The 137499-nt window shown below is 46.8% G+C and overlaps 1 protein-coding gene across 1 annotated transcript; it reads left to right on the top strand.

The window, feature by feature from the left end:
• The first annotated feature begins 19539 nt into the window (after positions 1-19539).
• On the top strand, positions 19540-72705 carry LOC119381631 (ubiquitin-like modifier-activating enzyme 1). Its single transcript, XM_049412847.1, has 26 exons — positions 19540-19671; positions 20843-20916; positions 26926-27094; positions 34175-34309; positions 34583-34689; positions 38903-38993; positions 40387-40519; positions 40781-40878; positions 41041-41187; positions 41847-42017; positions 42883-42987; positions 43132-43212; positions 44623-44775; positions 53717-53882; positions 54930-55126; positions 57112-57176; positions 59156-59207; positions 59380-59526; positions 60255-60329; positions 61489-61672; positions 62503-62771; positions 64017-64121; positions 64838-64921; positions 65716-65810; positions 68841-69006; positions 71557-72705. Exons 1-25 carry the CDS (start codon positions 19540-19542, stop codon positions 69001-69003), a joined length of 3198 nt encoding a protein of 1065 aa, XP_049268804.1. The 3' UTR covers positions 69004-69006; positions 71557-72705.
• The last annotated feature ends 64794 nt before the right edge of the window (positions 72706-137499 follow it).

Below are 137499 nucleotides of genomic sequence, written 5' to 3'. Positions count from 1 at the left end.
TCGAACACATCAACTTTATTCAAATTCATCTCTGCTAATGCCTGGCAGACCCGAGCACTAGGATAACCCCTCACGAAAAGCGGCCCTTTTGGCCCAGCTGGCAGGGGCTTGATGTATTGTATGATCTCGGCAGCAATTTACCACGTCTGTTGAGAGGGAGCTGGCTGGAGCGACCTTGGAGGGGGCAAATCCTCGCACCCCCCAAAACTGTGATTTTGGCTAGCCAATGTTTGGTTTGTGAACTTTTGAGGTATTGCCCGCTGAGGAAATTACGGCCAGTCTATGTGGGCAGGGGAACGGAATCAGCTTGGATTTTGACGCAGGACCGAGGCTTTGTGCCCTGCCCTCGTGATGCCTTCGGGAGGAGGCGGATCGCCTTTTAACGTGAAAGCTATAGATGTCTCATCAAACGCGAGAATTGACCGTCAACACAAGTAATACAAAAAGTTATCATCACGTGATGATGTCACATTTAGCAAAAATGTGTGACGCCATCGTGACATTGCATAACGTGACGTCACGTGATGACGTCATAGCACGACATCTCCGCTTGGTCAAAGGTGGGCCGATCGCAGAGACAGTGTAAAACCAGGTGAGGTGCTGAAAGCTTGCAGTGCCTCCGATCCTGAATACAGTGCGAAACCATGTTAAGTGCTGGAAAGGTTTATCAGGATGGCGGGGGAGTATCAATACGTCGCCTGAGAAGAGGCCGGCTTTCGAGTCGTCTTAGACCAATGCACGAGGGACCCTGTGAGTTTTTGTCCCTCTAGTATACTGCGTGGTATTGTGGTATGTTGTCGGTACTAGGGCACTGCACGGGCTCGGGCCTACCTGAAAACCCGGCCCGGCCCGGCCCGTCGGCCGTGCCAGGCCGGGTAAAGTAGTTCTCACGGCGGTCCCGGGCCGGGTTCGGGCCTGAGGCTCCGGGCTTAGGGCCGGGCCTGGGTTTGAGGTGGCGGGCTCGGGTCGGGCCGGGCTTGGACTTTGCTCCGTTCTTAAAGGGACCGACAACCGATTTTTCTCGACCTATTTTTTTATGGCGCAACAGAAAGCTCACCCTTCGCAGTGTTTGTAGCTGCAGTGGTTAATCTCAAAAGCACGTAGTTATTTTACAAGCAGTATTTTTAGATCTGAAAGGCTCTAAACATGGACGTACCTTTCCTCCAGCAACGCTGAGAATTGATAGCGACGCCGCCAGCCCTTCTCGCGATTTGTGAAAGCTATCGCTGTTCTGCTTCCGCAGGAGTTCCTGTAACTATGCTTAACCACCTTTATTTAAACCAACTATTTTTGAAATTAACAAGCTGTTACAGTGAGATGATGTGGCATATACACATTCCCTGTATTTGTACCGCATTGTGTGCGCATGCGTCCAAGGTTGCCTGCACCTGTGTCATGTGGCTTGTCCCGGCGTCGTTACTCTCTCGATGCACGAGCCAAGCCAGATTATCGAAAACGTCACTACGCATATGTGCGGCCGCGCCGAGTAGCAGCGCGCGTCATTTCTGAGACGAAGTGGGGGTAGCAAACTAACTATGTCGCTCCGAAATTGTAGCGACCTGGAAACTGTGCACGGCTGCATGAGCACGCTGAAAAGTTGCTCAAGACGCGCTGACGAGCATGGGATCATAGCGTCACGCGAAGGCAGCGCCACTTTAATGCATACTACTAACGCAGGCCTGCATGTACATTTTTATAGAGTAATACCTTTTAATATAAAGAAACGAACAATATTTCAATACTAACAAAAAAATCATCGACCGCGTACAGCAGTCAACGGTCACGTGGCCGGGTACATCGGATCGTTCATGTTTCTGCCGCCAGAGCCGCCACAGATCTTTTTTCGCGACTTTCGGTTAAGAAATAAAAATATAAGTCCACCTCTCACGAAAAAACAGGGTTGGTTTGAGTCAATGCGACGGACAATATTTCCATCAGTGGAGTCATTTCATTTCATGCACTGGGCAGTTGTCGGTCCCTTTAAAGGGACATCAAAGTGAAACGTTGAATCGGTTTAGGCTGATAACGTGTACTCTGAGAACTCGAATGTCATTCATCTTATCATTATGAGTTCATTAATTGGGGAGAAAATCAAGGTCAAAGTTCCATTTTTAAATTTCGCCCTGAGAACACCGCGCGTGACGTCACGGATTTGAAACTGTATCTGTCTTATTTTGGGAACTTTCGCTCAACGAAATTTCCCGAAACTTGGTATGTTAAGTCCATGGCCCCCTCACAGGTGAGTGTACTTCATTTTTACCGATTAGGAACTATACGTAGGCCCTCCTAGAGACTGTCAGAATCTACGACGTCACGGCGTCTGCTGTGCAAATTTCAAGGTGGCGTCGCCGCAAGCATTTTCTTTTTGTGCGCTTTATCCCTTACCAAGAGCCTTGTCGCAGCGAGGGTCATGATTTTGGAATTGTAAAAGAGCAATTTACTGATAATAGAAAAATCGTTTTTCTATTCAGTGTCACTAAGTATGCACAACGTATGTGGAAGTTAGTTCCACATACGTTGTGCATACATATACTTTTCACATTTTATCTCAAAAAACGCTTTTCTTTATGTGGGTAATCTATTTGGAGAAGCTTTATGAGGGACAAGTATTGAACTTTTTTTGCTTCTTGCATATGAGGCTACTTGATTTATCTGTAACAGGCGAGCTAATAGTAAATAGACCAGGCGCTTATATAGTTAACATATCGCTATTCTGTGCTTTATTTGCATTCGTCATTATGTCATATCCCAAATGTTATCTGTAATCGCAGAAATCAGTGTAATTTAATACGTTTATACCTCTAACTTATCATCGCAAGAGCGATCACAGAGCTCCGAAGCGGGGAAATGTACTTGAAAGTTTCAGCCTTAAATAAAAGAATTTAAACAAAAGGGCTGCACGAAGTCGCGTTACATAGAATTCATATAAAGACACCTTCTCTTCCATTGGTTCCGTCACGGCTTCCAGTGGCGCCAACGGTGGGGGTCTTTTTGTATTTAGCATTTAGAAATCCTTGTGCAGACCATCACTTCAAGCAGCGATGGCGTAGAGGTAGGGCATCAGCTTCGCATGCAAGAGGTCCGTGGCTCGAATCCCGGTGCCGCACAATTCCCCACTGGATTAAAAAAAAAGTCCGCGTGATGATGTAATTGCCTAAAGAGGCCTGGCCTCGCCGGTGACCGCAGTCGGTAATGGAACCCCTCACCAGAGAAGGATTCGCAACCCTGGTGCAGTATTCGGCCGCTACCTCACACATGAATACACCAATTAACACTCGGCCCTCAGTCCCCAGCGGCTGCGAAGCAAGTGACCACGGCGACGTTTAGACCTACGACGCAGCGGAGGGGCTAAGAATCTATGGGTCCGGACAAGCCATAATTGGAGCCACAACTTGACAACGTTTAACGCTAGAACGTTATCTAGTGAGGCGAGTGTAGCTGTGCTATTCGAGAAACTAGAGGGTGTTAAAAGGGATTTATTAGGGCCCAGCAAAGTTAGGAGGACATGTGAGGCCTATATACTGCTAAGAACGGACACGTCCTACGCTATCGTGGCTTAGTTGACAGAAGGGAACTGGGAGTGGGGTTCCTTATCCATAAAAAATATAGCTGGCAACATAGAGAAATACTATCGCATAGTGAGAGGGTGGCAAGTATTGTAATTAAGCCTAATAAGAGGTACAAGATGAAGGTGGTACAGGCCTACGCGCCTACATCCAGCCACGATGACCATTTAGTTGAAGGTTTCTATGAGGACGTGGAATCAGCCATGAGTAAGGTGAAAACACAGTGCAGTGTACTGATGGGCGACTTTAATGCCAAGGTAGGCAAGAAGCGCGGTGGAGACCAGGCAGTGGGGGGCATATGGCATCGGTTATAGAAACCGCCGGGCCGGGCACATAGCACGTCGGCAGGATAACCGGTGGTCATTAAGGGTAACTGACTGGATTCAGAGAAATGGCTAACAAGCGAGGGGGAGACAGAAAATTAGGTGGGTAGATGAGATTAAGATTTTTGTATGTATAACGTGGCAGCAGAAAGCACAGGTCCGGGTTGATTGGCGGAACATGGGAGAGGCCTTTGCCCTGCAGTGGGCGTATACAGGCTGATGATGATGATGATGATATAGAAATGCCAGAGGGGAGTTATTAGTAGAGTTCGCAGAACGCAATAATTTACGGATCTTGATGATGATATAGAAATGCCAGAGGGGAGTTTTTAGTAGAGTTCGCAGAACGCAATAATTTACGGATCTTGAATACCTTGAAAACGAGCTATGAAGACGAAGAACAGCTGAAGGATTTTCTGAAGGCCTTCAACAGATGCCAAGAACGACAAAACGCTGCCGAGAGTCCAGAATGGTGCGCCTTTTGCCAGGAAGGACCACTCGCTCTACAAGTCTATTCATTGCCATTACGCCCACGCAACAAAGGACGCCACCGACGGAAGCACAAGGGTGGCGATAATATTGTCGCAAAGTATTGCTATATCGTTCATTCGTTGAGGTTTAGGCTTCTTTTACGAGTTAATTCAAACCCAAATGAAATGTTCCAATCTATAAGAGCCAAATCCAAATTTTATTCCTGAATACCGAGGATAGCGGGCTATAAGATTTTAACCGCAATGTAGATTTAAGGCATTTTGGCGACATGAGCACACTGGCAAAAATTGTTGCAGCTGGCTCGACCATATTCTCAATAGCAAAAAACAGCGTTTTTAGATGTGAAGCATCTTATAGCGGAGTTCAATCCGGTGGTGGTGGTGGTGTGCGGCGTGACCACCCTTACTGCGCATGCGCAAACCTTCTCCACTTCCCCTCTCCACTCCCTCTCTCCCCTTTCCCTCTCCACACCACCCCTCCCCTTCCCTTTCGCCTTCCCTCTCCCCCTCTCATTTCCCTTTCCCATCCCCCTCTCCCCTCCGCTCTCATTTCTCCTCCTCTCCATTTCTCTCCCCCCTCTCCCCTTTCCCCCTCACCACCCCACCTCTGAAACGCGGGTTCTACATGCCGAAACACTGCTTCGCATCGCCTCATGGTCCCCTTTAGCGGGAGATGGTGTGATTTTTTCTCAGTTTCATTTAAAGTGGACTTGGCGCTTTTCGAGTAAAAAAGAACGCCACATATGTATTTGCTGTTTGCTCGCTATTGATACGCTTTCGAACAGCGGATTTCACTAGCGGGCCATCTGTATGAATGAATGAATGAATGAATGAATGAATGAATGAATGAATGAATGAATGAATTACAGTGAATTGCGGACATCGAGAGATAAAGATCGCCAGAACTTGATGGGGTCACGAACAAAAAGTTCTTGAGGATCTGAACCAGCCGAAAGACGAAACACAGAGTGAGAAGTGGCACACACAACGACTGGACTAAAAACTGTGCTTTATTGAAAACAGTAAAACCAGGCAGTCATGCGCAGCTCAAGGGCATAACAAACACCAGCCAACACTGTCGGCATTGCGGCTGCGTCCCACTTTTTGCCAATGTTAACATTCTTGGAGGCGGCGAGGTCAAGGTTTATGCACGGAATTCTCGAATCCTATCATATCAGCATGCAAGGGGACGATCGCATTAGCACGGCGTCTCTCTCACTGATGCACAAGGAACACACACTGATGTGCGGTTCGTGTAAGATGTTGTTGTGTTCGCTGTTTGCCCAGAAAAAGTCAGGCTGCAGTCCATACCATCGTTTGTTCTGAATGTACCCACAAAGCTCTCCAAAAAGCCGGCTGCCCGGTGCTTTATTATTGAGCGCCGGCAGCCACACCTATGAGGAGCGCGCCGTGGTATATATCGCTGCGTCAGACAGGCGACTCTGATAGATGTCGACTCCGTATGTTTTCACCGCCAATACGGAAAAGGGGGCTTTCTGGTGCTGTAGTCGTACAGTTAAACCAACGCAGCAGCTGAACGCCTTACAAGCTGAAAGCCGTTGAGCCTCAGTCTCATTATTGAGCCTGCAGCTCAATAATGAGCCTGTTTTCTTGAAGCAGATGCAAGGTCAAAACGTCGGAAGTCCGCCTTCTATTTAACGCATTGAGGCGTGCAAATGCCAACCTATAATATTAAGTACACAGACCTCAATGCGGTACACAGACCTCAATGCCGCCGTCACGGCTGGGATTCGATCCCACGACCTTTGGGTGAGCATTCGAGCACCGTAACTACTAGACCACCGTGGCAGGTGTTTCGCGTTTACAGTAAGTGCGCACTTGAGTGGACTATAATAGTATGGTGATGTGCTTTCTCCGATGGTCTTACAGCCAAACATTTTAATGTGCTGGAAAAAGGCCTTCGCAGGCTAGTAAGCAGTGCTCAGTGCGCTTCCCGTAAATTGGAACGGAAGGAGCTAGCCTGCCTTGTTGACAGTGGCGTTAATTGACAAATAAGCGCCGCGCCATGTCGTGTTGCCCGGGTGTCGCGAAGCCCGCAGGCAGCCGTCGTGCGCGCGTGACTTCACCGGAGAGCCAAAAAATGAATGCGACAGCGATCGCCGTTGCCTCTCTTAACTGAGTCAGGATTTCTACCTCGCTGTACCGGGGCTTCCAGAAAAAGGCGCACATAAGTCGGCATCTTCCAAACGAAATAACAACAACGTTGATGAAGATTGCAATCTTCGTGCCTGAGTCGCGCGCTTACGCACACGATCGCGCCTAAACGAGCTATTCGCTGTGAAAACACGGCGTACTGCGCGTTTAACAGAGCACTTCATTAACACGGTTTACAGAAAAGTCAAAATAAAGTGAAAAAGGAAAATCAGAAGCAAAACAAGAAAAAAAGATTGGAGGTGGTTCCAATTCTTGACTTAGGTTTCTGGTATAGTGGCTCTCGCACGTCGGCGTTCATGCGGCCTGGTGTATTCCTTAGTTTAACTTTTTGCTTCGCGCTGCCGAAGCCGATCTCAGAGGCCATATATAAAGAGGCGCGTGGTTCAGATCTACTCCACCAGGTGCTGCCACGATCCCAGCAGCTCACTAGAAAACCGTCTGCTCTTTCAATGAGCTCATGCAATTAATTTTTATTAACTATTCTGACAGTTAATTGGTCCTTACCTTAAGTAAACTAATGCTCCGATATCGTATGTATTCTACATAACTCTTAACCTGTACAAGAACCATCGATTTCGTGCTAGATTTATTTTTTAGAAGAATTTTTCTGAATATTCAGAAAACCGAAAGTAAGTGCTCCACCGGAAGTGCTTGGAAGAGAAACAAGAGCTTCCATCGTTGCTCGTGCCAGGAATGAGGCCGGAGAACGTATACGGTATATTTCTCTCTCCCTCCCTCCCTTTCTTTCTCTCTCTCTCTCTCTGTCTCTCTCTCTCTCTCTCTCTCTATATATATATATATATATATATATATATATTAGGGGTGTGCGAATATCCAAGGAAAAATGCCTCCACAGTAACAATATTTTATTTAACATGTAACTATTTGAAAAACAAAGACATTAACAGCCTGACTGGCAACACAACACACACTGCCATCTCCAGAACACAATGTCCAGACTAGCACAATGCACATCACAACACAAGCAAATATCAAGGCACAATGAAAGTAATGACTAGATGTTATGATGAAGAAATATGAGTTGCTCCACATGATCAGGCAGCAGGCGCTCCCTTCTAACAGAGACAACCCCCCCCCCTGCTACTGAAAAGGCACGCTCGCTTAGAACAGAAGTGGCTGGTATAGGGAGGTACATGGGGCAAAGCTTTGGCAGACTGGGGTATCTGAAGGTGCCTACAGTCCGCCACCAGTCACATGGGTCACTGTCTTTCTTCAGAAGTGGTCCCGCATAGTGAACGAGTGGTAGTGCGGAACGTTACGGCCGCATAATATTGAAAATGTGTGGTTACATGATCGCCAACAGCGCTGCATGTTGGAGATGCATCAGCAATATATCATACGTATTGGGGCGCTCGTCGCAGGCAGATATCGTGCCTCCGTGTACTTACGATATTTATCGCTCCTCTCGGCAACCTTTTTAGCTATACAAACGCAGCAGAAATGTGGAAGACGAGTTATTTTATGCATGATAATCGAATCGCATATTCGAATTTTTCGAATATTCGAAGTTATCGATTATTCGAAACTTTTCGCATACACGATTTTCGAATCGAATACGAATATTTCGAATGTAATATTCGACGAATATTCGAATTTCGAATAATCGCACACCTCTAATATACCGGGTGTCCCAGCTATCTTTAGCCAAGGGTTAAAAAATAAAATATTAGAGGCAGGCGAGTGAAATGACTTGCAAATTGCTGACAGCCACCTTGCGCACTACAGACAATTTTTTGTGTTGTAATTAACTAATTTGTTAATTAGGACGATTTAACTAAATTGCTAAATATTGCTTTAGGCGAGAAATGCTGCTTGCAAACTTCGAGAGCGTCTTCAGAAACCCCCATTGCATAATTTGCGATGAAGAAAGTCTCACGTATACCATTTTTTCCAAGCTGCAAAGAAAGCCCGCGAAATACAAAAAGAACCACGTGACTTGCGCGCGCGTGCGCCGCGAGAATGCTGCCCTCAGCCGTGGTTTGAGCGAACGAAATCAGCTGCGGTGCGGCCGCGACTCGCTGTGTCCGTTGCAGCGGTAGGCCGATAAGTTAAAGGTGGTTTCTTGGCCCGCGCGCTTGCTACAACTTGCATCGTCACGCGCGTCAACTGGCTGGCAACGGGCCAAAAAAACCACCGCCCACGTATCGGCCTACCGCTGCAACGGAGCCGGCGAGTCGCGGCCGCAGCTGATTTCGTTTGCTTAAACCACGGCTGAAGGCAGCATTCTCGCGGCGCACGCGCGCGCAAGTCACGTGGTTCTTTTTGTATTTCGCGGGCTTTCTTTGCAGCTTGGAAAAAATGGTATACGTGAGACTTTCTTCATCGCAAATTATGCAATGGGGGTTTCTGAAGACGCTCTCGAAGTTTGCAAGCAGCATTTCTCGCCTAAAGTCAATATTTAGCAATTTAGTTAAATCGTCCTAATTAACAAATTAGTTAATTACAACACAAAAAATTGTCTGTAGTGCGCAAGGTGGCTGTCAGCAATTTGCAAGTCATTTCACTCGCCTGCCTCTAATATTGTATTTTTTAACCCTTGGCTAAAGATAGCTGGGACACCCGGTATATATATCGGTATATACAGGCTAGCCTGAAAAGTGTGCGAATATAAGGGAGCATTAATGATCCACAAGTGGCAATGGTCTGTCACATATTATATTGCGCTGCGAACCGTAGTCCAGACAAGTTACAGAGTGGTCGCCAGACACCGTATGTAGCAAATCGGGAGATTATCGAGGCCTGCCACGTACGCAACAAGAAAGAATCGCGTGTCAGTTTTTCTTCTGTCGCGTTGCATCAAAAAGAGATGATGTAATTGAATGGCAGAAAATTTTTACAACAGAGCTGTTATGCTAGAGGTTTGCCGTGTGTCGTAGATAGAAAATTATCATCATCGCGCACCGGCACGCGCTCTCTTGATTCTATTTAACTTCGTTCTCTTCTTCCTCTTCTACTTCGCGTCCACGCCGATGTGTCCGGCGTGAGTGCAGTAATTCTGATGGGCGAGAGAAGGAGACAGAGAGAAAAAAAAGTCACAGTCTCGCCGCAACGGCGAAGTAATGAATGCAATAGCAATAAATTGGAATGTAACGCGAAGAACGGAAAGCAGCTCGAAATTTCCAGCGCGTCGCTCAAGTGCAAAGGACGCACGAAAAGAACACACACAGGACGAGCGCGAACTATCATGCGTCACAGCTCGACACTTGAAGCGCACTGCTCAAACATAAAGCAGGACACACGAAACGAACGAACAGGTACACACAGGACAAGCGGGAACTAATTGTCACAATTGTTGCTTATTTCTGTTTGAACAGCGCGCTGCTTTCCCAAACGCGGCCGCTGCAGCGAGCGAAGTGACCTTCGTACGCTCTGTGACTTCAGCGCGGATATCGCGGGGAAAGCACAAGACATACAACCCCCGCTCCACCCTCCCCCCTCGCCCACCCTCTTTTTTTATCGAGATAAGCGCACGATGGCGACCACACCCTGTAGGGCGAAGAACAACGGCGTTAGGACTATACACGCGCTATCCGCACACCCGCTCCGCACGTGGCGGGACACCTGCCGCCCGCAAACGGAGGAGGAAAAAACCGGAAGTGCTGTATTTTATTTCCAGATTCCCCATTCGAATGAAACGAAAACACTAACGGCGGTGCGCCGCAATTATTGCGCGGCGGCGGCGGCGGCGTGATCTCTCTTGGGACTTCGGCGGCGGCGCGAGCGGCGTGACCAAAAACAGGCGGCGGCGGCGGCGCGGCGCGGCGCGGCGGCGCACACTTCTAGTCTGCACTACTGAAGGTGCAAGATGTTGTTTTGAGATGCACTTTAGTCTACTTCATAACATTTCCATCGACCTTGAGTGTGCAGCGTGCTTCCGCGCGTGGGAACGTGAAAACAAAAAAAGCCTGTGTAGAGAACGCTCAGACGCACTATATATAATGCTTTTGTTGGCTTAAAGACGGAAGTTTGAGGTGCTGATATAGTACGGTGGCTTCCAGAACGTACGCGGTAGTCATTCAAGTTGGACACGCCTCGCCGGTAAGGCGAAAAAGCTAGAGACTTTCGACGGCGCCCGTTGTTGCGGCCGCCGCCGTGCACTTTTTCCTTCGTTTCTGTTTGCTGTTTTCACGGTTTTGCAACATCTGCGATGACGCTATAACAGAATCAAGTGAGTGTACGTGATTGTGGGAGTTATGTGTGCTAATTCTAGCATATGACATGTCTGATCTCGACGTAGGCGCGCGGCGTCCGCACGCGCTGGGTGTCGTTCGGGCCCTCGTACTCGCATGTGTTTATCTGAGTATGGGTTACGTTTGTAAAACATGCGGTCAGTAACCGCTCACGGCGTGCCCCTGACTGCCGGAGGATGTGCTTGGGTGTCGGGATATGCCGGCGCAAAACAGTGTTTATTCTGAAACCAAATTTTGGAGCGATTTCTCGAAGTGCTTTCATTCGTGTATAGCCAGTGCCTATTGCGAGACGAGGTTCCCGCTGCCTTTTACGTGAAAATTTGTTTTCGTTGCGAAATTTCAACTAAACACTCGTGGCAGATGTGTGTACAATAATGGTGTGTTGAACAAAGGGTGGTTTTAAATACAAATAATCAGTGTGTGTGTGTTTTAGTTATTCCCAGAATCCCGGATTACTTCTCCCGCCTCTTCACTCCAGTTGAAAGCCACACTGGGGGAAACAAAGGTGCCGCTCTGGTCTGGCGCCTCGCCGCTCGTGATGGGAAAATCAACAGCGGCGTTCGCCCTGTCAACGACGCAGTCGGTCCCACATTTCTTTTGGTTGGACAAGACGACAATTTGGCGGAGGGGCTCGCTCTTCCTGTCCCCACGTGGGCGCGGCCCGCAGCCGACCCTCCCTCTTGAGGGGAATCGGCTCCTCAGGACAATTTATAAATAAAGTTCATTGACTGACTGACTGACGTAGGAAAAGAGGTGAGTGGCACCCACGCAAAGGAGCCTAAACCAATTTCGTTTGTTGTTTAAAAGAGGCTCACATCATCTTGTGCTGCAAGTTTGTCGCCAAGTGACGTGCTACAAAAGCTACAATTTGCAAGTTGTGTTTTACACGATAACGGCAAAAAACTTGGTTCTTTACCATACGTGTTTGCATTTGTTGTTTTGTTGTGCGCCTTCATTGTGTCTATGTGAACCACATATTTTGTAGGTTTTGCAAACCTTTACTGCAATTTCATTTTTTCATCATAATATCACGTTCTGCTTTTCAGATACCGTTTTTCTGGTACTCACGCTGAACAGGAGCGACAACCTATCAAGCCACAAGTCTGATGCCTCCAGCCGTCACCACATTTTTATTTATTCTTAATCATAAGGAATAAAGATTGAAGCATGATACCCATTTCTGCAGTTTATTTTGCACCATGTGACACTTTGCACATCAGTCACACATTTTAGTTGGCTATACTCATAGAAGCATGTAAATGAAGAATACCCAAACTTCTTAATTGGAAATCACAGACCATCTTTTCGCGCTTTCTATATAACTTTTCTGGAAAATATGTGTTGTTTTGACGAGTATTATTAAAATAATGGTAAAACTGAACTATTCTTTTTTTGCAGTCGCTGGGCAGAACGGCAAGTATTATTGGACTTGCTAAAAATGAATACTCCACTATTTTCAACAGTAATCGCGCAAAAGTAGAGCAAGGGTCAAATGAGCAGCTTAAAATACTTGTGGAGTCGCTTGACGCTTCAGAGTGGGTCACTTGACCCCCGTAGGAGTGTTACCGGCAAGAGTCGTCTGGCTCCCTATCAGTGGTAACGGGATCCTTTGGATGAGAGTCTTTCCACTCTTCCTAGAGGGTCAGGGGACTCTCCTAGAGCGAGCCGACCCTGACCCACCAAGAGAGTCACCGTGACTATTTAAGGAGAGTCCTATACGTGGCAAGTCAGAACTCTCCGAAAAGAGTCACGCATACTGTTTTTTTTCTTAGAGTGCGGCATGCAGGCAGAGCCCGAGGCTGTGCGAACACGTGAAGTGGCTGCAAAACGCATCAGGCGGGTTCTGCCCGAAGGCGCCGACGCGCGCTTCCAGCGGGACTTCCTTGATAACAGTTTCGGCCATAGTTGCGGTGTGTGCAACAGATTGTGGTTCTCAAACAATCTAGTCACAATATCTTCCATCAAGAAGGACCACGCTCGCGCCAATGCCATCGCCGTGCTGCAGCGCGAGTTCGCTTCGCCCCACTCATCATCATTCACCACGTGGATATGTTGTGATTTTTAAAGACGATAGTCTTTCTTGGGATACTTAAACGAAGAAATTTTGGTCTGTCTGTCTTTCTGTTTGTCGGCACGTCACTCGATTCAGCCTCCCGGCCAAAGTTGAACCACTTGCTTACCGCCCACCCAGCTTGAACTGGTACGGCTGTTCATACTTGTGAACGTTGTCGATCAAAAAGTAAATATTACGCATATCTGAGGCGCAACATCACTAGATAAGTATTAGGTGGTGTGTTCCTTTAATAGAAAATATATAGATACGTAATTCTAAATACCCTAGTTTCTTAAGCTGCGCTGAAAATGCGGATGCACTGAACACGCGACGCGCCGACGAAAGCCCTCTGCCACGGAGGAAGGGAAGAACCTTCCTCTCCGTGCCCTCTGCACAAACTCGTTTCCCGACGTAGAGCGTAGACTTACTGCATACGCTACCTTCAGGTAGCAGAGTTGCGCATCTGTCTTCCAAACGCCGCTAGCAACCATGCGTTGCGGAGAAGCTGACGCTGGGACCAAGTTTTGTATTTCTCGATGGCGCCGCTGCAGCGAAATGGATTGACGCTAGTCATTCACACTAAAGTAAATCACCGGTCTTCGACACGCCAAACATGTCGACCGGTGACCCGGTAGGCACGTCGCCTGCAAAAACGGAGTGAGTCTTCGCGACATAGCCATGGTTGCTAGCCAGACCTATGCGCAACTCTAACGCAGCGCTCCTCTATCGTCTTTCGACGACATTTGCAGCGAAGCACGCAGATACGCGGCCAATTTTTATTTCGGTTTCCTCCTCAGTTTCCCCTGGCTAGCAAAGCCACGCGGTAGTGGAGTCTTAGCGCGCGGACATAGGCAAAAAAGTGCAAGCCACGAAGAGATAAAACAGTCGGAATGCAGGTATGAACGGCAAAACATTGTCACTATGGCCACGGCGGGTACATTCAATGCACAAGGTACGATGAACTTTATTCGGGTCCTGAAGATCAACCCTAAGTTGACGCAGGCGGCTCCCACGTTGGGACAGTAAGGTTTAACCTTACCGCCACATCGTGGGCCTTCTGGACGGCCTGTGCTTGATCTGAGAGAGCTCCACTGTGAAGGACTCTTTGCCACCAGTCTCTTTCCTTGTCACAGTCTGTGAAAGCCACAGGACACTGCCAAAGCATGTGATCCAGAGTAATGATGCCATTGCACTTCTCGCAATTGATTTGTAACTCTCTTTCTGGATATATCTTGCTAATAAAGTTTGGATTCGGGTAAATGCCTGTCTGTAGCAATCTCAGAGTCACCTCTAGAGCTCTATTGAGCTTAGCGTATGGCACTGGGAATTCTCTTCTGTTCATATAATAATGCTTCGTCACTTCATTATATGTGAGTAATCGGTCCCTGTTCTCCTCCTGCATATTATCGGGATCCTGGTCGCGTAGTGCACGGATAGTAAGTCCTCGTGCAGCTGCGTTAGCCACCTCGTTTAAATTCTTCCGAGATGGATCGACAATCCCCATATGTGCGGGAAACCAGCGGAGTTCGATCTCTTGGTTGTCCATCGCACCAATCAGTTGGGCAGCACTTTTGGTTACAAAGCCTTTTGTAAAGTGTCTAATAGCCATCTTAGAGTCACTATAAATTCGCGTCCACTTATTATTCCTTAAAGCCAATGCTATTGCGACTTGTTCCGCGACTGTAGCATCTTTAGTCATGATTGTAATAGCATCCCGAGTGAGTCCATCTGAATGTACTACTACTGCCGTAAAGGCTTTCTTTCTTCTCACCCATGCCGCATCTACAAAAGCCGAATGTTGTCTGTCCTGTTCTATCTCCTGCAGGAGAGCTTTGGCCCTTGCCTTTCTTCTTTTCTGGTTGTGCACTGGGTGCATATTTCTAGGGAAAGGAGTTGTCTTAATTAGATCTCTTATGCTATCTTTTAGCTCTACTGTGTCATCACCTGAATCTCTAGATTCGGTTGGATACCACCTTACCTCTTCAAGTATGGCTCTACCTGGCCTTGTTCCAGAGAGCCTCTCTCTGTGGGCAATTTGCTGAGCTTCAGTCATCTCGGCTATTGTGTTGTGCAGCCCAAGTTTCATTAATTTATCATTTGGTGTACCAACCGGCAATCCCACTGTTGTTTTGACAAGCCTTTTAATTAATCGGTTCAACTTGTTTATTTCTGTCTGTGTCCATCTAAGCATACCAGCTACATAGGAGAAGTGACACAAGGCGAAAGCGTGGACCAGTCTCATGGCGCTGTCCTCTCCCAACCCTCTGTGTCTGTTAGTAATTCTCCTGAGGAGTCTTATTACCTCCTCGGTCTTGCTAGTGATATGTCGTATTGTTCTTCCATTTGTCCCGTTTGCCTCCAGGGTTATTCCTGGAGACAAGGTGTTATATTTTTTTAAAGTAACGACCATGCTGTGGCACTCTGAAGCGCCATTTGTTCGATGGAACGCCAAATACGAGAACGTTAGTGCAAGAATAACGACGTGGGCGAGTTATTTAGCTTTCATAGTGAAAACGAGAAGCGCGAATCACTGAATTGCGGAAATACTGCTAAAGGAGGACTTACCTGCATCTGAGTACTCCCTTACTTGCTAAGGGAGGAAAGAATGACGTGTTCGTCATTCTGTCCCTTGCAAAGTCAGCCCTTACCCGTATCTCTGCACTTCAGGGCTTCACGCTTCTCATTGTAACTATGAGCGCTAGTGCACTTCATCCGGAGAGAGAGAGAGAGAGCGGTTCGTGAAAGAAGAAATGAAAAGGGGCGCTATTTTCTGCCTCCCGTCGTGGGGGAACGGCTCAGCGCCCTTACGGATGGGCAAGGGATGATGAAATCGTGGTTTTTGCTGCAAGTGCGAAAACCACGATTTCATCATCCGGATGCAGCCACTTACGGCTTACCTCATAATGAAATCGTGGTTTTCGCACTTGCAGCATATATTGCCTACAATAAATATACTTGCTACTGTGCCGAACGCTGGCGTCGCGGTGGCATCGAGAGTGATGCCTGCCGCCGCCGGCCGCGTGATGCGATGCTCGACGAGACCATGCCGGACCATGCTGGAATATTGCCGGACTTGAAGCAAAAGTATGATGCCTAGAATATACTCATTAGTGTTCCGACTACCTTGTGTGCCGACCACCGAGCGCCAACACACAAGGGGTGAGTATAAGGCATACCGTAGAAATGTTATTCGCGACATTGTCTTTTCGTCCAAGAAGCAGAAGTAGTGGTTACGGCATCGATGTGGTGAAGAAGGCTGTTGCAGCCCATTGCTATGTAATATAAAGAAAAAAGTCACAGTTTTGTCGAAAGAGCGAAGTAATGAATGCGATAGCAACAAATCGGCCACACGAAGAACGGCAAGCAGCTCGACACTTGCAGCGCTTTGGTCATGCACATAGGACGCACGAAAAGAACACAAGCAAGATGAGCGCAGCCTAACAGCTGGCACTGTTCGACACTTGTAGCGCGCTGCTCAAACACAAAGAAGGACGCAGGAAAAGAACGCACCGGTATACACAGGATGACCGCGTATACTAACAACTGCCACAGTTGTTACTTTGTGTTTGAGCCGAACGCTGCAAGTGTCGATTACGCACAATCAACTAGCCACTACTTTGGCTCTTCTAGATAGCAGCTCCCTCCTTTCGCAAGCGCTGCCGCTGCAGCGAGTGAAGTGACCTTCGTGCGGCATATAGCTTCAACGCAAACTTCGCGGTGAAAGCACAAGACGTCCACACCACCCCCCCCCCCCTCAAGAAATAAGCGCGCGAGCACGGGCGACCACGCCCTGTATGGCAAAGTAAAGGATGGACGCGCGAAGCGTTACTAAAAGCGATGAACGCGCGCATCCCAACTCCTGCGAAACACGAGCGGGGCGACAACCTTTAAAGCACGCCCTTCGCGCTATCTCGAGGGTGATAGTGAACACGCTGAAGTACCTCCGAGCTCTGCGTACCGCCAGCGGCATAATGTTTCATACTATAAAACTAATGTTCTCCAGGGGAATCTGGCGCTGCGATCATTGTACCACCATAGGAATGATGGGAAGTACAGGCTTCGGACTGGATCGCGTCACCTAGCGAAATGTCTACATGTATTTTTATACAGTCTCAGTTTCGCTCCTCGCGCAGCAGCTGTATCCTGCCGCAGTAATGTTCACCGTATTCTCTGGCGTGGGTAGTGGGGTGCAGTGCAAAGCACTCAAGCGGTGTGTTTTGTTGTTAAAAGAGGCTGAAGACCACTAGATCCCTTGATTTCCGGCGACGTTGCGGCTTTACAGATATTTGAAATTTTTAGCAAAGTGTCATTCACGCGCCGCTCCGCACAGATGTAGCATCCCATGCCAGTGCAGGAAACTGCATAGAGTTCACGTTTTTCGATAAGCGCGCCTTGCCAAGACTCCTTCAAATCGGCTGTGAAACGACGGCGAAGTGAAGTAGACGCACCGTAACGGTCCTTTGACTCGGCTTTACAGCTGAACGGGAGATGCGTTGGGGCAGACGCGCCTGGCGGCACGCAGCAGCTAGATGATACGTTGTCTCTCAGTCGATGCAGTATTTTAGGGGCGAAGCTCCTTAAGGCGGCACTCGTTCGTCCCTTGTAGTCGTAGTTGTAGTAGTCGTAGTGCGTAACCAGTCTTACGCTTTGACCTCCAAGGTGGTGCCGGTGGGAGATTTTCCTGTGCGTTGTTGAACAATAAAAAATTCGCAGCGTGCGCGTTAACTAAAAGCCGAATTCTTCTTTCTCTCATTCCCCATTAGCAGCCATTGGCATGTTCCAGTAGGAAACGTTAGTAGAAGTAGAAGTGTAAGTGTTAGCTAAAAGCCGACTTCTTCTGTCTCTCATTCACATTAGCAGCCATTGTTTACCTCCAAGGTAGTGCCTGGTGAGATTTCTCCTGTGCGTGATTAAACAATAAAAATTTTGTTCAAAACGCCGTTGATTGATGAAATAAACCAACGAAAGACGCCAGATGTTTTCTAAAAGGAAAACGAAAGAACGCCAGATGTTTCTAAAGCAAAACGAAAAGACGCCAGCTGCTTAACGAAAGACGCCAGATGTTTTCGAAAGCAATGGTTTTCTAAACAATGAAAATTCACAGCGTACATGTAAAATTAAAGTGAGCTGCAAGTCGTCATAACTCATCGAACCTTTAGTATAAACGCGCCCGATCTCACGTCGGTGATGATGTACTGGGCAGAATTCACGGAAGATTCACGGTTTACCGATGAACCTCCGCAGCTTCGCCCACTCATCATCATTCACTCCGTGGATATGGTGTGATTTTTTTATTTCCATAAATAGATGATGAGTAATTTCGAGAGAAAAATACGCGTGTTTGCTTTCAGGTGTTGTAAAACATAATTCAATATATGGTAAGGCCAAATCTGGCATACAATTGCAGAGTAATGCGTACCCTGGTGATTAGATTTGTCCAGGCTTCACATCATTCTCACGGTCACGCAACCTTTCTGCAGTAAGTTTTACCTACGGAAGAATGAAGCAAATTTTAATGGAGAATAGCTTCATATCATTTTGTTTAAAGCTCGGTAAACAAGCGCCGCGAATCTCAAGAACGAAATCTATCGGAAGCAAATCCGAACCCTGCACATTGCATAATTCCCATAGTGGTTGAAGCTCCGCTCAATGAACCCCCCATAGACACTAGCGCCAGATTCCCCTATAGTTTTTTTTAGTACGAAACTCTATTGCCAGCGGTAAATGGTGCATATAAATAGCTCGCCGTTAGTATGCCGGAGAACATACGGCGCGTGACAGAATTGCCTAACCGCGGTGCGAGGCGTAGTAGGTTCGAACTCGCGGTCGCGCTTCGGAAATATTTTCTTCTGATTTATTTTTATTTGTGGCTTTTATGCATATGTACATACCTACACATATCCGGAACATGACGGCGGCGGCGAAAACCTGCCGAAAGTGTCCATATAATTGCTATCGCAATAAAATATGATCAAGAGAGCTGACAGTACTTGTACTTGGGCGAGAATGACCCCCGTCAGTAAGTGAGCGCCATGATGAAGAGGATCACCATGATAATCATCATATCGAGCAGACGACCGGCGCGGGGAAGCGAAATAATATATATATATATATATATATATATATATATATATATATATATATATATATATATATATATATATATATATATATATATATATATATATATATATATATATATATATATATATAATTTATAATGATACGCTCATGACACGGTGGCGATATGGCGGGGCGTCCACAGCCGAATTCTGCTTTTAAGGATGAAGCGCCGATATGGCGCGAGTATAATGAACGGATTACCCTTCTCATCATCGCCAAGAACAATGCGCGTGCCAAGAACCGCACGCTAAGAAACGAAAAGATCGGCGCATTCTAACTATTCTATAATTCATTAGTCATAGAATTCATATGTAACCACTTTTATCTATAAATAATTCGTTTCTTGGTCAATCCCCCAGAGTGGGTGTGAGCCATTCATAAAAGGTGATCATAATCATAATAACAATAATCATCATTCGCGTTTGCTGCCGAGCCGCGTTAATCGCCGGGGTCCTTCCGTGCACCTCCGCTCCCGGGTCCGCAGCAGTCGTAAGACCCGCTGGGCTGCCAGTGAAGGCCGCGCGCGGACACCGGCGGCGACGAAGACGTGCAAGCGGGAGAAGCTGTTCGACCACGTCGTCCTCCTGCGTCTTCGAGATGTCTGGACCACGTCATGTTGAGTTCGCTGAGCCGATGGCCGTGGACGAGGAAGAAAATGACCCCACCCCACCAGCGAAAAAGCGCAGGACCGACGACGATCCCGGCCACGACGTGTCCGGAAATGCGAACGTAAGCGCCCGCACGACGCTTCGCTTTCTAGCGCAGATAGACGAGGCCTAATCTTTCAACCTCGTAGGAGTGGTGATAGCGTGTTCAAACGCGTAGTCGCTCCCGAGAACTAATATCCATATGATGGGCACAAGTTTTCTCTAATCCATTTGTGGGGCACAAGAAAACTAACTGTCACGTCAAGGTTTGAGTGGCAAGATTCAGAATGAAGAAAAACCTTTGTGGCAATGCCGGGTTTTCGATTGACATTGAAGAGCGTGTTTTATTCTATTACGAAAATTTACTACTTTCTGCAGCTCGTGACCTAAGTGGTCAATGAAGAGAGGTGACGTTTATCAACTCCGTTTAGCTATTGGTTACAGCAAAAGCTGTTACTTCTATTGAGCATCCTTCCTTCCAGCTAGCCAGCTCTTTGGTTTCCTTTGATTTGCTTTATGTTAAAAAAAGGTAATTCGTATAGGCCCAATGTTGCTATTTGCCAGATCCTTTCATAAAAAATTCAGAACATTTTTAACAGAAGCTTGAAAAATCAAAGTTATAGGTATATACCTTCCAGTTTTTAGTTATACCGACTGTCTTTTCTTAGAGCTTCTAAACCTTCGAAGCGACAACACTGCCTCGCTTGCTGAAGACATGTTTTCAGGACTTGGGTGTCACTCGCGAAATTTGTCAAACATATCAAGATAGTGATTCGTATATAGAAAACAAGCCGCACAAGTAGTATACGTAGATACAAACACATATACATATGGTTTATTATCACGGCGTGCACGTGTCTCGTCAAGCGAAATGAAAACGCATTCGATTTGAAAGGAAGACATTGGTAACAGATTCTCCGAAATATGGCGAATCTTCAAGGTTATAACGGTGTCTGAAGGAAGAAAATTCCATTCAACAATACCCGTTGAACCGTTAATTCTAATCTTATGCTGGAAATAAAAATCAAGCACTTTGCAAGCCAATCACAGTCGCGCCTGCGTATATGCATTGCTGTATATCAAGAAGCAAAGGTCCATACTCGTGCTTTGAAAATCAATCTTCTATTTACACGATTGCGTTGATTCCATTGCCATTTTGCTTACGGTAAGGCGGTAAATTGTTTGCTCATGCAGCTTGGCGGTTTTCGTGTTTCTTGCTGACCGCGGCATTTACGTTTGTCCTGTGCACGTAGGGACAGCAGGCCCCGACTGAATCGTCAGGACAGAATCCGCCTGACATCGACGAGAGTCTCTACTCTAGGCAACTGTAAGTTGATGATACATGGTGTTTATTGGTGCGAGGACCGGGTTTTCCGAAGATCGCCCATCTGTATGCCGACCTGTCACACCGTGTCACACAGCGTCACACAGTCCCTAGGGCGCTTATCAAAACGAGCGCCCAAGCAGGGTTGCCAGGCCAAAAAGACGAAAAATAGCCAAAAGATTGGAACAACTGACCAAAAAGTAGTCGGCGTAAGCCAAAGCCGGTAAACGTAACCAAAAGCAGCCGCGCTTATGTAAAAACATCCGCGACGTTGTTTTCATTATTAAATGTGTTTAAGGAGAGGTTGGTGCCTATACATGGCTCCGGCTACTCCTCTCCCCTTACTTATTATTTAGCGTCACGGACTTATAAATAAAAGTAGGGCACTGTAAAACTCACTCAAGCCAATGTCCTTTTATTTAAATAACTGCATTGCCCCGCCACGGTGGTCTAGTGGTTATGGCGCTCGACTGCTGACCCGAAGGTCGTGGGATCGAATCCCGGCCGCGGCGGCTGCATTTTCGATGGAGGCGAAAATGTTTGAGGCCTGTGTGCTTAGATTTAGGTGCACGTTAAAGAACCCCAGGTGGTCGAAATTTCCGGAGCCCTCCACTACGGCGTCTCTCATAATCAAATCGTGGTTTTGGGACGTTAAACCCCAGATATTATTATTATATTAAATAACTGCATTCAAGATTTCCTTGGTGGAAATGTAAGTAAGTACAGCAAGAATCCTTCAAAATCATAACTGCTGAAATAAAATAATAAATAGTTGACCTCGGCGATTATCCCGTGCAGGATGACGAAATTACTTGCGCTGTTACAGAAATATATGACACTCTCTTCACGTGTATTGTATGATTTTTCATGAAAGGACTAGAAGTATTAACGTGGCGGTGACAATAAAAATGAGCATTGCATGATTGTGCTCAAAATCGCAGTTGTTGAGATTGGAGCATAAATTGTAGTCACGTTCGCAATCCTTTCTCGCATGATGACGAAGTACGAACACTTGATATTTTCATGTTGCACTCCTTACCTGATTCTAGGAAATAACACAGACAGTTCGTCGGATATAGGATTTGCAATCTGGATGGCTGCAGAGCTTCCTGGATGCGGAACGCTTTCGATTGTTCAGTTCACTTAAAATTACAATTGAAAGTCGAGTTCAGCAATTGGTGGTCTGCTGAATAAGGCGCCATGCAACAGTTTTCCCTCGCAGCCTCAGCAACGTATCTTTTCTCTTCTGCAATGCAAGCGCCGAAGTCAGTCTCGGGCGAAATAAACACGCCTTTGTCGCCATGCATTGACACCGCCTACTCGAACACCAGCGGCTGCAACCTCACAAGATATTGATAATTCGATTCAAATTGAGGAAACAAGAAAGTAGCCAAAAAGTAGCGATGTAGCCAAAGCGTTTTTTTTCTGCCGCCACCAGCCTAAAGAAGTAGCCAGATTGGCGCAAAGTAGTGAAACCTGGCAACCCAGCGCCGAAGTGTTTGGTGGGTCCGCGGTTCACTTCGCGGTCCCGCACTGCCAAGGAGGCAGCGGCGAATGATGGCGCGGTGCGTTTGGATCTTCGCTTATTTAAAGCGTGCAGAACGTTAAAAAAAAAAGCGCGGCCACATGGAAAAAGCGCCTCCCCCCCCCCCCCCCCCCCCCTGAGTCGCAGCCCCGCCTCCCTGTTATCCATAGTAAAAAACAGCGCGAAAACACAAGGACGAGACAGATGAAACGGGACCAGCGCTGACTACCAACAAATGCGTTTATTTTTGCGGTGCAAATATATACGCTTTTTGAACATGGAAAGAATGAAGGGAAGGGAGAGGATATTCCTAGCACATGCGCACCTGCCGGGCTTGTCAACAAAGCGTGGAACGCTCAACTGCGAAGATAGTTAATCTCTTTGTCAGTTAGTGCGATAGAAGGGGCGCTGATACAAGTGTGACCTGCCTCGTGGATGGCGAAGGCTTCATATATTTCGCGGGCGCGATTATCGCTGTACCGGCGCACGATGCGCGTCTGGTGAAAGTTTGGGGTGCATCCACACGCGGCACAGTGTATTGCTAGATTGCTACCTGTTTTCGTTCTAATGTTGTTGGAATGTTCACGAAGGCGATCGTGTTGTGTTGGTGTTTCGGTTTCGAAAATGCCTTGTAAGATGCCAGGGGGCGCCGCTCTGGTGTCGTTATTCTACCGGCGCACTTGTAAATAAAATGAGTGTGTGAGCAGTACTCGTTGTGAGCGGACGTGCTTCTTTTCTTCGGCGCTTCGCGCCAACCCTCGTGTTCGGGGCTGGACGGCGTCCCCGCCGGCCGCGTTCGTCGAGCCGGTCGTCTTCACCTGCCTTCCTCGTTGGGACCACCAACAGCCTATACAGCAATGGCGACGAGGTGAAGTAGGAACAGTTTCCTTCGTATTCCTTTTTGCCGGTCCGCCTCAATGATTCCATTCTACTGCGACGCTACTTCGGCGTTTCCCGCCATCGCTTCTTTGTTCTCCGTAGCGGCCGCCGCGTCGCGTCTCTTCTGCCTTTTCCCCGTCGAGCGGCTCCGCGTCTATTCGTGAACACTACGAACTTTCTTTTCGCGTTGGTGTTTCTCGTTCGTTCTCGTTTTCTTCTTTTCTTCGTTTCGTGTAGAGTTTTTCTCTTGTGATGGCGTCTCCCATACCTCCACCGCTTTTTCTTTCCACTCCCGGCGATCCGCCGATCCCTTGGGCTGATTGGAAGCTCATTTTCGAAGCGTACATGGATGCCATCGGGAATGACGCCCGCAAACCGGAGCGGCGGAAGGCCCTTCTGCTTAACGCATTGGGCCACGCCGGCCTAAAACTCTATCAGACTTTGAGTTCCGCCAACGCGTCAGAGACGCCTGCGTCGTCTGACGTATTCCAAGCCGCACTCGCATTGTTCGATGACCATTTTAAAGACGCGTCCTGTGATTATGTCGCGCGCCTCCGCTTCCAAGAGCGTCGTCAGCTCCCCGGTGAGCCCGTGGTAGACTTCATAGCTAGTCTCCGGTCGCTAGCCGCGTCCTGCGGGTTCGGCGCGCTCGAAAATGACATGATCAGGCAGCAGCTCTTTATTGGCGTCGCGTCGCAAAATGTCCGTTGCCGACTCCTCCAGAAAGGATCGTCCATCACTCTTTCAGAAGCCCTCTCGATTGCACGAGAGGATGAACTTGTCCGTGTGCAGTTGGAGCAATTCGCTCCGCACTCAGTGCAGCAACTTTCTGCTGCGGGTGGCCATGGCGCCGGTCCTTGGTAGAGTAGATCCTATAACTATGGCACACACCCACGCTGGGGGATTGGCCAAGAACCGGATAGTTTTTAAAATCTAATTTTCACGGGACGCGCCAACATGGCGGCCCTTCTTCCACGTCTCGGCGCGGCGGTCAACATGGCTATAACATGGCCGCCCGCCTGCACAGTCCTTTCGTGGCGGTCAACATGGCGGCCCCTCAGCGTCGCGGGGTCGAGGAAGCCGTAAACATGGCGACTCCATGCCGTCGAATGCAGCTTTTCCGGATCAACACCGAGCTTTGGACTCGCGTGCTCAATTTTCTTCGCATAATTCAACCGCACACTGCTTTCGTTGCGGATCGGCAGCGCATTTAGCCAACTTTGCGCAGTGTCCGGCAAGAAACCGCACTTGTCTTGCGTGCGGAAAAATTGGACATTTTCAGTCCGTATGCAATTCCCGTCCAGTAAATCTTCCTGAACCAGGTTCTTCATCTGCTCCTTCGAGCACCGCTCAGACCAATACGGTCACAGTTCTAAACGTGGATAGTCTCCACACTTCTTCCGAGCCACGTGTTACAGCTTCAGTGGGCAATGTGCCCTTGTCTTTTCTGGTGGACACAGGCGCTTCAGTCTCGTTAATCAACGCCGATGACTTTCAGCATTCATTTCCGCACATTCATTTGGCACGCTCATCTACCATCCTGCACTCATATTCAAAGGGAATCATTCGCCACTTCGGCCAATTCACGGCCAACGTCACGTACGCAGGAGTGCAGGCTCCGATAACATTCTTTGTAACAACATGTGGCCGATCTCTTCTTGGCCTTAATGCCATTCGGTTGTTCGGCATCACCATATGCGGTGCTACAATGCAGTGTTATTCTTCGAAATCCCAGACAACTCTTCCAGTACCAAATGGGACGATGCCTGCTACACTGTCTTCGGCTCCAACGCCATCTCCTTCGTCGATTGTGTCGACCATTCTTGCTTCACAGTCTTCCAGTCCCACGGCTTCTGCGCCGTCCACTGCGTCACCGCCTACGGCTTCGGAGACATCTTTTTCGTCGATGCCGGATCGACCTGTTGTGTGTGCTTCACCTGGTGCGGTGTGCCCTGTGCGTGTGCCTGTGCTTCGGTCCACTTCCGATGTGCATCGGCCGGCCGTGCCTGTCGCTGTGCGGGCGCCCGTGCTTCGGTCCACTTCGCCGATGCGTCCGCCAGCCAGGCCTGCCCCACCGCTACCTCGACATTCAGCCTGTGGAACGCTTCCTTCGCCAGGCGGGGAGGACTTGCCAAGCGCGTGTGACCGGGGTGCTGAGTCACCTCCTTCTACACATCAAAGGCGCCGCACTAAGCGGAAACGTCGGAAGCCTCGACGTTATGAGGACTATGTTCAATAGTCATAACAAGTTCTTTTCTCATACACTCCTGCCTCATTACGTGCAGTGGACTTACTCTGTGTGTAAATAATAACTGAACTGAATTGTCGTACGCATTTTCAAATGTGTATGTTGTGAATTTCCGTGTGCTTTCAGTTTTTCATGCTTTCTTCACTTTTCAGTTTTTCACTTTTCTTTCGAGGAGGGGATGGTGTTGTGTTGGTGTTTCGGTTTCGAAAATGCCTTGTAAGATGCCAGGGGGCGCCGCTCTGGTGTCGTTATTCTACCGGCGCACTTGTAAATAAAATGAGTGTGTGAGCAGTACTCGTTGTGAGCGGACGTGCTTCTTTTCTTCGGCGCTTCGCGCCAACCCGCGTGTTCGGGGCTGGACGGCGTCCCCGCCGGCCGCGTTCGTCGAGCCGGTCGTCTTCGTCTGCTTCCCTCGTCGGGACCACCAGCCGCCGACACAGCAGATCGTTCACACAGCGGCTAGTCTGACCAATGTAGTTGCTGCCGCAGGATGTGGGAACCTCGTAGATAACACCCACACTGCACGGGACGAAGCAGGTGACATGCTTCTTCTTGCACGCCTGACTTGCAGGACTCGAGTTGTTCACTCTCCTGCACAGTGAACCGAGTTTTATGGGTGCCGAATAAACGACGTTGACACTGGCGCGTGCGCCAGCTTTTTTGATGCGGTGGGACACTCCATGTAGATAGGGTATCACTGCAAATTTATTATTATGTCCCTATTATGCCAATGTGTGGGGCTGACTTTGCGCCCCCCCCGCCCCCCCCCCCCCCCGTGCGCACGCCTATGGGCCTGTCTCGGCAGTTTCCGGAAAGACAGAAGTCCTTTTGCGGGGCATTGTGGTGTCGGCCATTCCGCGAGTTCAGGGGAGCAGTTAACGTACCTGCGACAAATCGCGATCGCGGTACACGCCGAGCAGTAGGCTTAGGACCAGTCACTAGGACGGCGAATATCATTAGGCTCTACAAAGTCTCGGTTGGGGTTGCATAGCCACTACAACAGCGAATACAGTCTCTATGAAGTCTCTGTTGGGGATGCGTCGCGGTTACATTTTAAACGTAGTGCACTTAGAACATGTACGTATTAGCAATGTTTTATATGAAAAACAAGAATGCGCAGCATTCGAAAGTCCTTGCTTGTTCGACTAATCGCATCCGCCGTGATACTCACCTCTTTAACCGCACAGGCCATGTCAGAATGTGCATTTCTCGCATCGATTATGCTTCGAATAACAAAAAAAAAATTCTATTCGCATTCGAAATTTTGAATATTCGCACACCCCTATAGTGTAAACTGATTTAGTTTTTCCCTTTGGCGTCTCTGTGAAAAGAAAAATCACGTGGTACATATCCTTCGCAGCTACGTGCTCGGGCGGGACGCCATGTTGCGTATGGCGCAGTCGGATGTGCTGGTGTGCGGAATGGGAGCACTGGGCGTGGAGATTGCGAAGAACATCATTCTGGGTGGCGTCAAGTCGGTCACCGTCCATGACCGGGCCGTGTGCACGAGGCTCGACCTGTCGTCGCAAGTGAGAACGTTTTTCTCATTCGTGCAGTATTCGCCTTTCATGTATTCATTTAGGTCGGCGCTGCATTTTCTACCTAACTCTACGATTCGCCATTTCTTGGTGTTGTCGGAATGGTTATAATAATTAGATCCGAGTATTTTACACGTGCGACTTATGATAACATCGCACATTCTGCATTCTTGTTCATATTTATTTGCTGCGAGCTTGTCTGCACCCTAATCAACAATGAGTTCGGTTCATAAGTGCTCGTTGTTAGTGCACGGCCACCTTCACTAATTATATATCCATCACCAGGATTTACTAGAAGTCGCCGTTCAGAAAAATGCTATCCTAAGTACTTTTTCGCGATTACAACGCAAGGCAAGATTTTTTTTGACGTTTTTTCTGAGCGCGCCTCAGTTGTCGAATTCGGGAAGATGAAGCGTTCCACTGCGCAGCTCGGATGTAGTTTTATGGAATGAATGAATGAATGAATGAATGAATGAATGAATGACGATCTTTATTTCGCTGAAGGGGTGGGTCTCGGTCACTGTTGGGGATCAGGTAAGGAAGAGTTAGGGTATTAGGTAAAAAAGAAGCATCTTCAGTTTTTATTGTTTCGTCATATGTGGATTTCCTTTAGGCACATGTTCGATTTGGTTGCTTTCGCACGAACCAGTCGACCTATCCTGCGCCACTCGATAATAATAATATCTGGGATTAAACGTCCCAAAACCAAGATATGATTATGAGAGACGCCGTAGTGGAGGGCTCCGGAAATTTCGACCTCCTGGGGTTCTTTAACGTGCACCTAAATCTAAGTACACGGGCCTCAAACATTTTCGCCTCCATCGAAAATGCAGCCGCCGCGGCCGGGATTCGATCCCGCGACCTTCGGGTCAGCAGTCGAGCGCCATAACCACTAGACCACCGTGGCGGGGCCCTGCGCCACTCGAAACAGGCTACTTTGACTACCGCCTGTCGCGATGGTTTCCTGTGCTTCATTTTTAGATTTGGCAACTCCGTATGAGGTGGCGCAAGTCTGCTCGGCATAAGTCCTGATTTTTGTATCGGGCAGAAGTATCTTCTGAGTTAAAATAATGTCGTCGATGATGTATCGAGCGTCTTGTAGAAAGCGTCTGCACACGGTGGTGGACACAAGCACACTGGTTTATTGATAGCAAAAGGAACGCTTGCGTACAGCGTTGCCAGGCGTTGCTCTATTGGTTGTACACAGTGTTGCCTTGTTGATCGCCGGTTACATCCTCCTTTCTTTGAAGGCGAATCACACAAAAAACACTGATAATACAGAAAACATTTAACGCCGGTCGGTAACTGTCCTCTCTCCTAGGCTGTTTCACTCTGCTGGAATCCGTGAGTGTAGGCCAGGCGAGGTGGTGGTCCTTGTGGTCTGGTGGATCGTCGGCAGAAATCGTCACTGTTCGGTAAGCCTGATGTGCCGGCTGGCGGTCGGTCCTGCGTAGCCTGCGGAGGTTCTGGCCCCTGCGGCATGGCTCCACTTGTAGATGAATCGGAGGTGTCGTCGCTGTCGTCGGCGTTGTAATGGGATAATCGACAGAACGCTTCTGGCGTTTTGCGGAGGTGTTGTCTATTTCGACAGAAAACCCGGCCATCTTCTGTCAGAACGGTGTACGACCTTGGCGCCACGAGATCTTGGACTTGTGCTTTTATTTCCCATATACCATCATTGAGAACGCGGACGACGTCTCCCTTCTGTAATAGAGCAAGTGACCTTCTTGGGGTCTTTGTTTGCACATGTTTTCGCACGGGCCTTGGGGGTGACACTGAGAAATCTGGAAGCAGCGTTCTGAGACTTCGTCCCATCAGCAGCTCTGCTGGCGACCGGCCATCCTCAAGAGGACACACCCTGTAGTTCAGAAGGCCTAAATAGAAATCCTCTTTACTCCTCTCCGTCTTGTCCAGAATCCGCTTGACCACTTGGACGCCCTTCTCGGCGAGTCCATTGGATCTGGGAAAATGCGGACTTGAAATTGTATGCTTGAAGTCATATCGAGCCGCAAAATCTTTGAACTCTTTTGACGCGAACTGAGGGCCGCCATCACTACAAACTTCTAATGGTAACCCGTGCCTTGCAAAGATCTGACGTAGTTTCTGAATGACAGCTGTTGCTGAGGTCTCCTGCTGCTGAGTTCGACTTCAGGAAAATTAGAATAGGCGTCATAGACAACCAAGAAATTTTTTCCAGCATGCTGGAAAAGATCTGCACCAACTCTAGCCCACGGCAAGTCAGGGACGGCGCGCTGAAGAAGGGGCTCGTCAGGTTGCCGATAAGCAAACTTCTTGCAGAACTGTCAATAAAATGGGCAATATCTGCTGCATTCCTGGCCAATACATCAACTTACGGGCCCTCGATTTGCATTTCCCTAACCCGAGATGCCCTTGGTGCACTCGTCTCAGCATCTCCGTTCGCATGCTTGCAGGTACCACTACTTTGGTTCCCTTTAGCAGTATTCCGTTGACTACAGTAAGCTCTGCTGTGGAGGACTTTAGCTGACCCTCTACTGGGATTGACGACTGCAATCTCGAAATGACATCTTGCAGCGTTTCATCACTGGCCGTTGCTGCCTGCAGACGGGAGAGGGTGGCTAAACCCACACTTGAAGTAAGGACGCCAATAGCATGAACTTCAACATTGTTGTGCCCTTGCCTGGGTGTTCCTGTGCTGGGATTCTTGACAAGGTGTCAGCAACAACTAATTTGCTGCCTGGAACATACTGCAAATCAAATTCATATTTCAGCAGCCGAAGAAATAGCCGCTGCAGACGCGGTGACATGTCACCTATTTCTTTCTTTGAAATCGCCAACAATGGACTGTGGTCAGTTTCGATAGCAATATGTCTTCCAGTGACATAATCGTTAAACTTTTCACAGCCGAATGTTATGCCTAATGCCTCTTTTTCTATTTGAGCATACCTTCGCTCGGTTTCTGCGAGTGCTCGCGACGCGTATCCGACGGGACGCCAATCGCGTCCATGTTGTTGGAAAAGGACCGCTCCGAGTGCAAACGCAGACGCGTCCGTCGACAGTTTCGTGGGAAGCTCGGAATTAAAAAATATTGGCCGCGTATCTGCGTGCTTCGCTGCAAATGTCGTGTAAAGACGATAGAAGAGGCGCTGTGTGAGATATGGACGCCATCTGGCAATACATCGGGAAACATGAGTGATGTGTTGCGTGCTGGTAGTCCCGGCGCAGCAGCAGGCGAAGACCTTTGCAGAGAAACGTCCGCACTCAACGAGTGCTCTCCACACACTCTTTTATTTACACGTCGCCTGGGTAAAACAGGAACGCCAGAGCGGCGCCCACAACCGGCAGCCTGAAGGCCGCCCACAACGCTGCTTTTTCATTTTTTAAATATTTTTTTTCACCTTCTTGGCCTTCTCAAAACTAAAGTTTTTCAACACCAACCCATGGCATTCGTACAGTACAATACAGAACCGAAACAGAAACACAACAATGAGCTCGTGCGAAGGGCACGGAGGAAGGCAAATTTCAGCGCAGTCGCATTTTCAGCTTTGTTGAAACAGCGCTCACTAGACGTCGAGGAAGTAAAAGAAGGCACAGGACAGGCAGCGCCTGTCCTGTGCCTTCTTTTACTTCGTCGTCGTCTAGTGAGCGCTGTTTCAACAAAGATGAACGCATACCAACTCGCTCAAGCTTCCATTCTTATGCATTTTCAGCGCAGCTTAAGAAACTAGGGTCCTTAAAATTACGTATGTATGCATTTTCTATTAAAGGAACACGCCACCTAATACTTACCTTGTGATGTTGCACCTCAGATATGCATGATATTTACTTTTTGATCGACAACGTTCACAAGTATGAACAGCCGTACCAGTTCAAGACGGCTGGCCCTTGGGCAAGTGGTTCAACTTTGGCCGAGTGGCTGAATCGAGGGACGTGCCGACAAACAGAAAGACAGACAGAAAGACAGACAGACCAAAATTTCTGCGTTTAAGTTTCCCAAGAAAGCTTTAAAACAGCCAAGACTGGCGCTTTCGTCAGCATCATCTTGAGTTGTTCCCACTCACGCTCGTGAACCTGCGTCCGCTCGAAAATTGTATCGTTCCTTATTAGGCTGCGCAAGGCCTCAGTGCGGGCTGACAACAGTGGCAAGTACTTTCCAAAATAGTTAACTGCTCCAAGGAAGCGCTGAACGTCTTTCTTGGTCTTTGGCGCAGGTTGGTTTAAGATGCACTTTATCAGGTCGGAATTAGGCTCAATACCTTTGGAGCTAATTTTATCGCCCAAGAAGGTGATTTCAGTTTGTCCGAAAATGCACTTTTCCGCATTCAAGGTAAGGCCCTCAGCCTGTGCCCTCGCTAGCGCTTTGTGCAGGCGTTCATCGTGTTCCTTTTTGCTAGAACCCCACACAAGCACGTCGTCGATGTACACACGCGTTCCTGGGAGGTCATCGAATATCTGGCTCATGGTACACTGGAAAACTTCGGGTGCATATGAAATACCGAACGGTAATCGGAGATACCGATAACGACCGAACGGGGAACTGATTGCGCAGATTTCTGAAGTCTTTATATCTAAAGGAATTTGATGAAAACCGCTGTTTGCATCAAGTCTGCTGAAAAACTTTGCATGCGCTAGCTCACCCTCGATTTCTTCCCGGCATGGCAACTGAAAGTGTTCTCTTTTCACTGCCCTGTTAATTGCCCGCGGGTCCATGCAAACTCTTAAGTCTCCATTTTTCTTCCTCACGATAACCAAGGGACTTACCCAGTCCGACGGCTCTTCCACTTTCTCAATGATGAGCTCTTTCTTGAGTGGCTTTCTGAGTGCGTAAGGCACGCGCCGGGTTGGCTGTACTACGGGGACAGCGTCCTCTCGAAGCACCATATTGTACTCGCGCCGCGTCCTTCCAATGCCGGTGAATAGTCTTGGATATGTCTGCTTTAGGCTTGCGTAACCGTCGCTGTTGTCCACCGCGTTGACTCTGTTGACCAGACCAAGTTGCTCACTAGCCTCGAGGCCCAAAATTGCTTGCTTCTTCTTTACTACGAACTCCAGCAGAACGTGTCGCTTGTCTAACTGCACGGCGAGGCGGACCTTTCCACAGTGTGGTATTTCACCACCCCCATAATGACGCAAGATGCTCCTCGTAGGGTACGGCTGCTGTTTAGTACTGAGCCTGTTGAACAGCGAACGCGGCAGCAAGTTGGCCTGCGCTCCGGTGTCGACCTTCAGCTGCACCTGCTTTCCTTTAATGTTCGTTGTTACGACCCAATCGCGACTTTCGTGACCACGCTTGCTTTCCGTTGTCCTGATCTCCAGAACATCGAAGTCACCGTCACTCTCCACTCCGTCGACCACGTCATCAACAGCTGCTCGGTTGTTCGTACAGCAGGCGGCGAAGCGATTAGGCTTCATGCAGTTGTTGCACATTTTGCCGTACGCGGGACACTTTCTTGGCGCGTGTGACAAGTTGCAGTACCGGCATTTTTTTCGTCCCTTCTTAAGTGGCGTTCTTGCAACAGGTTCAGTCTTGTTTTCCTCAGCCCACGCTTTATTTTGTGATTCAGCAAGTTCCTCAGCCTTGCAGTATTCCACTGCTGTGACGAGGGTCAGGTCCTTCTTGCGAAGAAGTTTTTCACGCAGGGAAGCGCTAGAAATGCCATACACGATTTGGTCCCTCAGCATGGAGTCTCGTAAATCACCAAAGTTGCACGTTCTTGCTTTCAACTGCAAATCCCGCAAGAACTGTTCGAATGGCTCTTCGTGTGCCTGACGACGCGAGCGAAACACATAGCGTTCGTAAGTCTCATTACACTTGGGCAAGCAGTAGGCTTCAAACGCTTTAACCAAAGCGTCGTAGTCTTTAGCTTCCTCCGGCGTCAGGTTCAGGGTATTGAACACATCAATTGCTTCTTGACCGGCGACGTGCAAAAAAATCGCAGCTTTCTGCTCCTTACTGCGTGGTTTGGTGGGCTCCGTAGCTATCAGGTACAGCTCGATGCGTTGCTTGAATGTCTGCCAGGACGCCGCTGCGTTGTCGCCCAATTGCAGTGGCTCGGGTCATCGTGGCGTCCCACTTCTGATACCACGTATCGAGCGTCTTGTAGAAAGCGTCTGCACACGGTGGTGGACACAAGCACACTGGTTTTTAACGCGGTAGCGTTAGAGAGCTCGTGTCGCAGAAATTCCGCTGTCGGCGTCGGCACCGTTGGTTGTGAGCGAAAAATCATCCGTGAGCGAAAAATCGAGAAAGTAGCAAATAAAATAAACGATAAAATCTTCGGTCCCAATGAGGATCGAACCCGGGCCGTTCGCGTGGCAAGCAGGTATCTTACCACAAAGCCACGATGTTGCTTGCAGGTGCTTCGGACAAAAACACTACATAAATGTCATGTAGTGAAAGGAGTCTCGACGTATTTTGTTCGGCAGGTGTCACGACGAAAACGAGCCCATACGGTAGGCGCATTCGCGAGGCCATCAAACTACGTCGAAAAACGCCGGGATAGTGCAGCCATCGCCGCTAAATACACACACGAACTTTCAAACAGCTCTAAAAATGGACAACTATGTCCATCTAGAGGAAAACATATCAAGCCAACGCAGCAAACGCTAGATAATGTGCTGCCATCTGTGAGGCATTGTGAGAAATATGTCTCGCCTTTTCATGGCTTCCGAGAGGGCCAGCGCGCGGCGCATCTCTTGGAGGCCATGCGACTCTTGCTTTAGATCGAAAGCCTGTAAAATTCGCGTGCGTGCGTGTGTGTGTGTAACAATACACATTAATAAGTGTGCACTTAGTGGTTGCAGTGCGCACTAGGGGCCGGATTTCGCTATCGCGTTCAACTCTTAAAGGCGAAGCTTAAGGGTCCCCCAATTTTTGATAGCAAAAGGAACGCTTGCGTACAGCGTTGCCAGGCGTTGCTCTATTGGTTGTACACAATGTTGCCTTGTTGATCGCCCGTTACAGATGACTCGACCGAAGGAGTTCGTATCATACACGCGTTTCCGAATATTGATACATGACCCTACAGAGTAATGCACGGCTACGTTTAGTGGTCGCATTGTTTATATTATGATCCATTGTACGTCTTCCAGTACTACCTTAGCGAGGAAAGCCTGGGCGAGAACAGAGCGGCAGCTTCAGAGGCATCACTGGCGCGACTGAACCAGTACGTGCGTGTGGAGGCCCATACGGAGCCCCTGAGCAAAGAGTTCCTGAAGCAGTTCAGTGTGAGTGGCTTTGTTTTAAGCTAACAGCTGGGTGATTCTTTGTCCGTTGGTGCGGTTCTCAAGAAAACTACAGAGGGAAACTACTTCACTTGTGTTGCGTCTTGATAATTGGGGCTCCGCGTGATGGATAACAATAAGCAGCTGACGGATATAGGGTTTCGTCAGATTAACGCTATTTGTGCTTCTTTATGCAGCTCCGAAGCGACGCTCTATAAATATGTACAGGCGGCAAACGCACGCTCGTGTTGTAACTAAACTATTGTGTCCTCCCAGGCGGTGGTGTTGACGGAGACTCCGCTAGACGAGCAAGAGGAGATCGCCGCCTTTGCCCACGAGAACAACATTTCGCTGATCGTGGCCGATACTCGGGGTCTGGCTGGGTGCGTTCTGCAGCCGAAAACAGTTTTCACGCACATAGTGGTGTGCCGCTTCTAAAATGCTCCACACATAAAAAATTAAAAAAAAAAAGAAATCAATCATAGTGAATTCAGCTTGTTGTCTATGCATATGCGAGAACACCGAGTTTACATCAAAGACAATATAGATGCTCTAACAGCGGATTGGCGGCATAAATCATTATCAGCGAAGGTTTATCACCAGCCGGCCAAAAGTAGCGGACATTAACCATCACACACCAACACCAGCCAACATTAGCGATTAGTTAGCCATATTTACTCAGGAGCTAGTGCTGATGAGTGCTCGTAGTGCGATATTCGATACGGTAGGCGAGAATAGAGCACTGCACGGGCTCGGGCCTACCCGAAAACCCGAGCCCGGCCCGGCCCGTGGGCCGGGCCGGGCCGGGTAAAGCAGTCTTCACGGCGGGCCCGGGCCGGGCTCGGGCTTGCAGCTTCGGGCTTAGGGCCGGGCCCGGGTTTGAGGTGGCGGGCTCAGGTCGGGCCGGGCTTGGACTTTGCTCAGTTCTTAAGGGGGCACTAAAGTGAAGCACTGAATCGGTTTAGGCTGATAATGTGTACTCTGAGAACTCGAATGTAATTAATTTCATCATCATAAGTTTATTTATAGCGGAGAAAATCTAGGTCAAAGTTCCGTTTTTAAATTTCGCGCCGAAATATCTGGGCGGAACGTCACGGATTTCAGACTGTATTGGTCGTGTTTTGGCGACATTCGCTCAACGAAATTTTCTGAAACTTGGCGTATTAAATCTACCGCCCCCTCTGAAATCAATGTACTTCATTTTTACCGATTAGGAACTACGTAGGCTCCAGTGGACGCCGTCAGAATCTGTGACGTCACGGCGCTTGCTGCGCGAATTTCAAGGTAGCGTCGCTACCAGCATTTTCTTTTCGCGCGTTTTCTCGCTCATCAACAGTCTTGTCGCGACGAGCATGGTCATTTTGGAATTTTAAAAGGGTACTTTTCTTGTAATAATAAAATCGTTTTTCTCTTTAGTCTCCCTCAGTGGCGTACCCCCTCCCCCGAAATTTTGTTTTGCCATGACATACAGAACAGAAAATGAGATTCGATCACATCTGCCTGCCCGGCCGCCACTTCAGATCAAGGAGGTGCCGCCACCCGAAAAAAAATCTGCCTACATCCCTGCTGTCTCTTTAAGTGTGTTACACATACGTTGTGCATATATATGTTGCACATTTTATCTCGAAAAAAAAACGCTTTTTTCATCTGGGGCAGGCTATTTGTGAAGTTTTATGAGGGTCAAGTACTGAACAACTTTTTCTTCTTGCATAAAGGCTACCTCATTTATCTGAAAGAGTAAATAGACCAGGCGCTTACATAGTTAACATATTACTATTCGGTGGTTCATTAACTGCATTCGCTATTATTTTATATACCATTCGTTATTTTGTAGTCGAAGTAATAAATGTAATATAATAAGTTTGTACCTCTAACTTATAATCTCAGGAACGATCACAGAGCTCCAAAGCAGGGAAGCGTTCTTGAAAGTTCCAGCCTGTCACTAAAACGCATGCAAGGACTGCGCGGGGTATCGTTACATAGAATCCCTATAAACACACATTCTTTTTCCGTCACGGCTCCCAGTGGTCATGTGACGCGAGATGAACATGCACAACCTGCTTTGTGTGCCCACATTATTAACGTCTAAGCTTTCGTCTAGTTATGATATATCAGGGTTGTCGAACTCACCTCAGCTAACGGACCGCATTCACGAAAATTTACTCCCTCCAGGGCCAGGACAGTGATGAAGGTAGGAGCGAGGATCAGGGGGGGGGTATGTTGTACAAATGTCAGCTCACGTTGCCATTTGAAAAAAAGACATTTCCCATACTTCTTATATGAGTCATTTCTGAAGGGGAATTTGGCGGCAGGATTTCAACAATATATCGATCCCTATCTCCAAAATGACTAAATTGTTTCACGGTTATGTATCAATACATGGTGACTGCAGGGGGTGCATCACGAGAAAAATGCTTTCGACCTGTCATGTCTATGTAGCTCAGGAACGTACCTATAAAAAAATTTTAAAAAATATTGGACGAAGACCGTCGATGTGCTGGCCGCGGGCCGCTAGCGAGAGATCCACGGGCCGCGTGCAGCCGAGGGCCACGTGTTTGAGACCCCTGCGCTATATAGTGCGAGAGCTACATGATACTGCCGCAACAGCGTTTGAATGTGCAGGAGTAGCATAGGTCCACCGTACCGGGTGATGTCCCCCTTACGTCGAACCATATGCATCCAACGAGTAAACGTCGAGAAGCTTATTCGCGCCTTTATAACCAAACTACAACAAACCCCGAAATTAATCCGAAATCGCTTCGCCCACCTCCTGCCAGTCGTACCCGCGTAGCGCATGGGCCACCTTCTACCGGTACAACACCGTTAGGAAGGCATACACCATTATAATATGAAAAAAAAAAAACACGAGCACGGTACAAACCGGGCATAACATACACTGGTGAAAACTGCAAGGAGAAGCACCGAAAGAGGAGTTTTACAGATGATGTTGAAGAGTGGCACGATGTTCGGGAATGAGAGAAATGAAGGGATGAGGTACAGCTGCTCTGTTCATTCTGCAGAGGTCCACAAATGCATTCTAAATTTGCTCCAGTGGTGGAAGATAAGAACAACGACTGCTGACTCCTTCACAATCCGCAAGGCTGATGTGCGCCACTGCGGCTAGCGCAAGCAGTGCAAAAAACTTTTCCACGGCTGGATATGGGATGCAACAGCGCATGGCGTGTTTCAAGCAGTAATCCCTTGATATAATTTTTGGGACAATAACATGTGAAAAAATAAACTGCAAACTATGCCACAGAAAACTGCACTAGCAGTGGCGTGATATATATGAAAAATATGCTTTGACAAATAGTTTTTTCTTCGAAGTCATTTTACCTTTCCCGAAGAATCTTCCCTCCACCTAACCACAAGTTATGCAGAGCTCACGCCACTACCTTACGCCTGCTACAAACAAACTCCTACCCGTCACTTTCCCGATATCACAAGATTTACCCCGACATATACACTACGAACATTTGTAAGATATGCAAGACACAGGTAGCATCGCTCCCTCACATGCTGTAATGTCCTGTCCAGTACCAGAATGTTACTACCGAGACCCTCTCGTCGAGATGGTGCGCTGCCCTGCGCAGCTCCCACCTCGACGATCAGCTATGGGCCCATCCAGCAAGCCCGCGAGGCGGCGAAGAGGCAAGACCTCGACGTCCCCACGTGGGAGGCCTAGGCCAAGGCACTTAAATTGCTGGTTGATAATAAAGTTTATTCCTCCTCCTCGCTTGGGCTGCTTATATACGTATTTCAAACAGTACACGCGGTGCACACGGTTCATTAAAATTTTTATCTAGGTTAGTCTATTTACATCGAAGGTAATAAATATGGCTTTTTTTTTTTCGTCTATTTCTCTTGCTGTGGCAAGGCGCTACTATGCTGAAGACAGGTGCTGCTTATCCAGAAGGGTGCACAATTTACTTTGTCGTTAGAGCATGCTTTAAATTTCAATGCAGAGTGCAATAAAAACAAAGTGAAGACAGCGTACTGTTCTCTGTCTCAACTGTTTTTTTTTATTGCGCTCCCTATCAAAACTTAACCCATGCTGTAAATCACTTTCCTTACTACAATATCTGCTACAAAATGTTCTTGATGATCCCCATTGTATGTGCAGAAAGAATACCCCCGCTCAACTACATGTTTCCACCGTGAGCCCTTTTTTACAAGAAGTTACCGCATAATTGTTAGCGAAGCATGCACCAACAAAGCGTAGACATTTGCCCCTTAAAACTCCTCGCTGTCGATTCCATGTACGGGCAACACCACTTAGATTATTGGCTCGGGCCCCTGTCGGGCCCGATTTGCGGTCGGGCCGGGCCGGGCCGGGTAAGCGAAATATTTTCTCGGGTTCGGGCCGGGCCCGGGTCTCGCTTTGAGTCACCGGGCCGGGTCCGGGCGGGTAAACTTCAACGAGTTCCGGGCCCGGGCCGGGCCCGGGCCTAGAATCACGGCCCGTGCAGTGCTCTAGGCGAGAACACCAAACTATACCGTTTAGAAACGGCCGGGGAACGCTATGGGGGTATGCATGGGTTGCGCTACGAGATGTCGCGATGTTTGTGTCACAGTTTTCGTCCTTTTGCAATGCAGGCAGATATTCTGCGACTTCGGTGAAAAATTCCGAGTACTCGACCCAAACGGAGAGGAGCCGCTGTCAGTTTTAATCGCCTCTATCACTAAGGTGTGTAAAAAACAAACAAACAAAAAACTCGTTGTCTCGGTCTGTTTTGAAACGAACGCGTTGTGCAAGGCTTGCCAGGATACAAAGTATTTGAAGCTCTACGGCTGCTCATGCTTCCCTTATTGTTTGTATCAGCCTAACTCTTTTATCCCTCATCTTAAAGTTGTCGCACGTTAAATACTTGAAGAATAAAAGGATATCAATAAGGCATGAAGTTAGTGCATATATGCCCACATGTTGAATTATTGGGGTAAACAGCGCAATAGTTCTTGTATGTTATATCATCTTTTTGTACTAACAGGGCACGCCTTCTGTATCCTACAGGCAATTTTTACGATGTGTTTCACGACTATATTCAGATGTTATTTATTAGGGAACACAATTGAGCATTTGAAACAATAAATTTCAATGGTAAAATGCGAGAATTGCCTGTTCCACTGTTAAACATGTACTGACACAAAATTTCCCGGCCAAGATAGCCTGCGGGATCGATTCCCGTGAACATGTGTATATCATCTGCAAAATATCAACAGCGAATATAACTTGGAAGGTATTTTAAATTAATTTTGAAGTTTGCGTGAGCAGTCGACACCCTCCAGCTATTGACACCCTCAGAGGAGACCCTCGGTGACTCCCCTACTTCCCTCACGTGACCACGCTGCAACAAGTTATGATGACGTCATAGCCGCCATGTTTTTTTGCCGCGTTCGCTCCAGCAGCCTACTTCTCGGCGGCTGCTCGCGAACCGCGCGGAAGTGCGTCACAGTTCTGTGTGCTGACGTGATCGAGCGCTGCACCCGATAGGTGGTGATAGTTGCACCCAGAGGCTTGTCGCTTTTGAAGCCGAAACTGACACTGGTCGGTAATGAGGAGCCTGTAATTATCTGTCGCGCGCTGCAGCAAGCGATGTGCCGTGTTATGACTGATAGGCCCCCAGCAACAAATTGCGGCAAAAAAAAAAAAACAAAAAACAAAACGCGGGGCCATAATTTTTGTGTCAGTACCCCTTTAATCTTACGTCCTTTCCCTTTCACCTACTTGCGCTTGCTGTAACTAACCATTATATTCTTGTTTATTTATATCTATTCAGATACATTTCTAAAGCACATAACGGCGACGAAGAGATCCTCAGATTATGTTCATTTTTCAATAATAAAATGAAAAGTTGAAATATACAGATTAACGGGAGCAGAACATCAATTTAGGGATTCAAATGCATGTTTCAGAAAAGCAACCTGAAAGTGACCACTAAGAGCATCCTATAAGGCGGACAGTACAAGCGCATAAAAGGGCACAAAATGCTTTGCTCTCGATGCTCAAGTTCACGGAATTCTCACCAACTTCCTCTTATAACGTCATCTTGGCGTCATTTCTTCTCTGCTTTCCCGCAAAGGACACGGAAGGCGTAGTGACCTGCTTGGAAGCATTGAGGCACGGTTTCGAGGACGGTGACTACGTCGCATTTTCCGAAGTCAAGGGCATGACCGAGATCAACAACTGCCCGCCGATGAAAGTCAAGGTGCTCGGTAAGCGATGGCACCTCCGGCGTCTCTTTATAGCAAACTGTCTCTCGCGACGGCAGATGCGTCATCTAATAAAGCACGATTCGCACTATCGTATACCGAAGTCCGCGGCGTGTAGCTTGATGCGGTTAAGTCACGTCGCGCTAGTCCGCCGATTTGGATCCGCGGTGTCAACAAAGATTAAGCACGTGCAAGCGTGTGTTTTAGTTAGCTGTACATTGCTAATGTATTTGCTCTTCCCTCGTCTGTTTTACGCTCATCAAGGACCAGACACATTCTCCGTCGGCGATACAACGCAGTTTGGTGATTACGTCATAGGCGGCGTCGCAACGCAAGTAAAAATGCCGAAGGACATCAAGTTCGTGAGTTGCTTATACCTTTGTCTCATCGAGTTTGTAGGGCTTCGAGATTGAGTGATATCGATATGTGCCTACATCATCTCTTCGGGCTTTCCTTTCAGTACGCTGATGATTTATTCACGAGACGTGAGAGTTTGTCGTATTTCTGTTTTTGTCTCTTTTCAGAAAGCGTTCCAGGAGTCAATGGCCAAACCCGACTTCGTTGTGTCAGACTTTGCGAAGATGAGTCGTCCTCCGCAACTTCACCTCGGTTTCCAGGCTCTCCAGGAATTCCAGCACGTGCACTCGCGCCTTCCTCGGCCTTGGAATAAGGTATACGACATCGCCATAATGGGCCAGGTCACTGCATGAATACACTGCAAGGTTGTCCAAGTGGCCCAGATGAAAGTGAAACATGCACTCACTCACTCACTCACTCACTCACTCACTCACTCACTCACTCACTCACTCACTCACTCACTCACTCACTCACTCACTCACTCACTCACTCACTCACTCACTCACTCACTCACTCGCTCGCTCGCTCGCTCGCTCGCTCGCTCGCTCACTCACTCACTCACTCACTCACTCACTCACTCACTCACTCACTCACTCACTCACTCACTCACTCACTCACTCACTCACTCACTCACTCACTCACTCACTCACTCACTCACTCACTCACACACACACACACACACACACACACACACACACACACACACACACACACACACACACACACACACACACACACACACACACACACACACACACACGCGCGCGCGCGCGCGCGCGCGCACGCACGCACGCACGCACACTCAATCACTCAGTTATCCAGAGTCAGCACTATTTGTATCTACTCTTATCAGACCTCTACTGCTTCGCGATGCGCCAATCATTATAGCGCCACACATTGGTGTCCACGCACTTATCTCGCTCATTTACGTTCGTTGTGAGGCCAGTTTGCTTAGCGCGTGTGGTCACTGCAGGAAGATGCAGAAGAGGTTGTCCGCCGGGCCAAACAAAAGAACACTAATCTAGCCACACCACTTAACAATGTGGACGAGAAGGTGATCACGACGCTCTCGTACGTGTCGGCCGGCTCGCTGTGTCCCATGCAAGCAGTGATTGGGAGCATCGCAGCGCAGGAAGTGATGAAGGTGCGTTGCTGGCTATTAGCCCCTTTGGCCTTAACGTCAGGGTGGTGGCGCCACGGAAAGTCAACTCTTGAAGCTTAGCTTTTTAAACAAAATCTGTTAGTAGTATGGTAAAATTATAATCGGAGATTCACGCCGGCTGATGGCCTAGATGAGCGATTTGTCACGTATACTCGGTGGAAGTGCAATATTAGTTCCCACTGCGTTCTTGACTGTTTGAATTGGGTTTGAAAGTGATAAGGTTTTCTCGCTGTCACTTGCGTACGTAACGTGACGTATAAGTGCACATTGCGAAACTTAAATAACGCGGCATGTTATCACTGGCTCCCTAGAGGTTATTCTAGATTGTATTCGTGATTAAAAGCACTTTAGTTGAATCGCATGGCAACGAGAAATCTTATTCGCTAGACAGAGGCTTGCCGTTGAAGCTACGCAGAAAACTATTTCCTCATCCTCTCCTATAAAGAAAGAAAATGTAGAATGAAGGCGATTTGTCGCGATTGAAATTATGTAAGATTACATAGGTACATATTTTCGATTATTTGCGTTTGGAGTGCGAGAGCAGTTTTTTCGCAGAATTAGAAGACTCTGCTGCTCATGAGCCGTTAGGTAGGTATTAAGGCACATAGAACACGCAATTGTGACCCGAAAGGCAGGCCTTGACAACTTAAGATTATGCATATGCACAATGCGAGGTTAGAGTACCGTGCGTAGCCATCGGAAAAATTGTATCCAGCTTAATAGGAAGCGTCTGCTCGTTCAAAGTTCAAATGACTGTTCTCAACAAATATAGTTGTCCTCATAATCAGCCGGATTACACTCTCAATTGAATCGTCTCAAGTCACTGCTGCTTTTTCTTTCCTCACAGGCATGCAGCGGAAAGTTCGGGCCGATCCAACAGTGGTTCTACTTTGACGCTTTCGAGTGCCTCCCGCAGGATGCAGACGTGTCGGAAACGAGCGCCAACGCAATGGTGATCTTCCTAAAGCGCTGTCATAAGCTTCGAACAAACGATTTGCGGCATTCGCAGTGAACCCATCGAACTTTCGGAGCCTATGTAAATTTATTTATAATCAGATTCTGATGCCCTCTTTTACCTATTTTCGCCGCTACGCAGGAGCACACTCGTTACGCTGGGCAGGCCCGGGTTTTCGGGTCTGACGTGCAAGACCTGCTGATGGCTCAGAACTACTTTGTGGTAAGAGATTGCATGCTAGATTCTTGAACTGTTAACTGATCCTATTCTTTCCCATTGTTTTGGCGAACAAATTCGACATTACCGGTTGTCACTAAAAAATTTTCGATCGCAGTCTTTTTTACCCTTTTTCCCTATTTCGCGGGTGCTAGTTGTCGCTGTCATGCCGATTTTACAACTTGGACCGCTATGTATTTGTCCAAACATAGACGACTAACTGACGGTTAGCTGATGGATAGTTAACGAGTATAGCTCACGCGTAGTTGATGGGTGTGTTCCTCATAAAAGGTTATGTAGCACAGGGTACGCGAGAGTGACCTTCTTTGAGAATGATTGTAGTCCACTGGGATTGGCGCCCACGTAGACGAGCACAACAAGAGGCATGTCGAATGAACGAAATGGCACCAGTATGGTGCACTGAGCGAGGAGCGCTGAGCTAGCAAAAAATTGCAAATGATTCAATATTCAATTTGATATTAAATTACCATAGTGTTGCCGTTACAACAGGGACATAGCCAATATTAATGAACACTGGCAGACAGTTACCCTCATTAAGCCGACATTAGCCAGGATTTGGGACCACAGCCAATATTTTCCAGCGGTTCGCCAATATCAGCAATTATTTAGCCACCATTTGGCCAACACTAGCTAACACCAGCCATTGCTAACTAATGCTGCTAGCACGCGAGTAAACGTGATAGTTGAATTCAGTCAGAGCTCGGGTGGAAGAGCTCGGGTGGAAAAGTTACAAAGCTCGGGTGGAGCAGCCCAATGAATATATGCACTCTCAGGTTTAGTTCTAGTGTTGTGTCTAAGGACAACTTGCCGCCTTCCAGTGGTAGGGCACTTAAGTACTCTAAATCGTCTCCATTTTTTTTTCCACCGAAACACGCAGGAAGACATTGTCTTCGAAAGTAAAGAAGTATACATATCAATAAACAATGAAGAATGTTTAACTTGTGACCTATTTCCGCGTGTGCGTAGCATCCGCTAGTTTCTTTTTTTATAGTTGCACTGTGAGCAATAGATTCTAGCGTTGGATGTGTTTGTAAGATAAAATTTCCGTCAATCTCTGTGTTGGGAGGACAGTAAGTTTAGCTGGCTGGTAAGGATTCATCATAAAAGAAGTTAAAGCGTGAAAACAACGTACGCAAGAGGAGAGAACAATGCAACCCTAACGCCTTCTTGTTTTGTTCTCCTAACATCGTCCTAACACCGAGATTGGAGAAAATTTTACCTTACGAACACATCGAACCCGAAGTTAGACATACATTCACGATTGTGTCGGGCCAATGGCAACTCGCACATGCGATGTAGTTAGGCTCCTGACTTTTATTCCTTTTGAACGCTTTGCGAGTCCTAGTGAATGAAAAGTACTAATCGCACCAATCGCGTATTCCGCCACGCGCGAAGGTAGGCGCTGGAGCCATCGGCTGCGAGCTTCTCAAGAACTTCGCCATGATGGGCCTTGGCGCAAACGACGGCCTCATTCACGTGACCGACATGGATGTCATCGAGCGGTCCAACCTCAACAGGCAGTTCCTGTTTCGACCCGATGACGTTGGTGTGAGTCATATACCTACTTTATTTTGGGTTTGGGTTCTTTTTTTGTAAGACTTTCCAGGAAGCACAATGTAGAGGGTCGACCACTGACGCTTGTCCTGTTAATCGGGTGGCAATCGCCGGGCACATTCCAAGGGCTGACGTCTCGGCTCTCCGAAACGCATCGCGAAAGCGCTGGCGAACGCCGGTTGTGGTGCATGACTGCACCTATCTAGGCTAGAGGAGAGATAATGTCTTTACTGCGCGTCGTGCTTTAGAAATTAGAACGAATGTTATATTGCGCGCGCGCCTGTAAATAACGGATCAATGCTTTCGTATTTGAACGTCGCGCACGTGCGAATTTGCTTCGTGAGGCCCGTTTAAAGCTCGTGCCGTGCCTAAGATACAAGGCTATTAACCAGCGCAAGCATGCTGCCTTTCTAGCATAAAGCTGCAGGTTCACCGTGTTCGCACTCACGTTCAGCCACTCCTGTGGTAATAAAAAAAGCCGCACCTCCCCGAAGGGCATCGTGAGGAAATGCGAATGCATTTGGGTGCACCCGACGAGTGTGTGATTAATTAATAAAGAGAGACGAGAGTGTGCACGTAGAGGCGTAATTCTCGAGTTGCATTGTGTTACACTTCGTCCTAGTGGTATCGTTGCCGCGAGAGATTCGACTTCACCGACTTCCATCGCTATCAAGACACCGAAGCGCGCGCTCCCTGCATGATATATATAGGTCCGAGCGCGGACAGGAGGAGCGTCCGAGCTCTACCGCTGTCAGAAAGCGAAGGAAACGAGTTCGGGGCGGAGGGGGAAAGAATGCGAGCGTCTCCTCTCTCCACTCAGCGCGAAGCGCCGAACAGACGCGACAACTCTCGCGGCCCCACGCCGACGAGAGGATCGGTACCCAGGCAAGGGGGTCACACTTTTGCACAGCAGACGAAGTCAGTGCGCACGGATATGTGGTCATTCCATACCACCGGGCGGTTGAAAGCCGCCTCGCTTCCCGCTCTACGCGAACGGGTCCGTCGCGACGAAAAAGATCGTCGCGCACGAGACAAACGTAGCTGAGTTGTGCCTGCTGGTTTCTGGCCAGCGAGCGGCTTGAATTGCTCGCGCGAGAAAGTTGCGCGCGCAGACGACCAATGCACCCATGCCGAAAGCGCGGCGAGCGAAGGAAGCCAGTTCGGGGCGGAGGGGTAAAGAATGCGAGCGCCTCCTCTCTCCGCCGAGCGAGCTTCGCGATGCGAGCGCCCTCACCGGGTACACTCCTCCTCTCCCTTACCCTCCGCTGTTCCGCGATGCAAGCGCCATCACACACCCGCGCGCTCATCCTGTCCCTTACCCTCCGCCGCTCACTACCTGCTCCGGTTCCTAGGCGCGGCGCAGCTGTTGCTAGGGGCGAGGAGGAGCGCGCGCGGAGAGATCTGTGCGCACGCCGACCAGGGACGCACGACAACCCCCGGCTAAGAAATGCATTCGCATTTAAAATTACGCCATTTCCCGCTAGAGGGGACCATGAGGCGATGCGAAGCCGGAGCACTTGCACGATCGCGTTCCGTTGGCGTTCTTTGGGCATGCTACCGACCTCGCGTCGTGGAACGCGAAGAGGAACGCTACGCGCGTCTTGTCTTCCCTCTAGCCTGGCCGTTAATTCTCACCGGGCGAGCGGGGAACGCGGTCGGCAGGCGTGCGAGAGGGGGGCAGCGTAGGAGAGGAGAGAGAGTGGGAGGGGACGCGCATGCGCTGGTGCTCATCGCGGCGTTGCGCAGGAGAGAATTTCGGCATGTCTAGCCCGCGTTTCAGAGGAAGAGTGGAAAGGGGGAGGCGAGAGGGGAAGTGGAGAGGAGGAGTGGAGAGGGGAATAAGGAAGTGGGGAGGGGAGTGGAGAGGGTATGCGCATGCGCAGTAATGGTGGTCACGCCGCACACCACCACCACCGGATTGAACTCCGCCATAAGATACTTCGCATCTAAACATCACAGCATATCCACGTGGTGAATGATGATGAGTGGGGCGAAGCGAACTCGCGCTGCAGCACGGCGATGGCATTGCCGCGAGTGTGGTCCTTCTTGATGGAAGATATTGTGACTAGATTGAGAACCACAATCTGTTGCACACACCGCAACTATGGCCGAAACTGTTATCAAGGAAGTCCCGCTGGAAGCGCGCGTCGGCGCCTTCGGGCCGCCTGATGCGTTTTGCAGCCACTTCACGTGCACGCACAGCTTCGGGCTCTGCCTGCCGGTACGCGCGCTTTCTCGCCGCTTCACGGTCCTTCACATTTTGAAGATCTGATTCGCGCCGCAGCCGTGCAGCTTCGGCCTCGCGGGCTCGAACGGCGGGGTCTTCGCGCCGCAGCCGTGCAGCTTGTCGAGCAGCTTCGGCTTCGCGGGCTCGAACGGCGGAATTTGCTTCGCGGCGTCGACGTGCAGCTTCGGCCTCGCGGGCTCTCACCTCAGGATTCTGTCTGCGAGCGCGCTGCCGCCGCCTTCCGTGCCCTCCGTTCCGCAGCCTTGTCTTCCATCTCGCGACTCCGAGCTAAAGAGAAAGCGTGCCAGGAGGGAGCCTCATGGCGCGTTACTTCTGAAACGTCGTCTTCTTCTTCTACTGCATACCAGAACGCGCGCAGTAAAGAAGAAAGAATGCCACACAGGCGAACACGCACGAGAGTCTCACTCGTCAACGTCGTCTTCTTCTGCTACTGCATACCAGAACGCGCGCTTCTCACGAGCTAGAGGTGGCTACTACAACGCTACAAACGGAGGATGGGCAGACCAACGGCATAAGGAGCTTCGCCCCTAAAAATCAGAAAATATAACGCACAACCGCACATAGAGGAGAAGAGAGACACGTGATCTTAAGAACAAACCTGGAAAAAGAGGCTTTGGTGAACGGGACCGAAGGGCCACATATGCAAAATTGTAGACAATGCTGACGTTGATCATAGTTGGACGAATGTGGTTTGCCAACGGGAGAGAAAGAGCGCGTTTTTAATTAGATGGTTTTACGCCTCAAAACCGCGATTACACTATGCGGCAAGCCGTAGTGGAGGACTTCTTGATTATTTTGAGCACCTGGGTTTTAAGAATGGTCGATTAGCACTTTTAATCAATTAATGATTAATAGTTCACCAGCTCAACCATTAATTGAGGAATCCCTATCGATGAGAGTTATTTCGTCGATTAATTGATTAATCGCTATTTCTGGCGGGTGCACTCAAAAAGGCTCCGTGAACTCCCGCGCCGCGCCGCTGCTGCGCCGGACCCGTGGGCTTTCCGCGATCGGGAAGCGCGCGGAAAGCGAGGGGCGTCTGCTACGCGCTGTAGTTTTTTGCGCCGCGTTTCCACACAGGGCACTTGAAGTCTACTTAACTTTAGTAATGCGGTGCGGAATGGAGCTTATCCATCTTTAAGCGTGGTGTTAGTGCTGGGGCAACAACAGAATGCAAAAAATCATGTGTCAAGCGGCATCAGCATGGCCTAGTTCCGATCACAGAGTTTAAGAACGTTGGTGCGTGCGTAAAAACGCGCAATACGGACACGCACAAGCAAACAACGAAAAAAAAACCCTTATTTGCATGAGTAATCGGGCAATAGCATCACGCATGCTCGAATTAAGAGTAATAAAAAAAAGTAAACTGCACGCGCAGTCAGCTGAAATACTTACGCGCAGTGACCGCTTCACACTAGGAGCTTTTTACTCATCGTCGCCACTGGTTTGCTAGCCACATGCACACCGCTTTATTCGACAATTCATTAGCCTCCACTAGCTCTTTATTATGGACGGAGCACACCGGGAAGACGCAAGGGAAACAAAAAAAAAAGAAAGAAAAATAAGAGTAGATACGGTCATACGACCGCAATACTGTTGGCATATTTTTGCTTCTGAGGTAGCGTACAACGAGGCTCACTGTGCGCAAAGATTTGAAAGAAAAGCAATGCCAGGTAAACTAACCTTATTCCACAAGTTTTTGCATAAAAGGCGTAATATAGAAAATGCTTTACAAATATCGAGATATCATGAAAGATAGTTACAAATGCCCCCATTCTTGCTGTGCAAGCTGCCTGAACTAAAATACGGCAAGAAATTGACAGATAGAAGTGTAATATCTCAATCACTTCAGAAAATTAGAAAATTGTTCAAATGCAGAGATCCCTTATGTACCTAGCCTGAAAAAAAATGCATCATGCGATAATATATATATATATATATATATATATATATAACGTCAGTATGAAACGTTCGCGCGAGATGCGTGCATTGCTTCAAGCCTTCAACATACGAAATGAAAACAGTCAAACAACTCATTCTCAACTTCAGATGTTCTCGCGGTTCTCGGAGGTTAGCGTTCGCCCGGTTCAGAGACTTTACAAAAAGATGTGGACGAGTAGTTACATAAAATAAAATTATTTCCGTGGCAGTTGAGTGCGCGCCAACAGGGCACCCGACCGAAATTTCCTGCTTTTTCCTGATGACCTCAAAATAGCGTCCACCACAATTTCGTTCTGAAGCTGCGGAGTACTTAAAGAGCGAGTCTGCTCATCTCTTGAATAAAAATAAAGATATGACCAGAGGGGTAAAGCAAGCCTCTTTTGTCTCGCAGAGGCGTGCAATCAGCTGCTCTTAACTGAGAATCACGTTTGTTTTCGGGCGATCGCTCGTAACATGAAGTGAGGCATACACGATGTTGCACTGTTATCGTTTCATTTGCTTTTGTTTGTCCTTTTTTTAAGGCTAAAGCCTTAGATGCCTCATTAAACACGAAAATTGACCGTCGGAATCCCGCGTAGGCAACACGAGTGATGCACAAAATCATGACGCGATGACGTCGACAGAACTTGTGTCGTCATTATGACGTCCTTCAACGTGACGTCATATGATGACGCCACCACGTGACATGGTCGCTTTGCATTGCCTCCGTGATCGGGGGGCGATAACGGAGGCAATGTAAAAGCCGGTGAGGTGCAGAAAGCTTGCAATGCCTTCGATCGTGTTGGCAGTCCGAAACCACGTTATGTACAGAAGAAAGCTTTCTGAGAGGGGCGAGGGAGGTTCAATGCATCGACTGACGAAAAAGATGGATTTCGTTTTGGAGTCATCTCAGGCGAATGCATAAGGGACCATGTTTTTTTTTTCATTTAATTTTTTCGCATACATTTTACCTATGCGGTCAGTTCTTCAAAATGTATGGGTAAGTCTTACATGTTGACATCGATATCGGTGACCACCACATTTTTTATAACCTGACGGAAACAAATCGTCAGACCACACATCGTCAGAATTATTTCTGGCTACAGAAAGCGGGTTTGCGCGCCACACACCATATTATTATTGTTAGTCGTTACGTAAACGGCAAGCATGTCAGGTTAGTGATGCCATGACCTATCGGTCGTGTTGGGCATACGTACATTCGTGCCCCTCCGTGCCAATTTTTGTGTATACCAAGTGAACGAGACGCGAGTTACGCGAGTAATTTTTTACTTTTGGTACCGCGGCCACGCCGACTGACACATTCGGCTTCGCATGAAATGGCTTGAAACAGCAGAGCGCCGGAGGCAGCCTTGTAAAACAAATCAAATGCACGAAATAAAAGATAGGATATGAAGGGTGCAAACGCGTTAGCACGCATGAGCTAGTTACTGCGTGAATATGTGCTATGTTCTCCTGGTTATCTCCAGTTTATTCTCTCCTGGAGCAAGTTCACGTTCGTCATTCCACGCGAAAGTAAGTTAAGCGCCTTTTCTCACGATGAAGTGCGCGCAGGATGCGTTCCTCAAACAGCCACGGAAGTGTGGACCAATGCGGTGACAAACTAGCTGAAAGGATGTATACAAAATCCTCGTTTCACAATACACAAACTAACAAACGCGTTCTCTGTGTGATGAGTCGCTGTAGTATTATGTTGCAGTGATGCAGTATTAAATATTGCCCAAATCTCCGCAATTTTAGCTAATAGCGGCCAAAATATCACGAGCGTAGCAGACGCTCGCCGCTTTGACGCGGCTTCCGCCGCGGAGAAAGCCCACGGGTCCGGCACGGCAGCGCCGCGGCGCGGAAGTTCACCGCAAAAGGCCCTCGCTCCTACCATGTATTCGCGCGGCGCTTTGGACACTCTCCCTATTCTAGGTCACTCTAACCAATCGCTACACAAGAACGACATTTTTTATTGCGATAGGAATTATATGGAGACTCTCGACGGAATTTTGCCATCGCCGTCATGTCCCGTTTATGTATATGTGTGTACATATAAATAAAAGCTACAAATAAAAATTCAAAAGAAAAAAATTGCGAAGCGCGCGACTGGGGATTCGAACCTGCGACCACTCGCTCTGCAGCGCACAGCCTTAGAAAATTACGCCATGCGTAAGTCGTTTTCCAGGATACTAACGGCAGAATACAAACGCACGCGGCGTTGGGTGAAAAACACGGAATGCGACACGTGGTGAAATGCGAGCTGCGGGCCCTTCTGCATCGTTGCCCGCGCTGCGTTTGCGTCGTATTGCTGGCCACCCACGTTAGTTTTCCCTTTCGGGGTTGTAGCGCCGCGCCATTCGTGGGCAGTCGGCCAGGGAAATAATATAAAATTTGGGGGAGGGGGCGAATTATGTAGGGAAGGGTGTTTCAGCTCTATTAACATGAAACCCGCGGAGGGGCGAAGCATGCTGTGTGCGCTGGTGTTTCCCACAGCTAAATCACTGCTAATGGGCAATGAGAGACAGAAGAGAGATTAGAAACAGAGACCCGCTGTCCGTTTTTAGTTAATGTGCACGTTGCGAATATTTATTGTTCAACTACGCACAAGAGAAATCTCCCACCGGCGCTACATTGCAGATCAAGATCCCGTGCCGTGGTGGTAGGTTAACGGTTGTGTAGCGCGAGCGTTCGGTTTTCAATCAAGAAAGTCGCTAGCAGACTCTGCCTGCGTCTCCGTTGTCTCTCGCGGGTGAGGGCGCGTTCTCGTTCCTTGCGAGCTGGTAGTTGAGCGTTCATCGCAGAAAGAGCGTTTCCATAGTCAACGCACGCAGGTCGCTTTCTCTCGCCACACGGCGAGCGCTGAGGCAGTGGCGCCCTCTCTTGCGCTCAAGCAAATGAACTGTCACGACAGGACACGACGATGCACGCCGACACGCCGAGACCATATGGTGCTTCGCCCCTAAAAGAAGAGTGGCCCGTGGCTCGTGGTGGCGCGAGCTAGTGGAAACGCTTTGGCTCTTGCAGGCTTATGCCACAGGAGGGAAGAAACGAGACGTCTGTACCAGGATCATAGTTTATATCTTGTAACAAAGATGATAGTGTATTAGATACGCGGAGACATGAAATTATATTGAGATCGGTGCAGGGACAAAGAGGTAAAGGAGTAAGAAGGACAAAGAAGTGCGTTAGCGCTGCAATTTTAGCCCCAGGAATATGTACCAACTAGACCCTAATGAAGTTTTATTTTTGTGACCAGAATCGACGCCCTCACGGAACCCGAGCCGTGGCTTCACATGTCACTGCCAAGCGCTGTCTTCATTTTCTTCTCTTGAGCTCGCGCGCTCTCCGGTTTTGTTCGCCACCCAAAGGGGCTGCAGGATATTGGGTCAACGCGAGCGCAAGATTTCGAGAGTGGCTTGCGTTCTGCGCATGTCCTGGCGGCTCGCAAATTTCTTGGGTCCCCAATTCTAAAACTGTCTAGTGCTTCACCGGCGTTGGGATGTGCGCCTCCGACTTGTACTTTGGCATACAGGGCGTGGCCGACCATGCTGGCGCGCTCATCTCTTGAGGGGGAGTTTTGTAAGTCTCGTGCTTTCAACGCAAAGTTTGCTTTGAAGGTATAGACTGCACGAAAGTCACTTTGCTCGCTGCAGAGGCCGCGTTTGCGAAAGGAGTGAGCAGCTAGCTACAAGAGCCAGAGTAGGGGCTAGTTGAAGTAAGAACTGTCACAGTTCGCGCTCGTCCTGTGTTTACCTGTGCGTTCTTTTCGTGCGTCCTTCTTTGTGTTTGAGCAGCGCGCTGCAAGTGTCGAGCTGGAACAGTTAGTTCGCACTCGCCTTGTGTGTTTTCTTTTCCTGCGCCCTTTGTGCTTGAGCAGCGCGCAGCAAGTTTCTAGCTGCTTGCCGTTCTTTCTGTGACATTGCAATTTCTTGCTATCGCACTCCTTGCTTCGCCCTTGAGGCGAAACTGACTTTTTTTTTTTGCTAAGAACGTATGCCCGATAAAACGAGGAAACATATGCAGCACATGTTTTCACGGAGAGTTCTCTCGCCGAAATTGACGTCGCCACGTAGTGCATGCGTAGTGCGGTAGAAGAGAGGGAAAGGGCTTGACTTCGACGGCAGCGCCATTAGTGTGGCTCGAGAAAACAGTCAATAGAGTTTCGCTCTCACTCAACCACCATGCAGTATAACTTCAGCGTCACAGTCGTACCTTTTCCTCAGAATTCTAGTACGATGTCATAATTTTCGCGTCGCTCCTGTCACTGTCCGCAAATCGAATAATAGAAAAGCTTTAATCGATTACGTTGATTAAATGAAAGTTAAACATAGGTTAAGATTAATCGTTTTGCGCAGGCTTTTTCAGCTATAAATCTGTTAATCGTTCATCGATCGATATTGCCATCTCTACCGGGTTTCTTGAAGGTGTACCTAGCTGTGTAAGTACGCGTATGTTTTCGCATTTCGCCACCATCAAAGCGAAATGCGGCCATCGTGGCAGAGAATCCTATCCGCGCCCTCGTTATTAGCCGCGGCGCACCATACCCGCTGAGCTAACACGGCGGGCATTGCAGAAAGTGTACTCAGAGGCGAAAAGTTTTGTTGACTAGCACGCGTTGCTCTAGAGTGGACCCGAGGCCGCATTGCATAATTGTGCGTTTGTTGCGCCCGAACAATAGGCTTTAACTTCTTATTGGAACAAGGCTTTGAGACCTAGCTGTTACGCCGATTGGTCTTGATCACGCGTGTCTGATGCCGCGCGCAGCAAATGAAGTCCACGACGGCCGCCAGAGCTGTGCTTGAAATGAACCCCGAGCTGAACATCGCCGTACACGAAAACAGAGTGGGTCCAGAGACAGAGAACGTCTACAATGACGACTTCTTCGAATCTCTGGACGGCGTGGCCAATGCGCTGGACAACGTGAACGCACGTGAGTGTGCGGCCATCTTGAAGAAAAACTAGCCTGGGTAATTGCCGAAGCTCGGGAACGCATTGCGGGAATAGTGTCGTGCGGGGTACTTCGTACGGAGCAGAATAATCGCTGCACGTGCCATTCATCTTGTTGAAGGTGCTTGCGTGGTTCCTAAAATTCGGCATTATAACTAACAGCGCTGCTTCATGCGGGAGCCGACTTACTAACCTCGAAAACACCCTCCCCTCACCGCTCTTTGCCCGACTGTCATTTTTACCGAGGGTCAAACGTATACCTTGAGGGTTCTGTTGACGTTGTCATCGCAAATCTGGAGGTGGCTAGAGGTCAAATTCTACGTGCACCTCCTTCACTTGGCAGGACCAAGGAGCTGTTCTGCACATTCAAGACTTCTCGGTAAAACGCTGAAGAAATAAACGTCGTTATCATCATTGATGTTATTATTTGTCACTTCATTTGCAGTGTGATTACTCCAGCTGAATCAAGGAAATGGCATACTATGCAGGATGCCTGCTTCCCCCCCTCCTCCTCCTCCCCCCCCCTCCGCAATTCCATCATTTATGGCGCATGGTGTCCCGGATTTACGGCGCAGTCAATTACGACGTAGCGGTGTCTTCGCAAGCACAGTTGCTGTAGGCGCCCTTGCAGTAGCGCTTGTGTCGGCTTGTTACTTCATCCGTTGCCCTCGAATGTTCCTGCGCTAGGCTACAAGCCAGTTTACCATGAACCTAACAAGCCCAAATCGGTATCCTTACGCTAACAGTGTTTACAACTGGCAACGTCTCTCGCACACACGTTCCTTCCATTACGGGCACAGTCAAGGTGTCCACCGAAAAGCGAAGCGTGTCAATCGAATGGGAAGGCGACGGAAAAAGGGCGCGATATCGCGTTCCGCTCTTAAAAGCGGGGCTTAAGCGTTGTCTAATCTTTGAAATGCGACGACTGCTGCACGTGGCGCATCGCTAATCATTTATCGTGCATAATAATTAGCGCCGCTGTCGTAGCAAATGCGTTCGAGCCCGCGGCTGATTAAGAGACGTCGTGCAGGCCAGTACACGGACAAACGCTGCGTGTACTACCGGAAGCCCCTGCTCGAGTCTGGCACTATGGGAACCAAGGGCAACGTGCAGGTCGTGAAGCCCGACATGACCGAGTCCTACTCGTCGTCCCACGACCCGCCCGAAAAGTCGATACCGGTCTGCACCATCAAGCATTTTCCCAACAACATCGAGCACACCCTGCAGGTACGTATTCTTTATTTCACTTCTAGAGGAGGAAGAGTGGAAATAAAGTTAGTTGATCTGGAGAGCAAGCGACGTAATCCGAGAGGTCTCCTTCAATTTTAAATATTCTATGGGAACCTATATTCAAGGTTGCGCGAGGTCCCGCTGTGGCTCGCCAAGTCATCCAATTCTCTCAGGTTTACCGCTCCACCTCTTCGAAAACGTTAACGATTTGTAACAAAAGTCGTCTGTTGTGTTGATAGCACTCCAATAACGGTCGTTCACTTGTCATTCTTTCCTCTGTGTTGGTCGGCAAGAGTTTTCGATGCCCACCTTGCACGCGCACAATTTGTTAGGCCTCAAGATGTCGATATATTGCAAAAAAAATCACTCAAAGCAGTGGCGCCATTCTTCTTCACCGAAACGTAATGAAAAAAAAGAAATATTTTAGGCATTCGTTGTCGACTGGTTCAATCCTCGGGGCGACGAACTTCAATGCAGATCGTTTCAAGGATGTAGTACTGCGTTACGAAAGTTGCTCGGAAGTTAACCCAAATACGAAGAAAACTGCAGCTTTGTGCTAAACTAAAACAGCCATAAAATTGTTTTACTAATGAAAGTATTTTTCTTTATAGCGAAACGACACTTATTTTAGGAATTCCCCTCGTGTCACCGCTTTCTTTGTACGCTAACGCGATTAGGCGGGGATGGGAACGCACACATAAATTAACGGCGCTCAAAAATAGGACTTTGCATGAAAACATGAAAACTGGCCGGAGATTTGCACGAACATAACTGACTGATTCAGGAGACAGCATTATACCGAGTTGTTACGCCAGTGACGGAGACGTTTATTAATGCATGATCCGCGAGCCATGTGCATAACCACTGTGCTGTTAAACGCATTGGAGAACATGCACAGCGTAAAAACTTTTTATTGACCTTTAGCATCTGTTTATCTTCATGATGCATCTCATCTGTTTTGTAAAACCGCGCATGACGTGACGTATAGATGCAGGTTTAGAACGCACTGTCAACCCTTCAAAACGATTGGTTCTTGTGCGCACGCTTTATCACATTGTCGTGCTAATGAGGTTCAAAGTCTGTGATGCTACTATCGCTTTGAGCTTTGCAGGATTTCGCTTCGTACTAAATCATATGTTCAGTGAGTACCGACAGAAACGTACTTGCTATTTGAAAACGTACCTGTCAAAACAGCTTCTCCTAATTCATGTTTAGCTTTTCATTCCATTTCTTTTGTTGTTGTTGCAAACCGCACGGATTTGACGTCTTCCTGACAGCACACAGAAATGGATTCATGTTGAAAGTTCAGGAATGTGATTTCCCCATTACAATGTTTTGCAGCTGGTTCGTTAAGAGTGGGGCCCCAATAACGAAACCTTTTTGAATGAAAGAAATCCTGCCATTGGCTGACAGCATTCCGTAACGATGTATTCAGCAACAAGATCGGCTAAAACTTTCCGCTGCGAACAGTTGAAGCGTAAGAGACCTTTGGGAACACGGGCCCTGTAATTGGGTTTTTCTGAAAAGCGGCGTTGCTGTGGCGACTTCACAAAACTCAGTTTGGCCGGTTTTCTTAGCGTCAGCACGTGCCGCCATGCTCGTACTCTGCAGCTCGACCTTTTACGTAACCTTAGACGTAAAGCTGTTAACTGGGTCAAAGCTTCTTACTTGCCATTGTGCAGACAAATCAGTGTGAGGGCATTTTATTCTGCAACTTGCCAGCACATTCGGGAAAACAGGAGGCAACAGAAACGACTTGCAATCGCATCAGAACCCTTCGCAAGAGGGAACGTTTTAAGTATTCTCGACGGTACACACAATATTAGTGAAGGAGGGCGGTCAATCCTAAGCCTACGTTCGCAAAGCTTGGTCTACTGAGAGAAATTAAACATTACATACTTTGCTCATATGCAGCGCTATTTTAAACGTTGGTGCTGTGTTAAAAATGTCGTATGGGAAGCGATCGACATTTTTCTTTCCAGTGGGCACGAGATGAATTCGAGGGTCTGTTCAAGCAGGCGGCCGCAAACGCCGTCCAGTACTTAAAGTGAGTATATAAAAGGCAGAGTACCAGCGAGTGCATGCAACTATTCACAATATGACATCTACTGCAGACACTGTTTCCTTTCGCCAAGAAAATCTAATTTAGCTTAAATATTTCTTAAGGTCGAAAACTTGAATTCGACATCGTTGGTTCGCTAGCGGTACAGTGAGCGATTCTACGTTCAAGCGTTCAAGCAAAACACAGTGGGGAGGCGCATGTTCGATCTATTCACGCTGCGTCGGTTGACGACAGCGATTGCATTACGAATGAACGTCCCACACACCTTTATTATTTGTCTGCTTGCGGTGATCGGTCGCATTTGACGGTGAAAAATGGCTTTGTGTTTTGAGCATAAGGCTATCCGCTGGTTTCAAAACCTACACTGCTTATAGAAGTCAGAAATCAGCTTCGAACCGACAAGGATGATCGCGGGCAGAATGTGGTCAACGTACCGTGTGTTGATTATCCGGCTCTCCTTACGCTTCAGCACAGTCGTTAATAGAACGCACCAGGCTGAATAGGACACGCCATGCTGAGTATGGGGAGAATATGACTTTTAAGGGCTCGTCTTTTTTTGTTAGACACAATATTAATGAAAACTAACGAACAATAATGCCAAGGAAAGTATAGAGGGTGTTATTTGTAATAATTGGGACATAAATGTGAAGAAAGTAAAGTGGACGAAAAGATAACTTGCCGCCGGCAGGGACCGAACCCTGCGACCTTCGAATAACGCGTCCGATGCTCTACCACTGAGCTACGGCGGCGGTCATCCCCCCGTCCACTTTATAGGGTTTATATGTGCATTTAAGCATATGAGTTTTAGTCAGCGCCGATCGCAGCCATGGCGGCGCGTGTGGAACACTCTTCTTCTGACTTTTTTGCCTTACGTAGCACGTGATCTTTTTACGAGCTGGCAGCTGACCAATAATCCCTCGTATACTAACTGAAGGCATCAAGTCTGCCTGAGTGAGACCCTCGCTATGAATGAAGGGAATATGACTTTTAAGGGCTCGTTTTTCTTTGTTAGACACAATAGTAATGAGCACCAACAGACAATAATGCCAAGGAAAGTATAGGGGGTGGTACTTGTGTCCCTGCCGGCAGCAAGTTATCTTTTCGTGCACTTTACTTTCTTCACATTTACATCCCAATTATTACAAATAACACCCCCTATACTTTCCTTGGCATTATTGTCTGTTAGTTCTCATTAATATCACGCTGAATATGGACATACCAGGCTGTCTGCGACCACGCACACGTGTGTGCTTGGTTGAAGGCATCATTTAACCTGCGAATGTGTGTTTAGTGTTTCTCGGAGAAGGGACGACACGAAAGTTCGCCGAGGCCACACAATGGAGGCGCGCCGTTTAATAGTATTGCTTATGCGAATTGTGAAGAAGACATCCGCCGTGTTGCTTACGTTGGCCTGTGAATTCGCACCCAAGTTCTGCATCTATTACATTAATCGGTGCTCTCTCATCACCTGACTGCTAACTGTCGCCGAAACGGTTGCGACTACAGAAGCTTAAAACATATCAACATTTATAGAAACGCGAAACTGATGCTGACTGAGCACCCAATTTACAACTCAAATATGTGTTTACTTAGACGTGACGTCAGAGTCATTGTTCTGGGCATGCAAACCCGTAAAACGTTCTGTACTGTGCGAGTGACACACATACGCACGCACACGTACGCACATCAACTACGCAGCAATGGCGTAGCCGGCTTGAATACTTAGAGTAGCAGATCTAAGCAATGTCCTAGAACTTATATTCGCTGCATTATCGCCATACATTTAGTACACTGGCCCGGTGTTGCGCTTCATGTTTCTCGGTCACTGGCTTTGTTGCGTTCATACCTTCATTGTCCTGTGGACAAAATCTTCATATTGGTTTCATCTAATCCGTTCAGTTGGTGTCGTGATCGCATCGCGTATAATGCAATAAATTAATGTTTTTGTTCATTGTCCATTACAGTGACCCCGAGTTTCTTCCGAAAATGACGCGAAGTCTACCACTCAGCCAGCAGGTAAGAAACATGTTTCCCCCTTAATTTATTGCTTCATTCCGCAAATACTTCGCAAGTTGTCCGGCATTGCGGCAGCGTTGGCTCGTAGCGCGCGCAAACGATGATTCACAGATAACGCGGCAATATGGCGCAAGGTGAGTGGATAGGTTTATCATCTCCATTTTCGTCGCAGGTGGTGACGCTGGAGGAAGTAAAGAAAATTCTGCTCGATCAGCGAGCGACAGTCTTCGACGACTGCGTTGTCTTCGCTCGGCTACGGTTCCAGGATCAGTACGACAACCAGATACGATTGCTGCTTCGCAACTATCCAGAGAATCACGTACGAGCTCTCATTTCTCGGGCAGTGCGAGCGAAATAGACGGAGATGTGGTGTTACCGTGTACCTACTGAACGGGGATACCGACGACCAATAATAGCTTAGCATAAATTGATACATACGGCACGTTTGTTATAGTTAACCCAGTGTTAGCGGTCTTAATCCGACTGGTGAAGGAGAATAAGAAGCACGGTAATGAATGTCAGTGTAATATCTTCGTATTAAGAAACTGTCATAATCTTGACATTTTCCGAATGGTGCTGCTTAACTACATAGCAATATGCGTAGGAGTGTACCAGTGTACTTAGAGGTAAGTAGACAAGGTTGAGCCAACTTTTACTGCGCACTAACTGCCGTGAAGTTCATGACGGGGTTAATGAGAACTGCTGGAGTTTACGTGCCAAAACCAAGGTATGATTGATGCACGCCTCGTTGGAGGACTCGAGATTAATTTAGACAACCTAAATTTAAGCACACGGGTGTTTTTGTTATTTCGTTTTCATAAATATTTGGCCACCCGTGGTCATAATGGAACGCTGACGCTATTGCTGATTTGGTAGCATTAGGCTAAAAGGAACATGGGACGTGGGAAACTGCAAACAATAGACAGAGACGTTTCGAATAATTCTCGGTGTCCACTGCTAGTAGGTTCGTTTCTCTCTCGACTGATATTGACGCTGAATTTGAATTACACAGCGGGCTTGACCTTTCTCAACTACTCTTCCTCGCAGACCACGAGCTCCGGTGCTCCCTTCTGGTCTGGCTTCAAACGGTGCCCTCACCCCATTGAGTTCAACCCCAACAACGTAAGAGTATACACAAGTCGTGCGAGTGTTTGTGTGTTTGTATGCGTGCATTTGTGTTTGCACATATGTAAGGCGCGTGTGTGGTGATGCAGAAAACTTGAGCTAGTTGGTGTCCGCTCATGATGTGGGATATGCAACGCTCATACAGATGAAGAAGTACGCCGATTCTGAACTAAGTTTTCTTTGGGAAACAAGGAAGGAAGATAATAATAATAATAATAATAATAATAATAATAATAATAATAATAATAATAATAATAATAATAATAATAATAATAATAATAATAATAATAATAATAATAATAATAATAATATCTGGGGTTTAACGTCCCAAAACCACGATATGATTATGAGAGACGCCGTAGTGGAGGGCTCCGGAAATTTCGACCACCTGGGGTTCTTTAACGTGCACCTAAATCTAAGTACACGGGCCTCAAACATTTTCGCCTCCATCGAAAATTTAGCCGCCGCGGCCGGGATTCGATCCCGCGACCTTCGGGTCAGCAGCCGAGCGCCATAACCACTAGACCCCCGTGGCGGGGCAAGGAAGGAAGAATCCAAGTCGTAACGAATAACGCGTGTGAGAACCTTTAGAAGTGGCTCACTTGCGGACACAAAAAACGTATGCAATGCGTATACCACACGTGCTGATCAAGAACCGTTATTCAATCAATCAATCAATCAATCAATCAATCCATCAATCAATCAATCAATCAATCAATCACTCAATCAATCAATCAATCAATCAATCAATCAATCAATCAATCAATCAATCAATCAATCAATCAATCATCAATCAATCAATCAATCCACTTTTATAGACTGACAGATTGAAAATCAATTCTTAATCAGTACCTGCGGTGCTTATCAAGATTATTTTCGCTGTTCTGTAGCCAGTTAACTGCGGACAGACCTACCTGCCCTCTTTTTTTTGTATGAACGTCTCTGTTATGTCTCGGGTCTGCTGTGCTATGCCCCATTACCCGTGTTTCTACTTTTTCCATCTGCCTTTATGTGAGAGCTGCACAAACCGCATCATGAATGTGTCCGTATAGTCTTTGGACGTTACTGTTGTCGAAGTTAGTTTTATTGCTCGAATTACAATACAACGCTCGAGACGCCTCTACGACTAGCGCTTTACTCTGGCGTTGTGTCGCAGGCCTTGCACATGGATTACATCGTGGCTGCAGCGAACCTGCGAGCAACGATGTTTGGCATTCCGCGAATTACGGACCGTGAGGCGATCGCTGAAATGCTCAAAGTAGTTGAAGTTCCAGCATTCGATCCACTACCAAACGCGAACGTCGCCGCGGGCAACACCACCGTTGCAGTGGCACAGAGCGGTACGTGTTTAGGTTATGCAAGCCGTTTCTTTCGGCTTTGCATGTTCGTAATTCGTAAATATAGCACGGCTATATGAAGCAGAGATAGAAAACCTAGGAAAGCGTAGAGAACATTAGCCATGGTTTCAGTTTTAATGCCGAAATAGCGTCGAAACAAAGTAACTGAAAATGCCTAGCGTACTGAAGGTCCTCATAAAGCAATGTCCATAATCAGATGACAAGGCGGCATAGTGATCGGGTTGCTTCGTTACGGTAAAGAATGAGGACCGTAAACAAGTAAGGCCGGAGATTAGTGATTATAGGATTAATCGATCATCTGATCACGTGCACGCCTATGGTGACGCAATGGAAAAGGCAGTAATAGACAAAAAGGTGCAGTCTCCTGTGAAAGGTCGTTTAGAGAGGTATGAATGGTAACGTTTTACAATGTAGGTTAATTGCGTGAGCAGCTGCGAGATCCTTCTCTTTCCAATGCTGGAGCACGTCTTTGCTAATAACCACCTCGCGGTCGCTTAAGAGCGCTGACCGGTGTCTTCGTTTTTCTATATTTATCCGCACACTATACCGGTATTTGTTAGCACCGATTACCGTTAGCTCATATCGGCTAAATTATGAATGTCGGCTGATCTTTTTAATACGCATAAATGATTGCTGTTATTGTCTATGGGTGGCTTTCGATGGGCAAATGTCGGCTAGTGTAAGCATATTCTGTCTATCGTTGGATAATTCATTCACTCTCGATCCAATGATGCGTTCACAAATATACATTGACAACAACTTAAGTTCGATCTGCCTGAATCTTTTTTTTTCTCTCTCTCTCTCACGTGCAGACTCGGATCGCGTAAACCAGCTGCTCGAGGAACTGCCGGACCAGAGTGAGCTCGGAGACGTGGAACTTACGACGCTGGAGTTTGAGAAGGACGACGACACAAACTTCCACGTGGACTTCATCGTGGCGGCCTCCAACCTGCGTGCCGCCAACTACAACATCCAGCCGGCCGACCGACTCAAGAGCAAGCTCATCGCGGGCAAGATCATACCGGCCATTGCCACCACCACATCGCTCGTGGCGGGCCTCGCCTGTCTCGAGCTGTACAAGGTGATGTCACCACTCACATTTAGAATGCCAGTTTATGCCGAAACGTTAACGCTATACAATGTGTTGCGCAAGGGTCATCGAGTGCACCGAGCGTACGTGACGCGTAACTGAGGGAGAGAGGACACTATCCGCCACAATTACATGACGGCCATAGAGTTCCGCTGCTAAGCCTGAGGTTGAGGACTCGATTCACGGCCACGGTGGGCGCATTTTGATAGCAGTGAAAGGCAGAAACGACCATACGTGTACTTAGGTTCAGATGCGCTCTGAAGAAACACATGTCAAGATTAATTCGTACCTTTCCCTATTCGGTGTGCCTCATAATCGTATCGTGGTCTGGAACCCCGGAATTCATTTCTCGGAAGGACGACACTATGGGTTGATAAGTAAACTGAATGATTATGTGATGTAATGAAAAAATTACTCTACGTTGTCTTGATAGGCCTAATTTTTTAGTGTACAGCGTAATAAAACACAGGGCCCGGGGCAAGCAAAAGCGAGGTTTTGTCAAAACTGAGTAAACTGCTGGAATTTCAGCGCTCTGTACGTCTTGTCTATGCTCTATCTACAATCTGAGCCTTATTGATCTTAATAAGTTGCTAAGAGAGAGTTGGCGAAATAATGAGAAGTTAATTTTGCAGCGAGCGTTTCTGAAACGGGAATTTTTTCTGCGCATATTAGCATGGTAGATGCAATGCACAAGGGTTCTTACGTGGGCAACTTGGTTCATGAACATTGCGGCAGAACATCGCAGGAAACGGGACGAACAATATACAGCGCACAGCGCTGTGTCCTATATTTTCTTCGCCCCGTTTTCTGCGCTGTTCTGCCACAACGTAGCATTGTAGATTGCAAGAAACGGAACACGAACGCCGTACTTCAGCTGAACTTTACTGCACGAACTCACGTGAGCAGCAGTTGCTGCGCAGATACCCCAACTCCTTAGCATGTCGTAACTATGGATCAATAAGAAGAATACGAACATGCAAAGAGAAACATAAACACAGCTACTATGCGAATTTATTAGGCACAATCCCACTGGTTATTCGTTCAGGCGCATGCACTCGCAGGGCTGTGTTACGGAACTGTGTCTGAACGTGCCTCGTCTTTTGTGCTACGTGTTTGCGCGATATAATTGTACGGAAAGTGGAGAAAGTGCCGCATTGCTCTCTCCCGATCTCGAGATGATTTTAATGGCGCTATTAAATCGTCGTGTTTGTTTTCTCAATGGCGTCTTTTGAACAGCTGGCTCAGGGTCACAAAAAGTTGGAGCTGTACAAGAATGGTTTCGTCAACCTGGCGCTGCCTTTCTTCGGCTTTTCCGAACCCATTCCTCCTGCCAAGAAAAATGTGAGCCAAGAAAAGGTTTATTCTTGCATCGTCAATAAAACTCCAGCCTTAAGAATGAAGAAACATTTTGTTGTTGCTGTGTTACATCCGGTCGTTGAGTTTAATCAGTGTAGAAGTACGAGTTTATTGGTCACCTTTCTCTAAGTGGGCTCTTTCATTGTGTGTTCTGCATCCGAATCGTCGTTGAAGCAGTGTAGAATTGTTTGAGACATATAGTTTGGTAGTTTGATATGAGGATAGCTTAAGGATAGTTTGAGTCTGTGGAATAGTTTGCGACGCCTGTTATCGGGAGACCGCAGTCGCGCGTGGAAACCTTCGCGGATTATGGTCGAAAGAATTCATAGACTCCACGTCCCCTTGATAAGTTTCGAGAGTCCGGAGTACTCGGTTTGAAGTCAATGATAAAAATGTCTATGTATGCCAGACACATGTAAATGTGATAATGTGCGAAGTGCAAAAGGTTGTCCCTTGCAGTGTACTCATTTATTAATCTTTGGCAAACACCTCGTAAGCCAACGTTACGACGCTTCACCGGCTGTAGACCGCACCCCGTGATTACGAACACGCATATAGACACGTTACAAGTGACTAAAATGTCACATTAGCGGCTTGACTATATAAAAGGGTTGCGTGCGCAATGTAAAAGTCGAGCGAATACGTTGCACAAGCACTCAGCCTAACGCAATGTTCTTTTTTTCTCGACTTTTCTGCAACAGTTTCACGGCCAGGAGTACACCTTGTGGACAGCCATTGACATTCAAGGCGAGATCACCCTCGAGAAATTCATCGAACGTTTCAAAGTAAGTGTAGACTGGTGGATCAGTCGATTTGTTGGACGTGTGAGAAGTTGGTCGACTTAAGTACCGCACGTACAACACAATGGACGCTGCGAAAATTCTAAAGCACATACTTTTGTAATCTTTTTTTGCCCTCTGCTACCATAATAGAGGCGTTACAATATCGGAGCGAACGTTAATACTGCAGAAAACCACACCTCTTTGACAAGCACGCGTATATATGCCTTTTTTTTATCTGTTACAACAATCGAAGTGAACATTGACGCAAATATTGCGTCATTTTACGAGCTTTGCCGTTTCACTTATCTCCATCATGGTCCCATCACCGCTTCTATTTTAAAGCATGCAGTATTTGAAATCTGGTGAGCATACTGCTCAAGCAATCGGTTGATTCGTTGCAAGATGTAGCCATGTGAATTGCAGTTCATGCTTATGACAAATCAGGTCTGTGGGACTCCGTAAGGTGGAGAAAAGTTCATGGAAGGGGAATAATGGTCATCCACATAATCGTAGCACGAAGCTACAGTGAAAATACAGTCGGATTTCTCGGACATGAATCTTCAGAAATGACGAGAAGTTCGTCTTGGTCCAGGATTGGAACCCGAACGCGGGATCTCCGCTTTTGTTTTGCTTCTTCGCTTTCGAAATCGATGTTTGGATAGGCGATTGCACGCAACAGAACCAAGGAGTGTTTCAGGTGGTCTAAGCTTTTTTAAAAGCTTGTCATTTAGCGTGCGTTTTGCAGGCGAACATTGACACTATAAACGACGTTCAAATTCATCTTTTTTTTGCTACAGGAAGACTTCGAAGTTGATATCATCATACTGTCTGAGGGTCCACGAATGTTGTACGCCAACTTCCAGCCTCCGTCCACGAGACGTCTCAAGATGACGTAAGTACTGTCTTTAGGTATTCATGTGTGTTCCAATAGCTGAACTTAGTACATAGTTTAAAGATGCACGTACCATACGCATGTTTTAGGATGCCGATTGCGCACCGTTGATAGAACGTCGTGCGTGATGGCACTTCATCTCGGGCTAAACGTGTGCTTTGTTACTCTCTTGTCGAACTCTTTTCTGCAGACCCTCACTGTTGTCCGGCGCAAAATGCTTTATTCTTAAGCGTTACACCACACGAAATCGCAAAGTGACTATGAAGCTGTCATTGTTCCTACTGGTCAGGTGTTGTCAAGGCTGGAAGCTCTAGTCAGCATGAAGCATGGAGATGTATGCGTTCAAGTGGTGCGACTTAGTTCCGATGTCAAGCACCGGAAAAACAGTTGCCCCCTTTGCGGTGTTTGTTTTCCCCACAACCGTAATTGGTATGCACCTTTGCGGGCCCTTTCCTTGCTCAAATGCCGCGTGCCCGACACTTTGAGCGGCGTGCACAATATCAGCGTTTTACAGTATTATTGGTAAGAATGTGGCGGAGAGCCGAGTTTTCAAGGAAGGAAACGCAAGCGAACCATATAACGATTATTGTTGTGGGACAAAAAGACTCCGCAAAGTGTGCAAACTGTACTTAGGAGTGAGCGAATGAAAACGACGTGGCTACGCTGTTTAGGCCGGCTGTGCCGAAGTAGCACCCGATCAAAGAGCGCGTCAACGTGAAGCTTCATCAATTAGTCGTAGATTTATATGCTGCACTGCGTCCCATAAATTAGCATGAAATGTCTCTTGTTAAGGCCCAATGAAGTCCAACTTTCGGATGGAGCTTTCCCCGAAACGAATGCAAGCCCGTATTCGTGAAGTTTGTAAGCGGGATAGATAAGCAAGAACGTCAACTAATAGCGAACATGAATACTTTTGGGAATGAAAAATGAAAGCTTTTAGCGTATAACAAACGAGCAAATTACGGCACTGCTCGTAATTTTGAGCTTATCGTGTTAACGCCTTACGGGGAGGCTGTACTACTTATTGCGCAGGCCCGATAACTCTCGATAACTCCGCCGTTTGTACAATTCCTTGATATGGCCGCTAGAGAAAAGACTAGATAAGTCCAGAGGATGCAAACACATTTTCTGCCGAGGCAGCCATCGAACACCCTCGTTCACGTACTCTGTCTCTAACTTTCAAAGGCAGATGCACGCTAAGATGATGATAATCGTCATCGGTTAACATGTACAGGGTGTTTCAGCTAAAAAGCACCAAGTGTTAAAAAATTAAGCATAGGCGCTACGCGTCTCCAATTAGCGCAGTTTTGTTCTGAGCCATATAGAGCATGTCAGAATAGTTTTTGCAATCCGCCAAGCTTGGCAATTAACAAAGATTGCTTAATGAACTTTTTAAATACTAACTCTAGAGAAAAATTTTCAATACAAAAGTTGTAGCGCTTGTTCAGAAACATCAAATTTTTCAATCTGTGTTGAGATAACTCCCCTGCCTAAATTTTTTCTGGCCTCTCTATAAAGTGCGCGAATTAAAAAAAAATACCACGTGACTGCCGCCAAGCGCGCGGCGCTTTTGGTGCCCTCAAATGTAAGTTGAACGAATTATCAAAGGATGCTTCGCGCACGAACATTGATGGAACAGGTTATCGGTGACTGCGATGGACGTTAAGCGACAAAATGAGCATACCGTTTTAACAACAAAAAAAAATTCTTCAACGAAAAAGCGGCAGCCACGGAACAAATGCTACATGAGACCGTAGGTAGCATTTGATGCAGCGTAGGCATTTTTTCTTTTCTTTTCGCGCCAATGAAGAAACACATTGGAAGGGGCTAGGGTGACAGCGTGATGAAGGACCGAGATAAAAGATCCATCACACGTGACGGCCGCTCTTTCGTAGTTTTTTTTTTTAGATGGTACGCCTGTATCCTCATTTAGCGTCCATCGCAGTCACCGGCAGCCTGCTCAATCGACCTTCGTGCGCGGAGCAGCCTTTGATAATTCGTTCAACTTACATTTGAGGGCACTAAAAGCGCCGCGCTTTTGGCGGCAGTCACGTGGTATTTTTTAAAATTCGCGCGTTTTAGAGAAAGGCCGGAAAAAATTTAGGCAGGGGATTTATCTTAACACAGATTGAAAAATTCGATGTTTCTGAACAAGCGCTACAACTTTTGTATTGAAAACTTTTCTCTAGAGTTGCTATTTAAAAAAGTTCATTAAGCAATCTTTGTTAATTGCCGAGCTTGGCGGATTGGAAAAAATATTCTGAAGGGCTCTATATGGCTCAGAACAATACTGCGCAGATTGGATATCCGTAGCGCCTATGCTTAATTTTATTATACTTGGTGCTTTTTAGCTGAAACACCCTGTATAATACGCGTGGCCACACTGTCAAGTGGTTGTGACGGTAGTGAAGGTCGAAATCTGACTGTTAAACATAAAGCTCTTTATTGGGCGAACTTGTGCCCAGAAAATCAAGTAGAACTCTCTGTACAAGTAAGAAACGTTCAAAAGCCAACGACAGCGTTAAGCACAACATCGATCGCCGAATAATCTGATGGTCGGACGAACACGTCGTCTTTTATACATGAGTGATCGAAAATTTCAGCGTTATCGCTGGTGCTCACGATAGCTCCCGAATAAATTCGACTACTCGCGTAGCGCACGCAGTCTTATCGGAACAGTCTAAAACTATCACGAAATTTCCCCAAACGTTGCAGCGTGGCCCGCGCCGAGCGATGATAAGTTTTTGTAAACACAGACGTGAAGGCAGACAGAGGAACAAATTTACAATATATGCCCAAGCGTAGAGAAGATGCCCGCGTGTGCGTGCCAGTCTTCAAGTCGCACCGTCTCCCTCGATGGCGCTGCTTGTCCTTCAATATAGCAATAAAAAATATTATCGAATGTGTCAAGTCAATTCAGAATGATTTTTTTTTGGAATATTATGGCTTCCATGGCGCCGATGCGCTTGTACGTTTGACAATTTTACTTGCTCTATTCATTTGCCACTTCATGCCATTTTCTTCTCGCAGCATGAGCGAAGTGTTGGAGGACGTGTCTAAACAGAAGATCGACCCTGGCAAGCGCTCCTTAGAGTTTGCGATGATCTGCACCGACTTTGACGGCAATGAAGTCGAAGCGCCACGAATACGCTACCATCGGCCAGCTCGAGACGACCTCGGGTATTTTTCCTGAACGGTGCGCTCACTTAATGCGGATTTCAAACGCATAATTCTTAGGGTTTTACGTCCCAAAGCGACGATATGATTATTAGAGACGCCGTAGTGGAGGGCTCCGGAAATATTGACCAGCTGGGTTTCTTTAACGTGCACGTAAATGTAATCACGCAGGCCTACCTGCATCGAAATACGGCCGTCGCGGCCGGTGTTCAATCCTGCGACAATCGGGTCAGCAGTCAAACACCGTAACCACTAGACCACCGTGGCGGGTTATGCGGATTTCTAGAATAGGTTTAATCGAATCTGGCGTTAACATAAGAAGCTCTTTATGTCCAGGGGAACTAGTGCGGATAATGAACAACGCTGTAAAAGAAAGCTTAGTATCATTGCTATAAAAATGCTCGTAGAAAGATGAGTAATAGCCTCTGGAAAAAAAGTTCAGACTAAAGAGCACGGTGTTTCTTTACGGGACAAAAATTTCCCAGCCCTCCACGAAACTGATTCGGAAGAAATGCGAAGAGTAACCTGGTAGGCTGCACGTGTGCACGCAGGGCTGAGAACAAGCAATGCGGACAAGATGACAGATCTATATGAAGAGCTTCACAGCTTCCATCTGTGTAAGAAAGCGGACTTGGTCAAGGAGTTTAATACGTATATCCGATAACGCAGACGGCAAAGCTATACGCGGGGCACAATATAGAGGGCAGCAGAAGGATGAAAAGAACTAGGACTCGGAGAGGTGTACATGTAGCTGAAGATTCTGTAAGCAGCTGTAATTAAAAGAAAAAAAGAAGTTCACCCCAGCTTCGCACTAGCGGTGTCAAAACTGAAGGATGAGCGCGGCTGGCCGGCCTTCCTTTTTTTCTCTTTATTTTTCTCTTTCTCTCCGTTTCCCGTATGTCTTTTTTGTACCTGTTTCTTTCTATTTCTTTCTTTCTATCTTTATTTCTCTTTCTTCCCTTCCCTTCTCTCACTCCTCCTTTCTATTCCTTTATTTCTATTTCATTCTCCCTTTCTCTCTCTTTCTGTCTTGCTCTCTCTTTTTTCGACCAATTTTTGTGTCTGTTACTATCTCTTTCTATCTATTTCTATGTTTTCCTTGGTCTCTATCTTTTTATGTCTTTATTCCCTTTATTTCTCTCTTTTTCTCTCTTTCTTTATATCGCTTTCTATCTCTCTCTTTCGATTTTTCTCTTCCTATTTATTACTATCTCTTTCTTTCTCTCTCTCTTTTTCACCTGTTTGTTTTCGTCTGACACTCACACCTGCTTTACACGGTAGTGGAGCTTGCCCATTTCCTATGGCGCATACCCACTTGAGGAGTTTTCTCGTGACACCGCACAAACTACGGCAAGCTAAAACAGCTTCGCTGTTAAATTTTGAAGATCCGTTTTACTATACGGTAAAACATAAAGACGTGTGTGTGCTAATGCATACCGGTTCCCCGGTAGACCCTGTTTTTGGGACGCAACTCCGAATATCCGATTTGTCTTACGAACGCTGCTAGAAAGTTTTCTGCAGCAGTTCGCGAACTGCTTCGTGTACTATCCTCGTTTTTGCTTCATTTATGTACACTTCCAAGTACATTTCATTTATGTACACTTCGGGTGTTAGAGAGGAGAGTGGCAGGATTGAAAAGAATAATAGAAATTTCTGGTTGTAAAAAAATTAGCTGAGTATTCACAGCAAGTAACATTAATGTGTCGCATGAAGCACAGGGTAGCCAGCCGGTCTGAGAACTGGTTAACCTCCCTGTCTTTCCGCTTGTTCTTGCTTCCTTCCTTCTGGTTGTAAAACCAGAAAACCTTTTGTGCAATTTTAGCTAATGACTAAAGAAAAGAAACAACGCCTTGTATAGAGGCGATTAACACGAACTCAAATCGAAAAGCTCTATTCGAAATAAACTGCAGTAGGGTTTGTTGAAAGGCTAGTTTGTACATGTTACTTCAAAGAAAAGAACAAGGCGAAGGCTGGACCCAAGAGAAGGAGCAAACGACGCTGTTTTGACATGAGGCAGAAGTCATGTTGCGGCATCCCCTTATCGTGGTGCTGTGGACGAGTCATGTCCGTTATTTTGTTACCTTCACTTCCTATATATTTTCTTGCCTCAATAAACTACACCCAGTTGATAGTCAGCGCTCGTGTTGTGTGCTCCTCCTTCTCTTGTGTCACGCGCTGTTTTGTTCTTCAAATATATCCGCAGATAATAATACCTGGGGTTTAACGTCCCAAAATCACGATGATTATGAGAGACGCCGTAGTGGAGGGCTCCGGAAATTTCGATCACCTGGGGTTCTTTAACGTGTACCTAAATCTAAGTACACGGGCCTCAAACACTTTCGTATCCATCGAAAATGCAGCCGCCGCGGCCAGGATTCGATCCCGCGACCTTCAGAATATATCCGCTGACTCCTCTTGTGTAAATCTGACATGTAATTTTTTAAGTCGATGCGAAATGGCGGGTAGAGAAACGTCTTGAAATTAAATGGCGGCAGTGTCAGTTCCACAGTTACAGCTACCTTTTATAGGCTTAATTGAATTTCACAATTCTGGCTTTTTTTGCTTTCAGGCTCAACATAAACTGCCGACGCCATTCTTGCCGCGCCACCAAGAGGCTTGTGATGCCTGGAGCCCGTTTTGATGCCAAGAATCAATCCACGAGCCTTTCATCTCATTCACATTGCCTCAAATGGAAGAGTTTCCGCTTGGGCCCCGCGCTTCCACGTTTAAATTAACGACAAATTATACCGACAAAACTCGTAGAGATGGCTTGCTTTTTCGAATGTTTACTTATATATTACGCGCGTATACTCGGTCATTTTTATTCTGCTGCATGCGCTTGGCACTGCTAAAACATAAGCATGATATTTACAGCGCTATTATAAGGCGTGATAGCACACCGCACAAATTGAGCATTTGCATTACAGCGGGTGAATTCACCGCCTGTATGTTTTTTATCACGTTATATGTCACACATGTCACTCAGATGTCGCAGAAGTACTTCTTAACTGCGCGACACATACCAGGAGACTTGTGAACCCTGTAGGATTGAGATGTATTGTTGGAGCTCTCGGCCTGTACTACCCATACCGATGTTCTGTACTAACGCTATAGTGATGTGCTGGTTCAACGCCTCTGTTCTCTAAGTAATCGCGCTGGGAAGGAATGATCGCTACCTAAATGTTCCTCCGTTAAAGAGAAGTCATTTCTGGAAGCGGTTAGCTATATTGACAATCATTGTGCACGAATGCTGTAGAACAGTTTTCCAATCTTCATAGTTTTTTTCCCCCCTCATTATTATGTCGCAGTATTTGCGTTTTTATGTTCACCTGACCTTCATTATACCACATGACTGCATCAGTTATCGAACTGTTGAGCGAACAGCATTAGAAAAGAAAGAGAAGTCTACCATAATAATAATAATTGTTGGGGTTTTACGTCCCAAAACTACATGATTATGGGGGGCGCCGTAGAGGTCTCCATAAATTTTTACCATCGGTGTTCTTTACGTGTACTGACATCGCACAGTACACGGGCCTCTAGCATTTCGCCTCCATCGAAATGCGACCGCCGCGGTGGGGATCGAACCCTCGACCTTCGGGTCAGCAGCCGAGCACTGTAACTTACACCACCTCGATGGACGAAGTCTACCATGCCACATGTTACGTCAAAAAGCTAATGTTGGCAACGTCGTGAGGAAAATGGAATAAAAGCTTTAAACATGTGTGAATCTGTGTCTTGTGTGTTGACTGACCCGTTCTTTGCGCTGTTGTGCCACAATGTTCATGAATCAACTGCCCACCTAACAAGCCTTGTGAACCCAAGGTTTATTCAAACAGTTTTAATAAAATCTTGGAGCTAAATGATACGCGCGTGTGCTTTGAGCGGTCAACTTCATGCAATATTTATTCTTACCTACCACAAACTTAACGAACCTAATTACGTGCAACTCGTTAATTCCATGCACTACCTTACAAGCTGCACCGAAATGCAAGCGCTAGAGCAGATCGTGAAGATTGCGGAAGAATTGTCAACCCTTATGAAAGGCGTCTATGTCAAGTCTGTGCACTGAGCTGGACACGTGGCCAGCTACATAAGGACTGCTAGAAACAGCGAAACATCTTGTTGAAATGCGCAGGTTAGAGGCAATAAAGGCCTCCTTTTTAGGCGCGAAGCACCTTAGAGTCGAGGCTTGTCCGTTGTTGTTCGTTGTCCGTGCTCACGGCACAGCACCGTGTGAAATCGAAGCATCAGGTTTAACAATAGGCTAATATCAGTCATAGTTGCGACGAAACAATATAAAACACCTACAAGCGCAAACCCTTTATACTAGTTGGCGATAGGATGGTCGATTAAAATTTTTAATCGATTAATCGTTAATCGTTAATGGATTTAGCCTTTAATCGATTAATTGCTTTCTGTGGAATGTTGTAATCGATTAATCGGCATTTTTTGTGGGTGCTTTAAAACCGATATCTCTTTGTATGAGAGGCATCGTTCGTGTTTTATATGGACCCAAATCTTTTTATCAGACGCGCTGACGATACAAAATTCCCAGTTTTGAAAGTGTCGACAACGACCCCATTGTGTACAGTGTGCGAAAATTACCCACTTTCGCACACTGGACACAAGGGGCTCGTCGTCGTTGGTTGATGTCGCGGATTCAAGCATCTGTGGCCATCATCCCTGGACTATTCGGCAGCAGGTCGTATTTTCTCGAAGCCTGCCTACTGGAGCTCATCGAAACCGGAGGCGCGTTCCGGGACCACACTGGTTGGAAAGTCGCAGCTGAAACATGCAGTGTGGCGGAGGGTGAGGAAATCCCGAGAAAGGTAAAAGACAGACGAGTAGGAAGAGGAATTAACTAAGACGCTCGCTCTCGTAAGCGCAGCATCTTTTATCGGTTTGTCGGTTAGATATTGTGGAAGCCCTACATAACATTTTAACTGCGGACTGACGCGATCTTTTCCTTGAGGTCACCCACGCAGAGATTACACGGAAACATACTGGCCTCAAACAGACCATCGGTACTGGTAACTGCGGGAGTGACATGAGTTTATGGCTCCCAGCTAGAATAAACAGGAGCTGCGCCACTATACTCCGCAGGTTTCATCTGATCGTTGCCTTAACGCGGCGCCACTCGCATCTTTCCAATCGTACGTACAGCCTGAACGGTGAGCGCTGTCTAGTGTATCAGACATTACAACATAAATTTCGCGACTGTCCTTCTTTCTTGTCACAGCAGAAGACGAGGGCCTCTGGCTGAAAGCTGTATTTCTCCCTAAATATGCGACCATACAGTATTAGTAAATGCTACAAGGTCACTTCTTCAATAGTAATGCACTGGATGCTAGACGTTCGGTAAACCGACGCGTAAAGCTGAGGATTACATAAAGGGTCTATAAGGTCCTTTTCACAATTCGCGAGTGCGCATTCCTGCGCTACATTTTCTCTCAACTAATGGCAGCAACTTTCGTGCTTCAAGTGGAGACGAGGTCGTAGTTGCACGTGCTGTCTATTATGCGTGTTCGTGTTAAGAGAGCCGAGTCGACATTTCCGCGTCCCAGCGTAAGCATACCGCGCTGAAACACTCTGTTTCAAGAAGTGACTAGCTGTCATTAATTGGGCTAACTGCATCGAAGGAAAGCTAGGTGAAAAATTATGAAAGTGGTGTATACCCTATAAGACGGACAGTTGGGCTAGTTGGTATACAGCATAGTAAAAGATGCTTACTAGCGTCCTTGTCCTATTTACGTAAGCAAAGGTGTCTTATTATGTATATAAGGATTACGTAATCCCCTCCCCATCATCGTATTTCATCACTCTTTTTCCCCCGACGCGTTTTCCCCGGTGCAGAGTAGCAGGCAGGGGCGTACTAGCTCAGGCCACCTTCACTGCCTTATAATATATTTTTTCTCTCTCTTTTCATTGGTAAAGAATATTTTATTTGCTAAAGAGTAAAACAGAACGGCACTAAGACCCAGTCAGGAAATAAGCAGCGCATATTACAATGCCGCACTTACACAAGAAACGAGTAAATCTGAGTGTTGAATAAAATACAAAGAAAGTTGCGATTGACACTACAGGTGACGAAAACTACTCGTTTATGAAATGTAAGGAGAGATGCGTTTATGCGGCAACACGATGAAAAAGCGCGGCAAAAAACGAACACGAACAAAAAAAAAAATTCGGCAGATCCCACGCACTGTGGGAATTGATGTAATGCGAAGCAGCCAGCAAAGAGCTGCATACATCGCCTTGTTTGTCTTTGAGCTAAATAAAATCATTCATGCCATGGCATCTAGTCCACCATATATCGCATGTTTGCCATGCACGCATGCATGCACAATCTAGTATACACCATGCCAATGAAACGCATATTCTGGTATATACAATGCATGACCTGTCGCTTATGTTCATCACGCACTCGTGTCGTGCCATACCAATTTTGGTATATATCCAGTTAACAAAACGGCCGGAAGCACACCATGACAGTGGCATGTAAATCATACCGTACATGACATGCATAACATAATTCGCATGTTAAGACCTCTCATTTATGTTCGTCATCGCGCAATATTAATTTTGGTGTATATCAAACGAGCGAAATGGCCGCGAGTGCACCACGAGTATAGCATGTAAATCATGCCATACATGACATGCATGTCATGATTTTCATGTTAACACCTTTCATTTACGTTCGTCATACAGTCGCTTCGCGCAATACCAATTTTGGTGTATATCAAGCTAGCGAAACGGCCACGAATGCACCATCAGCGCGGCATGTAAATCATGACATACATGGCATCATGTCACGGTTTTCATGTTACCACCTGTTATTCATGTTCGTCATACAGTCGCGTCGCGCAATACCAATTTTGGTATATATCAAGCTAGGAAAACGGCCGCGAATCTATCATGAGTGTGGCTTGCAAATCATGTCGTACATGACCTGCATATCATGTTTTTCATGTTACAACCTCTCATTTACGTTCGTCATGCAGTCGCGTCGCGCAATACCAATTTTGGTGTATATCATGCAAGCGAAACGGCCACGAATACGCCATGACCATGACATGTAAATCATGTCATGCATGTCATGATTTTCATGTTACCATGTCTCATTTACGTTCGTCATACAGTCGCTGCGCGCAATACCAATTTTGGTATACATCAAGCTAGCGAAGCGGCCGCGAATGCATCATGAGCGTGGCATGTAAAACATGACATACATGACATGCATGTCATAGTTTTCATCTTACCAACTGTTATTCATGTTCATACAGTTACTTCGCGCAATACCAATTTTGGTGTATATCAATCTACTGAAACGGCCGCTAGCGCACCATGAGCGTGGCATGTAAATCAGGTTGTACATGACTTGCATGTCATGATTTTCATGTTACCACCTCTCACTTACATTCGTCATACGGTCGTGTCGCGCAATACACATTTTGGTGTATATCATGCAAGCGAAACGGCCACAAGTGCACCATGAGCGAGGCATGTAAATCATGACATACATGTCATAGATGTCATAGTTTTCATGCCAGCACCTGTTATTCATGTTCTTCATACAGTCACATAGCACAATACCAATTTTGGTGGATATCAATCAAGCGAAACGGCCACGAGTGCGCCATGAGCATGACATGTAAATCACGTCGTACATGTCATGCATGTCATGATTTTCATGTTACCACGTCTCATTTACGTTCGCCATACAGTCGCTGCGCGCAATACCAATTTTGGTGTACATCAAGCTAGCGAAGCGGCCGCGAATGCATCATAAGCGTGGCATGTAAAACATGACATACATGACATGCATGTCATAGTTTTCATCTTACCAACTGTTATTGATGTTCTTCATACAGTTACTTCGCGCAATACCAATTTTGGTCTATATCAATCTGCTGAAACGGCCGCTAGCGCACCATGAGCGTGGCATGTAAATCAGGTTGTACATGACTTGCACGTCATGATTTTCATGTTACCACCTCTCACTTACGTTCGTCATACGGTCGTGTCGCGCAATGCCAATTTTGGTGATATCATGCAAGCGAAACGGCCGCAAATGCACCATGACCGTGGCATGTAAATCATGACATACATGTCATGGATGTCATGGGTTTCATGCTACGACCTGTTATTCATGTTCTTCATACAGTCACATAGCACAATGCCAATTTTGGTGTATATCAATCTAGCGAAACGACCGCGAGTGCGCCATGAGTGTGGCATGTAAATCATGTCATACATGACATGCATGTCATGATTTTCATGCTACCACGTGTCAGTTATGTTCGTCATACAGAAACGTCTCGTCATACCAGTTTTCGTATATATCCCTTCATTTAAACGGCCGCGAGCGCCCAGAGACCATGTCATGTAAATCATGCTGCACATGACATGCGCGTCATGATTTGTATGTTAGGACCAGTCATTATATTCGTCATGAATTCTTGTCACGCCGTACCAATTTTGGTGTATATGAAATTAACGGAACGGCCGCAAGAGCCTAAGGTTGTGGAATGTAAATCACGCTGTTCATGACATGCGTGTCATGATTTTCATGATATGACCTGTCATTTATGTTCGTAATAAGGCCATGTTATGACACACCAATTTTAGTATACATCCGATTAACGAACGGCAGAGAGCATAAAGTCGTAGGCGGCTAGATAGATAGATAGATAGATAGATAGATAGATAGATAGATAGATAGATAGATAGATAGATAGATAGATAGATAGATAGATAGATAGATAGATAGATAGATGCGCTCAAAGTCGCAGAAGTTCGCTAAGAAATGCTTCGCGTTAATAAGCAACAAGACGATATGCGCTCTCACATATTAGGCAGCAGCAGCAGATGACGGTGAGCCGGAGAGAAGCGGGCAAGTTCATTTCTGCCTCGATGAGGTAGAGCCGCCTCTTGCCCGGGCTTGAAGCATTGGGGAGTGCTTGGAGTTGGACGCCGTACGCGACGGAGATCAGAGCGTGTTCATATCTTTCTCTATGGGGTATGGCCGCCGCCAGCTCCGGGCTCGTTCTGCTAGCGCAGAAATATGAGCTGTAGTGAAAGCAGCGAAAGAGACGCAATGTGCACGGCATCTGCGTCTCAGGATAGCGCGCCTCACACTCATGCGCTCCGGCCAAGGGGCGAGGTTGGGGGCGGGAGTGGGGGGTGCCGTAATCGATTAATCGAGTAGTTTTTAATCGATTAACTCGATTAATTGAAAGCCCAAAATAGATGACGATTAATCGATTAATTGTTGACTTTTAATCGATTAATCGTTCATCGATTTTACCATCCCTAGTTGGCGACTTCAACGTACACATTATGGACCTCAGGACCTAGCGTTGTCGTCGACTCTCACTGTCGGCTGTTACGGTATATAGAAACCGTTGCTATAGTCGAAACATGTATGCGTGCATGTGAATAAAAAAAAAGGTTTACAATAGACGAACATCAATCATAATTGGGACAGGACAATATAGAACGGCTACAAGCACAAACCCTTTATACCAGTCGGCGACTTCAGCGTAGACATTATGGACCTTAGGACCTAGCTTTGTCGTCGACTCTTTGTGTCACTAAATTTACATTATATGGGGCAACGCTCGGTAACGTACGGCTACTCACCCATACGATACCCAGAGCCTCGCCAACTCGTCATGATTCACTTCGTGGAGATGCGTGGATATTTTTACACTTGGATGAACTCAGTTTATTAAGCACCACTCGATCACGGAAAAACTACTGTCTTATGTCCTGTCCTTCACATCGAGGTCAAGGTTTAAGCATTATTTTCATGTTCCTGAAGACATTAGCTTAACGGACATGTTCCATTCTGTCTATGTGATATGAAAGTACAGTAACCATAATTATATTCCTTCCCTGCCTCCTGATACTGGAGGTGACCTAATGAGCTGCATAGAAATATCAAGAAGGCTTCAGGCGAACGCCTTTAAATCTTGAAATTTGATCTTTTGTCAGAGGAAGAGTGAGAAAGACAGAGAATAAATGAGTGGCCGTAAAAGCGTCGTGCATATAGAACGCGTTTGTGAGATACCGTAGGGAAGAGATATGCTCATTTTCGCGCGAACTTCGCGCAGTTTAACTAAATTACCCCGTGCTGATAATCGAATTTTATTCCGTCGGTCCGCCGAGGGTGTATGAATTTCACATTTGATTAACTCTTTCGTTCAGTCACTGCGATTCATACTTTATGGAGGAGAAAAGCGAAACTTCCTTTTTCGCTTTGTACAGTAAAGAAGTTCGGCAACTTTTACTTATTCCCACGCAATTTTTCCGAGGAATGTCAACGCTCGTGCGGTTGTCGCTGAATACATCAGCAAGCGACTGCCCTGTACGAAAATGAAATGAAAGTTAAGTAAATAGAATAGTTTTGTATTAACAGTCATAATGTTGGATAACTGGACATCTGTCGAAAGATCGGAGCTTTTGATAGATGTGAATTGAACTTTAGCTGGAGCCAAACTGAAACGAACCATACAAGAGAAAGTAGTTGAAATACAGATTGGGCAGAATTTTTTTTTCTTTAAAATTCAAACGCTTAGATTCTTAGAAGGAAAAATGCGACATGTACATGAAAACAAAAAGCTTAGCTGAAAGTATACATGTGAGAAGGCAAAAGCTACACCACGGGTCGGTCAATTTTTTTATTGAGCGGCCGTGACTACACACTCGAGCCCACGATGAAGTCTTTGTAATATTGGTGGTGGTGGTGAAACTTTATTTCTGCCAAGGCCAAAAGATGAAGAAATTTAAAAAAAATAATAAAAAGTAGCGTTGTGTGCGGCCTACAGGCTGTCTGTTGTGGCGTCCAGGCCGTGCCTAGCCCCGACGTCCTCCGGCCTGGTGCTGGACAAATCAGCCTTGAAACCCATTAGAGAGAAAACATTGCCAGCTGCTAGCTATTAGAGAGTTTGAGAATTAGGGACCCAAGACGCTGGGCCCCCAAGCTGCGTTGGGCAGCCTGCTCTTGCGTTCGGATGATCAGCAAAGTTTGAGAATTGGGCGAACGCAGGCTGCGTTGAATCAAGCGCACGGAGCGCCACACGTGATGAAAAGAGTTTGAGAATTGGGGCCCCAAGGAGCTTGGGGACCTAAGAAGCTTGCGAGCCGCCAGGGCGCATGCGCAGAACCCAAGCTACTCTTGGGCTCTTGCGCTCGCGTTGACCCGAGACGCAAAAATCGAAAACTAGCGTGGGGCCCCAAGGCGTCTTGGGTCACCAGCGAGAAGACACAGACGCAGCCGGGCCACGGCTCAGTATGGCCCGCGTCTCGCATGATTTTAAATTTTGTCACGCGTGGCGCTTCGTGCGCTTGACCCAACGCAGCCTGCGCTGGCCCAATTCTCAAATTCTGCTGATCATCCGAACGCAAGAGCAGGCTGCCCAACGCATCTTGGGGGCCCAGCGTCTTGGGTCCCCAATTCTCAAACTCTCTAATGAAACCATGCGAGAGGCGGTTTATGGTGCGCCGTGGCGCGCACTGCGTCTGTGTCGTCTCGCTGGTGACGCAAGACGCCTCGGGGACGCACGCTAGTTTTCGATTTTTGCGTCTTGGGTCAACGCGAGCGCAAGAGCCCAAGAGTGGCTTGGGTTCTGCGCATGCACCCTGGCAGCTCGCAAGCTTCTCGGGTCCCCAAGCTCCTTGGGGCCCCAATTCTCAAACTCTCCAATGAATTATGGTCACAACCCACGGAAACTGTTTAGCTCCGCTCACAAAAGCGCAATGCGCCTACCCTTCACTTCTGTTAGAGACCCGCCCCAGGTGGAGTGTTTTTTCGAAGATTTTATGTTTTTGATCGGCCAACGTAAGTACCATTCTCACTGAAAAAAATAAAAGCTTGTTGTTTCTATCTAAAATACATACCCGTGGAATGAGTACTGTTCTCAGGAGCTCTCATAAAATGTGCTAGGACATTCAAGTTTCTATTGTAAAAACAGAGTCATCAACGTATGTCTGCGTGGTAAAATCAACTACCTAAAGGGGCCCTGCAACACTTTTTGAGCAGGGTCAAAAAGCGCTGCCAATCGGTAGTCGAGGCTCCCGAGAACACGCGAGCCAAATATTATAGCGAAGCGAGCGGCCTGGAATCTACAATAAATTCTCAAATCAGCTGAAAATCGCTCCCTCTTCTCTCGACAAATGATGTATTAGTCCGCAATATATGACGCGATTGTCGGCAGTTCCACCATTGGCTGATGTTATAATCACGATAACACCCTCATTATTACTTTAGTTGTTAATTTTGTGTTCAATAAGTAGATAATATGTATGTTTATATTGTGTTATGCCGTTAAAACACCGAACAAACATTAATATTAGCACTTCCGGTCTCACCGACAGCTCGTCTGCTCGTAGTTGCGTGGTTGCGTTTTCTTCACCATGTGCAGTGCCGAAATCGTGAATATTTCTGTGGTTTTGACCATCGCCGGTTGCCGTTGAGAGTGCAGCCGTTCGAGTGTTGCCTCGTCAGCTGGAAATGCATCGTCGGCACGTTCTCGCGGACCGACCGCGGCAGCGGTGCAGCATTCTCCGATAACAACGCTGGCGCCGGCTAGCTTAGGATACCTGTGTTCGCTGTATGGCGAGAGTCCCGTTCGCTGTCTGTTCAGTATGTCATCGAGCCGTATCTCGACGTATCCTCCCGTAGTCTCAGGTTCCCGAGAAACCGCGACACAGCAACCAAGCAGATTCGCATTTCACGGTAGCTGCAGACAGCAGGGGGGATGGGTCCGCGCCGGCCCGATGCCCCACGATCCTTTCTTCTAGTCTGTAGTTCTTTGTTGTCAGCCCGCACTCGCTGGGCGCCCGCATTCGAAGAGCAAACAGCATCGAAGTACCGCCACTGGGAGAAGGGTGCACCAGCTTTGCCGTGTTGAATACGATTCAAGCGCGAGCAGTGCGAAGAGGCGGGTGTCGGAGTGTGGGTCCAAACCCATCTCAGCTGTCATTCGTTCCAAACGCGCACGCAAGTTTGCGTCCATGGTTGGCAGAGCGATGAAAACACTACGGCAGTTCGAGGTGCACACCCAACGTTACCAAACCGACTCGCAGTTTTCATGGGCTCCGCCTACAGTAGCTTCGCCGCTCGATGACGACCGCGCGAGCCGACCGGAAGTGGCGCCACAGACCACGTGGTTGCGCCGAGACGCCAGAGAGAAAAAAATGAAAAGATGCCGCCGGCGCTGACGTCGCCTCCTTGCACCTCCGCCCTCCCTCCCTCCCTTCACGCACGCGCAGCTTTCCGCGCGCTCGCTGCGTTGAATTGAGGGAGAAAGCTGCGGAACGTGATCTCTATAATTTGGTAACACCACTTAGACTTGACGGATTCGAAAAATTTTTGCGGCATATGACTCGTGAAGAGTCATACGTCAATAATGAGACTATTCCATATGACTAAGAAGGTGTTGCAGGGCCCCTTTAAAAGGGATTACTCGACTTTTATGGAGCTATGCGTAAACTTGCCAGATAAACAAGCAATAAACATCCTAAAAGCGGCGCGACTTTCGCGAAGAATCCCAAAAGAAGCGGAAATTTAACGATTCTCCCATTCCTGAAATTTTTTTGAAATATAACAAATGATGTCACTCAGATACGAAGGGAGTTGAAAAAAATCACTTTATTCTTTCGTAAGGCGAAATATGGGCAACTATGGACGAAAGCACATATTTTCTTTTTAACATTGTTTCCAGGGCAGTCTCCATCCGGTTGAATGCACGTTTGTCACTATATAATAATAATATCTGGGGTTTAACGTCCCAAAACCACGATACGATTATGAGGGATGCCGTAGTGGAGGGCTCCGGAACTTTCGATTACCTGGGGTTCTTTAACGTGCTCCTACACTGCAAACGGGTTTGAGCCTTTTAGGGAGTTTCGGGTTCGACGCATAACGTGCATCCAAAAGGTTACTACGTAAAACCCCCTTCAAAACGAGGTTCAAAAGAGGTTTTATTTACATCCTTTAAGGGTGTGATTAGACGGAACTAAGGAGGTAAATTTGTGTTTTTATTGAACTCATTTTTATGGCTTGAACGGAGCGCATTGGAAGTTTTTCTGGTTCTTTTGAGAGCTGTTAAAGCCTCCTTTTATACGAGGGCCTAGAGCGGTCGCGAAATGAAAAAAAAAAGTATATTTTAGGCAGTATATTACGTTTACCGGCCAATTTCCGCTACTATCCATCACTAGGACATAATAGAAAATGGACATCAAAGTATTTATGCACAATTATGACATTGCATACAAGTACGCATGACACAGGAATCGAACTCGCGACCACACGCACTCAAAGCAAGCACTATAACCATTACACCACCGCGCCACCACATGCAAGCGTGTTTTTTTCGTGGGCTTATATATGTACCAATGTACAAAGCGTCTGGTAACCCGTCGGCACAACTTCAAACTTCTGTTCTTGTACATCGCATGTGTTTTGCTCTTGCGGAAGTCAATACATAACTTGTGGGGCGTTCATGCAGGCCGAGCCGATCGACGTAAAACACCCTCGGCTCCGAATTATCCGGTTCACCGTGTCGTACCGCTACAAAAATTATAAACGTGTGCCCTCTTCACTCGCGCTAAATTCGTGAATACCAGCGTGACGAAGGTATCTTCAGATGAGCGAACGTATGTGCATTCCATGAGCGTATGCTGTGAAGCAATTTTCGTTATTTCTGCAGCCGCGAACTGCGCGCGTCCAGATGCGGCAGCGTGTTATGAGCGGTTCGAAGACCGCCTGCGTTCTCATATGAAAGTTACACACGCAGATGCCCGACTTAGAAGAACATTGTAACGCGCCTACATTAAGTGCATTTAATGCGCGCGTACTGCCGCGAGCTGCACGCAGGGGCAGCAGCGCGCTCTGCAGCAGCTGAACAAAAATCTGTTTCCGCAATTAGCGCTTATTCGCAATGCACCCTTTAGCGCGGACCGCCTGCGTTCGCATATGAAAATTACACACGCAGAAAGTTCCAGAGTTACAAGGACATTGTGACGCGCCTATATAAAGTGCGTTGAATGCGCGCGTACAGCCGCGAGCAGCGCCTTCTGAGCAGCTGAAACGCTTATCTATTTCCGCAATTAGCGCTTATTCACAATGCACCCTTTAGCACGGCGTTCAGTGATTCTCTATAACGCATATTCAGTATTTGCTTTCATACTCGGATACTACCTACATTTCTTACTAATTAGCTTTTATTGGTAAGCATCACGCCACCGCGTTAAAGCGAAATTAGAGCACTGCACGGGCCGATTTTTCCGGCCCGGGCCCGGCCCGGCCCGAAAACGCCATGCTCCGGCCCGCCCGAGCCCGGCCCGGTGTTCTTAAATGTGGCCCGTACCCGGCCCGGGCCCGAAAGGTTTGGGCCGGCCCGGCCCGGCCCGTTTCAGCTAGTTATGCCTTGAGCATAGAGGAGGCACTGTCCAACCTTCGGTTATTGTGAAGATACCTGCCGCACACAAGATATTTTCTAGAGATTGTTTTAGGAACTTCTTTCAGTGTCACGACTTTCACTGGTGCTGTGTATACTTTCGGTTAATTACGCCCGTAACACTCATGCGAAATAATTGCAGGGCAATATAAAATATAATTGGAGTCATAGCTGGCTGTTTCATGTACGCACGCAGTGCTAAGCACGCAATCTTATTTTTGCATTTCAAAGAACTACTACAAAATATACCTCCATAAACTGAAAAAAAAAAACATGGCAGACATTTTTAGTTTAAGTTTTACATCAATTGCATACGAGCTAGGGCTGTTGAGTAAAAGTAGCAAGTCTGTAAACTTCATCTATTGCACAATGCAATGAAAAAAAAAACGTGCTCTAGCTGCTTCTGGTAGGAATACACCAGGCTGGGCAGCGTTACATAAATTAAAGCTGTCGTGTTGACTCCTCGGCAGGCAACTGCACCCAACGTACACAACGTTTTCGTGTTCAAAACAAGAACGTTCTTTGTCTCACCCTACTTCCCCGAGTCACCGCCACCGCAGTGCCATAGATCTGTCAAAGCGCGGCACACCCGTTAGAGAGCGAGCCACCGTCCTCGCTGTTCCCTGAAGATGGCTGTCTCGTCGTCTTCGTGTGACCGCCTTCGATCTTTGAAAATGTTACGCCTTAAAGCGAGACCGGACTAAGGGCTTCCAAAACAACTGTCTATTAGAGCGCCGAAGTGAACCAGCCGGCGGCCTCTTTAGCGATCCCCGTCGACGTGACGCGTCGGGTGTCCGGAGCGTGATTATACAGATACGTATGATATCCGGGCCTAATACGGGCCTGGCTCAGGCCCGAGCCCGACCCGAGCCCGAAGATCACGGGCCCGAGCCCTGCCCGGGCCCGATCCAACAATCCCTTACCCGGCCCGGCCCGGCCCGCGGGCCGGGCCGGGCCCGGGCTTTCGGCCGGCCCGGGCCAGTGCAGTGCTCTAAAGCGAATGCCTAACGCGTGCCCCAAGGTCAAGGACAACCTCCCCAGTTTACCAGTGACAGGTCTCCCACAAAACAAAAAAGTTAGTGCACTTGCACTTCTCTCTTGTGAACGTCCATGTGTACTTGGCCCTCCCCTCAGACAGATGGTGCAGTACCCATTAAAAAAAGCATTACCCTCTTCCCCAATGGAACAGCTGTTCTTGAGAAAATATGGTTCTGTTGAATTACTTCACCACAGCAACAGAGAGCATGGCTTGTTTGCAATTCAGAATTTCACAATCGTAACACAGAAACACGAGGACTGTAGCAAATATGCAGAAAACTGGAAAAACTATCATATGTGCACTCCCTCGTCCACCTGCACACTACGTTAAACTTTATTTATACAACAGCAACCTTCAATTATGCTACTATTCATAAAAGATCACCCAATCTACGTTAGAACACAGTGATGACTTTCTGTCTTTCTGTTGCCTATCTTCTACAATGTGTCATAATCTGTGAATCATCTGTTCAATGTGTTTGGTGATAAAACACAAGCAGTTACATTGAGCAGGCAGTGCTTCAGCAATTTGTTTTTACAAGCACAAATTCATTTCTTCAATTTGCATGCACGACAAGTAGACATACTTCAATGATACAAGAACCAGTGGTTGCAACATTTTATTCGAATCAAAACAGCAGCAGTTCTCGTGTCAATGTAAGGATATAGGTATATATTTCCATCGTCGTGCACAGAACCTACTCCCAAACTGAACACGTGGAAGAGCATATACAGTACAGCTTAAGCACTATACATAATTCACAGCAGTAAAGCAATACGAAAGTAGGGTGTAAATCTCATCATGATGCGCACTAACGTGTGCACTTCACCGTGCCAGTATGTAAGTATAATCCAAAAAAATAAGCTACCCAAGGATACACACGAAGGCAACTAATTAGTACAATAAGTGTAGGACCGCCGTCAAAACCAGACGCACGGTTCTTCTTTTTGTTTACTCGGTGCGGCCAACTTGGGGGGTCACGCCGGTGGGGTGCTTCGAAGTGCCTGCGCATCGCCCCAAAAAGCACTTAGGCTTCGGAGATAGGTGAGCCCATCGGATCCCTTGTCGCGCCCAGGACAAGGTGCCCGGCCCCACACGCGGGCGGCGGCAGGAAGGGTTGGAAACGTTGTCGTAATGACCTCCCCGTTGCTCAGCGGTGCCTTTCGGCGGTGCATGAATGGGCCGCCTCCGGGCCGCGTCGTTTGCCCTTCACGCGCATCGCGGGCGCCTCCCAGGGAGATACAAGAGAAAGCGACCTGCTTTTTGGGCACCACGCGGTCGCCGGAGGCATTCGTCATGTGTGGCGTGCATCAGGTGGAGCAGACGACGTACAGGCCCTTGACGCTCGAATACGTGATCGACGAGGAGCGGGCCCACGTCGTGGGGCATCGAGCGTTCGGTCGGCACCTTTGACAATTGTTTGCACGCTGGCCCGCCCTTCGGCGTGGCATCCATTTCCGCACTTTGCTTACAGTCTGGTTCGGCAGACTAGCTGGAGCGGGAGCTGAGGAAATGAGCTTATAAGTGGTGCCACGTGCGACGTTGTGCGCGGAGGGGGGAGAAGCTAAGTGGCCCGAGGGTGGTCGAAGTGGAGTGTCTTTTCGGCAAATGTATTTGACATACCACCAGGGTCGTTTTTCTCAGGCATGTTCTTCTTTTCTTTTCTCGTCACTGCGCGCGTGCACTTTGCTCTAGGCACGTGTCGCGTCAGCTGAGCCTGCCCTGGCCACAACAACTTTAGTTTACGTTGTTTTTATTTGCCTCTTGTTTGTGTGTTGCTTGGGGCGAGGAGCATGAGCCCTCATATGTGTAAGGAGGCGGTGACCTTGTCGCGAGTTTGTTGATTTGCTGCATGCACCGCCCAATTACAGGGCAAACAGGCGGCTATTCGTAATGTAAAGGCGGAGCATCGGGTAATAAAAAGCGGCCCCGGTGTTCCGTCTGGCGTTCTGAACCGGGCTTAAGGTGTTCGGCACCGTCGGCTCTGCCGAATTCGTAGGGTCGCCCTACAGACGGTTCATTTCCAGTACTTGTTTTTCTTTATTTCTCTGTAACATTTATGCTTGTAACTCTTCTGTAAGTCTGTAAATATAAGTTGTCTTGATTTTTCCTCTAAACTTCTCCAGCGTATCTCATTCTTCAAGCGACCAGCGAATCCAACGTTAATTCCTCCCACTTCGTTTATATCACCTCGGGTGGTGCGTCTCGGGCACCGAGTGTGGAGCGTTGTTTTTCTACCTTCAGTCTTAATTCCGCCTCCCACTTCGTTTATATCACCTCGGGTGGTGCGTCTCGGGCGCCGAGTGTGGAGTGCGGTTTCTCATCATCAAAAGAACCTGAGCTTTACTGGCGCAGTCGGACAGTATTGGTATCGCTGAGTTAAAGAAGATTGAAGGAGAAGTGGGGCAAGACATCACTACGGACGAAGAAGTTACAGAGGAAGATACCGATTTCTGATCGGCACCGTATCAACGGACCCTGCAGCTGGTAGCTGTAGCAGCTGGACGCTGCAGATAGCCTTGTCTTCTCGGAAGACAACGAGGAGCGGCTGGTTCAAGGCAGCCCTCAACGAGTCACCACCAGCGACCCAGGCCCCATCCATCATCGGACATGGTCGAACCACTTTCATCGGAGACTGGAGCCGGCAACAAAACAGAGTGAGTTGCTTCGGCCTCATTTTCTTTCGCTCCTGTGTTCGTGTTCGAGCCGAGGGAAATGTCGCTTGGTACGGCAGAATTAGAGGAGTATGCCACATGGGCGTATTCAATGCCTGTGGTCTACGACACAGCGTTAACGCGCGGTTGGTCGACAGATAGAGTAGACCTGAATTTCCGTTTGGCAGATGAGCGCCGCAAGCTGCTCGAAGCGGTGCTAGAGTTGGCAAAGTTTGAGCGGGCCAGAGCTTTGCGGGAAAGTCAGAGTGCCGAGGGGAAGGCACTAGGAACAGATTTTGTGCTGCATGTGTCGGAAGCAGCATTAGATCGGTATGCCGCATGGGCGTATTCAACGCCTGCGGTCTACGACACAGCGTTAATGCGCGGCTGGTCGAGAGAGATAACAGAGCTTAATCTCGAGTTGGCAGTAGAGCGCCGCCGGCTGCTTGAGGCGGAGCTAGAGTTGGCAAAGTTACGGCGGGCCAGACCTTTGCGTAAGAGACACCATGCTGAGGGGGAGGCACTAGGAAGAGGCTATGTGCCACATGTTTCGGAAACAGCAAGTCTCTCCGAACCCAAAAGGCTAGTGCACGAATCGGTGGGCGATGAGCTCTCGTCGCTAGTCAGCACTATCGAGGAGGGGGCTTACGTTGAACCCCACGCGGATGCCTCTAATCACATTGATGTGCTTCCGGTTGAGGAACGCGCCGAGTCGGTTAGCATGCTCCCGACAGAGTGTGAGGGTACCGCCGAGTTCGAACTCGATGCAGAGGCGAAGGATGCGGTGGCGGCACGGGTTGTCGAGTTTAAAGATGTCTCTGATACCGATCTCGGATCGCAGAAGAGTTTTCAGTGTAATACCGACGCTCGTAGGCAACCGCAGGACGCAGATGCAGCAACCAAATTTCAGAGCGGGGGCCAAGGCATCCTTCCGCTACACAATATCCTTTGCGGCGGCGAACGGGTGATGACCGCGTCATCACCGAACTCAGAGGCAGTTCGAGTAAGCCTTGCGGCGCAGTCGTGTGTCGCGAGTCATGACACTACGCACGTGCCCAGGCAGGATAGTGCGGTTGAATCCGTGAAGGCGGTTAGCACAGATGTCGCGGCGCCGGAATCTGTTGCGTGTGGCTGGTCCAACTCAGACGAAGAGCAAATGCGCGGGGAGGAACGGCGACCGTGCGGTTCTAGAAAGGAATCTTTCGCAGTGGCGACTGATGTCATACGAGGCGTTACGGTGGCGTTCCCACGTACCGAATCGCCGGCGCGCTGCCGGGAAGATAACCCTCTGAGCAATATTCAGGCGTTCCGGAGGCACCGAATGGCTTTGAGTCTTGAGTCTGAGGAGTTCGTGAAAGACAAGGGATGCTCGCGGAGCAGGGTCGCCGCCGTAATACTAACACTTGAGGAGTGTTGCATTCTACCAGCGCCGTCTTTCCATAGAGGCACCTGCGGCCCTATTGTAGGTAGACTGGGTGGTAGATCTGTCTTCGTGCCGGGGGATTGCCCAATGAGGGGGACAGGCGCATGCCAAGGTGTGCCCCACGGTCATGCTATCTCCGCTGAACTTCTTGTGCGTGTTTTTGACCCTGGGGGCCAATGAAAATATTGAACCTAGGTGGCCACTTGAATAGCGGCAGGTTTGGGTGATGACGAAAAAGTTGTTTCGTCACATTTCACCCGGTTTAGCTTTTAAAGCTTTACAGTGCAGTTTGCATGTTACGGCTCGACCGCGACCAGGGGGAAGTGGTGAGGCCGGAGTGACTACACCGTGTGTGTGATGAGCCGCATGTGCTGTGACTGAAATGACTATTCAGCGGACATCCGTGAATGAACACTCCCAGTGGTTAAGTTTAGAACTGAAGATTACACCATGGTGTGTGACTTTTGCAAGTGTATGATTGTAAACTGCGAGTTCCGCATGTTTTTTTTTTTTTTTACCCGCCAATGTATTTTGTGTGCGCGTTTGTTCCGTTTTGGCTGGGAAATGCAGATTATAAACGGCAAGTGCTGGGGATTGTGTATATTGTTCCAGGAAGCGCTAGCTTTGCTTCCGAATAACTATCCGCGGCATGCATTTGTTTTATTTATTATTACGAGTACACATTTGTGTAAGGTGTCGCATGTTTTACGCATTAAGCGTTTGTCGAGCAAGCTTGCTGAGTGAGTTGTTTGACGTGTTTTTGTTTATTTCACGTTTAATCTGCATAGCGTTTCGCATACATGTGCTGTATTTAGTGAGCAGGGCAGCTCAGTGATTGGTCTTAGCATGTAGGCTGGCGCTATGAGCCAGTTTAGATCATTCTTTTGTTCTTGCTCCTTTTCTTTTTTTTTTTGTTAGGACATTTTTCCGCGCTTCCGTTTCAAGTCGGAATATGCACTCGTTGTTGCATGCCGGAACCTGCGCGACCGCCACGTAGAGAACAGTTACGGCCCCCTTCGAGGGTACCGTTTAGCTACGGCTATTAACCTACCGTGCGCCCTCAGGTCGAGCGCGGTCCGCCTTTTGCTGTGTTTACTTCGACAACACTGTATACAAGTTGTTGCGAAGTCTTGGGTGGGGGGTGTAGGACCGCCGTCAAAACCAGACGCACGGTTCTTCTTTTTGTTTACTCGGTGCGGCCAACTTGGGGGGTCACGCCGGTGGGGTGCTTCGAAGTGCCTGCGCATCGCCCCAAAAAGCACTTAGGCTTCGGAGATAGGTGAGCCCATCGGATCCCTTGTCGCGCCCAGGACAAAGGTGCCCGGCCCCACACGCGGGCGGCGGCAGGAAGGGTTGGAAACGTTGTCGTAATGACCTCCCCGTTTGCTCAGCGGTGCCTTTCGGCGGTGCATGAATGGGCCGCCTCCGGGCCGCGTCGTTTGCCCTTCACGCGCATCGCGGGCGCCTCCCAGGGAGATACAAGAGAAAGCGACCTGCTTTTTGGGCACCACGCGGTCGCCGGAGGCATTCGTCATGTGTGGCGTGCATCAGGTGGAGCAGACGACGTACAGGCCCTTGACGCTCGAATACGTGATCGACGAGGAGCGGGCCCACGTCGTGGGGCATCGAGCGTTCGGTCGGCACCTTTGACAATTGTTTGCACGCTGGCCCGCCCTTCGGCGTGGCATCCATTTCCGCACTTTGCTTACAGTCTGGTTCGGCAGACTAGCTGGAGCGGGAGCTGAGGAAATGAGCTTATAAGTGGTGCCACGTGCGACGTTGTGCGCGGAGGGGGGAGAAGCTAAGTGGCCCGTGTTATGATCGGCCTGCCGGGCTTGGCGCCGCTTTGACGCATGAGACGTTGCGGCTAAGACTACCCTGATTTCTTCCGGGTCAGCGGTTCCAGAGATGCCCCAAGAGCGGCGACAACACGAAGGTCGTTCGTCTAATATTCTCAGGTTGTCTGCGCCCCTCGTAAAACCCTTTGGGCACGCCTGACCGACTGACAGGTTAGGAAGAGTTGTTGGCTGTCGAGGCGGCTTGCTTTGTCGTCAAGGTGCCCCGGACAAAGGACCCAGCGTCTGGGAACAGTCTGCGGCTGCATTTCCCACGTTCTCCGTGTCGCCTTGTTGCCGCTGTTTCCAGAATTCGTGGTCTGCCTCGCGCATACCCATCATTGCAACAGACTACGAAATTGACTTCCACGTAAGACTCAACGTCTTCGTGCTGTGCCGTGTGTGCGCGGTGGGCAGTGTTTTTCCCTCGCCATGGGACGAACTGGACGTGCCTCTTTCTCCTTTCGTGGGTTGGGAAGGAGGCGGCGTTTCACTTTCCCCTTTTGGGGGCGGAGGTGAAGATGGAAATTTTCATTGGACTGTCCTGGCCTCCATTGTTTTTTCCTACAGGGAACCCTGGGAAGACCAGGACATAAAATGCGAGCGCCGATGCGCTCCCGACGAGCTCTCACAAGTTTTCTCAAGCTGTCACAAGCTACGAGAAGCTCCCCTCGAGAGCTTCCGTGATGCTAACCCCATCATGTAGTAACACGCTACCTGTAAATATGTATTAAACGTTACTGTTAACAGCTCCGGGCTCCTCTCCTCGACATCTCCCCGGGACTCTGGCTGGCTCCGGTCATCTGGGCAGACCCCCGACTACATCAACTGGATGGCAGCGGTGTGATGCGGCTGACAACTGGAACACATCATCTGGTTAGCAGCAACGGGATGACCCATGCTTGACTCGGGCCTCAACGATATGGTGAGTGCTTGACTTTCTTTGAGTTTTGCCAGGTTTTAGCTTTTGAAGTTTTCTAAATCTGTGTGTAATCTTCTGTGCGTATAGGCTTCGTTGTACCGCTACCATACGTCACAGCTATTCACCATTTTAGCTTTCATGTTCTAAAACTGGCAGTGTTTTACCGTACGTCTAGGCTTCGCTTGTTCGCTACCTAACGTCACGGCGGGTAGAAAGTCCTCACTCGTGAAGACCATGGAGTTGGTAAAGAAGCTAGAGAGACCAGACCTCTTACTACTGTGTGAAGAGCTGGGAATTAAGGTTGGGAGAGAAGAGAGAGAGTCACAGCTGATTAAGGCTATTCAGGAATGCGGGGCGGAGGATGATGAAATTGAGGAGTGCTGGGAGGAAGTTGAGAAGAACAAAAGATGGGCTGAAGAAGACAGGATAAATGAGAAAAGGCGATTGGCTTTAGCACTTTATCAGGCATCAGGTAACCCGAATAACGAGATAGCATCCTCAGATAAGAAAAAGAAAGGCAGTCCTGCTAAGTCCACGTCTACAGTGAGCCACTCAGAAGATCGAAGGAAAGAAAAGGCGTTTAAGGCTAGGAAGCCGGTTGTATGCCACCGTTGCAAAGAGCTAGGTCACATCGCAATCGGTTGCCGCAAGCCTAGGAATGTTCTCTGTTTTCGGGACAGCAGCGACAATGATCTGGAACAATTGAAACCCCCCATTCAGAAATTAGTTAAGGAAAACGTACCGCGGGACTATGCCGCAACGTTTGATAGTGTACATCCGTACTCTTTGACAAATGAGGTGACTACAGGGGAACTCCCGTGTGCATGGCAAGTAGTTGAAAATGAAAGTGTGTGTTTGCCATTAGCCCGCGTTGAGAGTGAGGGACCGTTCAGACTGCTCGCCACGAAAACTTTGGTGTCCCAAAACCTGCCCGAGCATTATCCCTCTCAGAATGACGTGGATATGCTTTCGAAAGGCCTTTGTTTTGGTGACGAATCGGCGGCAGCTATGACGGATCCGATGGCCTGTGAGTCTGCTCATGAGGTTCCGGAAGCAGAAAGCGCTAATGAAGCAAACTGTAAAAGTTCAGATGATGAGGCGCTTAGCTTACCACGAGAGGAAGAGGCGCTCAACATAGCGCGAGGTGATGAAGCGCTTAGATTAGCGCGAGGTGATGACTCTCATCAAGGAGAGACATCTGATGGCGAGCCGGCTGGTTTAGCAAGTGTCGATTGTAGCGTTGTTTCTGAAGTGCAGACAGCTAGAAATAACGCCGAGGATAAGCCAGTTGAGCCGCCTGGAGTTTTGAGCAATGTACTTCCGAGTATTATTGCCGAGTCGGTGAGCGTTCCGTGCCGCCCCGAAAGAAAAAGGCGCCAGCGAAAACTTCGGGGAAAGGGGAAAGGTCCAAGTTGCCTCGAGCGGAGGCTGGAAACCCCGAAAAGGTTCTCTAAAAGCCAAAAATTGCGGGTCTCGCACAAATCGAGATTAAGCATAAAGCGTGTCGCGAGGGCCAGGAAAAAGAGACGTCGAAGTGGTCGCCTGGTTTCATCATCTTTTTGGAAGGCTAAACGGTGGAGCAAAGCGAGGTGGTGCGTAGGCGACTGTAACGACAAAGGTCCTCCCCCAAGTTTGCGAGAGGGTGACCGCTGCTCTGGGAGACCCACAATGAGGAAGCTTAAGCGTCCGGGTGCCTCTTTGTCGGAGTTCGGGACCCGCGGAACAAAGGTCACCGCCACTGTGTGCTTCGGACAGGTTGGCTTTTTGTCCCTCCGTCGCGATCTGGCCCATCGACAACTGTGGTATGCGCGTCCCCCCAGAGCACGTCTGAAAGGGTGCCGCATGAATTTACGCAGTGTCACGAAGGATACTAAGAATGTGTCTTGTATCCAGTTTTATTATTGTTTTGTTTAGCTGTCTAACGTTTGCATGTCTGCCGATGAGCAAGGACTGTGTCGATTTTTGAGTTTTATTTTCCTCCTCATCTTAACTGCAGAAATTGAGATATTTGCTAAACTGCTTGTTTGCTTACATTTTGCAAAAGCTAGCACCCGAGTAGAGGGTTTTGCGCTGATTTTAACAGAGAAGTAGGCTGAAGGTAAAAGCCTCTGTTTAAACCTTCTGTTCTTGCAGTGAAGTGTAGGTTTTGTTTCTCTGTTTGTTTTATGTTTTACGCGCAAGTTTACCTTAACAGAGAAGTAGGCTGAAGGTAAGAAGCCTCTGTTTAAACCTTATGTTTTTGCAATGTAGTGTAGGTTTTTGCTTTTGTTGATTTTATTTTATCCGCATAATGTTCCGACAGTGTAAGGCTACCAAGAATTTCTCTTGTATCCAGTTTTGAATTGTTTTGCTTTTAATGTTCGCGTGTCTGCAGATGAGCAAGGAATATGTTGGTTTTTGTAACTTTTATTTTCTTCCTCATGATAACTGCAGACATTAAGATACTTGTTGAACTGAGTGTTTGCTTACATTTAGCGAAACCTAACACCCGTGTAGAGGGTTTTGCGCATGTTGATTTTTAACAGAGAAGTAGGCTGAGGGTAAAAGCCTCTGTATAAACATTGTGTAAATTGCAGCACACTTGTTAGTATGCGCATCAGTGTAGTGTAGGTTTTTGTTTCTCTGTTTGTTTTATTTTCATACGCGCAAGTTTGATTTTGAGTTTTACTTATACTGTGAGAGGCGTAATTCATTAACTACCTCCGTTCGTTTTGTTTCGCCCGTAGCACCTGCGTGCCTTGAACGCTGTGAATCTCTCTGGGAAATGATACAAAACGTTAGGCTGTTGATTTGCTTCGCACGTAGTAGGTCTGAGTTTGTTATGGCTTCGTTATCTGATTCTTGATTTTCACGAGTGAGCGCACCAATTGTAAATTTCTAGGGAGTTTTACCATAACTGTAACCTGGCATTTCTCGAGGTCAGTTGAGTGCCCTATGTTTGTTGTGCCTCGGGTCTTGCGTGGTTCGTTTCTGGCGTTTGCTGGCCATGGCTCAGGTCCAGAGATTGGTGCAGCCTGCGTCAACGTCTACAAGGGAGCAGATCTACGGTCTCTGCGGAGTGCTTTGGTGCTGCAACCCCTTCGAGACCTCCTGTGACGGTGGACGGGCTGTTATGATCGGCCTGCCGGGCTTGGCGCCGCTTTGACGCATGAGACGTTGCGGCTAAGACTACCCTGATTTCTTCCGGGTCAGCGGTTCCAGAGATGCCCCAAGAGCGGCGACAACACGAAGGTCGTTCGTCTAATATTCTCAGGTTGTCTGCGCCCCTCGTAAAACCCTTTGGGCACGCCTGACCGACTGACAGGTTAGGAAGAGTTGTTGGCTGTCGAGGCGGCTTGCTTTGTCGTCAAGGTGCCCCGGACAAAGGACCCAGCGTCTGGGAACAGTCTGCGGCTGCATTTCCCACGTTCTCCGTGTCGCCTTGTTGCCGCTGTTTCCAGAATTCGTGGTCTGCCTCGCGCATACCCATCATTGCAACAGACTACGAAATTGACTTCCACGTAAGACTCAACGTCTTCGTGCTGTGCCGTGTGTGCGCGGTGGGCAGTGTTTTTCCCTCGCCATGGGACGAACTGGACGTGCCTCTTTCTCCTTTCGTGGGTTGGGAAGGAGGCGGCGTTTCACTTTCCCCTTTTGGGGGCGGAGGTGAAGATGGAAATTTTCATTGGACTGTCCTGGCCTCCATTGTTTTTTCCTACAGGGAACCCTGGGAAGACCAGGACATAAAATGCGAGCGCCGATGCGCTCCCGACGAGCTCTCACAAGTTTTCTCAAGCTGTCACAAGCTACGAGAAGCTCCCCTCGAGAGCTTCCGTGATGCTAACCCCATCATGTAGTAACACGCTACCTGTAAATATGTATTAAACGTTACTGTTAACAGCTCCGGGCTCCTCTCCTCGACATCTCCCCGGGACTCTGGCTGGCTCCGATCCTCTGGGCAGACCCCTGATCACATCACCCGAGGGTGGTCGAAGTGGAGTGTCTTTTCGGCAAATGTATTTGACATACCACCAGGGTCGTTTTTCTCAGGCATGTTCTTCTTTTCTTTTCTCGTCACTGCGCGCGTGCACTTTGCTCTAGGCACGTGTCGCGTCAGCTGAGCCTGCCCTGGCCACAACAACTTTAGTTTACGTTGTTTTTATTTGCCTCTTGTTTGTGTGTTGCTTGGGGCGAGGAGCATGAGCCCTCATATGTGTAAGGAGGCGGTGACCTTGTCGCGAGTTTGTTGATTTGCTGCATGCACCGCCCAATTACAGGGCAAACAGGCGGCTATTCGCCGGCAGTAATGTAAAGGCGGAGCATCGGGTAATAAAAAGCGGCCCCGGTGTTCCGTCTGGCGTTCTGAACCGGGCTTAAGGTGTTCGGCACCGTCGGCTCTGCCGAATTCGTAGGGTCGCCCTACAGACGGTTCATTTCCAGTACTTGTTTTTCTTTATGTCTTTGTAACATTTATGCTTGTAACTCTTCTTGTAAGTCTGTAAATATAAGTTGTCTTGATTTTCCTCTAAACTTCTCCAGCGTATCTCATTCTTCAAGCGACCAGCGAATCCAACGTTAATTCCTCCCACTTCGTTTATACCACCTCGGGTGGTGCGTCTCGGGCGCCGAGTGTGGAGCGTTGTTTTTTTTTTACCTTCAAACTTAATTTTACCTCCCACTTCGTTTATATCACCTCGGGTGGTGCGTCTCGGGCGCCGAGTGTGGAGTGTGGTTTCCCATCATCAAAAGAACCTGAACTTTACTATAAGGCTAGCATCACTTTTGGGAAATATGAAACCGTGTAGACAGGCAGTTGTACAGTTTTTTATTGCATTAGTTTGCCCTATGGCATCAAAACATGTCGCACATGATTTTGGAGTTGAGTTTCCTACAAAAAAGCCCAAAATAGACCTGTGGTGTTGACTGTAGGTCCACTTACCAAGGTGCATAAAAGCATTCAGCAATGCCCACAAAATTACAAGGTTGCCTTCATATGTTGCTGTACATATTTACTCACAGATACCTGGAAGCCATCGTAAATTTCTGGAAGTGTGCTTGGGAACTTGTCGGCATAATCACATGACTGCAATGTACCAATACTTCTAATATGCATAACAAGTACAGCCATGCTTCAATGTTTTTATGCCAGCTAGTGCCATCTGTAACTCAAAAGTTCATCCTTAATTCCTCACTTGATGGCTTATGCATAATTACCGCATTGAAAATCATCCAAGCACCATGGCTGCAACGTCAACTTGCAATTAGGCAATCACAGGCACTAAATAAAAAAATTCCTGTAAATAGTGACTGGTCGCTTTGCACATTGGATCCTAGGACTTGATATGCCATGAGAATGAATAAAAATTGACCACACATATATAGAGACTGTGAAACAGTCAGGAGTTCATTTCATAGGTAAGGAAAACGTGAAAACGAAGTCAGAACACATAGCAACAAAGGGGACGGAACGACACACTACTAACAACTGAAGTTGAACATGTGCGGCTTTTTTAGTCATGTGTGTTTATATCTTTCTGTGGTTTTGATTACACTTCAGTTACTAGTAGCGCATTGTCCTGTCTGCCCCCTTCATTCCTCTTGGATGTGTGATTGTTTAGTCTTGTAATTTTTTCGTACTGTGTGTTTACATCTTTCTGTGGTTTCGATTAAACTTCAGTTGCTAGTAGCGCGTCATCCTGTCCCCTTCATTTCTCTGTGCTGTGATTTTTTGCACCCTCTTTAACTATGAATATACACCAACTCGCCCAACTGCCCCTGTTAAGACTTATGTTTGCTGAATAACACTGGGTCCACTCAGCGTCTTTTTAAACAATGCGAAGTTTTCATATGCACACGATATCAGAAAGGTTGCACGCAGTATTGCGCATAACACACTGCATCAATACCAGTGTTGGCCTAAATGTGGTAAGATGTATGAGCTGTTCGACATAGTGTAAAGTGAGGCACATCAGGGTGTTCCCACAATCATGGGTGTCGGCAGGGGTTTGCACAAAGGGCACCTGCCGCCATCAAGACACACCAGCACTTAACCCCACCCAAGCTACACCAATGCTCTCCTGCTCATCAGGCCGACACGTTACCCCGCCTTGCACCCCAAAGACAAAATCCTGCCGACACTCATGCCCACAATACACTTGACTTGAACACAGACTGGTGGGCAAGCAACACTTGCTGCTTTGCCAAAAGAGTATTCCTGAAAATTACACACAAAAAAAGTCCACTAAGATTTCTGTATACATAAAAATGAATGTCTTACCGAAGATTCGCACTTGACTATCCTTATTGCAGACATTTTGTCAAAACACGAAATAAATACGAAATTGAGATGCTGCTAAGTATTTCCTTGTGAGCGTTTCACTTCGTGTGCACAGGGTGAAAAACAAACGGATGTAAAAAAATGCGAAACACCACCAGAAGTGTACTCTTGCCATGTTTACCATTATGTGGGTAGTTTTTGATGTCAGTAAAGTTATCATTATAAGTACACTTTAAAAGGGTTGTGAATGTTAGCAAGGTCTTGATTAACCGCACCTACTCTGTTTAGGAGTGAAGATTGGGCAACTTGGCACTGAACCATGGCAAAAATACACAGCGCACTTCTAGTGAGGATAAACTAAGGCCTGGGCACAATAACAGCGCTTTCACCTTGTCAAATTGTGTCAACAGTCATGATACTATGTATTGACCTTGAAAACTATGGCAACATAATGCAAAACAGCAAATTAACGAGAGGGAATAAACAAGATGATTCAACAATCTGGTTCAACAGACTCAACAGCTGACTTATATCAATGCGATTAAATTAGCCTTGCACATCTCCTAATGGCTAAGAATATGCACATGTAACCTTGGCAAATTCCACTGTTGATACGTGACCAATGAAGTTGCATTCCTTCCATGCCGTTGAATGGCCATTCCTTCTTTTCTGTTTTCACTGTTTTCTGATTTTCATTCTTTTCATTAGCGTAAATGTTCACCCTTTTTGATTTTGTCACTTTGCAGATGGCGTAGGTGTTTTGCCTTTGAATGTGCACGTTTCTTCTGCTTTGTCGTTCCTGTTTCTTTTTGTATGCGTATATGTTTTGCCTTTGAACGTGCACACGTTTCTGCTGCTCTGTCTCTCTTTTTGCTCTACTGGGCCTTGTGCACTTCTCAAGCTACCACTGTCGCTTTTCACTTGAGGCCCATTTCCTCTATTTTGCTGGAATAAACATTTATCCATTCATTCAATACCATAAAACGCATGTGCTTCACAATACACACTGCACTTAGCAGATGTCTGTCACATGATATAGCCGTCATTGTAAAGCTTTAACATGATTTATTCGTTCTACCTAAATGAATCCAAGCTAATGATGTTAATGTACCTTGATATGCTATTTCACTGTTTCTTGATGCATATGTATGAAGGTACAGTGCTTATGTACCTTAATATGCTATTTCAGGAGACAGGCAGAGTGCGCAATGCAAAATTGTTGCCGAAAAGTCTTCTCACTTCCTGACAATCTGTGCTTCGGTGGGTTCTCACAGTTGCATGGCGGGAGAAAGATGTCCAGGGTAGTTGACTGCATCCAAGGTAGATGCTGCAAAATGAGAGCGCACGGTCTTGTCACATGTCAATTTGCGCAAATTGACACGATGACGAAGGATTAAAACAAACAAGTGAAGTTGGAGAAAAGAATAAATCGAAAACAAAGTTGTCCTTTATGCACATTCCACCATGTGACAATGTGATAACCGTGGCCTTTGGTCTAATGTATATTCCCTGAAAGCATCATGCCTCATTCATGCTTTATCGCAGGCAAGAAAATTATATCGTGCAAACAACTTTATCAGGGCGCACTCCTGGGTCGATTGACTGGTTGTATGAAGCATGAGTGATATTCACAGAAGTTCCAAAACGTGCATCACGCATCATTGCTATCCGAGTTTAACGACTTAAATGCGAAGCATTTGTTAAACACTTCTACGACTTTGAACGGATCTATCTACCTATCTATCTGGCCGCCTACGACTCATAGCTCGTGTGGGTGTTTCGTTAATGGGATGTATGCCAAAATTCATGTGGCATGACACGACTGCGTGAAGAACATGAATGATGGGTCTTAACTTGAAAATCGTGATATGCATTTCATTAACGACATGATTTACACGTCACTCTCTTGGTTCTCTTGCGACTGTTTCGTTAACTTGATATTTACCAAAATAGGTATGGCGTCACAAGAGTATGACACACATAAACGACAGTTTCTAACGTGCAAATCATGACACGCTTGTCATGTATGCCGTTATTTTGACAACATGGGCTCGGGGGCGCTAGTGGCCGTTTCGCCTGCTTCATATACACCAAATTGGTATTGTGCAGTGTGACTGTACGTCCAACATAAATGACAGCTGGCAACATGAAAATAATGACATGCATGTCATGTACACACGCCACGCTCATGGTGCGCTCGCGGCCGGTTCGCTAGCTTGACATACACCTAAATTGATATAGCGTGACGTGATTGTGCGACGAACATAAATGACATATAGTAACATGAAAATAACGACATGTATGTCATTTACGACATGGAGCCTGGTGCACTCGCGTCCGGTTCTCTAACTTGACATCATACCAAGATTGGTATAACGTGACGTGACTGTAGGACGTACATAAATGACAGCTGGTAACATGGAAACAATGAATGACATGCGTGTAATGTACGGCATGGGTTACATGCCACGCTCATGGTGCGCTGGCGGGCATTTCGCAAGCTTGACATGCCGATTTTACTTTCTTTCTTTTTTTTTTCCTGCTTTTCATAGCACTTTTCAAGCGACGCAATGTGCAGAAGGTCATCTACAAGTGCATAAGCGACGATAAGGGCTCGCAAAGAGAGAGAACATCAGTATTACTTACCATTTTTGTTCCTGACTGTGCCGAGCACGCAGGGTGCCCATCATATGCTTGGTAATGCACAGCGGCACGCTCGCTTGAGTCGACAGGCCGTCGCGATTATCGCACTCGCAGCGCAGCATGTCGCACTGTCGTCAAACCACGCATATCACATCCAGCGGCGAGAACACAGTGAGGCTGCAGGCACACAACGCGCACACACGACCGACACAGCTGATCACTTGAGAAGTGGCGTTCACAAGGCCTAGCCGGCCTAGCTACGACGATCGCGCCGCCGCGGGAACGACTCCCTCGTCACGTTTCTTTCTTTTCTTCTGTTTTTTTTTCTTCGCGCGCGTCTGGCTTGCTTTTAACCTGGCGGGGGCGGGCCGCAGTCTGCAGCCGCCAAGGCCAAAGGGCTTCCTCGCTTCCTCTCCAGCCGTTCGGAGGGTCGCGTATATCTCTTTCTCTGGGCTATCTGTGAAGGGATTTTAGTGCGCTGAAGCATGCCGCCTCTATCTTTTACTTCTTTCCCCCGCAGAGCTGCATGCATGCCCGCCAGCACTGAAGGCATTATGGAAAGCTTCGGAAAAAAAAAAGAGAAAACATGCCAGAGGAAATGGGATGGGAGTTTTTTGTTCCTCTAACTCCATTCAACGAATGGCGTCAGGTAGTGAATTTGCCTCCTTTCTTCCACATAATTTCTTAACGAAGTAAAATTGAGGACGCAGAACTTTATTACACCCACCTCATTACACCCTAAGGTAGTACTGTCCAGATGAAGGTAATATTAAGGAGGATTGTAGCCCTTAAAACGCCCAATTCGGCTAGTTTGCGTTTGCAGTGTAAATCTAAGTACACGGGCCTCAAACATTTTCGCCTCCATCGAAAATGCAGCCGCCGCGGCCGGGATTTGATCCCGCGACCTTCCGGTCAGCAGTCGAGCGCCGTAACCACAAGACCACCGTGGCGGGGCGCACGTTTGTCACCGCATGATTAACGTTAGTTATTTATTCCCCCAACGTATATCGCGTGTCCCAGGTATCTTTAGCCAAAGGTTAAAAAATACAATATTAGAGACAGGCGAGTGAAATAAGTTGCAAATTGCCGACAGTCACCTTACGCACCACAGACAATTTTTTGTTTTGTAATTAATTATTTTGTAAATAGGATTATTTACCTAAATTGCTGAATATTGACTTTAGGCAAGAAATGCTATTTGCAAAGTTCGGGAGCGTCTTCAGAAACCCCCATTGCATTATTTGCGATAAAGAAAGTGTCACGTATTCGCCTCGAGATCTTGGAGTGGCGCCCTCTGGCGTGTGGCGTCAGAGCGGGGGCTCCGCTCTCAACCGCGCTGCAGCAGCCGCTGCTCCTGTATGCGGATCGTCTGCTTCAGGCGGGAACTTTGTCGAACGAACAGCCTCGGGAAGGTCAACTAAAGCCTGCAACGAATGTTTTCGAGTGTAATCTTGAACTGTTTTAGTTGCGGCCCAATCGACAGGGCCAAGAAATCCCCCGGATGGTCGACGAGTGCGCCGATACCACTGGCCGCATTGCTGGTTAGAAAGTGAAACTATGTGTGAGTGTTCTCGCTCGTTATCCTGTTTCCGCCGTACGATATTTATTAGTTTGGGTGGTGCTTTCGATATTTCAGTAAGCGTGCCCTTCTCCAGCATCTAAAAGTATGTAGATAAAGCTTGTGAAAGGTACCGGTGCCTCATCGAGGGTGAGGCAGTGTACGACGCAGGCCACGTTGTTGAATGCGCGGTCGAGGCCGCCAACGGAGATCGCATCACCGCCGCTGCTTTCGTCCTGCAAACAAGTGCGCAAGTGCCGCCTTGTTGCACACCCTCCTGCCGATGCCCATGATTGCAGTTTGTACCGTAATGTCGGTTCACTGAGAACGATATTACGTCGTAGTTCCTATTAATACCACACAGGGCCGTCGCATGGGTATTAGAATATAAAAAATAGTTAATCGCTGATTATACCACGCACAGGGCCACAGAGATTAACGTGGCAAAGGCAAGCTGGGTCCAGCTTCACGCCACGCAGCCTGACGAAAAGCTTAAAGAGCTCCGCTTTTAAAAAAGCGTCTGCACTGCCTCAGGTGAAAACTTTTAGAGAATGTGCACTAAACAGCGGCAACAGGTTTCGCTTATGACATTGTGATAAGCAGTCCGCTAGGCACGCGCTTGCCTTCATAAGTAAAATACGTATGTACGTCATCCAAATGCAGCCGTAGTCTCATATATCCTGCGCCGCTCAGCTGAGCTCACGAGGCGCGCTTTCCTGCGAGGCGATTCGGAGGCCGCGTCGTCGGCTCTTTGTCTAGGGGCCTCCGCGGCAGGTTGTGGGACGGCACCACACCTGGTGTAAGTCGCCTATGCTTATAGCCTGCGTGCAATAAACTCCTTAAGTATTGGTCGGGCGCTTAAACACGGTCACAAGCTTACCTAAGAGTCGCGCGTACGGTGGGTAGCAGAAGTCACTGTCCGCGAAGTGCTTGCTGCACACGGTCGATGAAGGCCTGGAGCGCTTTCCCATTCTGAGCTTGCGATGCACTTCTTCAGCTTTGGTTCCTTAGCGTAGTTGTGAAAGCTAACGCCTTTTTCACGAGCGGACGAAGTGCACTGAGGCACAGAGCAGTACTTCACCATTGCGCAGCACTCGCCGCTGCGAGAAAGCGGCCGCAGTTCTAAAAAACAAAGATTTGTAGTTCTAAATGAACGTTAAAAGCAGTCCCACGGTTGTTCGAACAGCGTCAGTAGCCACCATACGCAATATAACCAATTGAACTGCTTTTTTGTTGAGATTTACCACAACGGCGGTTTCAACACGGCGCTGGGCCTACGTAGCAGACGAAAGCGCGCGAATCCCCGCTCTGACGTCATACAGGCGCCGTTCGCAGCGCCGCCATCGGTCGCACACTAGGCCAATACCATTTTTTCGAAGCTGCAAAGAAAGCCCGAGAAATACAAGAAGAACCACGTGACCAGCGCATTCGCGCGCAACGAAAGTACTGCTCTCAGACGCGGTTTGAGTGAACGAAATCAGCTGCGGCCGCGACTCACCGGCTCCGTTGCAGCGGTAGGCCGATAAGTTAAAGGTGGTTTCTCCGCCCGCGCTCGCTACAACTTGCACCGTCACGCGCGCCAACTGGCTGACTTCGAAACTGATTAAGCGCCACGAAAGACGGGACACAATAATCAACAGGACGAACAAACGAACACATCAGCTTTTTAAATTATACCTGCGCAATCGTTTTCACATTACACCTCGTAGCAACGAAAAACGAAAACAAAACAAAAAGTAATGTTGAAAACGCATCCGCTGCCAAACATGGGAAAGAACGGCAGCCTCGTTTGAAAAAGAGCGAAAGAAGCTGGCCGCGATGTGAGCAGTTAAGCAAAGTGGAGCATAAAAAAATGACTGGGGAGATTAAGGTAGATAAAAGAGTACAAATAAAAAGGATACAGAAACAAAAATTAAATGACAGCGCTGGCAGGAAATATGAACGTATGAGAATTCACTGGACTCTCTACAGCGAAGTTACGGATGGCCGCACACGCAAAGTGATTCCTAGAACTTCACCGCGGCTTCAGTAGGAGTAAAAATTTAATTTTCCGCTCGATGCACGGGAGCTTATCATGACAACAATTTGTCGTCTGGTTGACCTGCACAGAATGTAGCGTAATCGCAAGAAGCTGCAGCAGCTACTGAGTTATCCAATAGTCCCTTAGCAACGAACATGTTAGTACGCACGACTAGCTCGCAACTTAATGCAGAGAAGAAGATTAAGTTCTTCGTGTTTAATTTTTTGCATGAGGAGGGAAGAGGGAATGACGAGAAATTTGAAGAATATGAAGAGGATGAGCTATAGAACTAAGATTTCTGGTAAAAGTCATTCAATTTCCTTGGCCATCCTAATATCAGCAATATCATGCCATTTTCGTGCTAAAATCACATTATAAATGGTACATAGAATGTATATTCTCTTAACGGAACATGAAAGGAATTACTATCCGCGTTTAATCATTCGTAATTATATTTATTATTACGCATGTAAATTCTCAAGAATTTCGGTTTAAACGGGACACATAAGAGCCAGCCAAATTTATTAGAGAAATTGAACCCAATTTAAAGAGTTTTGCATTTTTAAGTGATTAGAAACTCCCATGGAGACTTCATTTCTAGAACGTAATATATTACGAAGTCCAAAACTCAGAAACGTCATATTATATAGTGCAACAGGTGCGCTGCCGTCCGGGCGGCGTAAAATCGATTTCAAATTACAAGTTATATGAAGTTTTATATAGATTCAATGGTCTCCTAACGCACTCAATACTTCGTGTGATACTTCGCTGAAGTAAGGTTTGTCAGCGGGCAGACAAAAATTGGAAAACGCGAGACGTTAAGCGTATCATTTCTCAGTTGCGAGGAAAGGGAGGTGGTGTTACTACGCCATACGAACCCTCATCCCGACACCTTTGACGTTTACTTTTAACGAACTACGTTTAAAAGAAGATAAACTCGAGCGATTTTGTAAGGTTCCACGAATGCAACTCCAACCGTAAAAAAACCAAAAAAAACAAAAAATCACGCCATATCCACGGAATGAATGATGATAAGTGGGCGAAGCTCGAGAGGGGGAGGTCATCGGTAAACCGTAACTCTCCCGTGAAAGTTAGCCCATTACATCATTAGAAAAACGTAAGACTGTGCGTATATTATACAAAATCAACTTTTATATTGTTCTTGTTCGTTTGTTGTTTCGTTTCTTCGTTTGTTCTTTTCATTTCGTCGTTGTCATGGCGGCTGGATTGCGAGGTCCCTTCATTATGACGGCTTTAGGGTCCGTGAAATGAAGTGAGAGAGGTTCTTGTACTGGCTGCAGTGGGAAGTTTGCAAACACTAAGTCTATGCACGTCCCTCGGATCGTGGTAGGTTGCATATGGATACATCTGAGTGCGTATTTGGAAAGCATGTGCTGCACGATACAGTAATTTGCAATGAGGTCCACATTGAAGTCCCCAACCAGCATAAACGGACGGTTCTTGTACTTGTTGTCGTAGTCACGTAACGCAGCGTCTATAAACGACTTGACGTCCCCGATAGACAGGTTGGGTGCGAGGTACACGGTCATGACGGCGACTAGCAGACGGCGACTGAATCGGTGGACCGGTGTTTCGACGCGTGGTGGCGATTCCGGGCTCGATTGTCGGCTCCGCGATGGAGTGCCAAGCATGAAGCTTACCCCGCACCTCCACCAGTGTAACGACGTGGGATCGACGAGGACACGGAGCACGACAAACACGCTTTATCGATCATAGAAAGAACTGCAACGTCTTCTTCGTCCCTGCGCTGGGCCAAGAACTTTGGTTGGTTGGTTGGTTGGAGCCTACTAATTTTGGCACCTACCCACTCTGGGGGATTGGCCAAGAAAAATTATTGTAGCCACGGATGATAATTACGGTAATTTTTTAACCTCCCTATTACTAAAGTAGAAAAAAAACGCGAAGATACAGAGCAATCTAATTACAAAAGGTAATATAGCCTATGAAGGATAATTATATTAATTACAATTTTGAGCCGACCAGACAGCTGTTTACCTGACTCGACCAAATTTGGCTCTATGACTTACTTTTAATCACATTTTATAATTATGTCGCGAGTATTTTTCCAGTATTTCTTAGACCTTATGTTGGAATACGTTTAGTTGCTAAGATGAAATTACACACAGCATCAAAAGTTTCTCTATGACAATGTCCCAAAACAGAGGCACTGACATTTAGAACATTTTCTGCAGTTCAATTTAAACCAATCGTTGAAAATGGAGTAACCAGAAGTCTTTTCCTAATTATTGAATAGTTGCGACATGATATAAAATAATGTTCAATAGATTCTGTTTCTTCGCAAAAAGGGCAAAGGGGCGATATCGCCAAACCAGCTCTGTGTAAATATAAGTTTAATGGGGGTACACGGCATCTAAATTTGGAAATAATAACCTCAAACTTTCTAGATTGACTCCACTTAGGTTTCCATGGAAATTTAAGGTGTTGATATTCTGTCCATTTAGTTATCGTTTCCATCATATCTGTTCAAATTGCTAATTTTCTATATCTGATCGCTACAATGTATTCTACTTCTGGGAGTACCGAAATTATTGGTCCATCGAGGGAAGCCCGGGCTAAAGAATCGGCCAATTCATTTAATTGTATCCCGCAGTGACCTGGTACCCACAATAATTTCAGAAGTTTCAGCTGTGGCGGAACTAATGTGCGCAAAGTCATGAGGGCTCGTGAGTGTTCTGAAGCTGTAAGTGCTGTACATGCCGAAAGAGAATTTGTTATTATGATTGCACTATTTTCGGTTGAAGACAGTTTTCGAAGCGCCAAAATAATAGCCAAGAGCTCAGCCTCAAAAACAGGCGTAAAATCTGGCAGCCTCACTGAGAATGACCAGCCAAGCAGATCGGAAGCAATTCCTACGCCTGTCTTTTGATTATTCACAGAAGCATCTGTGGCTATTATGTTTTTGTTTCTGCATGAACCAAGTAATCGTTTAACCTGTTACTCAAAAATCGGAGAGATTGGAACTTAGATTTTTGGGGGAAAATTTCATCATATTCTATCGTAATATTACTATGTGAGCCATTAGTTTCAATTATCGTTTTAATGTCCACCTTAATGCTGTGCAGTTTTTTTTGAACAAAAATTATTTGGGGTGTATGAAATCGTGGCCAATGGGCATGAAAGGAGGAGTCGGGGTCTCTGATAAAGGCGTATTCAGCTCTTCTAGCTGGTAAGCTGTAAAATTTTAAAAAAGTTTGCACCGTTAAGATGTGGAATCAACAAAGAAAAGTTGGAAGGCGTGCTTCTTGATACATAACATTAATGGCCACAAACTTTGGGAGTCCCAGACACATTCGCAGCGCTTCACGCTCCAATAAAACTAAAGGTTTTGTTTTATAAGCAGGGCCGCCCGAAAATAATATGCACCCAAATTCCAATATTGGGCGCATGTACATTTTGTACAACATATTTCCGGTTACTCACCCTACGCAATAACGCTCGTTGTGCCTTTGCTGCTATATATTCTATGTGTGGACTCCAATTAAGTCTTTCACTATATATCATGCCCAAATATTTGATAGAAGCCACTTGTGGAATGGGTTCCTGATGATATAATACGGAGATTGAAATTGAATCTGCTAGGGGAAACACCAAGAGCGCACTTTTACTGATGTTTAACGACAATGAAATCGACTGCTGCCAAATTTCTATGGTATTAAGATACCTTTGCAATTTTTAATGTAATGGGTAAATATCACAGTCTGCTGCGAAAAACGCGATATCGTCTGCATAAATGTAGACATTGACGTCCTGGACATTTGGAATAGAGCTCATGAGTACATTGAATAATACCGGAGATAGGACTGCTCCTTGAGGAACTCCGCGTTTCTGTTTGAATTTTGATGAACAACAACCATCCTTAACACAATAAAATTCGCTTGATTTTAAAAATTCTGCTACCCACTCAATAATATATTGTGGAAAATTTAAGCTCTGTAGTGTATTCAGTAAAATGGAGTGCTCGACGCTATCATAAGCTTTAGCTATGCCAAGTGTGACAAGAGCAGCGTAATGTCTTCTTTTTCGGGCAAGCCGTATTCGACTCTCTAAATCAGCGTGAGCACACCAAATTGAACAATCATTACGAAAACCGATTTGGTTTGGTTTTAATATTGTTTTGTCTGCCATCCAGATATTTATCCTGTCATTTAGGACGCTCTCTATAAGCTTGATGATATTAGACGTTAGAGAGATGGGTCTGATATTTTCTATGTTAAAACCTAACCCTTGCTTTTTTAGTATAGGAATTACCTTGGCTATTTTCCAGTCATACGGTATCCAGGCGTTTTTTAAAAAATAGTTTATCAAATTTAGGACGTCACCAGGTGATAATTTGTATAAAATTTTAAGCATAAGCACTGTAATTCCATCAGGACCAGGAGCAGACGAAGGTAAATATCTAATCATGTTTGACACTTCGGACAGTGTCACTTTGTCAAAGTTAGCCGCTATGGTAGATTTTTGCCAGTTGTTCTGCACAGTCGAAAACAATCTACTTTCTAGGCCTTTACCAATTGACTCTAAAGATTTTGTCAATTCTTCCGATGATAGATTTTCAAAATCAGTATTTACTGGAGCCGATAGGATTTTTCGAGATCTCATATGACGAAATAACGCTTTTTTACTTTTAGGTTTGGAAAGAAAATCGAAATGTCTTTTGTCATACTCTTCTTTAGCTTGGGCCACCGTGCGTTTAAATCCAGCAGCAATGAATTTGTAGTCTGACCAATTTCTGGGGGACTGGTTATGAATTAGCTGCTTCCAAGCTGCCTTTCGTCGTCTGTGATCACGTGAGCAATCTGAATTCCACCATGGACTATAAGGTACCCTCTTGGCCGATTCAATAGTAAACTCTGCTTTTTTATATGTTCTTTTAATTACAGCGCTTAATTTCATAGCTTCAGTTTCATCACTGTCTTCAGAGGGAGATGCTAAAGCAGCCTTTAGGTCATTTTTAAATTTTGAATAATTTATAAAAACTCGGACGTGAGAACATGATGGTGTTATGGGGTAATCAATCGCAAACATTATGGGCAGGTGGTCACTATTGGTGGCACTGTCTAGGGCTGTCCACGAAGTGCTAGAAATTGTCGAGCTAACACAACTCAAATCTAAGGCAGAGCGGGATCGATCTCGGACAAATGTGGGAGTTCTAGCGTTGAGGCACGATAAATTGTTGTCTATTGACCAGTCCCACAATCGTTGGCCACATTGATCTGTTCTAAAACCCCAACTGGTGTGGTGGGAATTAAAATCTCCAACCAGAATTTTTTCTTTACACCATGAATGGACTGCCACATCTAAACATCGAGTGTTTTGTACGCCTACAGGAAAGTAGACGTTTACTAGAGAGAATGGTGAGCATCCTGGCAAGGTGATATCTAAGGCGAAAATTTCGCATTCTGGAGACATACTTTTGTACGAAATTTTGGCCTTTAAACTAATTTTATTACTGATAAAGAATGCTAAACTTCCGCCTTTGGCTGGACGGTCTAGTCGAAACGATCTGAAGTTGGTTAAGTGAAACGAATGATGTGCGGAAAGCCAAGTTTCATGCACTGCAATAATGTCTGGATTGAATTTAGAAGACAAATACATAATAATAATATCTGGGGTTTAATGTCCCAAAACCACGATATGATTATGAGGGACGCCGTAGTGGAGGGCTCCGGAAATTTCGACCACCTGGGGTTCTTTAACGTGCACCTAAATCTAAATACACGGGCCTCAAACAAATACAACAGATCTGTTATAGCTGAGTGAATAGATCGGCAGTTCCAACGCAGAATTTTCAGGGACCCTATGGTTTCGACAGAATTGAGTCGGCGACAGCCTTATCTAGAATACTTTCTTTTAGAAAATCGCTTTTCGAGAGGTTCTCCTTCTGGCATTTTTTGTTTTTCGAATGTTTTGGTGATCCGCATTTTTTGGAGGTCGGGGATCTAGAACGCTTTAGAGATTTGAGGTCCATGTCCATATCATCTGAATCCTGATTATCATCCGGTATGACATCACTTTGCCTCTGGATGCCCCCTCGAGTGGACCCTGCAGGCTGTGCATTCGAAGCAGTGATCTCAGATTCAGCTTCACTTGTTAGGGGTGTAAACTCAGCATTTTGGGAAGCTGTGCCCATATCCTTTGTCTTGTCGTATGTGTGCGCCACCTGGTTAGCTATAATATGTGTCAAGGACTCACAAAGAGTGGTAGCGAGGCGTTGCATTGCCTTGTCCATAGCCTTATCGATCATGTCCGCAATGGACAGGGAAAGAGATGCTTCCATTGCTATGTTATGGCGGGCTGCTGCACCAGCGTACCCCGGAGTTCGAGCCTGAATTTCAGCAATGGCGTCTTTTCTAGAGCATCGTCTTCGATCAACAATTTCAAGGATTTGTAATTCCCGTGCCTTGGCCGAGCAATCTGGGTTATCAGCGCAGTGCGCTTCATGGCAAAGACAGCACTTTTCCTCATTACTTTTACATTCATTTGAATTGTGCGCCTCACCGCAAATTCGGCATCTGGGAGCTGATCTGCATCCTTTCATTGTGTGACCGTAGCGCCAGCACCTAAGACACTGTAGGGGACGAGGCGACAGCGGTTCAACTCTGTATATTAGAGGCCACGCCTTGATTTCAGTTGGGCGACTCGACCCGGCAAATGTAACAATCACAGACTCAGTTGGGGCCTTATTCTTATCAACAACTCGTCCACACCTATAAACTGCGATCGCGCCTGCCTCAAAAAACATCTCTAGTACCTCAGCTGGAATCATGTTGACATCGACTCCCCGAACAAGTCCTTTCACGCATGCTAGGTGGGTTGGAATAAATGCGCTTACCGGATTGGTAGCGAACACCGAGCATTTGAGCATTTGAGAACACTCGCGCTGCTTCGCTGCCATCACTACTGGCACATACGCGTGGCATAGGTGGTCACGTACGAGCTAGGAGGGACAGAGCCACGGCTTTAGGAGCTTCGCCCCTAAATGAAACCAAGGGCTGTACGGAAAGCGCGGCACAATCACAAGGAAAGCTGGAAGAGCGGCATTTCTGGAGCCCGTTCTAAACTCTCTTGGGGCTACAAATACAAGTAAACTAGCAAGGTACCCACTACGCCATAAATCACAATTTTCGTGAACTTGGGAAGCACCCACTACGCCATTATTGCTCATTCTGCGGAGAAGGGCGGTACCAGCTACACATCTGTGAGGCATTACGTGCACTTTGTTGATGCGACGGCTGATGGCGATGAAAAATTATGGCTGAGACCTTTGTAATGGGTTGGAAGCTTTAAACGACCCACTAGTTACGTAATTCGCATTGTGTGACGCCCGGTCGTTATTTCACTCTCCCACCACGCTATATAATATACATTAACGTGAGAGAGAGCGAGAGAGAAAGAACTTTATTGAGAGCCTGAGGAAATGGATCATGGGAACCTTATGGGCTTCCTTGGCAACCAATACAAGTGCACTTGCGAGGAACCCACTACGCTAAAAATTATCATATGTTTTGTGACGTAGGGAAGCAGCCACTATGCCATTTGTCGTCATTGTGCGGATAACCATGGTACCCGCTAAACACATGTGAGGCATTACGTGCACTTTGTTGATGCTGTGCCTGATGACGATGAGGAATTATGGCAGAGCCCTTTGTAATGGGTTGGAAGCCTTCAACGACCCACCCGTTGCGCAATTCGCATTGTGTGACGCCTGGTTGCAGAATTCCGGTTCTGGGACGCCTGATTGTTATTTTACTGTTCTACCACGCTATATTATATATGTTAATGTGGTTCTTTCCCGACATGAAGCCTGTATAGGTTATGGACACCGGTGGCGGCGGAGGCGGCAGTGAACCACTACCCGCGCCAAACACAGCCGTTGTTGTGTTTTCATAACAGCTTTCGCTGTAAAAAATCCTTGAAGCAACTAAACTTGTCAAATGTTTCAACTTCACTACCGTGAAGCCTGGGGAGGGGCGAAGTATGCAGTGTGCGCAGGTGTTTCAGCTTCATCGATCCTGCGTCGGTGCGTCTTTCGCGGGCGAGCGCGCGTTCTCGCTCCTTGCGAGCTTACAGTTGAACGCCAAACACAGAAGGAGCGTTTCCGGAGCAATGCGCACCGTTAGCTTACTATCACCGCATGACGCGCGCTGACTGGGCGCCGGAGAAGCACCGGTGGAAGGAGCAATTGCGCCCTTGCTGAGGTGGTGGCGCCCCCTTTTGCGTTGAACCGGTTTTAATCACTTAAATGAGAGGCAGGCTTAAGTTGTTCTCGTGTTACACACCACAACATGTTACGAAGTAGGCTTTACAGGCGAAAACTTGCCATTTGAAGCAAATTTTGAAACGGTATTTAGCAACTTTCTGTTAATTAATGCAATTAAATCGTGAATACTCCTCTATCTTAAATTAGTTTAAATCTTGTTAGTTTATTCTGAACGAGTTTTGAGTAAATATACACCTGTTTTTGACCATAGTTTCACAACTTGATTTACCGTGATGACGACATGACACGCCGACAAACCGAGACCATAAGGTGCTTCGCCCCTAGAAGGGCAATATACACTAGAAAGACGAACCAGACAGAACGAGCGATCACTTCAATGTAAACGTTATTCTCAGAAACACGCCAGGTTTCATCGCTCAACAAAAAAAGGCAAGGACTGCGTCAAAACGAATGCGTGCGTAAAAAGCTAAACTAAAAAAAATGTAAAACTTTTTTCTCGTTGATTAAAACTACAACACAGATAAAACAAAACAACTTTCGCGAATGAGGTTTACACAACCGAGGCGGAAAGAGGTTATGTGTGGCGTGCTTTTTACAGCCACTAATCACAACGCTAACGTCTTATCAGGAAATGCAACTTCACTGCTTAATCGATTGATAGAATATCTTTTTGTGACAAATTTGTGTGTGTGTGTCTATGTGTGTGTGTGTGTGTGTGTGTGTGTGTGTGTGTGTGTGTGTGTGTGTGTGTGTGTGTGTGTGTGTGTGTGTGTTTGTGTATATGTTTGTGAAACATCGATTGTACGTGTTGCCTCCGTCATTTCGTGTTTTGTTCCATGTAACTGAAGTTTGTTTTGTCATTCTCGTAAACGTATGCCTAGCAAGCAAATGTTAGGTTGAATTGTTATTGATGTTAACCGTCGATGATAATAAATTTTTCTAAACACTGAAACAAGTGGAATCATTTCTGTGGATATAAGAGGCTTCAACAATTTCCCTCGTTACCCATGCTATGGTGCCGAAAAAAAAAACCGCCAGGCCTGCGCTGAAACCGCAGCACAATCACAGCGAAAGCTGGAAGAGCGGCGTTTCTAGAGTCCGTTTTAAGCTCCCTTGGGGCTACTAATACAAGTACACAAGCAAGGTACCCACTACGCCATAAATCACAATTTTTGTGAATTTGGGAAGCACCTACTAAGCCATTATTCGTCATTCTGCGGAGAAGGGAGGCACCAGCTACACGTCTGTAAGGCATTATGTGCACTTTGTTGACGCGACGACTGATGACGATGAAGAATAATGGCTCAGCCCTTCATAATGGGTTGGAAGCTCACCAGTTATGCAATTTGCATTGGGTGACGCCCGGTCGCTTTTTCCCTCTCCCGCCATGCTGTATAATGTACGTTGACGTGGGAGAGAGAGAGGGGGGGGGGGGGCGAAGAACTTTACTGAGACCCCGAGGAAATGGATCATGCTCTTATGGGCTTCCTTGGCAACCAATACAAGTGCACTTGCGAGGAACCCACTACGCTATAAATCATTGTAATTTTTGAGAAGTAGGGAAGCAGGCACTATGCCATTTTTCGTCATTCTACGCAGAGCCGTGGTACCTGCTAAACGCATGTAAGGCATTATGCACACTTTGTTGATGCTGTGCCTGGTGACGATGAAGAATTATGGTGGAGCCCTTTGTAATGGGTTGGAAGCATTCAACAACCTACTCGTTGCGCAATTCGCATTGTGTGACGCCTGGTTACAGAATTCGCGTTGTGCGACGCTTGGTGCTTATTTTACTCTTCTACCACGCTATATTGCATATGTTAATGTGGTTCCTTCCCGACATGAAGCCTGTATAGGACCTTTTTGCAAAGCAGCTTCAAGCACCGGCATGGCTCAGAGGTTGAATACTGGGCTCCCACGCAGAGGACCCAGGTTCGAACCTCTTTCCATCCTGGAATTCTTTTCTTATTTCGTTTTTTTTAATTTCGAGCGATAGTGGTTACGGACACCGGCGGCTGACAACTACGGCGCAAAAAACGGCCGCTGGAATGATCTCATAACCAGCTTTCACTGTCAAAGAGGGGTTTCGTTTAGGTAAGGTTTGTGCCCGCATCGTCGACAGTGCAGCGCGATGTGGGAGTAGAGCGCACCTTTTAGGGAGCTGTGGAGTTCCCGGAGCCAAATATTTAGACAGCGGCCAATCTGGCCAATTTAGCCCCGTCCACATAAAAAGCCGACGTAGTAGACACCCAAACACAAACAAAGGAAACAGGATGTCTAATGGGACACGTCGCCTGCTTCGACATTCCCTTTGTTACGGTGGCGCCTGTGTAGTTCCGGGCATGTCGCACTGAGATTATTCTTAGCGTTAAAAACGACGTCTACATTGTATCTGGAAGCCACTTTCTTTAATCGATAAAGACTATGGATATACGGTATTTCCAACGTTGGCGAGAAGGAGAGAAAGAAATTTGCGGGAATACAGTATATACACGGTCTTTCTCATCGACTAAAGAAAGTGGCCTCCCCGTAAATTGTTGATAAGGTAACCCCGCTAAGTATTATTATTATTATTCCTCAGCGTGATCGTGGGAGGAGCGACTCTCCTAAGTGGACTTAGGAAGCGGATTGGCGACCCTTGATCAGGCCCGGCTACCCGTAATTGCCTGTGGGGCCCTGGACTGGGAGCTTCACACGCAATAACCACGGGGCCTTATTTTTAATCAAGTTCATTACCAGATTGAATTTTACTCATGACTTTATGACAGCCTTGTACCTTCCTTCAGACGGTGTGTTTGGTGTGAAAAGAGCTGGAAACGTGCAGAGAAACAGAGAAAGAGAGAAAGTAAAAACATCAATGTAGAGAATAGAGAGGGAAGCGTAGCGTTGAAGCTCCTAGACAAGGATCCCATAGGATGACAGGGGATGCCCTTTGAGAAATCTGTGAGGCTCCAAAGACGTTGGTGCATGCAAAGATAGCGGCTTTCTTTTTTTTCAGTTTTCTCGCCTGTCTACTACACCTACGTGCTGTTTTTATCTACCATACCCGATTTCGTAATATCCTCCCAAGATATATCCCGCACTGCTGGCACTTTACATTAGTTACATTTATTTGTGGGCCTCGTATGCGGATCGTTTAAATCAAATGTTATTGAATTTTACGGTGTCGGTAAGACCGGTTTAATCATTTGTATACGAAATGTCCTTGCTATAGGCACCATCTACTGACCAGAGGGAGCTGCGCTGCTCGCTGTGGGCCGTCTCAAGTTGGCTGACATTGGCCGCTAAGGGCAGGTAGAAACAGACGCTCGCACGGGTCCCCCCTTCTCACCCAGCCACAGTCTGTACACTTATGCAGAGTTGGAGAGACGCTCATCGCGTTTTATTTTGTCCCTGGGCCGTCTCAACGTTGCCTTCTTTATCCGCTAGGCTGTGCGTTCTGGCGCTGCAGTCACATGTGAGAACTCGACTGCACGGTGCCTATACTCGCGGACAACTTTTCTTGGCAATAAAGGGAAAGCTACGGGGGCGGAGTGTCTGCACATGTACTACTACGCCAAGTAGTCTGGTTTGGCGCGCGTGTCGTAACGCCGTGGAAAGTGATGGCTAGCGCTGCATTTCGATGCAAACGCTGCTTAGCGTCTAAGGCACGGGTAAAAGGCGCGACTTTTTTTACGCACGCAAAAACGCAAAGTGACAACGCATAAAGTAAAAGAAATGCAAATATCTTGCTTGTTTGCGCTTAGGGATGGTCGATCAAAATTTTTAATCGATTAATCGTTAATCGTTAATTAGTTTAGCCTTTAATCGATTAATTGCTTTCGGTGGAATGTTTTAATTGATTAATCGACATTTTTCATGGGTGCTTTAAAACCGATGTCTCTTTGTTTGAGAGGCATCGTTCGTATTTATATGGCGAACATCCTACAATTCGGCTATTCAGGCACGCTAGCACAGCATAGCCTTGTATAGTATAGTGTAGCAAGGGGATGGGGAAGGTAAGTGAGCATGAGGAGCAGAGATGTGATGGTGAGGAGGAGGGAAATGAGAAGGGGAGAGAGTAAAGCGTTGCGCAGAAAGAATGAGGAAGAGAGAAATAGAGTGAAAGAAATGCAGAATGAAAATGAAATAGAGAGAGACAACATCAACGAAAGAGAGAGAAAGAAGTATAGAGAGAACAGAGGTAGAAAGAAAGAGGAGGCAAGCATCGTGTTGTCTAGCGACCAGATACCGCACCACCTGGCCAAGCCGCGCACGCGCAGTAGCAAGCCGTTCCCATGCACCGACGGAAACACCGCGCGCAACCTCCGCTCTATAGTGCAAAGCCTGGCTGCGCCCGATCGTGTCCAGAGAGCCATGGGGCATCCTAAGAAAGTGCGCACTCCCGAAGACGAAGCCGCGCATCTTAAAGCTAGACGTGTCGGTCAAAGGGGAGTATGAGCGGTGACGGGCCCATGCTTCGCTGTGCCAAGCTCTGCGCGACGTAGTGCAAACTGCCCGCATTTTTTGCATTTTCAGAGGCTGTTTTGGGGCCCTTTAATAAGACAGGGCGTGCTAGCGCTCGTCGTGTCCATTTTTTTTCGTCTGTCCTTGTTTTTTGGCGCTTTGAAGTTGTTCCATGGTGCAAACACGGACACAAGAAAGTAGTCAAGACGCCACAAGCAGCGCTAACGACTCAAAGATGGTACAACGGCAGAAAAGGTAGACACAAATACTTATCGGCGCATTTTCAGGCAAGAGGCGGTCAACGTGATAAATACCTGATGACTCTCTCGACTTCTATCTTGTGTCCTTGTTTGCACATCGTGTTTTTTCTTACGATAGCAATTACATGGAAACTCTCGACGGGATTTTGCCATTGTCGTCATGGTCCTATAAAGTTCAAATTGATAACATCCCCCCGCGCATCGTATGTTCTACCCGCGGGTAAAAGCGCGCGAGCGGGGGCGATGAACGCGGCTGAAGCAGAGATCAAATGAGCTGGCCCATCTCCGTCGCTCGGAGAGCGCATACGATAACAGCCCCCCGCGTGTTAGACCTGCAGTGAAATGCTACTCAAGCAGTGAGGAAACGGTGCGTCCGTCTTGAACGAGCATGAAGAGACGCCGGGAGGGGGGTGAGGGGGGTGGTTGTCGCTCGAGCACCAACTGCGAACTTTCATTCTAAGGGTGCGGTCGCGATCGCTGACGCGCGCGCTATATCGGCAGGCATCAGCGGACGGATCGTATACCCTTCTACGTGCTGCGCTCTCAACGCGAAGAGACTGTGCGAAAAGCGCAACTCTCCCTGGAGCGGCCGTCTTCTCTTACACGAGTGTTATGCAGAGTTTCGCGAAATCGGATCCAAAAAAGTTAGCAGCCAGCTTTAGTTGGTATAATATTACAATTTGTTGCGATCGCATTCATTGCTTCGCACTTGCGGTGAAACTCTGATATTTTTAACACAAATACCTAACAACTAGGTCAGCTATCTGTTTTTTTTTCTCCATGGTGAAAGCTCATTCCGTCCCTCTCATTTGTGTCGAGAGTTGTAAAAGCTTTGTGACGTCAAAATGACTTTGCAGAAAAAAACCTGAAATAGAGGGCGCGCTGCTCGACAAACACCAGTCAATTAGCGGCGGCTGAACAGGAGAGTCCATTCAATAGACAGATCGAGCAGAGGTCCCCTGGCGAAGTTATGTATTGTACGTCACTATACCTTGTTCGGTTTAAAAGAAAAGGCTATCGGTGGTGCCCGCAATTATTGCGCGGCGGCGGCGTGATCACTCTCGGTACTTCGGCGGCGGCGCTAGAGGCGTGAGCAAAACCAGGCGGCGGCGACGCACAGGTCGACTCTCTAGTTGTCCAAAGCAAAATAACATGTTTGAATTATTCATTGGCTCGCGAAAACAATTTCTTAAAGGGAAAAATTTGGGTGGTTTAGCGCCCCTAGCAGCAAAAATTCAAACTAACAGGCCGGTAAAAGAGGAGTTAGTAGCTCCACTCTGCGCGCATATTGATGGAACTCGCTGCGGTTGATTTTTTCGTCCTCTGCGGCGATCGCTGGAACATGAGACTTTCCGGGGCCTGTTGGACCCCGTACGCGACAGAGACCAGGGTGAGTTCATATCTTTCTCTATGGGGTATGGCCGCCGCCAGCTCCGGGCTAATTCTGCTAGCGCAAAAATATGCGCTGCAGTGAAAGCAGTGAAAGAGAGGCGATGCGCACGGCATCTGCGTCTCAGGGTAGCGTGCCTCGCAGTCATGCGATCCGGGCAAGGCGCGAGGTTGGGGGCGGGAGTGTGTGGGGGGAAGGGTGCCGTAATCGATTAATCGAATAGTTTAAAATCGATTAATTCGATTAATCGAAATGCGGAAATAGACGACGATTAATCGGTTAATTGTAGACCTTTAATCGATTAATCGTTCATCGATTTTACTATCCCTATGTGCGCTGCGTTCCGTCTGAAAAGGCTACATGTAGAAAACGAAGGAGTTTTTTATATATCTCACGCAGAAAATACGGACGCAATTGTGGGACTACATTCATTAGCGGTAGGATACGTGCATTGTGGCTCTGTAGCCTTCGCTTCATTGCGAAGAAAAGTTGTCCGCGAGTATAGCACACTCCGCACTACCGGCAGCGTTGGAAGGTACCCTCTATGAGAGCGTTCAAATCAAATTATACTCCTCCCGAAATGCTATATCAGGAATGTTTATTTGATTCTTTTCCGTATTAAAGCACAGAAAGCTGTGAAGACTTCCATGCATGATGTGATTGAGCGAGGAGACATGATATAAGTAAAACTTGACTCAATCTTGTTAGATAAATTGCCTGAAAGATCATAGTAGTTTTAGAGAGTTCATGTCGGCATAGGTAAATCGCCACCAAAGGATTATTTTTCATTGCTTCATACTAACAAACCTTACACCGGGAGAAATATAATAAAACAGAAGTATATTACGATGAGATCCGGGCTCTTTTTAGATCTCAATGTGTTGTACGGTCGTATGTGCCGAGTAAGAAAATTAGCTGTCAATTTTTCTTGCAGGACATACGAAAGTTGCATTGTTATGTACAGGAGAGTCTTTTTTCACGTTAATTGAGTTGTTTTATTTCTTAGTGGTGACATTTTTTCATTTAATTTATATTGCTTTCTTTTTAAAGTAGTTTCTAGGCTGTGCCTTGCGTTTGTACTCGGGTATTAACACCACTTAATCCTTCCCAACGTCGCCACGCTTTTCTGTCGGTATAATGCATTATATGCAGAAATACTACTACTACTACTACTACTACTACTACTACTATTACTACTACTACTACTACTACTACTACTACTAATAATAATAATAATAACAATAATAATCATCATTATCATTTATTTACCCTTAAGGGCCCCTCATGGGGCATTACATAAGGGGTGGGGTAACAATAGGTAACCACGGGTCACAAGGTTACATTACATAAATACTGTTGGAAAACAAAAAAAAAAACAAGAAAAAAAGTAAGAAAACAAAACATGAAAATGAGAAGGCAGGTATAAACGCGTAAAGAACAGGGCTACTACTCGTCGGCCTCCTGACAGTGGTGCTGTAACAATTAATCTTTAAATTTCACACAGTTTACCTCACTAACAATAAGGTCAGGAAGTACATTCCAATCCGATATGGCAGTCGGTAGAAATGATTTGTTGAAGGCGTTAGTTGAACCATGAATGCGTTGAACACTGTGACAATTAAACAGACGTCGTGATGATCTCATGGGCGTATATATAATAATAATAATAATAATAATAATAATAATAATAATAATAATAATAATAATAATAATAATAATAATAATAATAATAATAATAATAATAATAATAATAATAATATTAATAATAATAATAATAATAAAACATCAAACAATGGTTTCGGATGTGCGCATATTTTTTAATATATCGAGTGTTCTGGCCACCGCTTGTCGCGCTTATCATATGAATCCCTCTACTGCACAAAGTGCTCTGTTAACATAGCAAAATGCAGACATTCTCTTAAAGGGTGAGCTTGTCGGCTAGTTGTTTATACACCTTGAAATAGGGGAACAGCGCGAAACACGAGGTCGCAGAAAGGCACGCAAGCGTGGGCCCTACGTGTAGTTATGTGTGCCTTTCTGCTTCATCCGTTTTCGTGCTGCTGCTCTACTTCAAGATCCTGTTCAAAGCTATATGTGAAGTGACACGTCATGCTCTGTCTTGGGGACGCAACTTGAACTGAAGTGAGTGTGCTTGTGAACCTTCGTGTGAAGAGAGAACGCTCATCTCTGAACTTTCCCTTGTTTTGTCTATTGTTTGTTAGTTTCCCCTATTTATGTTTTTACCATAATTATATACGAATTGTGTTTAATTTTTGATGCGCAACATGATGAAATGGAGAAGCGGAGGTGCTCTTTACATAAAGTTTCATATATCAGCCGACATGTTACAGAACAGACCAAATGTACCTTGTGGTCAAATAAAAAAAATTATGTCACAGGAACTAATAGTCGTCCCCTAAGCACACTTTACAGCTATTCTTACTTTCAATGCGAGTGGCTGATGATGATTCCATTAGAGCACAAAAAACGTTGTGTTCTCCCCTACTGAACCCTAGAAGATGGAAGTGGGAACTTTTGTGGCGTTGCGAAAGCTGTTTACCACCGATAACCACGCGGACTTGTAGTTTCTTAAACAGCCGCCTTTAGCAACTAGTGTGACTTGTCTTGGTAGTTGTCGTGAAGCGTCATTCAAAGTTTTTGACAGTGCAACGTGCCGTGCCTGCTAATGCTGCTTCGGCAGTTATTTCGGGAACCCCGCTCGGTTAGAGGGGCTCACTGTCGAGCTCTAAATTTAAAACTTGGGGGGCGTGCAACCCTTTACGACCGTGAGCAGTGCTTTTTGCGGGGCGTAAGAGAGACAGAAAGAGTGAATGAGATATAGTTTTTCACGCTTAAGGTTGGTTGGAAGGAGAGCCGAGGATGTGACTTGAATATATCACCTGCGCCCCGTCGTAACTTGCAGTGACTTTGAGAAGGGACAATGGGTTTCGTGCCAATAAAAAAAATCAAACTTTCCTCCTCGCATTTTCTCATTAAACATTTCTGACGGTTACGGCTGTCATTTAGCTCCAATTTACGAGGTAGTTTTTCACTAAATGGTAAACAGGAGGGCACAGGTGCAGAATAACTGAAGCGAGGGAACTGGCAAGGAAACAGTATATTCGTTTACTTTTGCTTGAAGCGTTGTGGATGGAACTATCGAGTAAAATAGAAAGCCAAATAATACACCGCATTGGCGATGCTTGTGAGTTTGATTTAAGGCTTCCTTGACAGGAGCGAGTTGGGACCTTCTTGCCTAAGTGAGTGTATACAGTTGTAGAACTCACAGTTATTTTCTCCAATCTTTTTGCCTTGAAGCTTTCGAAACGCGTTATAGGCGTACAAGAAAGATACATCACAGATCTGCAAATGTAGTCTAAATATGAAAAAAAGAAAAGAAGGAAGCGACAGGAAGCTACAGAAGTTAATAATTATGCGCAACTGCTTACGTATGACATCACATCCCGGTACTGGAACCAATAAAAGTAATACTGCGCGTTAACAACAAATAAGGAACTGATGCCAAGTTTGAGCTCGTTTAGCTTTAGCACCTTGAATATTTCGTGGTATGACCTTAAGAAGAACAACAAACGAGAGCTCTCTTGGGTTAAATTCATGTCTTAGCTTCCTGTTGGACAGAGCCAGAGAGAAACTTTCAAGATGTTCAAGAACACTGTAGACACGTGCATCGCTTCTCCGTCAGTTTATGTATTCCACCAGATAATACAGCTCTAGCGGGAGTTTCTGCCCGCCTTGGCGCTTGACTCAGACACAAGTTGGACAGCCATGGCAAAGACTAAAGACGAAAGCACAGCTGTTATCAGCATCTGACAAAGGGCTATTCTCTGCTCTTGTCGTACGAGGCACACCATGACCACCCTCATCTGTCTACTGACGCCTCAATCACTGCGAACGAGTAGGCGGGGTCAGTGATATGTCCAGTGAAAGCCACAACCGAAAATATTAAGCTATCGCATTAGACGACACGGGCAGCCACGGCGGTGTTGCTTCGCTTCGCGACGCATTACGCGCAATTCGCAATGATCTACCCGAAAAATGGAAAGTGTTCAGTGACATCGAGGCAGCCCTTTATTAAGGCGAGAGCTTTATGAGCCTCCTTAGACGCTACCTTTGAAAAAGGCGGCTTGAGATAACAAAAACTCGAAGGACCTTAGCGAATTTTAAATTAATCTAAAAAAATTTGGTGGATGCTTAGAACCTTCTAAGAACGTGAAGGCGAAAACCTATAGTTGGAGCGGTGTGCAACGAAGCTCTGAGCCCAGGTGGAGACGTATACAGGCACCGTGCACCGGAGTTTTCGAAAGGCGACAGCAGCTGAAGGAACCACAGCCTATAGCGAGCAGAAACAGCCAAATTGGGCCCGACCCCGACAAGAAACGAACGTGAGTCGCGCGTCTCCAAGCCGTCTATAGACCATGCATGCGTCGCCGCCGTGCCGGTGTGAAACACGCGTCTCGCTCTTCTTCACGGCCCTACTGCGCTTATGCTTACGCGAGCGGCGCAAAAAAGGGAGTAGAGGAGTAGACGGGAAGCTCGGTTGATGATAATAATAATGATGATATAATGGCGACACCGGATGGCTTTCACCTGCGAGTCGGCTTAGGCCTACGCATAAGGGACAGCGTGAGTTTTACAGCAAAGCCGTGCGTGGCTATAGGCGAAACCAAAATTCGTCCGTCCTATGTGCGCAAGAACTCCTAGCGCGTATGTGACAAAAATGCGTACGTTGCATGCCCCGCTACTCACAACTGGTCCACCAATATGAAGAAGAACAGAATGGCTAATCATCGTTATCAACGCGTTACTGAACGCAATGAACCGCCCATTCCATCCCTCCATGATAGTGATCACGCGAAGCATAGTGTGCGGCGTGTGAAATAAACACTGCGACAAATACAAGCCAAACGTGTGTGTGACCGCATGAACTTCTTGGGTAATCAAGCTTTTAACGTACCACATTAAGAAACACAAAGACTTTAATGAACCGCCGTGATTAACATAGTGAGAAACAACGGGGCCGCACGTTTCAGCTTAGCTGCTTAGCCATCTGTACGGAGTGCTTTGGCGGTGATGTATTTTTTTGAATTTCCATTTTATGCCGCGGACCGTATGAACAAGTATTGGTATCGTCCGGTGCGACTTCTTGAACACGTGTGCGTTGCTCGTGTCATTGCTCGAAGAAGGGAGTACAGAAAAAAGAAAGCTCACAGGGTTCCTTATGCATTCTTCTAAGACGACCCGAAGGCAAAAGACATCTTTTTTTTCTACTCAGTCGATGTATTGATCCTCCCCCGTCCCCCTCCGAAAGCTTTCTGCACCTAAACTGGTTTTGCACTGCCTCCAGGATCGGAGGCGCTGCGGGCTTTCTGCACCTTACCTGGTTTAGCCCTGTCTCCGTGATCGGCCCACCTTTGACCACGCCAAAATGCCATGTGATGACGTCATCATGTGAAGCACGTTATGCGACGTCATGATGAGTTATAGTGATGTCATGACGATGTCGCAAATTCTGGCGATCTGTGACGTCGCGATGACGTCACATGGTTACGTCATTACGTGATGGTGATTTTTTGCATCACTCGTGTTGACGCCGGCGACGCGGGACGCCGACGCCAACGGTCGATTTTCACGTTTTATGAGGCGTCTAATGCTTTCGCCTTAAGAATTTCTGCTTTCGCCGCAAGCAGAAATCGCGCTTCGCGCCCATTCTGACTCGCGCTCGGGGCGTTATGACTGAAACTACCAGATGGCGACAGTTGCCAAGGCTACTGGTGTGCGCCACCCGTAATGCCATTGTCTTCCTCGTTCATTGAATATTTAATGCTGTTATTTTGGCCAGTATTAGGGCCGCTCGGTAAGCAGTCATAAATGACCGTGCACGATGAAAAAGTGAAAAAAGGAATTATTAAGCTGCACTGATCTACGACGATAATATGTTCAAATTTCAACCAACGTCACTCGCTAAATGTCGGGCATACCAAGCAGCCGGCAATGCAGCTTGTTGCATCAGTGTCTGGTATAAGCACTGCTTGCGGCAGTGCTTATAACACACGGAAGGGCGTACTTAAATGAATAGTGTACACTAACAAAGCCTGTGCTTTATTGAACCACTCAAAGCGTTTGATGTTGTTCCGCATGCAGATTTAGTTACTAAACTGCACTCCATGGGCATTGAACACAATATGGTCCGTTGGATAGCATGTTATTTGTCCTCAAGAAAACAATGCGTGGCTGTTAATGACTGCGTTTCTGATACACTGGATGTACACTCGGGAGCTTTACAAGGGTCTGTGCTCGGTCCTTTAATGTTTTTGGTTTATATAAATGATATCTATTAGTCTGTTCAATCGCCTGTGAAGATCCGACTCGTTGCGGACAATTGTGTTTATGCTGGTGTAACTCAACACTCCGATCAAGTTAGACTCAATGATGCGTTGCTCTCAATTAGTGTATGGTGTGAAACATGGAGTTTGAAGCTGAATACTTCGAAGACGGCAAGTATTACATTTACCAACAAAAAAGAACCCTTAGAATTTGCTTATACTAATAATAATGCGTATATTAAAAAAACCCAGCAAGTTAAGTATTAAGGCGTTACACTCACAAACAATTTAAGTTGGGAACCCCATGTAGAAAACGTCTGCACCAACGCGCTATAAAGGCTGGCATTTTTGAAGCGTAAATTGCGCCGTACCTCATTGACAGTAAAATTAACAGCGTGCAAAGCTCTCGTCAGACCAAAATTAGAATATGCGGAACTGATCTGGAGCCCGCATCAGAATTGCTTAATAAAAAAAAAAGTAGAAAGCGTGCAAAATTTAGCCTTGAGGTTCATATACACTCCATATTCGCGTTTTTCAAGCGTGTCCCCTCTTCGCGACAGGGCAAAATTGAAGAAACTGTCACATCGCAGAACTGCATCTCGCATCAAATTTTTATATCAACTGTATCAAGGTCACTACAAAATACCGCAAGGAAGTTACTTAACTGAGCCCACCATGCGGTCTCGTCGTACAAACCACAATAACACAATTAGGCAACCGTTTAGTAATATTAACACACATCAATATTCTCTTTTTCCCCACGCAATTTTACTATGGAATAAGTTACCAGAGGAAGTAGTTAACGCTTACACATCAGAATCTTTCGTTCAGCTTTTAAATAACCTTTCCTTTGACTTGTAAAATTATTTTTTTACTGTGCGACGCAATGAAGGTAGTTGCTTCTTGCGTTCGCTTTTTCATCTGATGCATAGTCTTATGTGTTGCATAGCCTTATTTACACATTTGCCTGATGTGTTGAATTGTTGTGTGTAGATATTTTTCTTACCTCAGGTTACTGTTATATGCCGAATTGCGAAGCATATTTTTTGCTTATTGATTGTAAACATGTATTCGGTAATGTACGTTGCGGCAGTTGTAGTTATTGTTGTTGGTATTGTTTTTGTGTGTTCATGTACCCACTCCTGCTTGGGCCTGAGTAGGGCCTGCAGTATTTGTAAATAAATAAATAAAATTACTTTGACGTTTCCAGTGCAATGTGTTGGTATTGATTTTGTGTGTTCATGTACCCACTCCTGCTTGGGCCCGAGTAGGGACTGCAGTATTTGTAAATAAACAAATAAAATTACTTTGACGTTTCCAGTCCTATGCGTTGTTTTTCAATTTTTAGTACTTGAATATCTATTAGCGGCGCAGTGCGCAATTCAAAGCGCTATAGTATGAGGATGCGAATTATTTTGCTCTATTCCGGCTCGTAACACGAGTAATTATACGCATCAATTCCGGTAGACTCCATGCATTGTGGGAATCCACTGCATGCAAAGGAGTCAACGAGTAGCTGTCTATGCCGCAGTGCCGCACGTTTTGGCATTGAGCCAAGTCTTACGAGGTGGATCGACGTCTTTGAGTATATCCAGTAGCTAAGCGCTTATCCTGGGCTTACCAGGCACATCAACTACACTGGCGTGTAGAGGGTAGCTTATGGTCCGACGTAACGTTGCCACTCACGTTACAGCACAGACGTCACCTTTACAGGAACGAAGTGTACGCAGTACAGATTTTTTGGGCTCGTTGGTTCTTTGCTATAAATGACGTTATAGCGCTGGGAAGACAAGATGTGAGAGACGACAGGACATGCACTGAACTATCAACTGAATTTTATTTCAGATAGCCAGGTATTTATATTGAAACCATTAGTTTACATGAATATGCATCAAAGCCAACGTGATTACAGTGATATTCTCCGCAAAGACATTTTTAGAAAAACTAAATAGGTTGGATAGACAGCTACTATCGCTAGCAAAAATTTTGGGCCCATTGCCAGCGGAAACTTTTCCAAATACTGCTGCGTGCGCACTTGTGCAGTTCTTAGAGGAATCAGGTAAAATAGAAAGACACTGATTCACATAAACAATTATTGTTCGCATTGTTAATTACTAGCAAATACTTCAGGTCCTATGTTTCTCGAGTTTTCTTGGATTTCTTGGATTTCTTGCGTTTCTTGCGTTTCATTTCTTGCGTTTCTCACTAAAATGTAAAGTTTCTTCACTAAAATGTAAAGTTTCTTTTATTTCATTTAAAAACTCATTAAAAGAGCATCTGTTAAATAGTTGATCGTTCTTTTTTTGTTACTTCACAATGTATTTATTATTTGTATTCTTGATTCCGTGCCCTTTTGTTTTTCAATCTGCTTTGTGTATTCTTTGTTTCTGCGATTCTAACAGCTGCTTATTGTTGTTTTATTTATTTGTAATCATCACCGAGGGTCCCGTTGCAGTCGTGTACTTTGGGACCCTCGTCTGTATATTTTACTCCATGTAATATTCTTTTATATCATGATAATAAACTTATTGATTGAGTGCGGGCAAGTGCCGAGTGACTGTGGTGTGATCACCTCGATGACTATTCTCTAAAGCGTAGATGTTTCTTGTCTGTCAACGTTTAAGGCGCGTGGATATTGTTGCTGACGTGTGAACGCTGTTCACGACGGAGCCATGCTTATACGCACTAACCTCTCCTTAAACACATTTCATAATAATAATAAAAAAAAAACCTGCTTACACAACGAAGATTACCACAACCGGAAACCAGCCAGAGAGGCAGCTTCTCTTCCGCTCAAAACAATAGACGAGGGACTGAAGCACTTAGCCCATTATTTTGCTATTAAGCTTGCCTTAACAATTTCCCGCGTGTCCTTGTCACTGCATCTATACATGATGGTACAATGCTTAGACAGTGGTTCATATCCGCTATCGTAACGATGAACTGACACATGACCATCTCGATGACAGTCAAATTACTTTGACGTTCTTCGATCACGTCCTGTCTTTCCAGCCTTTTCGAAAGTTAAACCCCAAATATTATTATTATTATTATTATAATTATTATTATTATTATTATTATTATGTCTTTCCAGCCCTGTGGCGTCATTTATACAAGTGTAAGCAGCGTTAGTTGGCGCATTCGTGCGAGGACGAGCAACGCTAGGCCATAACTTGCTGAGTCATAAAAATGCATAGTAATGTGATTTACACTATTAAAAAGCGTATAGCAACACTAGGAAAACACAGGCGAATCAATGCTGCGCACTTTGTACAGCTTGCACTTGAGGTGGAACTGGCATAGATTCTTTTTAACGCGGTAGCGTTAGAGAGCTCGTGTCGCAGAAATTCTGCTGTCGGCGTCGGCACCGTTGGTTGTGAGCGGAAAATCATCCGTGAGCGAAAAATCGAGAAAGTAGCAAATAAAATAGACGATAAAATCTTCGGTCCCAATGAGGATCGAACCCGGGCCGTTCGCGTGGCAAGCAGGTGTCTTACCACAAAGCCACGATGTTGCTTGCAGCTGCTTCGGACAAAAACACTACATAAATGTCATGTAGTGAAAGGAGTGTCGACGCATTTTGTTCGGCAGGTGTCACGACGAAAACGAGCCCATACGGTAGGCGCATTCGCGAGGCCATCAAACTACGTCGAAAAACGCCGGGATAGTGCAGCCATCGCCGCTAAATACACACACGAACTTTCAAACAGCTCTAAAAATGGACAACTATGTCCATCTAGAGGAAAACATATCAAGCCAACGTAGCAAACGCTAGATAATGTGCTGCCATCTGTGAGGCATTGTGAGAAATATGTCTCGACTTTTCATGGCATCCGAGAGGGCCGGCGCACGGCGTATATCTTGGAGGCCATGCGACTCTTGCTTTAGATCGAAAGCCTGTAAAATTCGCGCGCGCGCGTGCGTGCGTGTGTGTGTGCAACAATACACATTAATAAGTATGCACTTAGTGGTTGAAGTGCGCACTAGGGGCCGGATTTCGCTATCGCGTTCAACTCTTAAAGGCGAAGCTTAAGGGTCCCCCAATTTTTTTTTTTTTTTGCGTGGCAGTGGCCTATTAGATAAACTATAATTATCCCGTTTTGCGTGAAACCAGGATTTATTTCAGGCCGAAACACTTTTCGAACATTGACTGTATGTCCACAATCATCACGAAACGGGTATACACCCAGATTTACGGCTGCATTTCAGCAGCCTCGTGAACGCACTTGGGAAGAAACAAACGTTGTTGGACATAAAAGTTCTGACGGCTACAGGTTGTCTTCGCTTGACATATTGCAGCTAGACCGCTGTATCTGCATAAAGTACCTTAGTGTTTTAATCCCATTGCTTATGTTTCCTTGCCACGTTGGTAACGTTGACGTGGACGCCACAGTACCAGACTTTAACCTTCTGCCCAGTGGAGCACCGTGATGTATTTATCGCTGTTATAACGTCTCAGCTTTACCGACAAATTAAGATAAGAGAATTTTGATTGGGTCTTGATTGATTAGATTCATTGAACAGAAGATATTGTAGAACGCAGAGGAACCATGTCACTGCGGACAGTTGTGCGTCGCAAACATACGGATGAGCTCCTCAGCGAGCCGCTCCTCCGTACGCTGAAAAAAAAATGAAAAAAAAAAACACAGAAAAGGTTTTTGATGCTGGGGCTATTAAGCAGATGCAACGCGTTAGGAGGGCATCTCGTCGTGATGGAAGTGCTGCGATCGGTTTTCCGATAGCATCTCACAGCTAGCCCTGAAAGGGGGTTAACTTTGTGTGTAATGTTCCTCGGAATCACTACGGAAAGCTTTTCACGCGAACTGCCCGGTTCGCGTGAAGAACGAAGCGTAAAGAGGAGACTTGCTCAGACGAGTTATCTTAAGAAAAAAAGTGCGGAGAGCTCGAAGTGTTTGATTGAAAAACCGCAATAAAGAGAAGAAGGAAGAAAGGTGAGGCTATTTAGGATAAACGGGCTCGACGGGATTCGCCGTTTCGGTGCAGCTTGTGTCGGTGATGCGTCCATTTTCAAGCCTCGAGGGAAAAGAGAAATATATGGAGCCGAAAATGGAGTCCTCGGGACAATGTCACTTTAATCCTGCTTTTAAAGCACTCAGTCGGGTCTCTGGGTGCTTTGATCGCAATGGTCGGACGGCATCCATAAATTGCTGCGTCAGGGCACGTTTCAACGATTTGGATAGTTGAAACTGTAGTTTCCTGGCGAATTTCAATCTTCTCTCTACCCACGCGAAAGCAGATCAGAGATAAAAAAAAAACAATGAGGAAACAAACAGTTCAAAAAGTATCGGTAATCTTTCCAGCTTCTCGTTCATCGTATGTTATCATCCCTTATCATTTCACGAAGAGACAGACGTAAAGAAATGGCGATGAAAAACGTTTCCACCGAGAACGGCACAAGGAAAAAGATGTTTGGAAGAACTCTTCCGAAAGCGAGATTGAAGTTGATCGTTACGTTAGTGTTTACCTTTCGTTCTGGCGCACTGCACGCTCAGAAAGAAAAAAAAAGAGTCATTGGACTCTTTTTTTTGTGAGTTTTGACTTGCCACTCATATGGCACTCTTCAAAAAGACACGTGAACTCTCTTAGGAAATCACTATACTCTCGCCGTAGAGTCATGGAACCCAGAATGGAGTAGTTAACGTGTCTTCCCCAACAGAGCCAAAAACGAGGCAAGTCAGGAATAATCGAAAATAGTAACAAATAGTCTTTTTTTTCCCTTGGAGTGTGGGTCTTGGTGTATAACTTGGTGTATAACTGGTGATCACGTGTATAACTGGTGATCTGGTAACTGGTGAACTGGTGACGTGTATAACTTGGTGATCTAGACAAAAATAACCGCACGTTAAAATTGACCTTTTGGTTCGTTTAAGTTTTCTATAACGTAAAAATGTTTATCCTTCTTGAACCTAATATCTAAAAAATTATTTTATTTATATATTGTATGAGCACTGAAAATTTGTTTTTACAAATACAGCTTACAAATTTTCGTTCTGTTTCACTCTGTGTTTTTTTGTTGCACCAGTTCAGTTAGGAAGCAGCCATTCAAGCGAGCTCGTTAGGAAGGAAGGAATAGGAATAACGCTAAAAGATGAGAAAGAAATGGAGTAAAATGAAACGCATAAATTAAGCGTAAGCTGATAATATTAGCTTAGGTCGATTTAAACGAGAACAAAATTGTATAAAGCCCAGTCGACGTAAAAAAATGCTTTACACGCAAAGTGACGTGAACTCTTCGTCGAGATTGCTCGAGCGAGACGTCAAAGCAACACTTGCCTCATCCCGACGTACGTACCGGTGCACTGCCAGAAATAGGTCCTCACATAACTTTTCACTTTCCGGCTAGAATTAACCGAAGCCATGCCAGTACTGGATGCGCCTCGGCTTTGCCTTTAGTCGATGCCACGTGTACCTTATCGGTAGGATAGGGTAATCCTGCCAAGTGTACGAAACATTAAATAGTAATGGAACATTACATAGGTACAACCCCCCCCCCCCTTTTTTATTTTTCACCTGTGTGGAGCAGCAGGCCAGAGTATGCCACCTCAACCGACCTATCTGCAGCTTTCTAGTAATCTGTTTGTCTCTCTCCCTGACATCCTGTGAGCCTGTCCGAAGGCGGCACGACACGGTAGCACAATAGCGAACGATGAACAGCGAGAGTCCGTGCTGCTCAACACAGATTCAGAGGAACAGCTCTGGGCTATTCGACGGGCCGAGGACGTCGCCAGGGCCCAAGAGCTCCTGACTGACGCCTAGGCGTGGCGCTCGTACCACCGAAGCCGCTAGATTCTGATAAAAGTTTCATCCTCCTCATATTCCTGTATGTATAATTCTAATGTAATGAAGAATGCCGTCAAAAACCACCATAGCTTTCTCAGCACGAAAAAGAAAGGCAAGCGCAAAATGGGAATTTTGAATACGCTTCGCAAAGCATTTGATTGGGCTCAAAGAAGGATTACCGACAATTACGATACTTCTTAATGCGAAACGTGAGCGTAGTCGTACGCGTGCTATCATTTGGCAATATATAGAGGCACATGATTTGAGGAACGAATGCAGGTACGTACAGTGGCAGACCACTCTTTATTTATTTTTTTGTTTTTAAATACGAAGCATTTCTTAGCGAACCAAAGGCATTTTGACCGTTTCCTTCCTTCCGCCTATCTATCTATCTATCTATCTATCTATCTATCTATCTATCTATCTATCTATCTATCTATCTATCTATCTATCTATCTATCTATCTATCTATCTATCTATCTATCTATCTATCTATCTATCTATCTATCTATCTATCTATCTATCTATCTATCTATTCGCCTACGTCTGGGTGCTCCCATGATCGCCTCCTTAACTTGGTGTCGACCAAACCTGGCATGGGAATGTAAGAGGATTCGACGAATATGACTATCGGGTCATGACATGAATAATATGGCAATCCTGTCGCCTACGTTGCCAAACCTTTTCCTCCAGATACGTGTGGCACATACCCGTTTACCACTGGCCGCGGTGTACGGGTATGCGCCACAGGTGATTGACAGTTTATGTCTACCCAGGAACGGCAAGAACAGACACTGGTAATTTAAATGCGAAAGCGTAAGAAAAACCGACGTCGGCAGCGTTGACCCGAAGAATGGAAAGAAAAAATGTTAAGATCCCAGCAGAAATCGAACCCAAGCATTCTGCGTGGTAATCAGGTATTCTGCCACAGAGCCCCGCCAGGTCTATAAACTGGTTTGGAAAAACAGCCTATGCAGGCGTAATGCCGGTGCAACGTCAATTGTGGTTGTGGTGCTGGCTATCTAATTTTACAAGGAAGCAATAAACACTACATATGTACCCCTACGATACAGGCGTCATATCAGATTAACGTCTGTGGTTCCAGTATTGGCTCCGCTTTTATAGTAGTCTAATAAACATTACATTTGTATTCCTATAAGTCAGCAAGCTATATTGAAGCATTGGTCGACTCCAGAGGAGTACATTAACGAAAGTTACGTATGATAATCACATGACTGCACCATAAAGTGCACTTAGTTTCAATAATACTGACATATGTGCTCTAACATTAGTGCTGACGTTACGTCGCACCATAAGTTGCCCTTTAAACGCCAGTGTTGTCGACGTGCCTGGTAAGCCCACGATGTGCACACAGCTCCTACACTTGCAAAAACACATTGATCCACCTGGTAACGCTTGGCTCAAACCCATAAAATACAGCATAGAAGTACTCGCTGACTGCTTCGCATGAAACCAATTACCACAACGTGTGGGATCTGCCGAATTTTCTTGTTTACTTTTTTCCCCCTTTCTTTTTGTCTTTTTGTCTTTTTTTCTCAGGTATCTTTCTGGGGAGGGGGGTTTTTTGTATCTCGGCGGCGCCTACTGCGGCTCAAGACAGCTGTTTGTATGTTTCTTTAATCTTCATACTTTATTTTTATATTCTCGAGAATTTTGGTATTTTTTCATGATTTTTCTTTTGAGAAAAGCAAAATCAAAAAGAAAAATAAAGATTTGTCACGCGGGGACGAAGTGGCCAAACGATACGGCGCTCTTTTTCAGCTCTTCTGATAGGCAAATTTTTTGACGTTCTCACTGAGCCTTGAGATACCACTTTTTGGGACTTCCTCTGACTAGGTTTCCGACTAAAGTCGCTTTAAATACACATAGCTCAACATAACTTCCTCCAAGTACGGGTTACGTGGGAAACTTTTATGCCGCACAAAATGACGCGGTTTCATTGGTGAGGCAGGAAGCGGCGGACACCTCGTGGCTGGCAGCTCTCACAACCACTTTGACAATGCGGAACTGTGTGACAGGAATCCCCTTATCAGCTCTCGAAAGATGTGATTGAGAAACAATGGCAACGTTGAAATAAAAAGACACCTTTTCAGTCCGAGTACGTTTTAATGCGCCAAGGGAGACAGTACAGCTGAGTGGTTCCTTTAGTGAGCATAACGCTATGATTACTTTTAAAATGGCCATATTTCTGACCATCCTGGAAGGAAGCATACCCTTTTCTCTTCAGTGCGTATTACTTCCAATAAAGTGTGTTGCAACAGACACTCAAACTTATAATGGAAAGTTTTTACGAAATGTCGCAGTTAGGCTCAAAAAAGGAAGTGCCCGTAGCGATAGCAATATATTAAACAAAAGCTCGAAGTCAGCGTGATACTTTCAGTGCTGTATATAGGCCAGTTACAGTATATATCATCCAAATAATTACATTCATAAGCTTGGAGTCAAGCGCAAGAAGGCAGGCATGGCCAGGTACCACTTAGAAGTCACACGCTCGCTTATACATTTTCCTAAAACGACTGGAAGGCGAAAGCCGTGTTCTTCTTGGGGGTAATCGCGCTTTTTTTAGCGTACAGGAACTGACTGAATACACCACAAACATGGAGCGCAGACTAACAACTGTTTACGAAGACACTGTTTACAATTTCACTGTGCCTTCCAGGCTCTGGTTTGTGTGCTCTTGTGTAAACAGTTGTTAGTCTGCGCTTTGTGTTTGTGGTGTATTCAGTCGGTTCCTGAATGTTAAAAAAAAGCGCGGTTACCCCCAAGATGTACAACCAACTAGCCCCTATAGCTGCTCTTATTGCAATAATGTTGTTCTTATTCCTCTTGCTTCTCTTCCTTCTCAATAAAGCTTTTGGCACCAAAGGTTGCTTTGCGCGCTTCTGGGATCGGAGGCGTTGGCAGCTTTCTGCACTTCACGTCGTTTTGCAGTGCCTCCAGGATCAGCCCACCTTTGACAAAGCGACGACGTCACGTGGTGACGCCATAGTGACGCCATGATGACGTCACCACTTTTGGAGATCTGTGACGTCTGATGACGTCAGCGATTTCGGAGATCTGTGATGTCATCACGGCGTCACATGATGGTATTATCACATATGATGATTATTTTTTTGCATCCTTTCGTGTTGACGCCGACGTCACCGAAAGTCACTTTTCGCGTTTCAGAAGGCATCTAAGGCTTAATAAGCAGACACTTGTGCTTGTGGCACTTCGTATAGCTGGCCGAACTATTTTCTCCTGATTGTCTGTATTTGCCTATTACATTAATAAAAAAAGCACAGCATATCCACGGGGTGAATGATGATGAGTGAGGCGAAGCTCCGGAGGGAATCATCGGTAAACCGTGAAACTCTTCCGTGAAATTCGCCCAGTACATCATATAAAGAGTATGAAACACCGTGTATATATTAAACATCAAACTTTTATTGTACTGTTGGTTTACGTGGTCCCTTCATTATCACCGCTTTATGACCGGTGAAATGCAGGGAAAGTGTCCGCTCCCGAGTGAAAGAGAAAGCGCGCCGAGAGCGAGCGCGACTCCGAGCGAAATAGAAAGAGCGCCAACAGCGACCGCGTTCCTCGCTCGCCCTGTGAGAATTAACGGCAAGGCTAGAGGGAAGACACGACGCGCGTAGCGTTCCTCTTCGCGTTCCACGACGCGAGGTTGGTAGCATGCCCAGCGGAAGCCAACGGAACGCGATCGTGCAAGTGCTCCGGCTTCGTGAACAATGCACGGCGTTTACTGCACATTTATAAAGCGTGTTACATATTCCTCTTGCCGCCGTTCTCGTGCCGCTTCGGCCTCGCGCTCTCGTACGGCAGGGTCCTCGCGCCGTTGCCGTGCCGCTTGGGCCTCTTGTTCTCGAACGCTGGGATCTTGGCGTCGTCGTCGCGCAGCCAGACGACACGCTTCCGCCTCCCGCTCTAGTACGGCAGCATCCTCGCGCCGCTGCCGTGCCGCTTCGGTTTCCCGCTCTCGTACGGCAGGGTCTTGGCGGCGGCGTCGCGCAGCTTCACGACGCGCTTCTGACAGCGCCATATCGCATCTTTCACCATCAACTACAAGAAAACCATGCCGCCATCTAGTGTTGTTATATGCAATTTTAGGATGGATGGATGCTATGAGCGTCCCCTTTAAAACGGGGCGGTGACATGTCTGCCACCAGGCTCGAAGAAAAAAAAAAACTTCCTTGTTTCATGTTGGCCTAATACCTTATCTACATTGATTAAATCTATGTTATTACTCGTATACCCACAGCGCCATCTATTATAACATTCATTAACTAGTATACTCACAGCGCCATCTATTGAGCAATTAATAAACTAGAGGTGACTACATACTCCTACTACTACTATTACAGAGGAGGGAACGACCCACACTCTATGGAGCTTCGCCCCTAAAAGGCATAGCCCGCTTTACAAAGGACACTGTTTACGATTTCACTGTGCCTTCCAGGCTCTGATTTGTGCACTCTTGCGCAAGAATAAAAAAATTGGGGGACGCTTAAGCTTCGCCTTTAAGAGTTGAACGCGATAGTGATATCCTGCCCCTAGTGCGCACTTCGAACACTACGAGTGTTTAACAGAATGCGCGCACTGAGGTGTGTGTCTTATGTAATGGGTAGCATGCTTTAAACCAGGAGTAATTATGCGCAAGAAACTTTTTTATGTTGCGATGCACCCACTACGTGGTCCTAACGGAATACGCGCAGTAATGTGTGTGCCTTTTGTAATGGGTGGCTGTCTTTAAACCACCAAGTCGTCGATATTGACATGGTGTGACGCCCTATGGCAATGTACGCTTGTACCACGCAATATTACTGCGATATTACATCTCGTGCTGTAACACCTGTATACAGGACGCGTATTTTTGGGAAGCATGAAAGTTACTTTCAGTGCAGCTCCAAGCAGAGGCGTGGCTGTGTCGCAAACCAGAAACCACTGAGCATGTCTTTCTGGAATGCTGGGACGGGGTGTTCTTCTGGGACGTCCTGCAAAGGACACTAAAGAAAGATTTCCCATTGGACGCACAGGGCATAAGCTATTTGATGATTGAAAATGATGATGAATTTCCCTATGATATCGCAATGTTATTGGCGCTTTACAGCATTTGGAGGTCCCGAATGGCTGTACGTAACGCTGATGTTGATGCTCGGCGAGCCATAGA

The sequence above is a fragment of the Rhipicephalus sanguineus genome, chromosome 2 (genome assembly GCF_013339695.2).
Source record: "Rhipicephalus sanguineus isolate Rsan-2018 chromosome 2, BIME_Rsan_1.4, whole genome shotgun sequence".
NCBI lineage: Eukaryota > Metazoa > Arthropoda > Arachnida > Ixodida > Ixodidae > Rhipicephalus > Rhipicephalus sanguineus.
Note: the sequence above shows the minus strand (reverse complement) of the source record. Positions and strands in the feature narration are given on the sequence as shown.

Coding starts and splice junctions, on each gene's coding strand:
- LOC119381631 (XM_049412847.1), top strand. CDS start 19,540: ATGTCTGGACCACGTCATGTTGAGTTCGCTGAGCCGATGGCCGTGGAC. Junction 34,690..38,902: donor GATACTCGGGGTCTGGCTGG/GTGCGTTCTGCA, acceptor TTTGCAATGCAG/GCAGATATTCTGCGACTTCG. Junction 40,520..40,780: donor GATGAAAGTCAAGGTGCTCG/GTAAGCGATGGC, acceptor ACGCTCATCAAG/GACCAGACACATTCTCCGTC.